Source organism: Uloborus diversus, chromosome 3 (assembly GCF_026930045.1).
Source record: "Uloborus diversus isolate 005 chromosome 3, Udiv.v.3.1, whole genome shotgun sequence".
NCBI classification, from domain to species: Eukaryota; Metazoa; Arthropoda; class Arachnida; order Araneae; family Uloboridae; genus Uloborus; species Uloborus diversus.
Window position 1 is genome coordinate 42072965 of NC_072733.1, and position 144179 is coordinate 42217143.

The 144179-nt window shown below is 32.8% G+C and overlaps 1 protein-coding gene across 1 annotated transcript; it reads right to left on the reverse strand.

The window, feature by feature from the left end:
- Window positions 1-22804: 22804 nt before the first annotated feature.
- Window positions 22805-91090, reverse strand: LOC129219392 (uncharacterized). The gene is made up of 2 exons (XM_054853780.1): window positions 90839-91090; window positions 22805-23737 (listed from the first exon to the last, which is right to left on the reverse strand). Exons 1-2 carry the CDS (start codon window positions 90866-90868, stop codon window positions 22865-22867), a joined length of 903 nt encoding a protein of 300 aa, XP_054709755.1. The 5' UTR covers window positions 90869-91090; the 3' UTR covers window positions 22805-22864.
- Between the last annotated feature and the right edge of the window lie 53089 nt (window positions 91091-144179).

Genomic DNA, 144179 nt, shown 5'->3' on the forward strand with positions numbered 1-144179 from the left:
GTGCTTATAAAATAAGACTTTAAATTTTTGAATTAAAATCTGCACCTAAAATAATCTTCATTGGGTGAGATTTTTTCAATTTTCTTATTAGCTATGATATTTGGTGAAAGTAATAAGTCTTAATCGTATTGGCCTTATTATCATGCCTTTTCTACGCTAGCATATTCTAACGCTTAGCAAACCTAAATTATTACACAATGAAAATTAAAAGTAATTTAAATCTCTTATAAAAAGAATATATTGGCAATTAAGTAAACTGTTTCTAGAAAAATTAGTTACCAGTTTCGTAATTTGATATATATGAGGCAGTGAGAAGCAAAGGGATGTAAGTGGCAAAATTAAAAATTTGCAGATAACCAGTCTCCTCTGTATTAGGGCAAGAGATAACACTAGTAGCCCTGGTAGGTGCTGCTCTACAGCATGATTTACAAAAAAAAAAAAAAAAAATCTATGAAAGCCTACGTAGGAAGTTAATCTTTAAACGCGTTTTACTCAAAACTTGAAAATGTCGACTTACATCCTTTTGCTTCTCACTACCTCATATAATAACGAAACATGTTAAAGTGAAAGTTAATGCTGCTGCGTGATCCCAGTCACGATCTAATTTTTGCTATTCTGTATGGTAAAAAGGGGGGGGGGGGTGTTCTTGTTGGTCTTCATTGCCTTATTATTTGGCACGCCCACCTTAGTTCTCTTCATTTTATCTGTTTTCCTTTTTCTTGTGAAAACTTTATACAATCGTCAGAGGCAACCCGACCTTTTGGGATGGGAGGAGAGTGGTTGAGTTCTCAATTCACAAAATGAAACTCCGAACTTTACCGAATGATATAAATAAAGCATGCACACATACTAAAACATAATTAGAAGATACATTAGCCTGAAAAGCTATATGAACTCCAAATTTGCCAAATAAAGAAACTTTTGGGAGGCCACAATGACCTCCATCAGGGCGCCACTGATCACAGCGGGCCCACCCGCCAAGTTAAGCCTTCGGAGCATTCATACTTGTTATTAGCTCATTTCCATTATTATTATACGGCGAGGATTACGTTATTGAACTCTGCACTGGATGTTGCAAAACAAAGCAGTGACAGGAATGCTATTTATTATGCGTATCCGTCCATTGTCCAAATTATAAGCTGTATTCTTGCTTGAATACAATGTGTTTCATCACAACGTGGGTGAGATAAGCAAATAGGTTTCTTTTCTGATATATACAAGAACTAATTTTGCAGTGAATGTTTTATTACTCATGACTTTATTTCAGCTTCCAAATTTTGTTTAATAGCAAAATGGGATTACATAAATACCACATTCAGCGTCAAAACCTAAAAGAGGGATCGTTTTTTTTTTTCAGTTATTAAGTGAAACGGGAAATAATGTCGGTATTTGGAAGTGAAAACTTCTTGAGGCGCGTTGGGCATTTTTGAGGTGGGGAAAAACCATTCATTTCTTGACACTGTCCCCGACATTTGGAATACAGTTAAGATTTCGAGCCTCGGTAGCGCGTCAGCCTCATGATCCGATTCCTGAGTGAGCAATCTGATGATCGTGAATTAGATCCTCACCGGGGCATTGCATTTCTTCTTCAGATTTAAACATCTTTAAGCTTTTTAGAATTTTTGAAGTGAAACTTTCTTTAGGCGCGTTGGGTGTTATTTGAGATGAGAAAAAAAAAATGTTTCTGATATCGGTGAGATTTTTATGCTTGCCATTTTTACTCTGAAAATGGACAAATAATTGTAATGGTTTGCGTTTTATATTTCACCGGTGTTAAGTCCATAAGCTCAATACAAGATTTTTTTTATGAAAATTTATTGATTTATTCAAAGACGCTTTTGCATTACTTCAAAATGAAATTAGGAAGAGCTTTGATGATGTGCCAATGATTTTGAGTGGGGATTTCAACATCAACTTTGCAGATGGTAAAAATCTACCATTAATTGAATTTTTAAATAGATATAATTTAACGATGTCCACTATGATCGCAATCTTAACACAACGAGATATAAAACTACAATTGATGCAGTCTTTATAAGATATTTAAATAGATTCAAATCAAAATTGCGTATTTCCTATTTTAGTTACCATAAACCTACAGTACCAGCTTTGGAATGTGATGATAATAATAATAATGATCAGGGTGGTAAAAAATCATGATTTTTTTTTTTTGAAAAAAAAAATGGAATTTTTTTTTTATTTAAATCGAATGTTTTTGTTTAAATCGTTTTCTTTTTCTTTTTTTTTTTTTTTTTTTGAAAAAGACTTTAGAAACTTTTGTAATTAATTCATTTATACTTCAAAAGGAATTAAACTTAAAATCGACTATACAAAAATTTAAAAACAATGAAATTTCAAATAACACGTTAGCAAAACGTTTTCATATCATCATGCAAAAACACTAGTTTAATACAGCTGTATATGATTCAAATCAAACTTAAAATAGATTGTATAATTGTACATATAAATGCATAAAAACAAGGCAAACAAATTGGCATTAGCCAAATGTCTTTTCATCCATACACTTAACTTTTTTTTCCGAAAGGAACCCCCCGAATTACCCGACATGCCTCAAAATTCGAATTTTCCAGCATGCTGGTCAAACTCACGGAATGCCGGCTAAAGAGGGGTAATGCACTAAATTGATTATGTGGAAAGTTCAGTATGTGTATTGTTTATTATTTTTATGCTTGGAAAACCGAATAACACAAACTAAGAATTTATTTTCAACTATTTCCTATATTGCATCAATATTTACTTCATAAATCGACTGAAATAAACCATACCAAAATGTATATAATTCATGCTTGGATTGCTGATAAACGTAAAAACTAGACTAGCTGATATTTTGAATTTATAAATTATAAAATATTAATTTTTGAAACTACAATTAATTTTACATGAAAATTAAACACACCGCACACACGCACAAACGCACCAAATTTATTTTGTAGTTTTAAGTTTTCACTTCTAGCGGCAGTCCCATGACATGCCTTTTTTTTTTCAAACAAATAAATTTTTATTTTAATTAACTATGTAACTACCTTCATTATCACCTTTTGCCGTGTAGTTCACAAACTTTCAATCCTGGATAGATCGAAATTAATCGGTTTTTGATCAAAATATCTGGGAATGGCATTTTGGATATCAGATAAATTTTCAAGCTCTTTTTTGTCACATATAGATCGGAATAAAGGGAAATCAGATGGTGCAATATCAGGTATGGTGTGGTTGGTGAAGCAGCCCACCACAGCTCATTAATACTTCAAGTGTTCGCCTTGATCCGTGTGGTCTGGCAGAATCATGTTTCATTGTCCCTGTCAAATTATAATAGTAGAAATATTCTCGAAAATGTGGCTTGTATCCAAGTTGGTTGGTTGGTTTGATTTTTATGGCGCAAGAGCTTTTAAGGGCTATACTGCGCCAAACGATTTTTTGTTATATTTTATTTAGTTTTCATTTAAGAATGAATCAAAAAAGTAAAAGTAAGTATATTTTGAAGTAAAAAGCATAAACCTTCAAGTTCTAGTATTAAAAAAGGAACGCCTAAAAAACATATGTTAAAAAACATATAAGAAAAAATGCTTGTATCCAAGATTCCATTTTCAAATACTTTGTTCCAAAAATCAATTGATTTTTATCTATTCAGGATTGAATATTTGTATACTAGATGGCAAAAGACTGTTGATAACGAGAGTAGTTACCTCGTTGAGAAAAAGTAAAAACTTTTAAAAATTAATTTGTTTGAAAAAAACACATTACTTTCCGGTCCCTCTTACATGTATAGATGCTGAAAGAGAAGAATTATCTATAACAGTTAAGAGTCTTTATCAAAGAGTAATTATCTATGTTCAAAATGAGTCTCATATCAGAATTGGCATTAGCAAATGCAGGGTGAGTCGATTTTAACTTTTTTTTAAAAAATTTAATTGCCTGTGGCATCAAATGTTCGCGTAAAAATGTTTTTGGGAATTAAAATATATTTAGGTCCTCCGCCAGGTCCTTAAAGTTTCGACAAATATGTACAAATTGACATTAAAAAAGGATACATTTTTCATATATAATTTTCTTTATCGTCTGTGGTTGGAAAAGTAGTGTGTTGACATCAAAAGTTCGTGCAAAAGCTATTTTGGTGATTAAATTATATTTAGATTCTCTACCAGGCCTTTGAAGTTTCTTCAAATATGTAAAAATTGACGTTTTCAAAAACGTTTTCATTTCTTATGTGTTATTTTTTAATCGCCTGTAGTGTAAATAGTTAAATAGTAAGAACTTTTCTTTGTGAAAAAAAATATTATATCATATTCTACTTACAACTCCGCCAGGCCTTGGAAATTTGCTTTTTTTCTTTGCTTTTCTGCTTGGTTTTGATTGCAGTTTACAAATGATGCGATTGCGCAGAACATATTTGTTTTTCTTATATTGTGATATAATGAAATCCATCACCCACCCCCGAGCTGACAACACATTCTGAAACTGAAAAATTATTAAAAAAAAAAAAAAATGGTTTTCATCAATGACTTCGAGAATTTTTCCATGCATATTTAAAAGTTTTTACTGGGGGGGGGGGGGGGGGGGATGGAGCTTCCGAAAATTTCACATCGTCTTCAGAAAATTGTACTTGAGCGTACTATCACCACTGGCTATATCATGCAAGGTACCCAACAACAGCAGAGTACTTCGTTTACATATTGGTTCAAAACAGCCATCAAATGAAGTGCACACTAGTCTAAGAATGTCTAATACATTGCAAAAGTGCAATGTTTGGTTTCTCACTAAAACTGAGCTTTCATGCACAGCAGGTGCACATCATTTTTGGGAAGTTGTCCACTGCTCAAAATATCTCAGTGATGAGCTGAAATCGGTAGTTGACCATGTTATACAACGAAAAATTTTTTGTGGTAATCCAAAAAAACCTACTGATTCACTGATTGCCATGATCAACGACACACGATCCTCTATGAAGAAATTAGGCTACATAACAGTCCTGAAGGCGAATTTTTAGTCTTACTATTCAAACTGTTCTCGATTTTGTCATTCCACCAGTCAACTTTCAAGCACACGACTGTACAGAATTGATCAATTGGAAAAATTGTGTCCTTACAAACCCGTCACTGACATATACCTTATGCGAAACTTGAGAAAATGGTTTCAACGGGTGACGTTATTGACAGAGCCCAATTTCCCAACAGGCAGAGTATACTGTTAAAACTACAGGTTGCATTCGGCACCTTTCAGGGGTGAAACGCTTGTTCACCAGCGGCACCCAATACGGAGCCGAAATGGCACCTCTAACTAGGGTGAAAAACAGGTACCTTTTAAAAAAATTGCCAGCCGGGGTGAAAAGAATGAACCTTCGGAGAGAGAAATGGCACCCTTAATGTAGATCCTCTTCCCCCCTCCCCATATTGTGTACGTTTTTGAATACAGTTGTGTATTTTTTTTTTTTTAATAGTTTTGTTTCGATTCATGATATTCTACGTTTTGGACTTTTTCACATTGCATGAATTCAGTACTGGGAATGATTAAAACTTGTTATTACAGCATTTGATCATATTTCAGAGTTTTCAACATAGTTAAGAAGTGCTCATTGCTTTAATTCATCTGATCGTGCTCTAACTCAGTGTTTCTCAACCTGTTTTGACTCACGGGTCGGTAAAAGCAAATGAAAAACATTGCGGACCTGTGAAATTTTTATCCTTTTCTTAAAAATAAATAAAATACATAATAATAATTATAATAACTCTCGGGCCGTTAAAACTTGTGAAAAAATCCTGCGTGAGGTTTTTTTTTTTTTACAAAGTAATATTAAAAATGAATAAAACAATAAATATCTACCCACTTTACTTGGTATCAAAGAGTTGTCACAAATATATTTAAAGTTAACGACGTATAATCATTTCAATATAAATAGTTAAGTTAATGATCATTTGTGAGAAATAACCGCACCGAAAGTAAAGTGTAGAGGTACTTATGAATTATTTACATGAAGAGCCAAAAATATTCTGGGATATTACAGTTACGGAAAACAAAATCGTTTTTCGAACGTTCAAAATTTCAATCAAGAGTAACAATAAAATAAAATGCACATATGAAATTTGGTACAGATATGATATACCCCCCCCCCCCTTTGGCGACATCCGATTTTTTGCACAAAATTGAAATATTTTTCTCGCCAATGAGGCGATATTTTTTTAAGCATGGCATCCCTGCCGAAACTAACCTGTGTTTGGCAACCCGAAGGCAATTTTAGATCTGTTCAAACTTGTTTACGGTTTCACGCAGGAGAGATTCTTGTTTTTTCGTACAATATACCTTACAGGAAAGCTTATTTTGTGTTAGTTTAAATTCAGTAGTTGTCTTTTGATGAATAAATATTAGAAAATGCCAGTTTCTTCAAACTTGAACGTTAATTAAAAGTACACTCAAACTTGGTGTGTATCTGTAAAGTGCTATTGTCATATGTTGTTTTGTTTCAGATTGAGTGTGAGGATTTATACCATAAAAAGGTAAGTTTTTTTTTCTTTTTTGAATTCTAAAAAAAAGAACTCTCACTTCCGAACTTCTTTATTTTTACAAAATCTTGAAGGTTTCTTGTAGTTTTTAACATTATTTTTACTGTATGTAAATTAATTTTACGAAAATGGTACGGTTATTTCTAAAAGTTAATTCTTATCGTTGCCACGAATTATTTAGACATAGTCTATATATGTGCTTTAGTACTGAATTTCTGAAAATAAGTTCACTCTAGCATTTTATAAAAATATGAGGGTGTTATTTTATGTAAATTATAATAGGTATTTTGAAAGCATGTCTGGATAGCAAATTAATGTAGGTATTTTTGTATTGTTTATGTTTGGGATGGATGTTCTCTTGAGACATTTCTACTTTTAATGCATCGAAATTTGAGTAACTAAGCTTTTTTTTTTTCGCTGAAATAGTTATTGATTTTTTGGATGTTTTCTGCTTTAAACATCACAATTTGAATCGCTTTGCTCTTTTTTTAGCAGAGTATGAGAAAAGTTTTTGTTCGATGAAATGCATGTTGGAAAATAGCTTTTATTTCTATTGGTACATATTTCATTGAGGTGAGCTGTTACAGTAATTTGTTAATTTAAGCATTTTAAATACTTTCTAGAAATTTTTCTTTCTGTACCAAAACTTTCTAGTTTCTGGTATTTTTGAAGCGTATTTTTGCGATGTTTTTTGTTGTGGTTTTATGTTGTTTTTATATATATTGTGTTCTGAAGTGCTTTGAGCATGTTTTTTTTTAACTGAATTTTTCCTGTTGGCGCTAAAAAAGCATCGCTAAGAATGGTGTATGACATACGTCGTCATACATCGTTTTCTTGGCGACGCTTTCTTGGCGCCGAAAGGAAAACGTCACCAAGGGTGGGGTATATGACATTAGTTCCTGAAATTTTTCGACAGTTTAAAAACCTAAAGAAATTCCTAACGCTATCGAAATATTAACCGCTAACAGGAAATGATTTAAACACTTGTATGAAAAAAAAAAAAAAAAAAAGCTAGACCGAGAGAGATTTTTTTTTTTGTGCTAGCTGTTTTGTAGTAATCTACGAAGCACAAGAGTCATTTTTATTTTGGTTCTCATTTGTTGATTATTGATAATCTTATTGCGGTTATTATTTTGGTGATTAAATGTTGTTTATCAACTAATCAAGAAAATAATAATAGATATATTTAGTAGCGTTTTGAATGATGGAAATTTCACGACAGTAACGGCAAACTGAAACTAAACAACTAACGGTACTACGATACCGTAACGGACTAACGGTAACTGAAAAACAGTGAACGTTCTTTTAACTATGTTTGAAAGCCCTAAAAGCTACAAAGTGATCAAAAGCTGTACTTACTTGTTATTTAAAAGAATTATCCTAGAAAAGTTGAGATTTAATCCAATAGTGTGTACTTCATTCAATGTGAAAGACACAGAAGGCCACGCCAGATGCAACATATCATTCGTCCGCCATATTGAAGTGGTTGAATGGTGAATGTATGCCGGCAGCGCATGCGCCAGCGAGTCATTTAGCGATTGCTTGCTGTTTTGGCATCCCTGTCTGCGATTGTCGCTGTTTTCGCACCCCTGCTCTATTTCCTGGCCAAGATGGCACCTTTGGACACCCTGCTTTCCCCTATGGGGGAATATATTCACTCGTCTGGAACCCCTAGTTATAACAATGTAGGCAGCTGCCTAGAGCGGTTTTTTTTTTAGGGGCGGCAAATTTTGCTTCATTCAAATTTTTTAAATTATTATTCTTGATGATAATACATCAGTTCTTTTTTTTCCCTCAAAACAGCGAAATAACTGATCCTAACTTGTCAGCGGACTTGAACGTAATTGTCGAAACCACAGAAAATGCGGTGTGACAGACTTCTGGTAATGGGTAATCAGTTTTATTTTTAGCTTGCGGCAGGGTGCAGGGACAGAGTACATCCCCTATGGAAAACATACACTTTGATCTACAGTGGCTCCCAAAAGTGTTCGTACACCTATACGATTTTCAATGAAATACGCCACTATTCATTCGTTAAAGCTAATATTTTGGAATGGGTATTTAATTATAGGATCTATGATATATTTTCAACAAAGCTACATGAAAATTTTTAATAACATAATAAAACTTGATTTTTAAGAAATTTATAATCAAAAAGTGCCAGAAACTTGATCTCACAAAAGTCTTCGTATACTTAGGAAAAATGTCAAAAAATTAGTAAATAATCTAACTTTTTACTAAGTAATTATTAAGTAGAATATCATGCAGTATCAACAACAGCTTTTAAACGTCTAGGAATAGATTTCCTTTTTCTTTCTTTCTTTTTTTGTGCAATTTCTGAGTAAGTGTTCAGTCGCACTTCGAGTCTTACTGTTTCTAGTTCGCTTTTCGTTTCAGTGGTGTATTTCCGTAATCTAGCCACCAGATATCTCCAAGTATGTTCCATTAATTTTAAATCTCGCGATTGAGGAGATATTTCTAAGTCTAAAGACAATTTTTCAAACGCAAACATTTGCTTCTTATCGTTATCTTGATAAAAAACAAAGTTGTTTCCGATTACCAAATTTTGGGCTAATAGTTTAAAATTCTTTTTTAAAATATTTAAATGAACAGCATGATGCATTATTCCTTCAAAAAATTCCAAACTTCCAAGTCCTGATGCTGATATGCACCCTCACACACGAACATCTTCACCATCCTGATTAACTGATCCAACTAAGTTCTTCAGATTAAATTCCTCAATTTTTCTTCTATTTACAATTACACAAAAATTTAACCCAAAATGTTGAGTTTATTTTCATCTATATGTAAGACGTTGTTCCAAAACGTTTTGGCTTATTTGTCATTGATTTTACGACGGAAAGCATAAGCTTTCTGTTTTTCGCACGAACCAGAAGTTTTTGCAGGAAGTGGTCCCATTCAATCCAGCTAATCAGCGAACTTGGCGAACAATTTTAGGTGAAAATTAAGCGTAAAATGTTTCATCCAATTTTGCAGAAACTTTTTCAGCACTCAAATGTGTATTTTCATAATTTTTTTAACTGTAAATCTCCGATCACGCTTTGTTAACTTTGCCAGTTGACCTTTTCTTACCTTGTTTTCGATCAGATTCTTGTCTTTAAAGCATTTAATCAAACACTTCACTGTAGACTGGTATAAGTTAACTAATTTAGAGACATTTCAAACCAATTTACAGCTACTGTGAGGGAAAAAAAAATCAAACTTCGAATCGTGTTTGTTGTTTTTTACGCATACCTGCCATTTAAAAATAATAAGTAGAATATTAGGGAACAAATAAACAAAAATAAATTTTGAAAAAAAAAAAAAAAAAAGAACCGACTTCAAAATTGTTCTAAAAAGTGAAAAATAATTTTAGTCTTTAAACACCATAGATAATGCTTTTAAACATAATTTTTGAAGTTGGCGCAAAAACAAAACGTAAAATCCAGTGTAACCATGCTTCGTTCATATTTTTTTCAGAAAAGCATCCAAAATTACGAACGAAACATTTATATCATTATTCAAATATGTTGTCATCAATGCATAATTTATGTGATAGTGAAGAAACTGGGCCTGGTTAAATTTATAGTTGTAGTTGAGTTATGGCTGTGAATGATTTTATCAATCGTTTTTGCGCCAACTTCAAAAATTATGTTTAAAAGCATTATCGATGGTGTTTAAAGACTAAAATTATTTTTCACCTTTTAGAGTAATTTTGAAGTCGGTTCTTTTTTTTTTTTTTCAAAATTTTTTTATTTCATTCTTTTTAGTGTAAATGTAGGTATTTCAGAAATAGTAAGAAGTTACCATCACGAAACTTCACCTTATTTTTTTCATAAAAATGCTCCATACTAAAAAAAAAAAAAACTATAAACACGAGTTAAACTTTAAGCGATTGGCACTAAAAACTTATCTTTGTTCCTCTTTGGAATTAATGTGCAGTTAATTTAACTATAACCATTTAAGTATTACGTTTTTCCTAACTAATTTACATTTCACAGCATTTAAGTTGCTCATGATGCAATTCTGTATTTTCTTACTTAGCCCCCATCATTTGTTATTGGCATAGATGATAACGAAAAAAATACTACTCTAGTTGAGGCAAACCTAATGGTAGCATTGTGAAGGCTAAGCAGATCCTAATCACTGCATCACCTCGCTTCCAGGTTAGGTTTACCCCCACTATGGTGCAATAGCACTGAAGAAGGGAAGGTTTCGATAACTCACATAGGGTTACTATAAATCAGCAAGGTTACCAAAATAAAATTATTTGCCCCAAAAATGAGACGACAGCGCCAGATTCCCGATTATTATCGAAATATCCCCCTGAAGAAACTTGATGCTTGCTTCAGAGAAGCCTTCATTCAAAATTATCATTACAATTACTATTAATGTTACTGTCGTATGGCACCAAACTTTCATAACAATGGGTTTTAAATTAAATCATTTAATGGGGAAATTGCATGAAATTTATTGTTTTTTGCCCATAACCTTTTTTCTAAAAGACAAATATGGTCAAACAAAGTAATGGGACCTAAGTTGAGCCATCCCCTATCCATTAAAAAAAAAAAATCATCAAAATCGGTTCACTAGGTGAGACGCTGTGAGTGGACAAAAAAAAAAAAAAAAAAAAAAAAAAAAAAAAAACATACATACGGTATGAACTGTTAACCGCATCCTCTTTGAAGTCGGTTAAAAAACTAAAGCCAAATGACTTTACAGTGTCATCATAATGCAAAAATAATTTTAAAAAATGTACGATGACTTTTGTAGCGTATTTTTTTCTCTCTCTCTTCATTTTTTGACAAATTTCAAAATTAAATTCTGGCAATATTTTGAAAAAAACTACTGGGTTTTATTTAGAATGGCATAGGAATGCTGTGGAAAAAAATTGGACTTTATATTCGAATTCAGTTTTGCGTTATTTTGAGTTGACTACAAAATTTCAAGGTGTACTTCCAAGGTACTTTTGGGAGCCACTGTATACCTTCCAAGAATTTCTTTCAACTCAAAGAAGGTTTTTCCGGAGCGCTTCAAGAAGACCTGGTTTCTCTTAAGCGCTTATCACACGATCCAACATGAGACAAGTCCAAGCAACGCTGAAGTTCGAGCTATCCTCTATACCAGCCAACACTGGCAGAGCTCAGACTTGTTTCTAAACCATGACGTCATCGTTACTATTGTGGGTTGCCGTAGAAGTTCGGATCGTCTGCTCTCAAAACAAATACTTGGTTTGCTAAAATAAGTTTTTATCTCTTCATGCGGGCTTTTTTTTACTTGTTTCATCGCCGATAGTTTTAGTAAATAATGTTTGAAAAAAGGACTTTATTTTGATACATTTTTTTTTGTTCCGTATGCTATTTTTTTACTTCCTTCCTTTTTTCAATAAAAATCTTTTTATTGTTCACTTTCAAGTAAAAAAAGGTGCTAAATTTTAACTGCATAAAAATTGTCATTTTTGTCTTCATTTGTTTGGTTATTAATTTTTCCCTATGCAGATTCAAAATAATGCCTTATGAAAAATGGCTTTTATAATTTAGTTCCATGATTTTTTTTCATCTCGTTTGTGCGCAGAAATGCAGAAGAAATTTATTGAATTTAAAATTTTCCTAAAAAAGTGCTATTAATGTAGGTTTAACTAACTAAAGACTAACAGCTGAAGTAAATTAATTTTATATCAATTTTATAATAACAAAAAGGCTTTTTTTCCCACAGAATAAATTTAGAAATCTGCTGCCCCCCTCCCCCCCACACACATAACTTTTGAGTGAATAGTCAGATTTGAACAAACTTTCTGTTTGAAAAATTTCAGCGAGCACACCTCATTTCCAAATTTTACTTTTTGATTTGAAATATATTTTGTTCCATTTTTTAAGCATCAAAGGAATGTAACATTAGCCTCTAAGGGAAAATTTAAGGCAAAGATAAATCCCTAACTTAAAGGTGAATTTGCTTCAAACAAACAGTTGGAAAAAGTTCTTGGTGGTGAACATGTATATAGAAAAGGTATTTGTCAATTTAACTATTTTAAAAGTATTTTTTGAACAACTGAAAATTTTTTAACATTCAGAATGACAGAAAACATTATTTTTTATCACCTAAAAAAAATTAAGGGGGGGGATTTGTGCAGATTTTGAATACATTCTCAATTTTTGGTATCAAGGAATAGATAAAAAAGCTATCACTAAAATTGAAATGCTACATCTCGTAGACCTGAATATTGACCTAAGAGATAAACATGACTGAACCAAAATGAAAGGAATATGAAATGCAAATGGTTTTACTAATGCTGCGGAATTGAAGGGAAATTCCTACCTACCAATTCTGACTCCTGTACCATACAATTAGTCGTAATCCGACTCCCCAGCTGTGGCAGAAATTCATTACTTCCATCTTTTTTTTTTTTTGTTTCGTTTTACTTCATAAGTTAATTTATTATATTTTCCCTATTCAGATTAAAAATGTACATTATGAAAAATTGTTTGAATAATTTAGTTTTATGATTTTCTTTCTCCATGCATGTACAAAGAAATGCTAGAGAAAATTTTAGGGCCTCCAACTCCGACTCCTGCACCCCCAAAATTAGTCGTACTTCCATTCTGCAGCTTCGGCAGAAATTCCTTATTTTCATCCCTTTTGTCTTACTTTATTGAGCACCGGTACTGGCACGGCTTTGTCAGTAGTAGAAAAATAAAAGGTGGTTTGGTTTCCTGTATATTTACAAATAATATGTGATGAATTTCTTGCCAATTTGATGTGTTCATTTGCTCTCAAATGTTACGGTTCCATGTTATGATAAATTGGAAATTTATTTGTCCAGGTTATGATAATTTCCTAGGTAAAATATTCTTAACATTGGAATAGTAAAAGAACAAAATGGAATTTTCGAAAAATTTCTTCGAGGTGCTCACCCCTATGCTACAAACTGCGCCAAATTTCATAAAAATCAGCCGAGCGGTCTAGGCGCTATGCGCGTAACAGACGTACAGAGATCCAGAGACAGACACAGACTTTCATCTTTATTATTAGTAAAAGATTATTTTTTCCCTATTCAGGTCAAAAATTTTACAAAATGAAAAAGTTTAAATTACTAATTCAATGATTTTCTTTCTCCATGCTTGTACACAGAATTTTTTGAAAACATTTTTGGTCCTCTGACTCCTGTATCCCAAAACTAGTTGTACTCCGACACACACCAGTACGTAGTGTTTTCAATTCTAATACTACCCTAATATTAATATCTGTACCTCAGGTCAGAACAACGTAAGTCATATAATTGTAACTTTAGAGGCGAGAGGAAAAACTTTTGTCTGCCGCATGCAAAAGATTGAACATGCGCTCAACACAGACACAAATGCCTACATACACACACACGAACTCCTACACACACAGCACTGCATACACAACACGCACACACATGCATACATACACATATACACGGACCCACATACATGTGCCTACACAAACACACACGCGCATTCATACACACACACGCTCGTGATTGCGAAAAACATAATTTGAATTCAAGATGCCAAAAATTCAAATTAATATAATTTTTTTTTAGAATTGCATTCACATGGCTCAATGCGGAATGAATAGGATTCTACGTACAATATAATAATGAACGAATCGAAAATCACAATTTTTGGACTTACATCAGTCTGGCTCTGAGGTACAGGTATTATGGAAGAGGTATGGAAAGTGTTCACATATGCAGGAAGATGTTATATTCACAAGTAACCCCATCTTATCTACCTTACAGCTGACTTTCAAAAGAAGTTGATTCAATTTAAAAAGTTATGTCATAAATTCACTTGCATGTTCATATAATGGTTTGCAACAGCTAAGTTTAGCTCCATAATTAGTTTAAAATATGTTTTTACAAGGAAAGGACATATTGGTAAAATTATATACAACACCCGCTAAAACAAAGATTATGTCACCAAGAGGTAGGACTGGTACTGTCATATTTTGAGAATTTTAAATATTTTTTGCTTGAGGTTATCTTACTAAAACATGCCATGTACACATGTGACCCATGTTCAAATATGCCCCTTTTTCCCCTACATAGTCATAAAAAATGCAAATTAACATCTAAAATACATCATTAAGAGTTGTGCTAAAAATGTTTATTTTTTAAAAAAGAAATTAATAAACTCATAATTAAAAAATCAACTTTAAGAAATCTTACTGTGTTCAAAAAATTCAGGTAGAGTCTTAAAAAATGCAAATTATTATCTTAACTACTAAAGGCAAAACTTGATGAAGGAAACATGAAAAGTTATTACATCATCCCATTTAATTGAAAATTTTCCATCAAACCCCAATTCATACCGGATAATCCCCACATATATACCGGATAACCCCCATATCAATATCAGATTAACTACTGGATAGCCTGCAAAAATCTGTCAGATATCCCGTACGGTGTGGGCTGGCTGGATCAGATACCGGATTGTTAAAAAAAAATAGCCGGAAACCGAATAGTTCCCAAATAATTGGTGCAACATTGTTAACATATTCGCAAAGTAATGACATGAACAGCAAGTACACCAAATTGAATAACAATGTTTATTTTAAATATAAAAACTATAGCAAATGTTCTAATCATGCTTTACTCAGGTAAAGATCTATTCGTTAAAAAAATAGCATAAACTATAATAAAAGAACAGAATAAAAAAAATACTATGAAATCGTAATAAAAATTGGTAGAGGGAATACATTTCTAGGTTTTTCAAAGTAATGATGCTTGGGTTCAAATCTTCATTTCTTCTTGGTTAAATGCAATGAATTCTCTTCAAATGGGAAAAACTTGGTTTTTTTTTCTTGAATTAAAACATAGCCATCACCAACTGAACTATTACAATTGTAAATGCCTCAGTGACTTGTGGTTTTCTTCAATTACTTTGGCACCGGAACTCAAAGGATGAAAAGATTAACCAGCAAGTTAACCAATATGACAGATAATTTAATTTATTTAACCTGTCAATATCGACAAACCAGCTAGCGTTTAATAGTAAGATTTCACTAAACGGTCTTTCTCATATCCTTCTTCATTCATTTGCACAAATGAATGGCTGAAAGGGATCCTTGTAACTGAGAAGCAAAAATTATGTACAGCTCTCTTACAAAATGATTCAGAAACTCACTTTTAAATCATGATAAAGCAATAACATAGATTAATTTTAATTTTTTTTAACACTAAAAGCAAGACAAAATGATAATTATTTGCAAGCAGGATTAATACTGATTTATTAGCACTGCAAAATGAAAAGTTGTTTTTGAATCTTATGAAATTAAGAATTTCTCACTATTCTAGAACACCTCAAAAACTATTTTACAAAGATTTAATATAAAAATTATGTATCAAGCATCAGCCTACTTTTTATATGATACTGTTTTATGTAAACAGTTTTACATTTCGCACATACACACTATGAGAAATAATACGGCAAATAATCAAATTAAGATTGTTATTTTTTCCAGTAATTTGACAAGGATTCAGTAAAATGTAAACAATCATTTGGCGTCGATATGTACCGGTACTGTCGCCAATGTACCTTTAACCAAAACTACGAATTAATATAAGAATTAGCCAAATTTACAGGCGAAATTTCAGCACGAACAACAATAAAATTAAAGGTATCACAGCATTTAAGATTTTTCTTTCACGCACTATATCAAGCAAATAAATAAACATCGAAAAGGATATCTTTACCGTATGTAAGGAGTATGCATGCTTTCGGTAATCGCTGATTAATCAATTCCTTGAAAATACTCCCTCATTAACCATATCCTATAAATCTTCATGCAGTACAAGGGACTTTTAACATCTCATAGACATTTTTTCTCGCTAATAAAGTCCATTATTTAATAAATTTCTTAGTCTTCTACTTCGGATTCAAGCAGTCAGCCATGTTGGATTTGCCCGTGCACTCAGATGCTTTCCTATTGGTCGAAAGGCCAACTCTACCCAACTTTATTGCTCGGAAGCTATAATCTTGGACTAAACTCGCGTACGGGGGAACAATAGAAATGATGACGTCGATCTTGGCCGAAGCACCTGAGGTATATTGGACTAGTCCGGTATTGGATGGAATAGGGTGAAAAGTTGCATCGTGTGATAAGCGCTTTAAAAAGACTATGTGCAGCACTGGAAGGGCTGAGTGATCGCCGTTATCTCCTTCTGCGTTTAAAAGGAGCATTTTATTCCTCTTATTATATCCTTAGGAGTGTTTATCACGAAACATTACTTGAATGTTTTAAGAATTAGACAGTAATTTGATATTATTACTTCTGCTCAGTAAGTTAGTTAATACCTACTGTCGTGAAGCTCGACATATATTTTACGGATCTCCTCTCTTTCTCCACTATCCTTGATCTCTATGTACGCAACGCTGACCTCCATTGCTCTCGGACAGAAGAAGAAGCACTTCGGTCGAAATGTTTTAAAAATGTGTATGGCAACACAAAGTTGAGCTCGGCTGTGGCGCACGTGGGAAAAAGTCAGTTGAGCCACATCCGTTGCCTGTATCGTCGTGTCTCCTTTTTTCTCTTCAATAATTATCATCACCCGTCTTTTTTTTTTATAAAAATGGAACATCTATAAAATAAGTTCTACATCAGATGACCGGCGGACATGTAAGAATCGCCTGAACGCTCCACTACGGTCCTGAATAGGGATAAAAATGATCCGAGAGTGTGGAATTTTGCATGGACTCTTCAACTGCGCTTCGTGAATGAGAAAGATGTCCTCTAGGAATGGATCGGGCAGGGCTGCCCGCTGCTCACCGGGATCCGAACTGTGCCATACGAACTGAACCATGCCCAAAGTGATGTATATGAAGCGTTCCATTGTGTGATCGTCCATTTTTTTCTGGAGTCCGGATATATGTGGAGTTAATGGAAGGAGATCGCCGGCATCCGCACCAGCCAGTCATGTCCCCAAAGTAACAGTAAATGAATCGTCTTTTTATCTACAATTTGTGTCCTCATTTCTCCAGGTACCCTTTTTTATATCTCCAATCCCAGATGATAAGTCACCATGGATACATTACCTTTTTCTATGCACGTGCACAAACTGGGGAGGATCGTGATACGAATGGGTTATACATACAGATTTCACACAACGCAAAAATCTAAGTGCTTTAACAATTTCATTTAAAATTCTACTCCAACTTCCCCATACCTACTCCGTTTGGAAAACCATTTATTTGTCGAAGGACTCAAAATATTTTTCTAATTTTTAATGTGTATTGTTTATAATACTATAGGTGACGCTTTAAACGCCACAATTTGATTATTTTAATATAGGTATTTGAATATTGAAACAAAAAAGCAAGTAAACCGAATAATTTTGAAATTACGGTGTTTTTTATTGCTCAGTTAATTCTGTTCGGTTACTTTGTTAACGAAAAAAAATAACTAAATTCGGGTTTTGTCAATTTACAGGCCGTTGTCATTGTCTTATGAAAGTTTAAAATCGAATTCAAAATTTCAGACACACAAATACTAAAAGACAGAATATAATTGTAATAAATAGTTTTCGAATGACATTGAACGTTTTGTGCAGATTTAAAGTCCCATAGAGATTCAACATGCTTTACAGATTACCTGAAATGTTTGTGATTGCAAATTTTAATAGCACTCAAAATACTTGCAATATTTAAAAGGAAAAACGTGGGGTGCATGCACTATTCACTACATGGCTATAAGAAGTATAAAGAGTACACACATATTTTTTTTATTTTCACGAAAATAAAGCTATCGGTGGTTTCGCGTTTTGAATATTTTGTGAATTTACTATTAACAGAATCAAAATTTGATTATAATATATGAGGTTTAAATGTTTCGCGAGTCTTAAATTTTCTCTATTACGATTTGCTTGTAAAAAAAAGTGTTTTTCAGTACTTAAATTGACCTTGAATAAATCACGTAAGTGGAGGGGGGCGGCAGATTTCAAATCTGCCTGGGGGCGGCATGAAACTAAATTCGGCCCTGGTTATTGAATGTGAATTTCGGAATTTAGCATGCTATAAACAAGCGGTAGAAACAAGTCAGGTTAGGAACAGAAGCACCTTCCTATATTTGAGGAGCGACAAGTCGTAAAGTCTTTTACGCACAACATTGGCGTCAAGAAAATCAAAGTCAAACTTTGAAAATAAAGCAAAACATAGGGGTGTAAAATTTCTATATTTCAAAAAAAAAAAAAAAAAAACCGAAGGAACCTTGCTAAAATTTCGGTGGTTAGGTGACAAGGGCAGATCCAGAAATTTTTCAAGGGAGGGGCACTAGATTTTTATTACTAACTTTTTACTATGTATATGGATATTTTAAAATATCAATCATACAAGTTTTGAACTTTAACTCCGAAATAGTCCCGAGATAGGGTCCCAAATCCAAACCTCCCTTCTCCCAACACCCAATGAAACTCATGAAATACACCGCCAGCTTTTCCATCTCCGGCTCAGTCTCTTTCCTATGCCGGGCTGATGAGTGCTAATAAGCACGAAGCTGCAGTCCTCGGCTGGAAATGACTGAGCTGGCGATGTATTTCATGTACTTTAGCTTTAGCCCTGGCTGGGCGGTAATTTACTGAATGTACCATACCTTGCCTTCAATCTTCGAGTTGAACTGAACCATTGCTTCGGTCACTCGTCTGGTCGTGCTAATTCTATATTAACTACCAGTTTGTTTGGTACTCTTGGCTTCCTTAAGTGGTTTTTCATCTCCGGCTCAGTCACTTTCCTATGCCGGGCTGATGAGTGCTAATATGCACGAAACTACAGTCCTCGACTGTAAATGACTGCGTTGGCGGTGTATTTCATGTATTTCTGCTTTAATCCTGGTCTCCTGGTTAATGGGCGGTAATTTACTGAACATACCAATGAAACTCGTCTGAATATGCGTGTTTTGAACTTCATATTCGAAAAATTACCGGTGTAGAGCCCCTCAAGGGAGGGGCGATCGCCCCTCCCTTGATTCCGTCCCTGTTGGTTGAGAGCTATGTTGGAATTCGAATACAGTCACTTCTTCGAGGTGAATTCTAAATTAGGTTCCCATTATTTTTTGGGGAAAAAGCGAAGATCAGTTGCAAAACAGTGACGCAGATGGCGCATCGACGGTCCTCTGGTGCTTTAATCTTTTACACTTTAGTTTTAAACTGAAAGAGTTCTGTAGTTCTATATAAAACGAGAAAGTAAAAATGGCTTTATTTTTTAAAAGTGTTTAATAAAAATTTTGTTTTAAAACTTCAAAATAATAAATATTCCAAATTTTCCCGGTTGAGCGGGGGGGGGGGGTGAACATCGTTCGATGCACTTTTTTTTTGACGATCAAAGAATCTTACAAGGCAGCTATTTCACAGCAGGTGGTTAAAAAAAAAGAAATTTTTAAAAAGCAAATAAATATCAATTTTTACGAAGTTGGCGAAACTTCAAGTACCTGGAACAATTCTGTCATAGGCAATTTAAAAAATATGCGTAAGAAATTTTTAAGGATGTCTAATTTTTGCATATTTGACGAAACTTCAAGAACTTGACGGGGGATCTAAATGTATTTCTATTTCAAAACTGGATTTTACACGAACATTTGATGCCAATACACATCTTTCCTCACCACCTACTTCGATTCAAAAGAAAAATTAAAATCGACTCACCCTACTGTTAACACAATGACTACATTGAATTTGAAGCTGAGAGACGAAAAAAATCACATTAAAAGTTTTGAACAAAGGTAGGTTTTTATTGTTTCGATTACAGATATTTACCCCAAATATTTCGGGAAAAAATGTTCCACAAAAAAGTGTATACTACTTTAATCCTTGCAATTAGCGGCATATTGTACTCATAGATTCCCTTCTTAAATGTTTTCTTAGGAAGTTTATGGTGTAACTTTTTAATATTTGCCTGGTGTTCAAAGTTAATTGGGAAAGGATATTGAGAAAATATGATTTTTAGTTAAGACGCCGATAATGTTTAGAGTTGTTTTAATACTGAAGCAAAATTATGTAAGTGTGGTGAGGAAGAAACTGAAAAGCATTTCAAAGAAAATTGAATAAAATCTGGTTAATAGAAGTGTGTGTGTGTTTGTGTTTTTTTTTATTTTAACCAAGCTACGAAATTCATTTTTAATGTTTTATTAGCACAGTAAAGATTTAAGAATAAGTAAAATTTGTGTGTAAATTGTAGGGGAAGTCACAAATTTTGTTGAAAATTCTCTTAAGATTTTTTTTTAAATAGTCAGTTGGAATCGACAAATAAATTCGAAGCTGAATTGAGTTTAATACAGTGCAATCGAATGTAAAAGGAATGACCGTTAAAATATTTTCGTTGCTTTCGTAATGTTCATCTTATGGCGACGAAAGAAGCAAAACGGTTAAAAGTTTGTGTAGTGTCACATCTTGAGAGGGAAGGAGGGGGGGGGGGGGAGAGATAATAGATAAATAATTAAAAGTACTTAGTTACATTACTTTTTCTTTCAAAGCCCAATTTTTTAATTAACATAAAATAAAGAACTATCTAAGGAAGAAAAAAAAATCTGGAAAATGTGCTTTGAAATACCCATGCATGCACAAATACAGCTTGCATAACAGAGATCCATATGTATATATTTTTCTATATACAGTAGACTACAGATGCTTTCTTGGAGAAGTGTCTTTTTAGAAATGTTTTTTACTTTACTGCTTTTTCATTGCAATGTCCGCCATGGATTATGTTTACTATAAGTTAAAATTTACTTTCATCACTGTGTCAAATAAAGAATTTATTTTGTTTTTTTTCTTCCGCGAGTTACTTTGATCGGTTGCCCTTTCTCGTGCTAGTAAGAGTCCTTAAGCGACCGGAAGAAGAAGAAGTACAACTGTACAGTAGGCGTGGCTGAATATTTTTGCGGTTCCCTTTGTCGTTGATCTAAGTACAGGCTTTTTTCAAGAAAAGTATGTAAATGGTTTCTCTATTTTCAACAATATCCATTACTTTACTCTATGTCTGCAGAATGAACCTTACATTCATATTTCTTCGCATATCCGTCGGCATTCAAAATTCAAATTTAGGTTTAATCCTAGTCTTCAGTATATGACGCCATTACAAGTTGTTACCCTTTCAAAATTATAGTTTTCCACTTTCAAAAACTGCCTTTATGGTTCAATTGTTGCCACCATCTACAGAGTCCGGCAATTAACCTCTCGTACTTGGAGAGGGCGCTGTGTGAGCTATCGTAAGGATACGGTGATGGAAATGGTATCAACAGATAGCAGTTATTATATGTATCACTGGCTCGGATCTATACATTTTGGGCCCCCCTCAACAAAATCTGTAGGTCCCCTCCCCAGAGGCCAGCAGTGTATATTTGCAGCGTTTTTAAGTCATAGTGCTAGTTTATTTATTTATTTTCCTTTTTGTAATCAATTTCCGGAGCCGTTGGGCCCTTTAAGGACGTGCCCCCCCCCCTACCGCACTGCGGGGTCTGTGGGTACGAAGATCAGGGCATGATGTGTCATTTGCAGTAGTAGCCGAACAGATCATGCCGATCACGTTGGAAACAATAGCAAAATTCTTGCTGAGTAGTAATCAACGAACCACCATTTCGAATATGCTCCTTCACAACAAATTATGATGCTTACCGTGCAGTGACATTGCTACTACTGTGAATTTCTTATATACTGTTTATCTGTCGATACCACTTGCACCACCGTATCCCCACCCGGATTCTTACAGCGCTATCTCCAAAATACGGGAAGTTAATATGCCGAACTATGTTCTTCGGTTCAAGAATTAAGTGTGTTGGAAATCTCAGGCGGGGGAGAACATTTTTGACTAGTTTAAGTAACCATGAAGTTTATAAAAGTAAATCCATTCACAATTTTAAATTAATCTTACAATTAAAATTATTGAAGCATGATTAAGAATCAATATGCGGTGGAACAAATGCAGAATGTCTGGCAGACTTTTTCACCAGGTTGCAGATCCAAAGATTACGTCATCCAAAACACCCCCGTACAAATCACGAGCGATTACGTTACAACTCACCCTCTGTCATTTCCAGGGAGTGTTCTCCCTGCATTTCCTATTCTTTTCCCATTAATGAGTTGTATTTCTCCTTCTGCCATGTGGTTTACAGCTCTTACTGCTCTCGCTTTTTATCGCTTTCACTAGAGCTTCTAGGCATCAAAATTATTCTAGAAAAATAAATACCCTTACAATAGATTTTCTATAATATAAAATTATTCCACATGTGGTATTCCACATGAAGTATAAAACAAATAAGCACTTTATATAAAATATCTTTGTTTAGATTGATTGATGTAGCACTTTGAAACAAACAAATAAGCATTTTAAAATTGCAGGTCACTATATTTTATAAAAGTATGGACTACTTTCAAGTCTAGTTTCTTTATGCTCATCAGTCAAGAAAGTTTCTTCGGGAGAGGCTATTGTAGGATGAATATTTGTACTGGCATGAAAAAGAGTTGGTCTTCCACCCGAACGTTCAATCTCAAAAACACCTCCATGAAGAATTAGAAACTTGTTCCTTTTGACTTTGTCAGAGTCCAGATCGTCACCTTTGGCAAGAGTTAAGTAATTCTCATTCATTTTTTTCTTCATATCAAATTCAGCAAGATTAACTCTGTCCGATGTGAATTTGAAAATTTTCGGGTAATCCCTAGCTTTGTTCGGAGGTTTGGTTTTAGCAACTTTCGGCTTTTCTCTTGGCTCACTTTGGTTCTGTTTACTGACCTTAGTTCTTGTGCCACTGGATGCTGGTCTTGGGGGTCGCCTTGAAGGTCTTCTACCACCACTAACTGAATCACTAAATGAACTAGCTGTTGAATCTCCAATCGATGGAGGTAGAGGTTTGGCAGGATTTTCCGGAGGCCTGTCCGGAAAAGGATCTCTCACATAGTCTGGAAAATGGAATGGTGGTTGCGGTGTAGTAGTTCTTGATATGCGAAAAATTTCACCGAATTCGGGGAAATATGGTAAGTTTGGAAAGTTGTCGAAAATTGCTCCATAGTCTGATGGAGAGTCAAAAGGGTTTCCAATATCAGATGTAAAAAAGTTTGCAGATTCTTGAGCATCATTGAGAGTCAAATCGAAATCCATTGGCAATCCTTGTGACGAAGGATTTTTAGCACCCCTGATTGATAAATGGCTGGCATTCTTCTTTTCCACTATAGGGTTTAATAACACGGATTCGTGCAAAGGAAGAAATACAGTGATCATCTGTAAGAAGAAAAAAATAACAATGAAAAATCAGTTTTCTCAGCTATAAAACATTTTACATATATTAGTCAGAAACAGTTCATACATATAGATTCATATATTCATGGCACATCACAAATAACCGCTCATTTTGGTTCGCACTGTAAAAAAAATTCGAAACGTTACTCTAAGTTTTGAGTAACCTTTCCGAACACACCGTAAACGACATATATAAGAACTCCTTTCTCTTCCATTCAGAAAAGAAACTGAAATAGACAAAAATTCAATGCAGCGGAAGTTGTGCGTGGTTGTTTTGAGCACAAAAAAAAAAAAAAAAAAAAAAAAAAAAGTCGACGGAGAACAGATTCCAATAGGAAGCGATGCCATATTAAATGGAAATGCTTCCGAGTATGTATTTGAGTATGTGTAATCTTTAGTTTATTTTGTTTGAACAAAAATCGGATTTGATGAGTTGTGAATTCGTGAGAAATTTTCGTGGAAGAAGCGAAGGATCAAGTGCAACTTTTAAACCCGTGTAAACTTCATGACGAAGCAAATTCATACTAAAACTTTCTTCTTCAACCGAACAACAAAGCAGAACAGAATCCGCGCCTAAGAATCGTATAACTTGTCTAATTCACTATTTGCAGATTGAATTTTTGAGCTAGAAGTGTCATTTTTATTGGCATAGTTTAATTCTGTCATAAAGGATGATTCTTTTGGTGTGAAACATCAATGAAAGGTTCTCACAGAACACACACACACACACAGAGAACGGTAAATCTCTTTGCAAGTTTTTCATATGTATAATTTTTGTTTTAATTGAAGATTAAAGTGTGTTTAGTTTTTCTCTTAAAGTTTCTGAGTTGAAAACGTAATAAACCCAAAATATATGTCATTGTATCAATGACATATATTATGTGACAAACAGGCATATGTCAAAACATGTCTGTTTTTATGCCTCAATCCCTGTTTACCATTAGTAGTTTATTAAAATGTATTTAATTGAACATTTATGCATCAAAAATTATGAATTGAATGTTTTAATAGGCAAATGGACAAATTTGATAATTTATCTATAAGGTAGTGTTTTCACTCTCTTCCAAACTGTAATTTAGATTGAGAAAAAAAAAAAAAGCTCGCTTACATTGAAAAAAATAAAAATAAAATATGGCTGCCTAACCAACAATATCATTTTCGGAAAGCTCCTTCCCCCTCCCTTTCCCTTTTTTCCGCCCCAAAGAAAATGAAAAAAAATTACATCTTTCGTGATCAGAAACCTATCGTGTTTCAGTATTTTTTAAATACGATATCTCTAAAAATATTGGAATTAGCCTTAACTTCTCACGCTTTAAATTAAACTTCTGAAAAAATATATTACAACATTTTTATATTATTTAATTAATTAATTTATTTATTTCTGTTTATGAGCCTCAACTTTTACAAAAAGTAAAAGCGCTAGAAGGACTTAATCAAAAAATAATTTTGTATTTTTTACACGATAATTAAAGCAGTTGATTTATTATTATTTTAATTTTTTAACTTTTTGACATTAAATATTATTTATCTCAGCAGAGCTTCTTTAATACAACTTATTTGAGTTTCAGTATACCTGTTTTACCACTTGATTGCATAAATTAAACAAAAACATCGTCCCATAAATCAATTATATATTTTCTATTGCAAGAAACTTTATTTGAAGCTAAGTGAAATTTTAATCCTTCAATGAAACTTAAGATCGATATTTTTTTTTTTGTAAACTCAAATTTCAGCAAATTAATCTTCCAAATTCGAAGAAAAAGACAATCTGATGTTAAATGTTTTTTAAAATATCTCTGTAGACATGGTGGTGCTGATATGAAAGTTTTCTTTCTGTTAATCATGTTGTCATTAGAATTTTATTGCGAATTTTATGAATGCTTATTAAAGCTTAACTGGAAATATTAACTATATGAATTTCAATTGTTTTTCTTTTTCTTTCTTTTTTTTTCAGTATCAACCTTGAAACTGATTTGACGTTTGAGAATCAAAATGCTCACAAGATGTTACATAGAAAGTACAGAAAAAAAAGATTTTAATTGTTATAATACACAACATTATAACAATTAAAATCTTTTATTATTATTATAAATAATTAGTTATTATTATTATTATAAAGAATAATAATAATAAAAACACACACACAAACACAGAAAAACGATTTTGGAACGCTCGAAAATGTATTTGAAAACTAGAAAGGATTCCGTAATACTTGGTAACGATTTTGAAAATTGAATGTATTGCAGTTGCACAATATATTCAGAAACGTTTTTGAAAATTACAGAAGAGAATTCTGAAATTCTCGGAAACATTTCTGGGAATTACAGTAAGATGATTCCTAAATACTCAGAAACGTTTCTGGAAATTACAAAAACAGGATTCCGAAATATTCAGAAACTTTTTAAAAATTTTATGAACCGCAGCTACCCGATATACTCAGAAACGTTTCCGATTTTTTTTACAGTGTAGTCGTATGATTCGACTTTCATCTTACAGCTCTCCACTAGCTCAGCTTTGAGTAACAGATGTAAAAGTTAATGGAAATAAATCGATCCGTTACTTTTTAATTTACTCACATCAATTCTTCAAAAAAAAAAAAAAAAAAAAAAAGCTGTTTTAATTCCAGTTATGGGCGCAAAAAGATTGCATTTCTCTTTACAGGTGCTGGTAAGTGAAATATAAAAAGGTTAATAGGAAAAACTTCTAAGTTTTTCCACTTTAAAGATAGATAGTATTATACGAGTAACAGACCATCGATACCAATCTCTACATACATTGCATGCACGAAATATGTTTTTAAATAAAGCAGGTAACTTTTAGAGGCTCGTCACACACACACACACAAAAAAAAAAAAAAAAAAAAAAAAAAAAAAAAAATTGATATTTTGAATTTAAATTATGTTTTTCGCAATCACAAGTGTGTATATGTAGACATGTGTGTTTGTGTGGGTATGTGTGTGTGTGTATGTTTGTAGGCGTGTGTGTTTGTGTCTGTGTACAGGCATGAGTGTGTGGGTGTGTGTATATGTAGACGTGTGGGTACGTGTATGTGTGTGTGTAGGTGTGTAGTTGTATGTTTGCATGCGTGTGTGTGCAGAATATGAACGCAACCTGGAGACGGCTTTCGCTAGAGGAGCAGCATCGGGAGGGGCCGGTGGTGCTGCAGAGGGAGTCGAGGGAAAAATAAAATCAGCGTAACGCCAAGGACAGTCGAGTGAGAACAATAAGCAATGTGATAGCTATTAAAAAAAAAAAAAAAAATCTGCATTTGCGGAAATATTTTAAGTTTTCCGCCGGAATATTTTCTAGGAGGGGATTTGAGGAATTTGTCAGTAACCCTCCTTGAGCTTTAGGATATGGTCAGTCACAACTGTACTGCTACTACAAAAACATTTTTTTTAACCAACAACAAATTGCGAAATTTTCCTTCTCATGTTTTACATCCCTCCTTTCGTTCTCTTTTTGAATTCATGCAGTACCATGGTACCGCTAGAATCTCTGTGCGAACGCTTGTGAAAACATTATTTCTACTTATTTTCACAACAAATATTGAAATTTGAAGTGTTTGAATGTTCACAAAAAGAGGAAAAACAGGGAGAAAAGAATCCGTGAAAAAATCATTTTATATGAGCAACACCATTTTGTTGCTCTAAGAATTGCTTTAACCGTTTCTTTTTGAAAAAAAAAAAAAAAGAAAAGGACTAATTTCAGTCAAAGATCTCCTCAAATGACTGCAAAATAAGTACACCTGGAAGATTTTTCTCAGTTCATACCAAAAGCATAATATCAAAAATGAAGCAAAAATTAGTATTCCATATGTTACTCTGAGCTGGATTCCCCCCCTAAATATATATATATATATATATATATATATATATATATATATTTTTTTTTTTTTTCTTTGAATCTGTAGCAGTATATAAATTATTTGTGTAAAAGGAAATTTAAAAGGCAAAATAATTGAAGAAATATTTTTTCCCTCAATTTTTTTCTTTCTTTTTTATTGAATTGCAATTTAAATTATTTCTACTTTTCTTTAAGAGGGAAGGAAGTACGATTTTATTGGTTCGGTTATGTTCAAGGTTTTGAAAGAGCAGCATCGTTCGTAGTGCGGAAAGCAATTGTATCTCATATGAAACGAGAAGAAAAGGAATTCTCTTTGTTTATTGAAAACCGCTTTTGGCGTGGCTAACTAAAAAAAAAGTAGCCAGTTAGGCTTGGCCATGGCGAGACGCTTCAAAGAATTATATTAAAAGGCAGGATATGAAAGCTCACAATGCCTGTTTTACCAATTGCTATCTACTTTTAACATGAACTTCAATAATGAACTCCAGTAGCGTAACTTCAAATTTTCTGCCCCCCAGCAAAATCTGATTTTTGACCTCCTCCTAAAAATTGTATTAATCTATACTTTTAGTATAATCGCGAAGTCCATTTAGTCATCGTGAGGTCAAAACATTGGCGAGGGCGGAGGGAGGGGAGGTCGCAAGTTTGGCTGACTCCGATTTTTTTTCAATCTTGTATATATATAGGAAGTAAGGAAGATGGTTTAGTTTCTGGTTTAGAACGGGCTCATTATTTGAATATGAGCACAGAAATCAAGAGGATTCGTCACATACAGGGTCGTCATTTCAAATTTTTCCGGAGGGGGGGGGGGGGGAGGGCAAAGGGCGTATTTTTTTTTTTTTACCGGAAAACAAAAAAACGCCAATTTTTATGTAAAAATCCGGAAGCAGAATTTCTTTCAGTCGTTTGCGACGCAAATTTAAAATCTGAAAGATAAACTGATATTAGTTTAATTGCTAAATATAAACGAGCACCGAGTAATGGTTAAAGATAAGTTGCTAAACTTGAAAAAACAGGCATTTGCCCTGAATGTAATATGCAAAAGCTCTATCAAAAACTGCAGGTAAAGGTAAGAGTAACTCTAGTTTTGTGTTGTATTTTCTTTCTTTTTCAAGACGTGAAATTGCTTGGTAGAGTTTCTTTTGTATCCATATCTTACGATGCTGAATTTTTATTGTAAAGAAGAAAGTAAGATAGATTAAAATTTTTGAGTCGTTTTTTTTTTTCTTTTTCTGATTTTCACTGGAGCGGCGGGGAAGTGAAATACGTATGTAGACTCGATAAAAATAAAACCCACCGGTTGGCGCCTTATAATTATAAGATTCCACACGTCGGTCGGCGAAATGGATTTCAATTCTTTACTGGTCGCGGATCAAAAAGAAAAAGGGAGGGGGGGGGGGATAGTACTCTGGTCTCGGGATGTTTCAGCAGAACAATGATAATAGAACGTTACTGGTTTTTCTGATTACTCTCTGCCCACGTTATAACGTTCTCTAGTTCCAAGAAATCAAATCATTCTAATGGCGTTATTTTATTCTTTATCAAAAAGGAGTGTCGAAGACTTTTCCAGGAATCCGAAAAATAAAAGGAAGTGAAGGGAAATTGTTATTCAGAAACTCATCAAATTTGAATGTAAACACCTGTGCAACTATTGAAGCTGCAGCAAAAATAAAAATACCTCCACGAAAGCTATTTTTTACTTTTTGATTTTGCTTGGAAGTTAATAACTTTTGAGATATAGCGGAAGAACTGAAAAAAAAAAAAAAAAAAAAAAATATATATATAATCTAAAATCTACGTTGATGGGGGGGGGGGGGCAATCACGGTTTAAAAGGAGAGGTGGGGGCGATTGCTACCCCGAAATGAATTGATAAAACCTGCAGTAGAATTTCTTTCAGAATCTGCGACGTAGATTAAAAACCCTAAAAATAGTTTGCAAAATGAACCGACATTTTATCAATTGAGGCAGTGAGAAGCAAAGGGATGCAAGTGGCAAAAGTAGAAGTTACGAGATAACCAGTATAAAGGGTAGGTGAACTTCTTATCTGTCTTGGGGCAAGAGATAGTATTAGTAACTCTAATAGGAGCTGTTATAAAGCATGACTTACGAAAACATTTCAATGAAAGTCTACCTAGGACCTTATCTTGAAACGCGTTTTACTCAAAACTTGAAAATGCCCACATATCCCTTTGCTTCTCACTGCATCAATTGTAAAACCTAATTAAGTCTCGATGTTTGAAAATAAGAAGTTAAAATTACGAGCCACTAGAACATGCTAACAGTGCATTATACTCCAGAAAAAAAAAGGTACAAATCTTCGCTAGATGAAATTTTGGATTATTTTTAATTAAAAAACTTCATTTTTTTTCTTTTGCCCCATCTAAGAAATAGTCTGCAGACTTTCTGAAAAATCGGCGTACGTTACAGCATCACACTGTTTCGGCAAAAGACTAAAAAAATTCTAGCTTTTCGAAGCTAGGGGTTAGAATTGCCCCCCCCCCCCTGATCACGCTAAATGACGGGTCTTCTTACATATGAGGAGGGAAAAAAAGTTAACAGCATGAAATTAATTGTAAATTCAACATTTGCCCAGAAATAGGGTGGTCAGGAGGTTTTCCCTGAAAATTCGAAAATTGTAGTTCTAAAAATGCAATTTTAGACTTTCTTTGGCGATGTGAAGAAGGAAGGTTCAAGAGCACATTGAATTTCGAAACGCAATTTTAGGAGATCTTTGAAGATGATAAAAGGGGAAATGTCACAAAATTTTACTCGTAAAAACGCAATGGAGAATTGCCGCATATTTTAAATATTGTTTCAAATGGACAAATTTTATAGTTTTCGACGTTGCGATTCCAAATATGTCATTCATTTTATTCTAAAAAATATATTTCAAACAACATTTTGCTTTTTAAATGATCAGAAACATGATGCAATCGAAAACGGCCTCCTATTGGTCGTGACGTCATAAGCGCCGATGGAACAGCTGTCGATAGCCGTATTCCAAAGGATTAGATTCTAATGCGCATCATTTTCACTTGCTGTTTTGTTTAGTATTTCTTTTTTGTTTAGAAGTAATTTTAGAATGGCTGTGGAGCAGGGTTTTACCAAAGCCCAGTCCGATAATTTGCCAATCATTTCGGAAGATATGATAGTTGATTTTTTTAAAGAGAATTTGGATTTCTTGTCAGCTGAAATCAAAGGAGTCAAAGCTGAGAAGTAAGTTGAATTTACGAAATTTTCTTTTATAAATGAAACACTTTTGATTGATAGTTAATTCATATTTCATTGTTAACTATACATTTCTGCAAATTCAAAATGATCAATTAAACTTTGAGCTAAAATGCGATTGAAATCAGGAACCGATGTTAATAACCAGCGAGCTTTTTAATGTTATATCTTCTTGATAATTTGCTTTATTTACGTTGGTTTTTCATTTCAAAACTTTTTTTTGTGTGTTAATATTTTCTTTTACAGTGATAAATCTTAACGTTTTGTATAAAAAAAAAAAATATTCTGGGTTTTAAATGAATTTAATAAAAGCTCAGCTTAAAGTTATAAAAATTCCCTGAACATAAGATCAGTTTTTTCAGTTTCAGAATTTCTTTATTATTTATTGTTAAGAGATATTTTCTATCCCCCCCCCATCCTATTAGAGTATGTCAAAAGGCTTTTATTTCACACTTCGAAATGAATCTCTACAGTTCATTAACAAGTTTGATTTAAAAGTAATACACAGTGCTGTAGTAAGTCAAAAATATTTGGGTAAACCTTCTTTGAGGTGTGAGAGCACTCATCAAAAGAAAAGATGGTTAAAACCAATATACATTCCATTTGCATTGTTTTTACCTTTAAAAAAATTAGAAAAAAAATCAACTGAAGGCATTTTTTCTCCCCCCCCCCCAAGCAATCCTTTATTATAGACTATTTTCAAAAAGTAATGCAGAGAAATAGCATAAAGCAAAATTTTTAAAATTAAGTTCTAAGTTATTTGTTTGAAATTTTCAAAGGTGTATAAACAAAGTAAAGCTTGACCATGCAGTGAGTGATGGCGGGTGAACTGGAAGCGCAAACAGACCGCTGAATTTTGTAACAGGTAAAATCAGCAGAAACACAGATGCAGCAAAGTCTTGTTGTTCAAAAAAGACTTGTCTTCAGTTGCCTGCTAGAGGGCGCTCGGAGCGAGTTTCAGGACAGAACTTCATATACGAACTGAGAAGTAGTGTAGTAGCAAGTAGCGCAACTGTGTGTACGCGTCTAGTCTGCTTGTGTATAAATGTAATATTAGAATTTAGAATGTAGCATGTAGTTTTCAATATACATATTTAAAATCATTAAATTTGTTGAGTGAGTTTTTTCACCAGAGATAAGACGTGAATTGCAGCCACTTAGAATGTCTTGACGAAGCAAGCTCTCCCCGGGAAGAAACACGACAGAATGAGGTAGGAGTTTCAATTTTAGTATTGTTTATGACTACTTAATTCTGGAAATAGTAAAATAAATTTTTACATGGCATCCCTGCCGGGATCCGAGAGCTTGCTATATTAATGATATGATATATATGCATTATTAGAATATCATAACTTTAAATTTTGAGACATATGATTATATATGATATGATTGCATTACTGGAATATCATATTTTAAATGTTGAGATGAATGATTATATATGATATATTTTGCATAATAATTTGAATATTGTATTAAAATTGAAATTGATAAGCGGCTGCAATATGACTCAGAACGCGACACCAAAATCAATTGAGAACGCTCAACACATTGAATTACTGAAAAGAAAAAGAACTACATTACGATCTTCAGTTACTAAACTATTAAACAAGATTGAAATAGAAATTAAGAAAACCGAAGTAACGGAAGATAGCGAACTTGATCTTTTCTTAGAACAATTGAATGATAAATTTGAATCGCTTAAATTGGTGGATTCAGATCTAGAACAATTATGGTCTCCTACGGAAGTAGATAAGGAACTAGAATCAACAGAAGAATATCGAGAAAAAATAATAACCTGGAGATTCAAAGCAAAGAAATATATGAATTTAAATAAATCGACTGTTCAGTCTAAACACCTGAATACAGAATTTAACGAGAATTCAACTGCTAGCGTTAACATCCCAAAACCAGATTTAACTGTTTCGCCGACATATGTAAAACTTCCGCGGCTCACTATTGAAACCTTTGACGGTGATATTTGTAAGTGGCCAGAATTTTGGTCAAGGTTTAAAACTGCCGTTCATGAAAATTACAACCTATCGAATGTCGAGAAATTTTCCTATTTAAAGTCATATTTATGTAAAGATGCGGAATTGGCCATTTCTGGTTTATCAATAACGGAAGAAAATTATTCTAAATCTATTTCAATATTGGAATCGCGTTTCGGAAAGAAAGAATTGATTATCGACAGGCACATGGCGAATTTACTTAGTTTAGAAAGTTGTAGAAACTCTAGAAATGTTCTTGCTTTAAGAAGATTGTATGATAAATGTCAAGTTGAAATTAACGCATTAAAAAGTCTAGGAATTGAGCCAGATAGCTACGGAACATTATTATTTCCCATTTTAATTCGAAGTATTCCAGGCGATTTGGCCTTGGACTTTAACAAAAACCATGAGGCCCAAGAGAATAAAATTACCGACCTAATTAATTTTCTAAAGAGAGAAGTGGAATCTCGCGAACGCATGATACTCATAACTCAGCCAAATGAAACCAAAACTTTTCCCGAATCTTCACGGCCATGTGGTAATTCTTTCCCCCCGCGCGGAAATGAAGTCGTAAACAACAGGAGATCTTCGGAGAGTGGGGCAAGAAATAAAGCTCAAATCGAAAGAATAAAAAATCCTACTGCTAGTGAATTATGTGCATACGATAACAACTCAAAATCTAAATTATGCCTTTTTTGCCGGGAAGCATCGCATTCTAGCATTAATTGTGGTTTTGCAAAAAGCTTGCCACTTGAAAAAAGGAAATCAATGCTGATTAAAAAGGGCTCTTGTTTTCGGTGTTTGGGCATCGGGCATTTGAGTGCTTCATGTAAGGCGAAAGTTAAATGTAATATTTGTGGGAAAAGACATCTTGACATTATGTGTTGGGATGAAAATAAACGCTCCGACATTAATGAAGATAAACCAAACAAACGTTCTGAAATAAATGAGAACACAACACTTGCGAATAACGAATGCTCTAGGGAAGTTTATCTTCAAACTTTAGTTGTGTACATTAAAGAAAATAATTTAAAACATTTTTTAAGACTAATTATCGATTTAGGATCCCAAAGGTCTTACATTTCAAAATTTGCTGCAAGAAAAATGAAATTAACTGGATTAGGAGAGGAATACGTGAGTCATGGGTTATTTGGGGGAATTACGCATGCGGAAACGCATCAACGATACTTCATTAATCTGTCAAATATTGAAGAAAACTATAACTTTGAATTAGAAGTTTTAGATCAAAAGAAAATTTGTGCTTCTCTGCCTAAAATGACTGATCCTCATTATTTAAAACGATTGAAGGATATGAATATTCAACTTAGTGATGCAGCGATAAATGAGGATTCCTGCTTGCATGAAAAGAATCCTAACGAAATTAATTTGCTTATTGGTGCTGATTACGCTGGTAAATTGTTAACAGGAAATATAAAACATATTTCAGGAAGCTTGGTTGCGGTAGAAACTCGACTAGGGTGGACTATCATGGGTAAATCTGATATAGAAACCACAGAAACAAATAGTTCAATGTTAGTATTGTCACTACATGTAAACAATGCGAAGATTACAGATCTCTGGAATTTAGACACCTTGGGAATTAAGGATGATTGTACGAAACGTACTCAAATAGAAACCCAAGAACTTGCATTAGAACATTTCAGAAAAACAGTTAGTAGGGACAGTACAGGAAGATACAAGGTTAATTTACCCTGGTTAGATCAACACCCTCCTTTACTTGACAACAAAGAGTTAGCTCGGAAAAGACTCAAGCATACAGTAAGGTCCCTAAAATCGAAGAATCGATTAACAGAGTATCAAGAGGTTTTTTACCAGTGGGAAAAAGAAGGCATCATTGAGGAAGTTGACCAAAAGAAAGCTGGTCCTGTGGGTCTGGGTACACATTATCTGCCTCATAGAGCAGTGTTTAAAGATAATTCCACCACTAAAGTGCGTCCTGTATTCGATGGATCCGCTAAGACAAGAAATTCCGTATCAATAAACGAATGTGTTGAGAAAGGTCCCAACCTTATTGAGCTGATCCCCGCTATTCTAAACCGATTTAGGTGGGGAAAAATCGGAGTTATTTCGGATATCAAGCAGGCTTTTTTACAAATAGCCTTAAATGATTCCGACAGAGACGTTCTACGATTCCTATGGTGGAAGGAAGGAGATCCCCAAAAAGAAGTCACCTATAGGCATTGCCGAGTCGTGTTCGGCATTTCAAGCTCCTCATTTTTACTCTTAGCAGTTTTGAATCATGTTTTAGATCAAGTAGAAGAGCCATTTAAGACTGTTGCAATGAAACTGAAAAATTCATTGTACGTTGATAATTGTGTTGCAAGCGTGGACTCGGTTGCTGAATTGGAACATTTTAGAACAGAAACTCAGAAAATTCTAAAACCAGCTAAATTTGATTTACGTGGATGGAAAAATACTTTTCTACCTGAAATAGAAGAACCGGTCAGTGATAGTTCTATTGCCGACGAAGAAAAGGAAGTACCAGTGTTAGGTTTAGCATGGGATAGAGAAAACGATAACTTATCCTGCCAACTGATCCAAACAGGGAACGAAGATGAACAAATTACAAAGAGGAAAATTCTGTCTGTAGCTCACCAAATATTCGATCCAATAGGATTCACTTGCCCAGTAACATTAATGCCAAAATTGCTCCTTCAAGAATGCTGGAAATTAGGAATCTCTTGGGATTCAAAATTACCAGAAGAAATAATTCAAAAATTTGAAAAATGGAAAAAGGGATTATCCGAACTGAAATATTTGAAAATTCCACGTAGACTATCTCATTTAGATCTAAGTGAATCGAAAATGACTCTCCACACTTTCTGTGACGCGTCAAAATTGGCATATGCTGCGTGTGTATTTTTAAGAGTAGAAAACGATTGTGAAGTCACTTGCCAATTAATTCAAGCTCGATCTAGAGTTACTCCATTGAAAAGGATATCCATTCCAAGGATGGAATTACTAGCATGCAATATTGGAGCTAGATTAGCAAATTCAGTGAAGACAGATTTGAGTTTGGAAGGAATTGAATCATTTTTCTGGAGTGATTCCATGGACGCTCTGTATTGGATTACGAAAGAAGGTCCTTGGATGATTTTTGTATCCAACAGAGTCAGCGAGATTAGAAGACTCTCAAAAACATCTGAATGGAATTTTGTTCCTGGAGCGCAAAATATTGCTGATCTACCCTCAAGAGGATGCTCGGTAAAAAACTTACTGAAGGAACAATGGCACGAAGGACCTGCATGGCTAAGAGACTCGAGAGATAAATGGCCAAATTTCGCCCTTTCACCTGATGAAACTAACATAAGTGCTGAAAAGAAGAAGATTATAGTATCGTCTTTGAATCAGAAGAGTGACGAATTCTATAACAATATCTCTTCCTACAAGAAAATAATTAGAGTTACAGGTTGGATATATCGATTTTATGAAAATTCTAGAGGATTAAGAAAAAAATCGGGAAATTTGTCTAGCGAAGAAATTAAAAGAGCTGAGCTAAAAATCTTGAGAAAAGTTCAACATGATGAATTGAGTGAGAAGACTCATCTTCTGAAACCTTTGGCAACATTTACGGACGATGATGGAATTTTAAGAGTTAAAACGAAGCTTACGATGAGTAAAGAAGATGACAATTTCAAAATTCCAATAGTTCTACCATCCGATCATCATGTTGTGAAGAGTCTTATTTTAGGCAAACATCAAGAGCTTGGACATCCAGGAGTACAATCTTTAATGGTGGCTCTTAGAGAAAATTATTGGATTCTTAAAAGCCGAAGAACTATCAAGAAGATAATCAGAACCTGTGTCGTTTGCCAAAGATTTAGTGTCAAACAACCCGACATTCCAGAAGGTACACTGCCAGAGGATCGAGTACGAGAGGCCTCGGTATTCGAAGTTATTGGGGTGGACGTCGCTGGTCCTTTGATTATCAAAGAAAATAAGAAAGTTTGGATCCTTATTTTTACTTGTGCTGTCTATCGCGCTGTTCATTTGGAACTACTAGCAGCTTTGTCAACAGACAATTTCATTTTAGCTCTGAGAAGATTTATAGCGAGAAGAGGTTGCCCGACCATTATATACTCGGATAATGGCACGAATTTCATCGGCGCGGACAACTCCTTAAAAAAGATCAACATTGAAAAATTGAAAATAGCATTTGCTCCCATAATCTGGAAATTCATTCCTCCAAGCGCGCCCTGGTGGGGTGGGTTCTGGGAGCGCTTGATAGGCATGCTAAAAAGAATCCTAAGAAAAGTCTTAGGTTGCTCTTCTTTGAACTACCAAGAAATGGAGACAGTACTCTGCGACTGCGAAAGTCAATTAAATTCTCGTCCTCTGACTTACATCAGTGACGATCCCGATGATCTGCATCCTTTAACGCCTGAACTGTTCATAAAAGACACTCGCAGTAGTCTCACAGTAGACTTAGACAATCTAAAATCAGACAAAAAGGAATTAAACAAACGACTCATCTATAGGAGAAGATTGATGTCGGATTTGCGCTTCAGATTTCGTAGTGAATACTTAAGTCAGTTGCGGCAGAGGCCATTTATGAAAAAAAAAATCTATCATCCTAAGATAGGTGATATCGTCTTGATATGGGATGAAAACCTAAAAAGAATATGTTGGCCTCTAGGTAGAATCTTGTCAATTTATCTCAGCAAAGATTCTATTGCGAGAACGGCTAAGATAAAAACGAAATCAGGAATACTGATTAGGCCTATTCGGAAGCTATGTCCCTTGGAACTCGATGAAGAAAAACTCCCCATCAACGACGAACCTAAAAGAAATGATACTAAAAGTCAAGAAATTCCTGAGGCTATTCCGGATGCACCTGAGACTCCTGGGCTTCCTCCAGTCACCACGAGATTTGGACGGTTAGTTCGATTGCCGGACAAATACAGACCATGATGTGCTATGTTGAGTTCCGTTTGAGCAAAACCCCGAAACTCAAGTGGGGAGTGTTCAAAAAAGACTTGTCTTCAGTTGCCTGCTAGAGGGCGCTCGGAGCGAGTTTCAGGACAGAACTTCATATACGAACTGAGAAGTAGTGTAGTAGCAAGTAGCGCAACTGTGTGTACGCGTCTAGTCTGCTTGTGTATAAATGTAATATTAGAATTTAGAATGTAGCATGTAGTTTTCAATATACATATTTAAAATCATTAAATTTGTTGAGTGAGTTTTTTCACCAGAGATAAGACGTGAATTGCAGCCACTTAGAATGTCTTGACGAAGCAAGCTCTCCCCGGGAAGAAACACGACAGAATGAGGTAGGAGTTTCAATTTTAGTATTGTTTATGACTACTTAATTCTGGAAATAGTAAAATAAATTTTTACACTTGTGTTCTCGCAGATACTACCTAATTACAAGATGAAGTGGTCTGTTTCTGCTTTGAGTTCATGCGCCATCTCTTTGTAGTCAAGCTTTACCATACTACTTTGTCGTTCATTTTGCTTAATTCAAAAACTTTTCACTCTTAAAATTCATAACTTTGTCAAAATAACTAATAATTTATTATTACATTTTAAACAAGTGCTATCAGTTTGGTAAGGAAAGAATGTTCCACCACATAATGAAGTACCCCACTTAATCGAATGTTATAATCATAAAACCATAATCGACTGTATTTGTTAAAGCAGAACCAACAGTATATAAAATACATATATCTGCAGTAGCACAGCCAGAAAGTACCTACCTTCTTGGATGGGAGTTTTGGTCGTAACTAGCACCCTTATGTGTATATAAGCTACTGTATTAGGATTGGTAGGATATGTAGGGTTTGTCATTTTGCCAAGAAAGTGACAATTACTGATAAAAACCTGGTCTTCGCTGTTAAAAATTAACGAAAAAGATAATAATGTTATTTTATAGTTATGACTGTTGTTTCATAGTTTAAATTAAAGTTAGTGAGTTACCTAAAAAACTATGAACTCTCTGCTTTTGTGTGTTCTGCATACACAACATTCATTTAAAAACCATTTTATTAATGTAGTACAAGCTAAAACTTAGATTACAGTTTCAATGAATCATTGAATAATAGTATAAGTTTATATTAGAGGTATATAAAATCAGTAAAAATAAAGCTAGCTCTTTTTTTATTTTTGTTTGTTTTTTGCACTTCATTGTCTAAATTAATAAACAAGTTAGATTTCCTTCCAATGTATTTTTATCTATTTATTTTTTAAATTTACATTATTCTCTTATGTTTTCAGATCTACTCGAGGTTCTTATGCCGATAACGCTGTCGGATATGTGCAGGTGAGGCATCTCGGGGATGTATGCACAGTTAAAGCCCGAATGACCCCTGAGCATAACGTACGGAAAAAAGCTTATGGTGTCTCTCTTGATTGTGATGAGGCAGAACACAAAATTCTGTTGGTGCAGTGTGATGGATGTGCTGCCCGTCAAGGTGTTTGTAAGCATGCAGTAGCTTTTTTATTCTGGGTGCATAGAAAATGTTCCCAGCCATCAACCACGGAGTCCCAATGTTACTGGAAAAAATCCAATTTGTCTTGTGTTGGGACATCCAACAAATTTATCTATGCACGCCAGATGGGAAAAAAAAAACATACCAGATCTTCCACCAAAGGAGCCAACAGTTGTAGAAGAATTCATGGCACTAATGGATGAAACCGGCGTCACTGATTTACAACTATGTAGCAATTTTTCCACAACTGCTTTGAAAGAAAACTTATCTTTGCACATTTTAAAAATGAATTTTCAAGAAGCAAATGCAGGAGGATCTGCAGATGAATTTTTACTTTTCATTCAGAGTAAAATGACTTCAGCTCTATGTCAAGAAGCTGAAAATGCTTCTAGATATCAGGCCAAAAGTAGTGAGTGGCATGAACTCGGGTACGGAAGAATTACCGCCTCCAAGATCCACGAAGCATCTAGGTGCAAAACCTTCGATGGTAGCCTGGTTGAAGCATTGTTGGGAGCAAAATTTAAACTAAATGCAGCAATAAAAAGGGGAACGCTTCTTGAGAAGGATGTGCTGAATGAATTGAAGAAGCGGCACCGGTCTATTAAACCATCTGGTTTCCTCATGAATGCCGACTATCCCTTTGTAGGTGCTTCTCCTGATGGTGTAACAAAAGACTTTGTAGTGGAAATAAAATGCCCATCCACTGAACAAACTATGGGGACTTACTTTAAAAATGGTTTGCCGACAAACAAATATCATGCACAAATGCAAATACAAATGTTTTTTGCGGGGAAAAAAAAGGGATTGTTTTGTGTTGCGCACCCTGACTTCGAAACTTCAAAGTCAATCACTGAAATTTGGGTTGATTTTGATCAACATTTTTGCGAAAATTTGTTGTTTCAGTCTAGAAATTTTTGGATTTTGGCAATTTTTCCTCGTCTGTAATCAGGGTTCACCAATTTATAAATATATTGATTAATATACTGTCAGCCCTGTTTAATTGGGAAATAGATAAACAAACACACCGATTATATTATTATGGACTTTTTCAAAAAAAAAGTGCAATGAAGTAAAGCAACAAACAATTTAAAAACTTAAGTTACAAGTTAAATTTTTCATATGCACTTGTGATAATTATACTATTTTGTTGTTTACCTTGCTTTTTTCAAAAACTTTTTATCAATAATATTTAGTTACTTCCTTTACATAGCTATTAATTTATTATTCTGTTTTTAAGACAATCGTCAATTTGGAAAGTCACTGAAATTTTCCCCTCCTAATTGAATAACTTTCTTAGAACCATCAATATTCATTCAAGCCAGGCTGACAGTACATTCAATAATTAATTTGAAAATTTAATATCTGATAGTTTCGATTTTTGGAATTATAATGTATTATAATTTATGATTTTATTATATCATTTTATATAATGTAATAATATTTTTGTTCCGTTTTAAAATTTTATATTTATAAAATTATCAACCTGTGTGCTAAAAGTGAAAATGGTCATCAGCAAATTTAGTTATGTAATATTTTATTTTCAAGCAATAGATTATTTCATTTCAAATGATTGTAAATAGCATTATTACATTAATACAACATAAAGTTATATATTTTTTTACAAACAATGTATAGATTAATAATGAGAGAAACATTAATTTTAAGGTTATAATCATATAGGAAAATAAGCAACACTTTATGTTGACTGAAAATATCAAATAAATCAAAATGTTGGATACTTTCGATATTTTGGAAAATATAATACTTTCCAACCTTGCTAGTAAATTAACTTTCAAAAATCCTAACTTTTAATTTCTATATATTTTAATATAGTTTATAGATGAATAACTATTAAATTTGCAGTTAAAAATTCACTGGCATTTTTTCCACAATGTAAAATTATTTATAATGATATGCTATTCATTTGTAGCCAGTAAAAAGAGCTGTAGAAAATATCCCATTTTAATGGATTCACCAATTCTTTTTTAATATGTTATTTAAAAATCATTGAACACATTTTTTTAAGATTTGGTGTTATTAACATAAATTTTACATTTTAATAAAAAAAAAAAACTTCTGTTAAAGCACAAAACTGTTGTTTTATTATGAAAAATAGCACAGTGCATTGTAAAGCTCGACAGAGAGATGGTGGATAACCTTGAAGTGGAAGTATCATTTGCCATACAAAAAAAAGGGGGTGGAGCGGGTTCACCGTTGTCAGTATAGATTAACTTTTACTGTGAATACAATTCTGAGAAAAAAGTTTTTATAAACAGTGCAAAAAGGGAAAAAAATACTGCAGTAAACTCCGGATTATCCATGCAATAGGGTGGCAGAGCAACCGTGGACAATCTGAATAATGGGTAAAAAATAATACTAATAGCTAAAAAATATGAATAATACTCACAGATACATTTAAATTATTGCTACATTGTATTTATTAACATTGAATGTAAAAAATATGTAAAAGACATAAATGAACAATAGCGCAACTATAAGTTTAAAAAACACTATTCGACAATGAAAAAAAAACGAGTCCTGCAGATAATTCGACCGCCGATGATCAGGAGTTTACTGTAATTTACTTTCTGAATTATTAGCTGCCTATTTGTTACCTTTCTGAAATACTAGATGCCTGTTTTTACATTTAGGCATTGCAAGTAGTATATAACATTGAAATTTACCATTAGTTATCATACTAGTTACTATGATGATCATATACAGTATACTCTCGATATCACAAAGTCAAAGGGACGGTAAAAAAAATTCGAGATATAGAGTTTTCAAAAGAAAAAGGTCATAAGCATAGTAAAATATTCTAAAATTTGGTCACAATAGTTAAAAACAAGTGAAAACATGTAATGAAAGATGAAAAAAAGCCTTAATACAATAATTTTTGAAATAAGCCAAAAATAATAGAGAAAAAAAGAACACTTCAGTGAGAGTATACTGTGTCGTAGAAATTAACTTAAAAACACATTATAAAAAGGTTTCAAAATTATCATTCACCATTGGATTGGTGGTGTGGAAGATTTTCAAATACAGCATTAAAAATATATCTAATTGATACATTTACCAGGGAACCTTTTCTAAATAATTCTCTCTTACTTTTCCACACAGGATGTAAAACATTTTACATAAATGGAAAATTAAAAAATATACTTATAAAAATCAAAAATATAAAAAACATATAGGGTGAAAGCAATACGCACAATTTAACTTTTAATTAATTTAGATTGAAGATTGATAAGTCCACACACAACCACAATAACATGATCAAAAATCTGCAAATGATTATGGTCTATGCAGGCATCAGGTGAACACATATGGAAAAATTTTAAACGCCCAATCACTCTCTCTACGTGAATTCGCAGAGCAGCAATTCGCTTTGAGGCCTTTACATCTTCTGCAGACATTGGTACATCTTTCGATACACTAGGGGGTCTTACAAGCCTGCAACTTTTTTGTTGCAGCAAATGTGCAACATTTTTGAAACCCCTATCAGCCATGACATCTAAATTAGGCAGTAAATTCTCCATGTACCCAGAATCTTCAAACACTAAAGCATCTGAAGTACGACCCCCATAGCCTCTAGAAACAAAACTAACTGTTCCATCAGGAGTGCAAGAGATCAAGTACTTAAGAGTATTGGATTTTTTATACTCCGACCACGTTAAACTTTGATATACAGGATTTGATGGCTTATCAATCCTTATTTCGAAACAGTCGATGATGCTTTGGGTTTCTCCATAGCGAGCCCTAAAGGCTATTGGCAAGCACCGTCGGATCACTTCTCTTTCAGGCCATATGATAAAATTTTGCAAGACTGCAGCCAGACAACACACAGTTCTCTTGAAAACCCTGGCAACATTACTGGGCGACATACCAAATAACATGGCCAGATATTCATAGCTATCACCCATTTTAATTTTCTTCAAACAGATGATGATGTGTAATGGTGAGCACTTTGCCTTTTTTGACAAAAATTCAATCAAAAAGATAATTTGCAAAGGGATGCCCAAGCACATAAGCGAGTGCTTGAGCACTGCATCTGTCATGCATCTTCTTATTTGCTGATTGGCTTCAGTGCTATCCATTTCCAGTTCAAAATCACTGTCAGTGTCGTCAACCAAGTCATATTCTGGATCAGCTTCCATCTCGTCGTTCTCACTTGCAGAATCCTCCATCTCGTAGCATGGACTAGATGTATCACAAGCAATGTCCAACGCTGTAGTTGTGGTGATGCATGCAACATCGGCAGTTTCAATTTTTCTAGTGTTCGTGGCTTTGGACCTATACAATGGTTTGATCCTGATGTCTACTTGTACTGCAGCATCACAGTAAGTAGGAGTTGAAAACTCGTTGCTTATATCCAAGTCTTGATGCACAGAAGATGAGTTAGTAGATGAATTTGCATTGTCAGAAATGTGAAGCAGATTCATTACTTCATTTCTTCTTTGCCTTTTTGTGGCTCTCTCAGTAGAAGCTGCAACCTTTCTTTCTTGTTGGCAGTCAAAGATATGGGGTATGACTCCTTTTTTTAAATACAGCCTCCCTCCTTGGAGTTTATGCCTCATATAGTTTTCAGCATCACTCTCGAACTGTAAATAAAAAGAAAATTTGTAAATAATTTATTTTAAGCGGAAATGATTAATTTCTTGTCATAAATACTTTTAAAATATTTCATAAGGGTAAACTCAAAAAACGTTGTCACATTGGCACAAGTTCCGCCGTTAAAATTTTGGGGAGGGGGGATATTTTTAAATATTTACTTTAAAAGTTTTAATTTATGTTTAATAAGTAAAATTGTTTGTTTAGTAAAATTAATTGTTTTATTTTTTGTTTGTTCTCTTTATATTTTGTTTCATTAATTTAGTGTGTGTGTGTTATCCACATAGCACAGAACTTTTCAAATAAAATAACAATAATAATTAAAAATAAATAATTTTTTAAAAAGTAATTAAATAAAAAATATTTTAAAAAATAAATTGGAAAAAAAGAGAGGTAAAAAATAGAAAAGGGAAAGGTGGTTGAAAGAAATTTCTTTGTAGGGGGGGGGGGAATTTGCGCCATTGAACTAATTTAATTGTTTTTGCTTTATAAAGTTTTGTTTATACCTTAAACACTTTAAATATCACTTCTAGCTTCAAAGAGAATAAAAACTAGTGAATAATTGATAATTTTGAAGCGATAATATTTATTTGCTAAAATAAATGCTGTTGAAATGTTTTTAAACAGTAAGCTCAATAACTTTGTCATTAATTTCAAATCCATGTACATTTCCTTTTCATTTTTCTGTAAATTTTATTAATAAAACACAAACTAAATTTATAAAAAGAGTATTGCATAATCAAACAGTAATTTTCTCGTTTAAAAATCCTTACTGTTTGTTTTCTTAATGTAAATGAAAATAAAAAGGAAACATCATCGAAGGCAGTCATGGCAGACGAACGTATGTATTCATTATTTAAATGCATACGTTCTGCGTACTAATTTATTAGTTAAATACGTACGTTCTGCGTCTGTTTAGATATCGGTAGAACATTTTGAAAATAGATAGGAAATAATACTTACATCAAAATGATCTTCACATACATGGCGACAGGATTTTTCTGAGAAAGTTGCATTTTTGTCCTTGTCTCGCTTCATAGCCATGCACCATCTCTTTCTATCGGCTGCATTCCTTGGAACATCTAGAAATGCTTTTTCCGGATTTGAGATCGATGTGTTCGTACACATTGGTACGATACAATACTTGTAACGAACTGTAACTGACATATCAGATGATAAAAGGACATATAAATTAAATAACGATAAACAAGCGAATGCAGCAATGGCGATCGAATGTCGGTTTGTTTACTTTCAAAGGCGCTTATGACGTCACGGCGGCGTTGGTCATGTGACTTCCTGTTTAAGACCGAAACCGGAATTCAGCTTTTTTAATATTAATTTTTTCATAAAATAGGCATCAGAAAAATGTAAAGGTGCGATTTTTCGATATTTCTTAACATTTGAAAGCAAATGAAAGCGTTAAAAAAAAGTGATAATTCTCCATTGTAGTCCACCTTTGATGACGATAGACTGTTAGAGGAAGGTTCGATATTCACTTTAGAATTTTAGAAATCGACGTTCCAGTACGACAAAGTAATCGACGACAAAGTAATTGGAACCGTTTTTCCATGACGTTAGGAGGAAAGGTTCGTGGACCCTTACTCATAAATTTTTCGACATCAAAGTGATTATGAGCAATCACGCGATTATGAGCAAATTTTTAGTTTAGTAAGAGAAGACTTCTGTAATTTTCCGGCAGTCTCTCGATACTAAAGTTTTAAAAACGCAATTTCAGACGACCTTGGATGATATTAACAAAAGAAAAGTTTATAGGCTCTCCCGGAAGTTTTTTTTTTTAAATAAAACTCCTGAAAATGCAATTACAGGCATTTTTTGATGATGTTGAGAAATGGATGGGGTTCAGGACTCTATCGGGAATTTTTCGATATTAAAGTTCCAAAAGCACAATTTTAGACGATGGGGAAGCTGCTGCACCCACGGACAAAATTTACTTTTCAATTTTTGATGGTCTCTGGGAATGGATAATCGATTGGAAAAAATTTCTGGCAGAATCTACAACTTATCATCTAATTTGGCTGTTTTTGTCAGGTGAAAATCGCAAAGCTTTCAACCTCAAAATAGGGGGATGACTTTATTGATCTACATGGCCTTAATTGACACACAAACCAAACATATAGAAAGATGGATATCATGGACCCTTCGCGGCAACCCTTGCCTCTTCTTACGGCACCCCAGGGTGCCGTAGCACCCAGCTTGAGAACCCCTGCTCTAGAGAATTATTCAAATTTATTACATTCCCCATCACGAGTCGGGGATTGTATAAATAAACCGGTAAATGTGATAAGTATTGAATAATTGATCACATTTACCAAAGTTTAGGTGATTGTGTATAATCTCCGGTAATTATATACAATCACCAATTTATCACATTTACCGTAACATATATATGAGGATATTGCTTTTAAGTTTCATACTGAGTTTGATAATGCATTTTAAAATGTATTTAAATTTCATTTTTCAAATAAGTGAAAATAGTTTGTGTCTTTTAATTTAAAAAAAATATGTAATGATAAATTGTTGACCGACCATTCAGTAACAAAAAAATAAAAAAAAAAACTTAAAAACATTAAAAGTAAATAAATAAATACTCAATAATAATAATAAGTAACAATAAATTTGCCATCTGATTGTAGAAAAAAAATAATAATTTATGCATTTTTTAACACTTATAATATGCTACACTAATATTAATATTACGGAGGGATATGGGAACTGTTCACGTGTGCTCCAGATGCTGTGTTCACAAGTATCCCATCATATACTTTAGAACAAACTTGCAAAAAAAAAAAAAGTGATTTCTTTTTTTATAAAAAAAAATTAATGTTGTAAATTTACTTGATTATTCACATAATGGTTTGCAATAATTAAATTTAGCTTTATAGTTAGTTTAAAATAAGTTTTCACAAGAAAAAGACAGTGATAAAACTACATACAGCACCTGCTAAAGCAATGCAGTTGCCTCGGCAGAAACATAAACTGGCTCCTTTTGCTAAGAGCTAGAGCTCGTACTGCCATTGCTAGAGAATTTTTCAAGATTTTTTGCTTGATGTTATCTTAATAAAACACACCGTAAGAGAAAAGCACATTTTTTTTCTGCTGCCAAATCAAAAAGTTAAAGTAATACTCTTTCTCCATAGTACAGCTTCCCACTTAAGGAGTAGAGCCATATTCTTACAGTCTGCGATTGTATAAAAAAAATCAAGCATTTCCGATACTGAAAATTTGAGTACTCCCCTGGGTGCAAGGAAATTCAGCTCAATGTACAGTCGGACCTCCATATATCGAAGTAGCAAATTGCCGGAAAAAAAATCGATATATAGAAATTTCGATACATAGAAACGATCTTATTTTATCCTAAAAATCTTATAAAACATTAAAATTAAAGCTAATTTTCGTGTATGAAACCTAATTTCTAATTGATACGAGCATCGGATTAAATGAAAGTTAATATAATTAAAAAATAACAGAAATTACATTTTTGCGCCTTCATACATCTTCATTCAGCAGCAATTCAACTTGATCCGCAACATTAGAGGATTTTCGTTTTGAGAATGTAATCGAGAGCAAAGTAAATTATTTTGAATTCTGAAATTTTGAATTCAAATTATGTTTTTCGCAATCACGAGTTGCGACAGGACCCTACTCATTGATAACTACCCCACTCGCTTGTTCCTAGAAACAGTTCCTGTCCCTCCTCTTGGGCGGTTACGTGTGTATAGTTGTGTATGTGTAGGCTTGTGTGTGTGCGTAGACCTGTGTGTATGCACGTTGGCGTGTGTAAAGGAGCGTGTGTGTGAGTGTGTATGAGCGAGCTTTCGTGTGTGTAGGACATGGACGCCACCGACCAGGAGAAGCGGCTACCGGGAGGAGTCGCGCCTGGGGCAGAGGACGGTGGGGTTGAAAAAGGAACCAAACATCAAGGACGGTCAAGTAAAAACAATTAGCAATCGTGATTGCTCAAAAATTAATCTACTTAACTTGAATGATTTTTACTGCAGCTAAGACTACTAGGAACGATAATCAACAGACAAAAGGGATGACTTGAAACTGATTTTAAAATGTTACTGGTTACAACTAAGATATTTGAAATAAACTTGAGGGAATTTAAGAATTCTAGAACGAAACAACGACCTATCTACACACCCCTCAACCCCACAGATTCCTTATGAGTTTCGTAACAAATTTTAGTAAACGTAATTTTCTCCCCTAACCTTTATGAGACAAATAATCTAAAGAGGAAAAGAAATCTACGAATGTCTCGAAAAAAAAAATCGATATAAAGAGATTTTTTCGTTATATAGAGACAATTTTTCTATGTAATGAACATAGAAATTTGCTGGAATTTCGATACATAGAAAATTTCGATATGTGGAAGTTCGATATATGGAGGTTCGACTGTATATCGTTTTCTCTCTCTCTCTCTCGTTTTGTCTTCAATTGTCGGAATTGGGACTGATTTTTGCTACGCATGACATGTTCTGAAAAATCTAGGGTTCCTGCACTTATGGTGTTAGAAATTAATCCCTGATTGCACTGCTTGTACTTGGAGTAAGTACGATAGCGAAGCACATGTGGTTAGGAGTATAGAATGGATGTTAGTTTAAATAAGATGTTGTTCAATAATAATTTATGGTCTGACAAACGCAAAAAAAAAAAAAAAAAAAAAAAAAAAAAAAAATACTAAGAGCGTTTTAACATCAATAAAGTTATCGATAGCACTTTTTTTAATACAATGATCGTTTTAACGTTTGGTGAACGCATTTACATATTTACAGCAAGTCAGAAGTTATTATTTAGTTATCCGTACGTATCAAATGTTGAGGGTTTTTTTTTTGATACAGACATGGATTTCATTGAAAGAGCGCACTATAGAAAAGGCAACATATAACCGACCATGTGAAAAAACGGGGTCAAGGAAGTACAATCCGGCTTTAGTTAGCCTCTGTCTCTGTGCCTTATTATTGATGATTATGGCAAAGGTAACTTAGATTTGAAATAGCTTTTTCGTTATTTGAAAAGTCATGGTAGGATCAGAAGGGGTTAGGTTAATGCGTGGCAAGATGACAGTATGAATGGAGTCCATTAATTTAGCCGTGATAGTGTAGTTGTAGAAGTGATTAACAGTTTTCGGGCGCCATTTTAATGTCTACTTAGCGTTCAGGTTTCTAATACACATGACAGTCACGTCTTGCTTTAGGATGAATTTTTGAGGGGTCTTAATGAGTTGGAGGTTGAAATGGAAAGAAACTTATACAAGATCAATTTCATCGTAAATTTTAAACCAAAGGATTAATAAAAAGCAAACGCAAACCTTTTTTGACCAAAAGGAAATCGTTGAAGATGATATTAATATGGAAAAGAATTGTCTGGAAAAGAATTGTCGCTCAAGGAAGTTACTATATATATATAATAATAACTGTTCAGCTATAAATATAATCATGACAAGAAAAAAAAAAAACTACCCACGATACAAAAAAAAAGCACCCACAATTACAAACATTTTTTCAAAACTAACAAGTTAAAGACCGAATTATTGGAGATGAAGGACTTCCAGGCAACTACAGGATATATGTATCACGCATTATATTAACTCTACTATCGGTCTGCGTGAATTCAGAGTGAATATTTGTAACTGCAGGAAATTGTTTTTACTAAAATGAGTTCCAGGCTTAGTGACAATTAAAGAGATGCATTATGTTTCTTGCCATTATTTATTTTTTATAAAGAGATTTGTTTCTTCATTTCATATTTGTTCACAATTAGTAACTAATGCACTTTTTGCACAAAATATTAAAATATGGCAACGAAACATTATGTTTTTGAATGCTTTTTGAGAAATTTTCTAATAGTGGTACAAAACCCGGTTTTCCGGTATCACGTTAAAAACATACCGAATACCGGTATTGCATTTTTGGTCCGGAAATGAAATCCCTAATCCTAATGCTTTAGGATAAACATCCCAAGCAAGTTCGCTAAAAAATTTCGAATGGTCCCCTCCCAAAGTGATCGGTAAGATCCTCCACTACCCGGTTCAAGGGCCCCAGCTTGTTCCCCTTTAGATCCGGCCAGGGCCTGATTAACGCACGGTCCGGCGGGTCCGCGGACCTGGGCACCACAAATTTAGGGGCACTAAAATAGCCTAAATTAACTTAATTCCTTCCTTTTTTTTCTGTTCCAGTGAATGTTCCTTTTCAGCTTTGAAAAGAATCAATATTCGTTTGAGAAGCTGCATTTCTCAGGATAATTTACAGGCGTTTTTCTTATTGACCATTGAAAATACTGTGACATCAAAATTAGATTTCGATGATGTGATCGACACATTTGCCTCTGTTAAAGTCAGAAAGAAGCCTTTTTAAAGCTTGATGTCAGAATTAGTTAGTTTTTTTTTTTTTTTTTGCTATTTTTGCACTTTTAAATTGTTTTTTAATTCATTTTCACCTTAAGGTAAGGCAATTTTAACTATGATTAGTAAGGGGACTATCAAGTGTTTGGTATTCAAATCCCAGGTTTCTGTAGTAATGTATAGGTTTCTAGTGCATTAGGTTTCTAGTATAAAACATCGACTTTGAAATGGTGCTGATTTTCTCATGGGGGGTGGGGGGGGCACCAATTTTTACTCAGGACCTGGGCACCAGTTTGTCTTGATCGGGCCCTGGATCCGGCACTGGATTGCTGACTGGATTGCACTGGATTGCTGGATCCGGCGACGTTGATTTTGCTTTGTATTTGATATTTAATTTTCAAGTAGGGATAAATAAAATGGATAATTCAATAGACAATATGATCAAGAAATTTCATCAACCGTTTTTGTTTATTCTGCCGTATTTCACAGAAAGGTAGCAAAGCATTTCGTCTCCTCGTTCCAGACGTGCCGATTCGCATCGAATGCGTTAACAGTTCGAAAATACTGTCGGGTAATGGGAAAAAGTGACGTTATTTTGAGAAGAAGGTCAAATCGTCAAGAAGAAAAAAAAAAGGATATGTTTAGTGACGGATGACCGCAACCAATATCAAAACTTATATAAGGCGGAACTAAAGAAATCGTTTCTAATGGTATCTTAAGTGAATTTACTATATCAAATGTAATTGCTTATTAAAGAATAACTCCATAAATAGAAATTTCAAACAAGTAGGGAAAAAAAAGGGATTTGGAATTATTTTGTTTGAAAATATCAACTAATTCATACAGAGAATTTTCAAGAGGTTAATTTTAGATGTCCTGCACGTGACGTATGCAAAAAAAAAGCTTACTTGCTTAGTTAAAATATTAAGATCTTTAACAAAATAATGATGAGATTATGGAGTCCGATTGTCCCACACGTGAAGGGGGAATGGGCTTAAAAAGTTCAAAATTTCACTGGTCTGGAGCGTGAACGTTATGAAGCCAAATAAATAAATAAAAATAAAATAAACTTTGCGACCACTTTTCTCTAAACTTATATTATTGACATTAGTTATTCTTACTACAGGGTACAGATTACACCTTTTTTCTTTGAAAAACGGGTTCTTTGTGACATTTAAGATGCTTAACGTCAAACCGTTTCTGACCATAATGACATGATTATTTGGTAATCTGGTGCCCTCAATAACATTTTGCTTACCATATTTCAACAAACCCTTGCAAGCAAACTCTTTGGTGGACAAGGACCAATTAAAAAGGCAGGACAATGTTTCTCTCATAATAATACTTTTTTAAAAATTGAATACATAGTATGGTGACTCTGTGGACTTTCGATCTGTTGTGGTTTAAAATATTTCGTTTATTAAAAATTCGAAGTGCCAGTTTGCGTTATGAACATAATTATTAGAGCTCCTCTTTCAACGCAAACATAAATGAGCTTTCTCAAGGTCAAACATCAAATTACCAGAGAAACATAATAGGGATATTTTTTGCTTTGTTTCAATATTTTTTTTTTATTTACTTTATAAAATTAGAACATAACAGTGCTAATTTCTCTTGCTCTAAGGGACAGAAATAACTTCAGTTTTATTCTGTTCTAGTCCTGCCACCGATTACTGACTTATTTGCTCCACATTTAGCTATTTTCATTCGATACATAATTACATTTGACTGAGAAACTTATGTTTGGAAAGAATTAACCAGTTGAAGATTAAAATATTTTTCTGGTATTGAATTTTTGAAAATAAGGCAACATTTTCAGTTTCATTGGTCTAATGCTTTTGTTAAATGAGAAACTGTATTGATTAACATAAAATCATTGAACGTTGTTTTGAAAAGGACATGTTTAAAGAAATATTGTCCGTGATATGGCGGCAACGTGCGCCTTCGTATTGGAACATAATATATGATTCCCTGTGCTAAAAAAAATAAATTTAAAAAAAAAACACACATTAAAAAAATAATTCAAAAAAAAAAAAAACCCCTTCACGGCGCTACTGTTGTAACATTTAAGTCTTAAGGCTTATTCAAGTGCATGTTAAGAAGTTTTCTCCTGATGGAAACTTAAACACGAGAAATTCTCCATAGAAATTCTCTAAGAAAGCATTTTCTCCACTTTGTAAAATTGAATTCCAGTCTTCATTGGCCCCTGAAAGTTAGAGTGAAATTTCGTAGACTATGTTAGGTTGGATGAATGGAAAATTGCGATTAATTATTCCATATTATTTTATTAGTAACGCATTCCTAATTTTTTTAAAAAGCCTTATTGAATGTGAATGTATTACAAAATAGTAAAAAGCAAGTAGATTTTATATTTTATGCTCACTAAGTTCGAAAAATATAACGTCATATAAGTTTTCAGCAGAAATTTTTATGCGCAGAAAATAATTTTAGCGAAAACTAGAACTTTGCATTTCTGGTATTTTTATCAATTAACAAAAGAGAATTAGGAGAAAACTAAATAATTGTTTGCAATTTTTAGAACCTAACCAATTTTTAATTGAAAACAATTAAAAGCTTAAATTTTAGTAAAGATACAAAGTCTGATATTTCAATTAATAACAATTTTGTAACAATTAAACCTGAAATGAAAACACATTTCTTATGAACATGTAAGCAAATAGAAAGCTGTTAACCTTGTCCTCTTCTTTTTCCTTTCTTTCAAAGCTAAGTGAAATTCATAAAACGCGTTGCTGGCTGTGAGCAACAGCGCATGCGCTTCTAGGATTTTCACAAGTGGAAAGTAGTATGTTAGCTCTGGCAAAAGATAAAAAATGTTATAATTAAATTTCATACTTGAACTTTGAAACTATTTATCATAACAGCAGAAAATATGTTGGCGATCAGAGTGCGAATCATAATGTTATGTTCACAAAAACATAAATCTTGCAGGCGCTGACTTTCTAGTTAGACATGATCTGTCAACTAAAACAAGCGTGGTGTAGTATTTATCTGCTTCACGAAGTTTTAAAAATATATTTTTCTAACATTTCATAAAATAACTGCCATAAAGAATGGGCCGTTGGGACAACATTCCAAAAACTGGGGCACATTTTGAAGACATAATTCTTGCATTGAAAAGAAACAAGTTATAGTTGTGGTGTAGTATTTCTCTGCTTTACGAACTTTTAAGAATACATTAAACTAACATTTCATTAAAAAAAAGTGTAGTAAAGAATGGGCCATTGAGTAAACTTTTCACACTCTGGGAGACATTTTGAAAATATCATTCTTGTATTAAAATGAAACAAGTTATAGTAGTGGTGTAGTATTTATCTGCTTTACGAACTTTTAAGAATATATTGTAACAACGTTTCATAAAAATAAAAATATCCTGAAAAAGGGGCCATTGAGTAAACTTTTCAAATTCTGTGAGACATTTTGAAAATATCATTCTAGGTTTTGACTGCGGAAGTACGTGACATTTTGGTTAATGAAAAAGTTTTAAGTATTATTGTTCAGTAAATCGCTATTTAGTAGCGTAGTTAATTGTTTTGATTGAATAATTAGAAGTATATCATTAGAATTGTATTTGTGTTCGTGAGATTTTGCTTAATTATTTCGTGCTTTTATGTTTTTTTTTTTCGTTAAAGTATTTGTGAAAATATAATAAATAATTCTTGAACTTTTTTGATTCCTTACCAGATTAACTAAAACATAAGAATTTTGAGTGTACTGAACAAATAATGCAAATAATAATAAAACTATGCTGAAATTTTGCTTTCTTTGATCGAAAGTACAGTTATCTTTTCGTCTTTTCACCATAAAAGTTTTGTTTTTCCCATACTTCGCCCACCTTTACTAGAAAAAAAAGTTATTTTATACAATCTCATCTGCAGAAAATTATACATGCTCAGCAATTAAGTTGTTTTTCCGTTTTTAAGTTGTCTGAGTAGATCGTAATCTTTAAGCTGAAATTTAATTTTTTCCTACGTATTTTCAGAACATTTTTAGCAACAGAAAACTGTTCAGAAGAGCTTAATAATTAATAATGATAAATACTTAATGATTAATAATGATTTTAAATGATAATATAATTTCAAAACTTGAGATTTAATGAATGATCTCTCGTAATAGCGATCTTCGATTTTTTGGGCTTAATTTCTTGTGAAGAATTTCAGTCAAGAAGAAATGCCTCATTAAATGAAACCGCAAATGAATCTTATTTTCAAACTGTGAGTACTTATCATGTTTTTATTTGTTCTGTTCAAATACGAATGAGTTTCGAAAGGCCATTTGTAGTTTTCAAACATCACCGTTGTGAATTTCACAAACTTTTTTTTTTTGAGATGAATTTAATTATTATTGCTTGCAGAGAAACCTTGAAAAGAAAGAGCGGCAGTCATTTCGGCGAATCTTTAAAAGGTGATCTACTTAGAAACCGCGGTCGTGGAGTAGACGTGGGAGCAGTAAGATTTGAATTTTCTCGTTTAGCGTATGACGCAGTGGCGCAAGACTTCAATGAGATCAACATTTTTGGTCATGATGAACGACTAGTGCTTCATTTTAACCATTGACCTTGCTGAAAATCACTTTGGTTGATAACGCAATGAATGATAAATGTGATCATCACATTAGATTCAGGCGAAATTACAATTGAAAACCATAGGTTTAAAAACAAGCGTGACCTTTTAACATGTTTGATGCATTTAGTATTACACAACTTGATCTTCTTACACAACAGGTAATCAATATGCAGATTAATTAACCCTCAACGATTATTTTAGATGTCATTTTAGTGTTGCGAATTAAAATCGTTAAAGCTGGTCTAGCCCCTAACTGGGGAAGTGGGGTGTCTTACGCCTCAAAAGAACTTGACTTATGAATTCGAACGTTTTGTAGTGCTTACAAATATGGCTATACATACTTAGATGACTATTCAGTTTTTTTTTCTTCTCAAAACGGGACATTTGCCAATTTTAGCGATACGCACGTTTAAATTTAGAAAAAAAGTGGCTTTTTTAAACAGTTGATGACAAACAAAAGCAAAAAAGAACGCTTAAATTAAAATGTAATTGATGCTTTAATGTGATTTGAATGAAATTTGTTTGAATAAATTTAATGCTAATTTTGTATAGGAATTATTATTTGCAGAATTTCATAAAATTTACTTTTAAAATCAACATTTCTTTAAGAACTGCACTCAGTAAATGTGTTTTTTCGCTGGTCTACAAATTAGTCATAATCGAAAATACCCTTTTTTTCATTGCATTAGGCTCAGACTAATATAAAATATACTAAATAATTATCCATTAATTTGTTTATTGGTATGAAAATGCTTGAACAGCTTTACCTAGTGACTTTTGAAAGAAGCGTTTAGTATTTTGATCTGTCACTCCAGAAAACGGGACATTTCAGTATGTGCGGGGACAAAGGGACTGAATGCCTGAAAACGGGACTGGCTTATTCAAAACGGGACACATGGTGACCTTGTGTACACTACTTGTTTAATACACATCACTTACTGTGCTATAGCTTTACTTATATGCATAAACTAATACCACAAAAATAGCTTCAAATTTTCTTACTTGGAAGCTATAAATTTTGCGGAGTGCACAAGAAATATAATTTTTGGGTTAGATACAGTTCACCTCACAACTTAAGTTACAAAAAATTACCGCTTCAACAGTTAAGGAGTTAAGGGTTAACTTACGAATTTAAAAAAAAAAACCTTTACGATAGAAACAGTTATTTAGAATTACTCAGGGAAAAAAAACATCATAAGTTTCAGTTTCATTGTTTTGTTCATAAGTGGTGTTGAAGTTTTTTTTTTTCTTTTTCCAGCAAGGGACGGGAGGGTTCAATGATTTATCATATTACCAATTTGCTTGAAGTTTCATTCTTTTAGTATTACTTTATAAATTTCAGAAATTGTTTAACACATTATTTTTTTTTTCTAAAATATAGAACTTATATAGAACGACGAATATAGAACTTATTCGTCGTTTCAAAAACCATCTGAATTTGTGTTTAAGTTAGTAAATCCTTTTTGATACATAAGACACAAAGCTTCGAGAAAATATTTATTTTACTTAAGAAAGAAAATTTTGTTAACAGGCTCCATACATTCTTTTTTTTTTCAAATCACGAACCCTTTATGAAATCAGAAAACACAAAAGTCGAGAAAAATTTCTAAATGATAAAATTATTTCATGGAAATATAAGTTGGGACCCGTCAAACATTTTTCAGTGTAACATTTCGCCTGATATGTCTTAGGTTTCTTCTGAACTCTAATGAGTTCAAAGAAATCTGGTTTTAAAGTTTTGGTCTTAACTTGGTCTTAATTTTCACGGGTCGGGGTATAAACAGAGCTCTATAAAACAGAGCACTTTAACACCAAATTTCTTTTTTAAACTCCTTTGTACTTTTATTTTAGTCAGATTAACAGTAGAAAAATATCGTTGACAATTAGGACTCGACCGATGCATCGGCCAGGCCGATGCATCGGCGCCGATGGTTCAACAATTTAGCCATCGGCATCGGCATCGGCGGCCGATGCTAACTTGCAGGAAACATCGGCCCATCGGCCTTAAAAAACATCGGAAAGCCGATGGAATTGGCCGATGTTTTGGAAAAATAAGGACCTTAGTTGTTTTACTTTTTAATACAAAGTAAAGGGAGTTATTGTTTTCATATAAAATTGTTTACTTAAATTTCAGTATGAATTTCTATTTTAGTCACCCCTGAAAGAGTTTTTAATACTGCATTCAGGTACCCAACATGTTAATTATTGCGTTGTTTCTTGAGGCTGGATGTACGTATGTATCTCACATAAGTCATAACTCAAAAATTTTAATTTGTAGAAGGCTAAATTTTCGCATATGGGGTGTGCGTACGTTCCAGTTGTGCACTTCCCTTTTTGTTTTCGATTGGGTGTTCTAAAAAGCCTATTTACTCATTTTTTGTGGCTATTAACTACTTATTTCAATGGAAAACTGATATAGCGTCTCAGACTGACGATCATATGGTGATATATTGCCGAATTTGAGACGATGGAAACAAATATGAGATGGCGAAACCGGTTTTGTTTCATTTTTTTAGATTCCCGTTAATCCGGCGGTAATTTTTAATTTTTCGATATTAGTAACATTAATCACAGTAATGCAGTCTTTTCTGTATTGCTTCGGCGGAGCTACAAGTTTGGGGCCCGTCGAAATACCTTTTTGGGGCCCTATTTCTCTATCACAGAAGTTCTAAAACATTTATCATAAGCATTTTTGTAACTTCTACGGTGCCCCTATGGTTATGAGCCTCTCGCGCAATTATTATTTGCTAAATTTTAAATCCGCCACTGCACGTCAAAACAAACTCGGGTGCAAGTTTTAAAAGGGTTTTTCTGCTCAATGTTTATGATTGTTTTGAACTCCATTTTTTACGACTATTTTATGTATTTCCGAGAACACTTGCGTGCCCCTCCTCCCACTCCCTCAATTCCTGAAATTAAACTCTAGTTGTACTTCTTAGTTGTTTAAAACTAACACCATTCCTGAAATTAGAGATTTTTTTTCTCAAGCTTTATCTATTGTTAAGGAAGAATTTAGAGCATTAATGTAAGAAATTGATTAAAGACGTTTTGAATGGTGACATAATTCGGAAATCAAAGGGACTTTTGAATTTTTTCTTCGGAAGTGCTGAAGTAGATTCAGAAACTCTTCCGAGGCGTTGGTGGTAGCGGTTCTGTACTAAAAAAATGATCTTTCAAATCCCTGACAATCTTATCAATTTATTTCTGTTAGATATTTTTGAGCAATCGCGATTGCTTATTGTTCTCATTTGACTGTCCTTGACGTTACGCTGATTTTATTTCCCCCTCCCCCGCTTCCCTCCCGCCCATCGTCCTCCGCAGGCGCGGCTCCTCCGGTCCTGAGCAATGTCCCCCGAAATCCGCTTCTCCTGGTCGGTGGCGTCCATGTCCTACACATGCTCATACACACACACGCCTATGTCCATACACAAGTCTATGCACACACAAGCTTACGCATGCACAAGCACCCACACACACAGAGACATACACACCTACGTGTGTGCACAGATCTACGCACACACACACAACTATACACACGTAAACGCCCAGGAGAAGGGCAGGTTTGGGGGGTAAGGAGCAGTTTCTAGAAACAATAACTCCAATGAGTAGGGTCCTGTCGCAACTCGTGATTGCGAAAAACATAATTTGAATTAAAAATATTAGAACTCAAATTATTTTTTTTTAAACTTTTTTTTTGCCATCGGCCAACGGCATCGGCCATCGGCCATCGGCAATCGACCATTTGGAAGAAAACTATCGGCCATCGGCCATCGGCCATCTTTGAACAATCGGCCAACAATCGGCATCGGCCCATCGGCCAAAAAATGCCATCGGTCGAGCCCTATTGACAATGCACAAATTTGCAATTGATTGCATGTACATGTTTCGGGGTTTCAAGGAACCCCTTTCTCAATGCATAAAAAAGTGTATGCCAAGTCATCTAACGAATCTCACTTTTGAAACATCGAAACACGTGCTTGCCATCAGTTGCCAATTTGTGTCTCGTGAACGTTGTTTTTCTACTGTTGCTTTGTTGCACGCGAGTATTTATTTCTTTATTATTAGCCAGAATGATCTTGAGTGGGCCATGGCCCTTAAGAGCAAAAAATATTTTTTTACTGACACAGGTCATGAAAGCCTCAGTTCTCATGTTTTCTGATAAGGAAAAAAAAAAAAAATAGAAAGCTCTGCATGATATGTATAACCTTCTAAACAAAACTGACGCTGAACCAACGACTCTCCATCGTTGGACTGCTGTAGATTTTGCGTAGTCGTAGATTGTGCGTAAAGAAAAAAACATACATTAAAATAATAAAACATAATTTTTTTAAAAAATATTACATTATGAAGTCATTCAATTTTTTAAAAAAATATCACAAGTACAGCCATAAAAATTCGCCTGACAAGTTCATTACATACTTAATGCAGGGCAGCGAAGTTGGAGACGGAATCGGACTGAATTTGGAGTAAAGGAGTCGGAATCGGGAGTCAAAGGTTTTGAAGTTTCAAGAGTTGGAGTCGCAGTCGGTCATTTTCCCTCAGAGTCCGCAACTCTGCCAGCGTTGAGGAGACAGAATCGTAGTCGAAGTCGGGCTGATTTTGGGGTAAAGGAGTCTGATTCGGAGTCGAAGGCTCTAAAAACTCTATAGTTGGTCATTTTTCTTCCGACTCTGCAGCCCTGCTTGAAAGTACTAATGGCACAATACTCTCAAATCCCGAAACTTATACTTTAAGTTTTGACCAGAGGTTTCTTGTAACCCCGTAAAAAGTGTACGCAATATTTATTTGCAATTTATTTCAAGTGTCAGTTGCCAGAAGTGGGAATCATTTTAATCTAGTCAGCCATTTTGTTTCAGATGAGTGCTCATTTGTCCTTATGATGTTTTATTTTTCTGTACGAAACTTTTGAAATGGCAAAACTTTAATGAAATTACTTATGTAAGTAGGAATTAATCTAAGCACTTAAATAGCGGATTAGAAAAAAAAAAACTTTTTTTTTTTAAATAGATTCTCATTTCTGAAGGTATAGGTAAGTCAAGAACATTACATGAATACTTTCCGGATTGGAACATATTTTGAAACTTTCCTCCGTTTGCAAATTGCTTTTTATTTCACTTTGATTGACTATTGATCGAAAGAAAGAGAAGACCTTTCTGATTGAATAGTAGGTCTATTATGAGTTTATAATAGCCTGTTCGACAATGACCTATTTTTCATCGCTGTGATTTACGACACACAAAATATTGCAGCTTTTCCAAAACAGCTTGATAAATGTTTATAGAGAAATCTTTTAATGGAAAAAAAAAAAAAAAAAAAGAACTACTGCCATTTTGTATCACGGAAAAACGGACATTTTGTCCGCAAGTGACAGCTCATCTCTTTCATTAATAATAATAATTGAGAATTGTAATGAACAAAATTCTTTTGCTTCACAATCACAAACGTATGTGTGATTCACTAAGCAAAAATTTTTGTTCTTCACCTTTTAAAATTATTACTTTTAATGAAATAAATGAGCTGCCACGTGTAGAAAAAAATAGCCTCTTTTCCGTGGAATAGCCCGCTTACCCAGAAACAATACTCGTTTTACTTTATGGCTATTATCAACAATCATGCAACTTGAGATACATAAACTAACCTCAGCGGCGCAACAGCCCCTGGGGGCTAAGACCTACTACGCCCATCTCAGTTTATAAGACCGAGCACTCTGGGGTGCAAGGCAGATGTTCCGGTCAGGTGATCAGTCGAACGCGGAACCCCCAGGTTTTAGTTCCCAAGCTCGCTTGATACTCATTTTATTGGTCCACTGAAGGAATGAAAGGCTGAATCCACCATGCTCAATCTGCGATTAGAATCTGGAAACGCGAAGCGCTACCACTGAGTCACTGGGCTTCATACACACACACACACACACACACACATATATATATATATATATATATATATATATATATATATATATATATATATATATATATATATATATATATATATATATATATATGTATATATATATATATAAAATCATAAAACAAGTGAAGAATAATGGAAAGACCAAACCAAAAGCCCATAGATGCGAACTACAGCGAGCGAAAGACACAAAAGCAGCAATTATTGGAAAAAAGCTGAAAGGTTGAATTCAGAGCTCATCAGCCGTGGAGGATTCGAGAAATATGGTCAAAGGACCAAAAAATTTAAACTAAAAACTAAAAAGACAGTGTTTAAGCTCCAGTATATGCATTACAGAAAAGCATACTTCTGTTTCTGGTAATATGTTTCGTGTGTAGTTTTATTTTTTTCAAAACATTAAATTTTTCCTGCATAATTTCACCAAAAATGAAAATTTGTCACCTACAGCGACCAGTTGATTAATCTAAATGTTCGTCAACACCTTCATTTTTTTGTGAAAAATGCTAAAGAAAGCAGGAACTCGGATGCATGTACTCATGTACGTGCGTTACAAATTATACAAATTCATATCATATTTTTTCATGAATCTCTAATTTGAATGAGAGTAAAATTTTAATACGCAAAGGAAACTATGCAAGCAATGCCCGACGTCAAAGGTCAGTGATAAGGTAAAATGAAATATTTAGAGAAATATGACCAGCTGCAACAGTATACACAATAGTGCATGATAAAGTAGAATTGGTAGGAATAAGCCAAAACAAGTGCATGTAATGCAATTACTATTTTTTAAAATTGTTTGTAATAATATACACTTATTTAAAATACAAAAGTAAAGAAAACCAAAACGTTATTGCTTATAGAATCCAACAACAATATTGAAAAAGTTTTGAAATCTAAATAACTTTTATCCTAGCTTGTGAAAGAAGGTATTAAAAACAATATTTATTACCAAATGAGTAAACCTATATTCGATTAACAAAAATACGATTTTTGCTGATTTTTCAATATTTTTTGGGGTGCAAGAAATTGTATCTCAAAAATTATCATTGGTAAGAAATTAAAACTGATCCACAAACATAGACTTAGACAATGTCTTGAGTTTCAATAAGCGTACTTTAAGATTTTATTTTTATTCATTTAGTGATTTATTTAAAATTCTGCATAAAAATGTGACCAAGAAAATAATCTTGTTCGGGTTATATTCCATAAAGTGCATGTAATATAGTATGATACATGAATGCGAAACAATGATTGAAAAAAAAAAAAAAAAAAAAAAAAAAAAAACAAATTACGGATGAATTCGAAATTCAACGTTACGATTGCTGATTCTCATGATACACAAATGGAAGACGTTGCGCAATTTACATACGTGTGAAGGTTGAAGGAAGCTTGTTTACACCAAAAGGACATTTGTAGGAACAAATGGCAAAAGCGATGATCCTTTGTAACACCAAGGAGCAAAATGGATTATCATTTGTTTTCGAGATAGCCTTGAATATTCTTACTTCTGGACTCTTGAGATTAGTATGCTGCTTTTCATAAAATACGTTGCGCTTGAAAAACTGGTCATGTGAACTAAAAGCAGTTTTACCGGAGATGAGAAAAACTTCCTTTATGCAGAATTTTTCATATGAATATGTGTGCGGTGGCAGTTATAATCTTGAAACATAAAATAGGTCCTGTTATTTGTATTGTCATGGAAATGGCAGTGTCTACAGAAATGAGTTTTCGGGATATTTGAAGAAACACGTTTTAGATTCAATTACTAACAATAATAGGGAAATGTTGGAATTAGATGTTTTTCTTCGCTCTTTTTTTCGGCGGAAACCAAATAAGCAAGCTTGTTCAGAAAAGCTAGCGTACAATAGATGACAAAAATGAAAAGAAAAAAAGAAGAATTTGCAGTTACTGCCTATGTTTTCAAACAGGAATAGTTTTATGATGCAGCTCAGTAAATCTTCTCCACTATTGCGCCACGTTAAATTTCATTTAGAACTTTTGTCATGAAACTTGAAAACAGTTTAAATCAATGAATGACGCCAAACAAATAGATGGCGTCAAACAAAATGAACAGCTGACGCCAAAATGCCTAATAGTTCAGATTAGCTTGTGCTTTTAATAACTTTATTATTTATCACCTTATTTATTAAATTAACATTAAAAATAGTTACCAAGAGTCGCTACAAACTAATATTTTTGTATCGCATTACTCATTACACTATTTTTTTTTTTTTTTAAGTAACTAGCGACACTACGAACTACAAACAAATGTAGCTAAATCTACTACAGTAGCTTTACTACTTGTAACGCGCTATTCCAACCATTGCATTATGTTTAATGGTTTAACTAAAGACTTACATTACAAAGAAAAAAAGTTGCTACCATATATACATAAGTATACGGGAATAAAATATAAGAAATTGTGGTTGAAATCTTTTGGTACAGGCCGGCAGGGAACGTAGGGGTTAGACGTTGGCCTCTTTCACCCAATATCACGAGTTTAAACCCGGTTTTAGTTTGTGTATTTTCAAGATGCAGAGAATAGTTAGTGTTGATGTCGTGTGACTATGCGGCATGTTAAACATCCCCAGAGTATCGATTTGGCTTGAATACTTTTCACTAAATTAAATTATTAGTGCAATTCCGTATCGGGAGAGCCCTAGTGCCTCCGTCTGTTGGGAGACTGGGTGGCACAATTCTCAAACAACTTAGAGCTTAACTATTCTTTATTATGGTGAAACAATATTGGCTAAAGGCATTTTCTTCAATAACAATTGCTTATTCATGTAATTGCAGGATGACTCCAATTTAGAAATTTCTGTCATCTTGCAATATAACATATTGCCAACATCATTTATTTTTCTTTTCTGACAGCCTTACCTTATAACTTACTTCTGCTCGTGAAGGCAGAAAGTTTCCTTTTTAAATGTACTTCAAGTGTAGTTTTGTAATGAAAGAGAAGATTACGCATTTTTATTTTAAAGCCGGCTTCTTGGTCATGAGCTTTACATTTCAGTCTTCACAATCTCAAAAGAATTCGTTTCAGTTCGCTTAAGCTAAGTAAATTATATTTTAATTATGAATCAAGCACTTATATAGTACACAAAAATGGTGCACTGTAATTAACATTCACAAGCAAACGTTTTTGTCAATACAATAGAAATTCTAGCTTACATAAAGAATTTAAATAAGACAGCAATTTGAATAACGCGAGCAGGTTGACGTGATTAACCTCGCAAATAAACCGGCCGCTGGTTGTGCTTTTTGGTATAGTCAAGAACTAAAAACGAGATCAAAATACAATGGGGTCAAATGGCTAATTTCAGTGGCTAACTGACGTAACTAGTCATAAACATGCCTCGACGATTCTAAAATAGCAGCAACGAACGCTATTAGGTGGTGAGAAATGAAAATAAAATGACTATTAATGTTACTTGTTGACACGTGAAAATTACCAATAAATAATTTAGATTTTACATTTCGGTAAAGTTTATTCATTAACTTTACCGAACGGTTACATTTCGGTTATACTCGTTACATATGGGTCATTCTCCAGAATATGTAACTTTTGAACGAAAATATTTTTCAATTTCAAAACCTTTCGTTTTCCTTTTTTTTTATTCTTACATGAAAGTGTTGCCTACTAGAAGTAACCATAAACAATGGTCCAGCTTAATTCCAACTATTTTATTCATAAACGAAATAATAATAAAAAAACCTTGTTCACGGAAATTAAAATAAAAAAGAAAAAAAAAACACTTTTAGTGTTTGAAAATAGATACCAATTTAATATTAAAGAATTAATTTTGTTAGTTGTGCAAACAATGAGCTACTTTAATGATTAGTGTGAATTCAATATTAAGCTTTCTTAATTAAAATACTGTTTAAATTTTAGTTATACTTTTAATTGTATGATATTTTTATAAATTATAATCAAGTACTCATATGTACCTCTATAAAGCGAAACATGTAAACTTGCAAGACAACATAACACAAATAACACTTTATTATGTTATCCTATCATATATTACTTTTAAGTTTCATATAGAGTATGACAAAGTATTTTTAAATGATTTTTAACTTCAGTTTTCAAATAGGTTAAAATATTTTGCGTCCTTTTATTTCCTGTAACAGTTCTATAACATCAATTTGTTGACCAACTTTTTAGAATTAAAAAAATAAAATTAAATAAAAAACAATAGAAATAAATAAATGAATATTTAATAATAATAATAATAAAAATAAATTTACTAACTGATTGTAGAAAAATAAATAAATATTTACATATATTTTAAAGCTTTTAATATCCTACACGAACCTTTCTTAAATTGTGTTCCGCGGAACCCCAGGGTTCCATGGAGATCACTCAAGGTTTCCACCTAACATATTATTATTATTATTATTATTATTATTCAAAACGTTCAAATTATTCACTTACAAAAATAAGGTTTAGTGAAGTGTTTAATGAGTATTTTCCAAATGAAGTGCTTAGAAAATATCAATAGTAGATTAAAAAGACATTTATTGTTAATGTATATCTTTTATAATTATGTTATATCCCTTGATCCTTCCTTACACCATATATTTAAAATGGTGCCATTCAGTGAAATTATGGTGCAATTTAAAAGGTAAATGTTCTCAATTATCTCGAAACTCTTTGTTGACACTTTTGCTATTTGCAGCTAAATTTATGTTCTTAACTTATCTTTCAACAGAAAATAAATATCACTACAGACTTAGTCCTGAACCAGATATGAGAATTCAACTTTCCTCCATAAAGCCTGACATTAAAGGTGCATCTGCCATAGTAAAAATAGTCCCCACTCATATCACTAAAATGGAAATTTTAAAATTTTGTTTGAAACGATGTCTAGAGAAATTTGTGTTCATTTTGAAATTACTTTTTTTGAGTCGAAAAATATTTATTGAAACAAAGAAAGCGCTTTTATTGTAAATCAACCATTTCTAGAATACTGCATGCAAACTAGGGTAGACTGACCAGTGAATGAACACTTAAGTGCATTTTCATTTTCAAAAAATCATATCATTTAAAATTGTAGTATCTGCCACATGACAGTAAAAATACATTGGATGATACATGTAGTTATTTTTTAAAAAAATGTGAGAATTTTTGAGGTTCTGCATCTAGGCTTTTTGGGGGGTTGAAATGAAAAAAAAAAGTGTTCCAATCCAGTGAATGAACACCCCAACCAGTGGACAAACACACAATTTTCTAGTCGTTTTCTTTCTGGAAATGGATAGAAAGGAGAGACTACTGCCGAGCCATCTAAGAAAAATGCTTTAAAACCTTTTTCACAAAAAATTCGAGGTTCTCATTCACTGGGTGGTGTTTATTCACTGGTCAGTCTACCCTATACTATTGGGAAAAAAAAAAAACAGGGTTTACATAAAGAAAAGACGACATTCAAAAGTGTTCCACTTATTAAGCATATTAAGAAACTCTTTCCTTACGAAAAGGGTATGGGAATCGTTCAAATGTGCCCTTGATGTTGTGCTCACAAGTGCCGCATGATCTACCTTAGAACTAACTCACAAAAATAATGAATTCTTAAATTAATTGAAAAAAATCAAAACATTGTCACAAATTTACTTGAATGTTCGTTTATGGTTTGCAATAAAGAAGTTTAGCTTATCAGTTAGTTTAAAATATGTTTTCACCTGAAGAGAAGAAAGAGATAAAATTATACAAAATACTTACAAAAACAAAGAAGTTGTCAGCACAAAGACATAAAACGGCTTATTGCTCTAAAAGTTTGGCAATGAGGTAGGGCTGCCACTGCCATTACTTGAAATTTTTTCATGATTTTTTTCTTAGTAAGCCATACCATGTTCACATGTGACCCGTGTTTACACGTGCTTCCCTTTCCCTTCTACATACTTCACTTGTAGAACTGTATTTACACAAATAATAATAATAATAATAGAATAGTCAATGCAAATTCATTCTCAAACTTAAATTATACAAATCCAATGGCGTGCACAAGAAATAAAATGTTGAAGTTACAATCCCCACCTCATCATTTACGTTACAAAAAATCATCTCACCAGTTGAGGGTTAATTTAGTTTGTTTCATTAATTGTAACGCTTCGTAAATTCAACACGTATTACACCTCGTATTATTTAATATCGTTCAAAGGATATAGAAAATATACGACTAACTTCAGTACAATAGAAACGTACATTCAGTAACCATTATCTTCATGGCAAGTAGTTAAGTTACGCATTATCGATAAGAGAAAAATATAGTTAATTGCATTTTGTTGCTGCATTTTAATGCAACTTATTCGATACATTTTGCGCAGAAAACATCAATTTTATCTAAATTGGATTGTTTGTCGTTTTAATTCAGAAATGGTTTTAAATTAAGCTTAAAATATGTCTCTTAGTGTTTATTGTAGTATTAAAATAAAGTAACGAAGTAACTTAAGTAAAGCGTTGGTATTTGTGATTCCAAATTCATCTTAATGCTATTTTTGAAAATATTTCTTTCATCATTTAGTAACGATTTTCATGAAACTGTCTAAGCCCAATAAATTGTCAGCAAGTGAAGTAATTGCAGATATGTAAACGAACTTAATCACATATATTAGTCATTTGTTTCTTATCTTTAAAACTTATTTATCAATGTAAACTATTTCTGGCAAATACAAAATTTCATGAAAAATGAATGAAGAATTTTTTGTATTATAATATGAATGTAATCAATAATCAACGTATATACAAGTAAAAAGCCACTAATCATATAAAAAAAATACTACAAGGAGCTATTCCATGGATTCAACTGATACCTTTCATCACTGTAAAAGCGCTCAACACAACTGCTAAGTTGTGAGGGAAAGTTTGTAATACTTTGTTCATTATTTGGGTTTTATACAGGTGTCCCTCGTATAACACGGTTTTTTCGTACCGCGCAGTATCGAAACCGTGTTGTAAGAGACCTTTTTATGAATAATTTTTTTACTTATTTTTTAAACTAATTAACCATGTACATAACAAAAACCTGGTCAGTATATATATCGTGTTGTATCGAAACTTGTTTCGTGTTATGTGGAAACCGTGTTGCAGGAGACTTTGAAATAATGAAAATCAAGCAATGCGTACCGGTTCATTAAAACAAAAACGAAAACTGGGAACCAAAATATACAACAGCCCCACTAATCCAAAATAAGATTTAGTATAAACGACACAACTTAATTATTTTACATACCTCAAATCAAAGCTATTATACGCACATAAATACTTTCTTTACTAAGAACGAAACGCATATTATCAGAAAGAAAATCGAGCTTTTCTGCAGTAATAAAGTTCGTCTGAGCAACAACATCAAAACAAAATATTAAATAAAATGAATAGAATTATTAAATTTATTTCATTTCATATTTTGCTTCGGCTAGCTCATAGACAAAAATATTGGGAGAAATTATGCAAGCACATTTAACCCAGAAGGTGGCACGGCTGTTCTATCAAGCAAAAAAAAAAAAAAAATCCGTTTTGATTATTGGTCCAACTTTCCTTCTGTATCCTGCATTCAAAGACCATCTTCATTATTAATGCGGGTGATTCAGACAGTTATTTTTCATTTGTAGATAAAACGCTTTTTTTGACGAATATTAGTCACGCTCTCGCTGGTTAAAACATATTTCTTTTCAAACCCATATGTATAAACTATTTCATAATTTTTTTAAATAAATAGTTTTCTGCTTTCAAAAATAAAAGCAAGACTAAAATAGCTGAAATCCCAGAAAAATATACGCAACTTATTCATTACTACTTAAATCTGCTATGACGAAGTTTCATGCATTTTACTGTATAAAGGAAAATAGACATTTATTCCTTTATGAAATCGAATATTTATTCAAAAAACTGAATATTTATACATATTTCTTCTTGTGATACATTTCCTGTCCGTTCTTAAAAGCTTGAAACGCCAATAAAATTTAAGCATCACATGAAAATGACAAATTGAAAGTCATCTCATTCTCATTTATTCCTCGATGGAAATCATTAATCAAGCATGAAAAGACCCAACTAATTTTCTAAATATCCTTGAAGTAGTTTCCAGTTTCTGAAAAAAGAAAAAAATAAGGCAAAAATATCTTTTTTCTGTTTCTTTTCTTTTTCTTACAATTCTGCCTTTATATGATTTAATTACGAAAAAAAAAAAGAAAGTAAGAAAGAAAGAAAAAGAAATCAGCGATGTACTTAACTTGACAGTTTCTGGGCCGAAACCACAAATGGCAAATCATTGTCAAGTTGATGAAACGTGTCTAATATTTATCTCTAAAGAAGTTTGAGTGTTCTTCCTTGATGAGTCGGTAGCAGCAAATCAACAAACGCTTAAATGGTTTGAAATAACAAAGGAGAATAAGGAATAAAACTTTGTGTAAGCGAGTAACTTCCATTAATATTTTGTGCTTCTTTAGAAATCTTTTAGTAGAGCTGTATTGCTGAATAATTCCAGGAGTTCCTCGTAAAAAGTCATTAGCGTTTTCCCATCTCATAAGATTTTATAGCTATTTATCTCTTTGTACAGAAATTTGGCAAGAACTCATTTGGAGTATACTGCCGTGTGCAGGTAAATGGCAGTATCTGCAGAAACGAAATTTATAGATATTTAAAGAAACGCGTTTTGGATTCAATACTAACAATAAGGAAATGTTGAAATTAGGCGTCTTTTTCCGAGTCTTTTTTCAGCGGAGACCAATTAAGCGAGCTTGTACAATAAATATAACGTACAATAGATGACAAAAATGCGGCAAAATGAAAAATGAAAACTTTGCAGTTACTGTCCCTTACCTGCACACGCCAATATACGATTCAGTTTTGGTCTTTTTTATCTTAAAAAATATATTAACTTGTTGGAAAAAGTTCAAAGGAGAGCTACTTCGTTAGTAAATGGGCTTTGAGATTTATATCATAATTTCAGGTTTAGAATACTTATTATGTGTAGTTTTAAGCAAAGGGAAGTAAGAGGGGATATGATCTAATTAGTATAATTCCGATTTAACAATTGTCAAAGGACTGGAAAAAGTTATCGTTAAACCAAGGACATTGTTAAATTGAGGGTCAAATCTGGACCAGTGAAATTTTGTCATTAAATTGAGAAAATCGTTGAATAGGGAATCGTTAAATCAAAATTATACCCATTTAAGTTTGTTAAAATGGAAGATGTTCATGGGCAAAATTTCTGCACAAATGGAAAAACCAGGGAATACTGTTTTATAATTTTTAATCTCAAGCTATTCTGGAAGTCAGGAAAAAAATATATATCACTTTAGAAGGGTTCTAGGTATTTGAAATTACTGAAAGCAGCTGTTACTTGCAGTGGAGTGAATAGTTTTATGAGAGCTTTCGATCTTTATTGGGGATTGATAAATAGACAAGGACCAGTCTAAGGCCCCTATAGAGGTCCTAGGGGTTCTAGACCAGTCTAACTGAGTTCAGAGCCTGTTGTTGATCGTCACTTTGTGTTTGTATCTTTCTGAGTGCTTATCAAGGGTAGTATAGAATGTTTTCTATCAGTTATTGTAAATGTTTTACGTTATTGAAAAAGTACAACCCAACCATTCTTTTAAACTGAAAGTGAACAGAAAATATATTTGTGCTTACTTCCAAGACGATTATTTTCTTATTATTTCATTCTTTTACTTGCTAATTTATTTTTCTTCGTATATTAATTGATTTATTCATTTAATTATTCGTTTATTGTTTCCTTACCTTTTCATTTATTCATTTAACTTTTTATTTACTTATTCCTTTGATCAAAAATATGTTTTATAATCGAATATAACATATTTCATTAGAAAAAATATTTCATTTTTCACTTTGCCCCATGAAGAAAAAAGTGAAAAATTTCCACTTTGTTTTGAGGACTCAAATTTACTGCCAAAAATAAAAAAAATACTGTCTCAACGTAAGTTTTATTATAAAATAGAATTTTCTTTCCTTATATACTGCAATTTTCAAAAAAAAAAAAAAAAAAAAAAATCCGATTTGTTCATTTTGAAAAAACTCAGTCATCTTAACCAATCCACTTTGCAGCACATTCCCCTAATTCCTCTACATGTGATTTTTTCTTAAAGGAGGATTTTCTTTTGTTCTGTAATTCATTTGAAGCAAATGAATTCAGTGCATCAACTCATTTTATGGTAAGCATATTTTTGAACCGCATTTTAACTTAATAATGGCAGTTAAAATAAAAGTATAGTTAAAATAGTGCAATAAGTTAAATTATACTGATAGATTTGATTTAAACATTTCAGTAAGTTAAAGTAAAAACACTCGTCAATTAAATTACTTAAATAAAATTTTATGCTGCAGTAAAAAACGTAATAATCATTTATTTGTTGCATAAAAAGTTGAATACACTAATGATTCTGTGCTTATAATATTTGGTTATTTAAGATCATATTGGAGTCAAATTTTATAAGAACTTTTCTATAAATTTTTTTTTCATTACAATTTAACTTGTACTTTTAATAAAACACTTGTTTGCATATTTTTGTATTCATTAGTTTGCTATTTTGTGAAATGCTTATAAAATGCTACTTGTTTTTAATAATTGCATGTTTCTTATTTAGCGGTCAAAGAAGTCTTACTGCAGATGAGGAGGTTTTGGAACTGAATCTCGGCTTGGATTATGGATGTACTTTCTCTCCCTCTTGTCCTTGTCTTTTCTTTGCGTGAAAGTGTTGTTGTGCTGTGCATAGGCGGATCGCATGGAGGGGGGAGGGGAGGGGGCAATCGCCCCCTCAATTTCAAAAGTATAGGGCCTTGCCCCTCACTTTTCAGATTTAAAAATTACTGATCAATTGAAAAATGAATTTTATAGGGTGGATATATTTATTTTACGAAAGTAAAAACTAAAAATTCCCCAAACCAATGGATTTTTCTCATCTTATTTCATAAACATGGAACTTTGAATTGGAAGGGGAAAGTCTACGGTGGCCATCCGTTCCGATTTTTTGAGACAATATTCCACCTTTTTTGGAGGTCATAGAATCAGTAATGTTAAAAAACTTGAATATAGCCCAATTTTATATTTAAAAAAAGAAAAGAAAAGAAAAGAAAAAACAGCTAAAGGGCCACGCCCCCTTACTCCACATTTTTATTTTAACCTCCCACTTTTTTTAGTTCACCAGACGCCTATGGTGCTTCGGTTTAATATTTAAATCGAAAGAAAATCATGTGCATTTTCTGCGTTAACGTCTTGTTTTGATGGTTATTTTCTTTAAAAAAAAGGTAACACTAATCAACAATTTTTTTTTTTTTTTTGCCACTTGGTAAACAACACCTGATCTTTGAAAAATGACGCACTGAATTCAAATTTGTAAGCAGTTTTTTTCCATCCCCCATACATTTTTTGTGACATTCATTTTAAGCTTGGAAAAATGTATATATTCATATGAACTTTTACTGTTTATTACATCATAAAAAATATTTGTCTAAGAAATCACCCATAAGTGTGATTTCATTGGCAAAAAAATAGTTTATTACTCGTTTTGAAATGAAAAATAGAGCAGTCACGTGCAGGATAAAATGTCTGCTTTTGTAGAATGGACCTTATATATTTTAATTTATCATCGGGATTTCAGACTTAAAGGCGTTGTTTTTGCACTTTTCTTTATAATACTTTTTCTCAATGACTTAATTTTAGTTAGTCAGTATGTGTAGCAATATAAAATGCGATTATTCAACACATTAACTGAGTTTCAGTGTTAATGGGTTTCTTTTTCACTCTATGACATTGTGAACCAGTTTCTGTCTCTGATGTCAAAACACAAACCCTATTTCCTGAATTCAACTTGACACACTCGTTAGAACACCGCTGCTGATCAGGTTAGTAAAACAAATTCAACATTGAGAAAATTATAGAAATTATTTCCGCTGCGAAATAAATAGGACAAATACCATCGACATTTGGCACTTTCATTGCTAAAACTGTTTTCAACAGTGTGATCAATAACTATCATGTTCTAATTAGAGTTACAATAAGAAGATCAATCACGAATATCCCCCCCCCCCACACACTCGATTTTTTTTTCTCTTATAATGAGCACACATGAAAATTCAGGAGAAAACGAGTTTGTTTCAAAATACGTGTCAATTCAGAAAATGGATTATCAAAAAGGGAAATTGTTACAATTTATTCCTAAGTATAGTTTAAAGGTAGCGTATTTCAAAGACGATAGGGCTATCTATAAAAATTACTTTTTGGTTTCTGCAACCAGAAAACAAAATTTTGTTGACTTTATCTTCGAATCGAGCATAGTTTGACACGTGATTTTAACAGGTTGTACAACATATACGCAAACAAAGTTACTTTTTTCTACCCTACTTGAACAAACATATCCCACCTCTTAGGGAAAAAACCTACTTTTCTTCGTCTTAAGTTATGGAAAAGAAAGTTAATATCAAAGCATTAAAGATTGCACAATAAAGAGTGCAAATTTATTGTAATTTATTCGTAAGTATAGCTTGAAGAAGGTGTATTTCAAAGACGATATGCATATATCTTTACAAATTATTTATTGATTTCTGCAGCCAGGGACCAATTTTCAATGATTTTACTTTCTAATAAAGCATAGCTTGACACGTAATTTTAACAATACTTTGGCATAAACGTATCCTGCCTCTTAGAAAAAACGCACTCTTCTTCGCCTTATGTTATGGAAAAGAAAGTTAGAATCAAGCATTAAAGATTGCGCAATAATATCATGAAAGCATTGAATCAGTACAATTGTCCATTAGGAGGAATCCATTAAGCCGATTTAACAAATAATGGAGACTACAACAAAGCTTAAATCTGATGAGATTAGCTATTCATTCATTATGCTTTTTTTTTTTTTTTTCAAATTAATGAATGGGAGTCGATCTTACTTGGTTGGATTTATTAACTTATCACCTTTATCAAAGTTAGAGAGCGAGCCTCATGACATCATACTAAACAATGGGCACTGATTGGGTGGGATTCACATTGTCAGCCGCCCTAGATTTGCAGAGATGTCTGGCAAATCCCTTTGCAGAGGTTTCCCCCAAGTGAGAACTTATTTCTTTTTTCGCACGCATTATCCGCCAGGCGGTTTTAATTGAAGCATAAATCTTTAAAGGTGATAGACAAGTGAGAGTTCCGCTTATTCAAATTTCCTATGGAGCACAGTGAAGTGTTCTGCAGAGATTTTTCTGAGATTATCGCATAATGCCAGCGACTTTAAAACTGCATCAAATAAGAAGCATTGGAGTGAATAGTAGTTGATTGTAATTTATGGAGCTCATCAAATGGGAAATAGTTTGACTGAAGTGCGAAAAATTTCTTCATACCAAGGATGAGCAAGATGATTATCATAAAGTTTCGCAAAAGGTTCTCAGATTTTTCCGGAAATATTTCTTCTTGTATTTGAAAGTGATAGATTTTTATTACCACTGTTGAACTTTTATTTGAAAGATCAGCAGAGTAAATTGAGGGAAAACTTAAAACTAGAAGCAGATAAGCTAAAAATTTTCAAAAAAAGAAATACAAACCCTTTTATTTTCCTGTTTTATGAGTTAAAAAGTGAAATAAATAGAAACTTTCCGCTGTAAGCTAGCGTGCAATTAAATTGTGTGTGGGTGTAAGGTCAATCTTCAAAGTATGGCCTCGAGCAATACCGTTAACGAGTTTCAGTGTAATTATATGTATACTTTATGTAAGGTCTGTAATAGAGCACCAATTTTAAGTTTCCCATTCTATATTTCTGAAAATGAGAAAATTAAGACACGAAATAAAAAATGTACTAAGCTTTTTTTTTATTACCAAGCATGTTTTTAGAAAATACAAATGTCTATAAGCCTTAAAATTATACCCCATAGGTTGATAACTAACTTCGTAAGAGTTGAAAATTTTCAAGGCTAAACGCAAAAATATTTATTATGAATAGGGGGAGTCGGAGTTCGTTGGAATAAGGGCACGTTGGTCTGTACTGGAAGATTTTACTCTTAATATTTTTACGTTTTGAGGGTTTCAGGTACACATTTTTGATGAAATTAACAACATTTTAAAACTTTAAACTTGCTGAAACAAAATATATGAACAATACTTAATAAAAAACTTCAGAAAACAGATGGCAAACAAATCATTTTGAGCAGAATTTACAAAATATTTTCAACATAATCTCTTTTTCAGCCTTTGACTTTCTAACTTTTTAAAACCGTCCTACTCAAAATCGGCACCTATTCGGCCACGACCTTCGGATGAAGTGGGTTGGGTGCAATTGAAGTCATTTTATTATTTTATTAAGTTCGGAAAGAAAAAATGGCCACCCCAAATGTGATGAAGAAGTTGGATGTTGCAATACTTCAAACTTTACATTTCTCTAATCATATCAAGGATACATTACATTATTTCATTTATTTATTTAGTTTCTTTTTCAAGGAAATAACCAAAGCGCCATTTAAACCCACGACCTTTTTTATGTTTTAAGCGTATATATTATTCAGGTACAATTGAATACTTATATGATTCATATTTATTCTTTAGATGTAGCGCAAAGTTTACCTGCATGCACCGATTTAATATTTTAGTTTATCTTCTTTTCTTTGAAGCCATGAAGTAATGTGTTTAGTAGAATCAGTCATAGTGTTAACAATGTCACAGAATTATCATCGCAATTTCATTCCTGATTAGAAAATATCGCGTAAAAACTCAAGGAAACGTGAACAGTTTTAATATCTGAGTGACACAGAAACAAAATGCTCCATCAAAGAATATAATTATGATTTAAAAATTAAGAAACTGAAACAATCTGCAATAGAGCTATTTACATATTTTAAAATGCGTGCATAATTTTCACTTAATAACATTCAGTTGGACTTTTTATCTTCTTTTAAGCAGGCGTAAACATGACTAATACCACAATGAATAAGTAAAACGGTTCAATGTGTATAAGCAAAGAATTAGTAACTAGTGCTTTTACTTTCTTTCAAGAACATGTCTTTAAATGGCTGATTAAAATGGCGCTGCCCTCAAAAGAGTGTTAAGTTTCTTAAGCCTTCCGTAAATGCTGCAGACTTAACTCAATTAATGATCCGTAACAAGGTAAACAAAGGTGGAGTATTTTAACCTTTCAAGCCGAAGAAATGAACTGTTATCTAAAGGATTTATACTTTTTAAGTTATTTTTCTCAGAGCTTTGAAAAGAGTAACTGAGATGTGGAAGTAGTTTTCAATCAATTTTGGAGTATTCAAGATAACTAGTAAAATGAAGAAACTATTTATAGTTATAGTTAGAATATGCAAGGCTTATAGTGTTAATAATTAAAACATGGCAAAAACATTAATAAGATTTAAAGATTGTTGACTGTCAGTAACTCTTTGTTTTGAAATTTTCAAAAAACAGTTTCAATGAAATACATCCCCTTAATATCCAAGGTAGTATTAGTTTTAATTCGTGACATAACATGGAATCTCAACTTAAATTTGAGCTAAGTGAACTTTATTATGTGTGCCAAAATATTCAATTAAAAACGCATGCAATTGAATTGATATGTTGGCTGATTCCGGTTGTGCTATAGTGGCCGCCGTTTATGTGAATCACGTTTGTTCCAAACAGTTTTGATTCCATAAAGCGCCTAATTTAATAAAGCTGAATTTTGTTCTGTTTTTGGTAATTTGATTCACCAAATTGGCAGATTCCATTAACCACTGATTCACTTAACCGGTGTCCACTGTATAATACAAAATTTTTACATGATCAGTACATGATCTGCTTTCGAGATGTTCTTGTGCTTATTTATTTGTGTCAGCAAATTATTAACCACAAATGCATAAAAATTATTTCGTCAACAAAAATTTGCCAAGAAAGTTACATGTTTAGTGAAAAATACTGTAACATATTATCAATGCGACGTTCTATGTTTTGGTTACAGCACCGACACGCACTTTTCATACTATGCACGTAAGATTACTTTTTAGATAAAAAATAAACTCTAGAGAAATACATAATCTTCGGTTCATTGCTGCGATCGGAGTTTCTGCTTAAGTTGCTACACGGTTCGAGTCGAGGACTGCGGACTGCTGTGATAGAGCACTAGATAGTTATGTTACTCATCGTCAACATTAAAGGCACATCTCACAAAAAAAGACATTCACGCACATAGTTATCGTTCAGAAATCTAAATTTAAAGTTATTTCCGGCCAAAAGACTGGTGCAGAGAGTTTACATACTAGTTTGTGGCGGCATATAAACGAGATAACCAACAGTGGCACATCTTTAATATTTCTCCGTTTGACAGAAAAATCTGCCAACGATAATTTAACACTATTTGTTTAGATTGCAAAAACCAACTAGTTACCATAATGTTTTTGAGTATATCAGAGTAGTTTGACTATACACGGGTTGAAAAAGCCATGATTTTCTCCAATGCAGTTTTTCGAGATGTTAATTTGTGTAGGAGCTCACGGGAGCTCTGCTTCAGCACTTCTTTCGAATGTTATATTATTTTTCCCATTTTGAACATAATTCAGACTATTTAAGCATTAAAATAAATCCCAAGGACTATAGAACTCCTGCACGTTTTTTTCGCTAGAAACGAAGCACTGGATATAACTTACTATTTTTCGAAATTGGGGGGGATGATAACGCATGATAGGCCATTTTAGACTAATGCCATTTGCTCTGCTAAAACAAATAAATGCTTGATTCTTCGAAAAAAAAATAAAAATTACTCCTTGAATAAAAATTGATAAAATGGAAATTAGAGTATGGAAAATAAAATGAAAGAACATCTATCCTGAAAGCAAGGACATCTCATAGAACTTAACGTCAAAAATATCAAATTGTAAAACTTTTTTCACGTCATAAAATGTCATTTTTCAAAATATTTATTTTATACAATTTTATGAAAGTATTACTAAGCACAACAAGATTCAAATGACTGGGGCAAAAAATTAAATCATGCTATCGTAAGTGCAATTTTTTTTTTTTTTTTTTTGATTAAAGCTTGATATGTTGAAATATTTCAAACACTTTAAAATAAATACTACGTTGAATGGTTACAAAATAGAAATTCTTTAAAAACTATTAAGGTTATAAATCGTCAAAGCGTCATATTTTTGAAACTGTTTTCGTTTCATTCCGCTTAAACTGACCTCTCAAACGAATGTGGCTACTTAGAAATGGTACAAAAGTTCCGCAATGGTGGTCAAGGGTTAACAAGATTTGGAAACTTAATTCGAGCTTCAAGAAAATTTTCTTTTAAATATAACTAGTATCTCAATTCTTTTTCTTTTCAGTCACGTAAATTTGAATACGTTTTGACAAAGGAAACAGTTGGTGGCCTACATTTCATTGTCCTTCATCAAGTCTTAATTTAATCCTCTTCAAAAGCTTCAAAGATCGTGATAACGTTCTTTCAACGGCATGCGAGTAAGACTAACAATATTGTATAAAATACCGGACGAACACACAAAAGAACAGCAATTAATGTTCCTGACCTTTACATTCATTCAACCATAAACTGATTGTTAAGAAAACAGACGTTTGGCTTATCACACATGTAAAAACAAAGAGATAAGAGTGGATCAACAAGTGGTTTATTATAATTCCATTTAAGGATATTATCGTTAATGCGAAAAGTTTTATTAAAGAAAAAAAAAAAAAAAAAAAAAAACTCGGACTGTCGCAGCTTGGTATTTCAAACTTTGTAATTCCTTGGTATTGTCTGCATTCTGTGTCTCGAACTATCAGATGAAGCATTAGTTAAAGAATCAAACAGAATTATTTATCAGATTATATTGTGTCCACGTAAAAGATGTAACTGTAGTTGCCATTGACCAGTAGATACAATTTTATTAGTAGGTACTTTTTTGAAATAATGGCCTTTTTTTACTCAAAGTGCTGATAGATACTTTTTTCTTACATACCTTCACTTTTTTAAAACTTGTTAAAATTACTAATCCTAAATAAAATAATATAAGTAAAACATTTTTAATAACTGAGGGAGTCAGAAGCAAAAGGCAAAATTAAAAATTTGGAGATAACCAGTACAAATTGTAGGGGAACCTCTCCTCGGTCTTGGGACAAGACATTGTACTATTAGCCCTGGTAGGTGCTGCTTTACAGTATGATTTAGAAAAGAATCAATGAAAGCCTGCCTAGGCCGTTATTTTTTATCACGTTTTACTAAAAATTTGAAAATATCCACTTTTATCCCTTTGCTTCTAACTGTTTCAAATGCGTTAATAAAGTTAGCATCTTGATTTTGGAAGTAAAGTTTTTGCAAATTACATATTGCCATTGCCGTTTCAACACTGCAAGGTCATTAATTTATTTTTTAAGGCGGCAATCGGTTGGAGATTGAGAAGTGACTTTATGATCGTCTTTTTTTTTTCATTTAATTTCCGCGTGGTCGATGGCGGCCATCGTCAGTTTTGTACTTAACACCTGCACACAATGTAAAAAATTGATAAATTTTCATAGAATTATGTTGACAATGCTGCCAAGGAATGCCTATTGATGTCTGAGTAAACAATTTCCCTGGCAAGAAATGTTCCTGCTTTGACAATAAGAGAGGAAAATAATTTTAAAATCATGTATCGTCGCCTCATAGCAACAGTAAGACATCTAATCCCAGGAATATCACTAAGATATCCTACTGTTGCTCTGAGGTGACGATGTAGTGTTGCCATAATGTTAGGGAAACCAACCTTTTTTCCATGCAGTTCCCCGTCATTCCATTTACTCATTTTAGTGGGAAAAAATAGTGCAATTTATCATTTTACACAGGGAAATGAAACTTAGCATTTTCCACAGAGAAATTCAATTTGGCATTTTACACAAATAAATGCAAGTTGGTCTTTGTTGTATTGTTTGAGAAAACCATTGCTGAAGTATGTAATCAGAAGCAATAATAATAATAAAAAAAACCTACATTTTAAAACCGTAAATAAAATGCGTGAGCGATAAAAAAAAATAATAATAGAAAATCTTGAACGCTTGCATGATTGGATTACTGATCCATGGCTAATACTTTTGCAGTCAACATGTTCTAAATAGCATTTAGCTACAAGATGAAATATACTGCTTGGCGTTGAATATCTCATCTAAAAAAAAATTATCTGTTAAAAACACTTTATTTAATTTACACAACTTATAAAAATTTATTAAATGAGAAAAAATTATTGTTATCCATGAAATGTTCATTAAAAAGACTTACGCAAATAAAATCTAATAAAATAATCGACTTGATTATTTGTTCAGGAAAATGATGTGCAAACTGCATATAGTTCGAATATACGAGTAAAACTAAGGCTCGTAAGTTAAAATTTCTGTAATTTAATAAAAGCATGCTTGCATTCAAATTAAACTTTATGAGCTTGAAATCGTGAGAAATTTGAATTTTATTGTGATTTTTTGAACACGGGATAATTTTCAGTCACTATTCAGTAGGGCCAAGAAGAAGTACCATAGTCAGGTTACATACATAAAAAATATTAAAAAAATACATTATAGTTGCTTCGTTACTGAAATATTTAAGAGTTTCATTTACACAATTCGTTTTAACTAATTGAATTATTGACTTTGTTTTGCTTATGAAAAGATTGTGCAAACTGAATATAGTTCAAATGTAAGAGTAAAAAACATCATCTGAAAAATGATATTTGCACAGTTTAATAAAAAACGCCCGCATTTAACTTCATCTTCCAAAGCATGAAATCGTGAGAAACTTGAATTTTCTCTTGCGATTCCTTGAAAACGGGATGATTCTCAGTAGCAGTTCACAGGGTCGGCAAGAAGTTCCACAGTCAGGTTAAGTAATTCGAAAGGAAAGAGGCAAACAGCTCACATGGTGGTGCCTACAGCGCTTTTCTCGTTTCCTGTAACCTACATCAACCTCAATTCCCTGGTGAAAGTTAACAAGGAATTCATTTTACTTTCAAGACATTTTGATTCCTCTAAAAAGGCTGTAAATAACACTACGGCAGTTTCGATTGGTTATAAAAACATCACTGGTGAGCTGCTTGCAATTTAGTTTAAAGGTGAAGGTAATTACAGTGATCCGGTCCATCGTTTCACTTTTGTAGGAATGAAACATTGTATCGCAATATTTTTAACATTAAGACCAGGGCTTAATTTGCACTGGAACTAAAAGTTTCTGCACATATTTATCAACCCGTAAAAGAAATAGTCGCCCATATAGCAGTCAATTGAATTAACGAAGTTTGAGATCGCTAGTCACGGCAAAAAGTAATCCAAGCGTCTGATTTTCACAGATCTAGACTTATTTCATATTAAATACGGTCAAATAGTAGAAACTCTGAAAATATCTAGGTCCTTAGCCACCTTTATTTGTGTGAAAGAACTTCTTTTCGGTGGCCACGTTGACACCGACAACGTCGCTAGCATCGATTCAACGTGACTTACCTCCTTCAAAGCATCCGGTGGTATCAAGGGAAACCATTAGGAGACGACTGGCCAAAGTTGGCTTAAGGAGCCGACGTCAATTAAGATGCTTGTCACTGATCCCACATCACAGGCAGTGTCGACTGGATTTTTGCCGACCTCGGGCAGCTTGGAGTGTGACAGACTGGAAGCGTGTGATCTTCAGCGATGAATCTCGATTCAATCTCAGTGCTAATGATCACCGTACACGTGTGTGGAGCCGCACCGGCCAACGCTCTGATCCGGCATTTGTTGTCGAGCGTTATACAGCCATTTCACAAGGTGTGACAGTGTAAGGAGCGATTTCTTGGGACACACGATCACCTCTAGTTAATCTCCAAGGCACTTTGACAGCTCGCAGATACGTGGACAGCATTTTAACGCCGAATGTTCTGCATATGCTATCAAGTCGCCGAGGTGCTATTTATCAGCAGGACAATGCTCGTCCACATACTGCGCGGCTCTCTCAACATTGTCTTCAGGGATATGACGTACTTCCATGGCCTGCCAGGTCATCAGACCTTTCGCCAATAGAGCATGTCTGCGACGTGCTGGGAAGGCAACTGCAGCCATCCCGGGATACTGGGGAATTAACGACGCAGTTGCAAAGATTATGGCATGATTTTCCGCAGGGGGTCATAAGTGACCTAATTGATTCGATGCCACGTCGCATTTCGGCTTGTATAGCTGCCAGAGGTGGCTTTACTTCTTACTGATTTGTAACCTTTTGCATACTGTAACTGCTTCATAAAATTATCTTTTATTCTGAATTTTTAATCAGCTTCTTATCTCCTTATACACTACATGCCTGCCAAGTTTCATGAGTGTAGCTCAATTTCTTGTGGGTGCATACATTTTTTTGCGACAGAGTGTATAAAAAAGTTTTTCATTCGTATAAATAATAAGGAAATAACTATGTAACACTAGAACCGCGGGACTTTCGTTATACTTAGAACAGCAGGGCGGGTCATTTTGAACCCAGATTGTTAACAAATAAAATAGTATCTATTAGCGCTTTATTTAAATAACTGAAAATTTTAAGCAAATAATAATAAATTTTTCTCAGCTTTTACATTAAATAATTTGAATAAAATGAAAAACCCAGCGTAATTTTTCGTTTTAGCCCCAATCGTATTCAAAACTTTTACATCCTTGAGTATAGTAACATGTCTCTAACAATATATGACATAAATGTCTTAATTTCAATTGAAAAACATAATATATCATTCAATATGTTTATATATATTTTGAAAAAAAAAAAAAAGGTAAAAATGTTATGGGTTAGTTACTAGTATTCAAAATATATAATTCAATTTACTGTACTTAATCTTCGTGATACTAAGTTTTACACATTTTCACAAAAGAGTGCTCTATATTTTGAACAGATATCTATACTTTTCTTTTCTCATTTCGAACTGTGATATCGGGACTCGTTTACGTTCAATTTGTGATCGTCCGTCGTTTTCATTTGCTGCGTCATACACTCACAGGCAGATAAGATAAATTACAATCATACATGAATATCTTTATACAGAAAAATAAAATAGAAATAACAACGTCAAAAAGCACACATTGCAGATTACTGCAGACAAGTGTTTCGGCGTTACAAGAAACGCCTTTTTCAATGCAAAATAACTGAGCTTATGGATGAAAAGACATCCGACAAAAGCTTTTGGCTTTTGTTACCTATTAAGAATTTTTAAAACAAAATGTTTTGTGCCTTTGTTGAGTTGAATAACAAATTACCCTATCCACCATTTACATTTTTTCTGCATTAAAAAAGGATTTTTTTGAAGCCCGAAACACGTGACTGTAATTAGTTAAAAATTTGTGCATGTATTACATTATTTTTCATATGGTTATGGAGACATTGAGTGGATGAGTTATAACCCTCAAAGCTTAAATAGTTTTATCTTGAACACTTTCCCTGTGAAACCATTACAAGTCCGAAGTATGCAATTATTTGCCGTAGCTCCTCTAAGTTTCGCAACAAAAGTACGGTTATTGAAATTATTGCATCATATGCATTATTGTAATGAACAAAGCATTCTTGGATATTTATCGTAAAAGGTCATTATTTGTCAGATCATGCGGGGAAAAACACTTCAGCGTTATTTATTGAGGCGAACTAAAATCTTTGGGAGAAACTTCTTCATGGACAATAATTTGCAAACAAAGGAATAGATGTCTTGAATTGTATAGGTCCCGCTTTATAGGTTTAGAACGTTGTTTCAGAAAGAGCTTCTTGATTTTAACAATGAAATTGAATTGAAAACAAATAATTGAACTTACAAAGAGGGGTAACTCAGTAAGCGATTGGCGGAGAATTGTTTTACACACCGCAATTTAAGTTTAATCAACATGTTTTAATGATTCTTAACATATTTTCGTTCGTTTTAGGTATTGCGCGTTGCAATCATACATGAAAAACTTTAGCAATGAGCCGAATGAAATTTGTGTACTGTCCCTAAATGGCAAGTTGTAATCTCTACAGCGTCCAGTAAGATGAATTCTGGGTTTAGGTACGAAAAAATGCAAAAGGTGCTTGCACCAATGCATAATTGATATTTTTGTGATAAATCAAAATGTATAAAATTAGTAAATAATGATATCAAGTTATGTAAACTCGTATTTCGTAATTTCTATAAAAATGCGTATTTTAGTAATTTCTATTCTGGTAATTATTTTTAAACATATACACAATATTTTGGTAAGATATATTGTTACTATACAGGTTTACTTTACAGATTACAAAGATTCTTTAAAATTTCTATATATTTATTGCTTATTTTTTTTATCTTGTAAATAAATGAGAAGATAATATTGAGAACAATTCATTTTCACTCACTTTTACTCTCTCTCTCTTTTTTTTATATTTTATTATGTTCAAAATCTCTCCAAACTGGATAACACTCAGTACAAATTAATTCAAACTGGATAATTTCTATTAACTTGCTAATATTAATAAAAGAATACTAAGCTATAATAATAAATAGCTTTTTTCCAGTGACATATATTGGTAGTTTAATAGTCCAATAAACCTGTTGAAAGGCGAGTAATATTAACTAATGCCGAAAATAAAAGTTGTTATGAAAATAAGTAGAGAGTTGTTTGTAAGAATAATTAAAACAAATAATCGTTTTGAATAGGAACATATATATAGCTATTTTTTGTACCCATGAAAGGTATTTTGACAGTACAAAAAGATGCAAAATATTTACATGAATTGTATTTTTTTTCTTCTTTAAAGTAAACCAAAAGTTTATATAAAGTCTTACTTAAAAACCATCGTTTTTTCCCTAGACAGAAAAAAAAATCAGCAAAAATTTAACAAAATTTTACGATTTTTTTTTCTGTTTAGAAATGAAACCAATGCAAAAAATACATTGTTTCGATAGTTCGGGATTGAATCCAAAAAACTAGAAACGGGGAAGAGTGGACAGAAGAATGGGGTGTACAATATACTTTTGTTAAGATAAATCGTTCACGGTCCAAATTCAAGATTAGATGGGTTTTTTTTATAAGTATATATATAGGGGAATGTGGGGCTAAGTGAAATAGTGAAATAATTGCTCCGTTTTTAATGCTACCTATCTGGGAATATTTCAACTGTACATTAACATCTATAGTCTATTCCATTCAGGAAAAAGTTATCTATGAAGATAAAAGCATATCATAATGAAAGCAATTTTTAAAAACTAATACTCATATTGTAACATTTTTTGTAAATTAAAAAAAAATTGTTTTTCAAAATGAAAAATTTCTTGCTATTGAAATTTTAATTATTGATTTGATTGAGACCTCATAATATTCTGTGTAATATTTATTTATTTAATCTAAGCTTATTTTTATTTTAAATGCTTTGTACAATTAGTCAAGTGTACGCAGGGCAAAGTGAATGGGTAAAAGTGAAATAGTTCGTTTCGTTTACTTATTCAATCATTTGTTACTTTTTTTTTCATTCATTTGTAATATTTCATTTAATAATTCACTTATTTATTCGATCATTCCCTTATTTTCTTGTTCATTAATTATTTTTGTAATTCATTCATTTTTCTCATATATTTACTCATTTATTTTTTATTCATTTATTGTTTCATTATCTATTCATTTAATCATTCATTCTTTTATTTCCTCACTCATTTGATCAGAAATATTTTTAACCATCAAATAGAAAATATCACTAGAGAACAATTTGATACTCCATGAAAAAAATTAAAATTTTCTACGTTTTTTAATGGTAAAAATGTACTGCGAAAAATAAAAAATAACGCTTCAATGCAAGTTTTATTGTAACATACTTGTTCTATCTTTACATACTGTAATTTTCATAACAAATTTCCAGTTTGTTCAATTTGAAAAAGTATATTATCTTAAACTATTTTTCCTCGTCTTGCATTCCTTTACATTCAAGATCAATATACATATTATGCGTCACTTCTGTTATGTATCTCTTAGATGCACATCAATTTTCAGAAGTTGAAACAAAAATTTTAAAATTAATGTAATTAAAATTTCATTTATGCGTCAGTAATTCAGATCTATCTTTCAATTAAGTGACTGTAAAAATCTCATTACACCCTTTTCTCTTCCCTTGCTTTTTCCAAAAATATATTTATCAAAAAAAAGGGGAAAATAGTAGTAATAAGGGCAAAAAATTACGCTCTAAAGATGATAGGATAAAAGCCAACAAACCATTAATTGAACATTTTAAAATACCAAACACAGCAATGAGAGGAATTTTTTTAAAAAAAAGCTAGTTAGAAAGTTAAAAATTTTCTGCATCTCTTCCGCCATTTATTTCACTTTGAAGTTGATTAATGAAAAATAAAATGCGTCTTTCTCCCTTATCCCCCTTTTTTGGTCGGTTCCTTGTGCTAATGCATAACTTGTCAGTGCCGGAAAGCAAATGAGAAATAATTGAATATTTAGCCATGAATAATTTTATGTGGAAAGGGATTTGATTTTTTTTCCAGAAAAGCAGTACTAGAACGGCGTTCCGGTGCTTTCCGGCACAGGCCTATCATTAAGGGAGACAAAGGGGTCAATTAATCCCCTCTCTCTTTGAAAAATTAATGTTTTTACTGTAGGGGAAACTGCTGTACCCACGGACAAAATTTACTTTTCAAATTTTGCTGGTCTCTGGGAATGGATAATCGATCAGAAAAAAATTTCTGGCAGAATCTACAACTTATCACCTAATTTGGCAATTTTTTCAGGTGAAAATCTCAAAGCTTTCAACATCAAAAAAATTTCTTAAAAACCATCTTTTTTGTCCGTGGGTATAACAACCCGTTCACCCCGCGGACAGGTGCCTTTGTACCCATGGACATATAAAAAAATAATATATAAATAGGTCTAAGAGACTCAATAGTATTCAATACATTTTCATAAGCCATTTTATATTGAAATACTTCAAACATCCATTGAAAATAACATTAAATAAAATCTCCAACAGACTTTGAAACTTTGAAAACTAATCGAAGGTTTTTTCCTTTTTTTTAATTTTCCTTAATCTTTAACATCAGTGAACTCTTAAAAAAAATTATTGGTCTTAAGAGAGTTAGTGATGGTATTACAAATTTATATGTTTTTAAACAAAAAAAAAAAAAATAACTAGATTCATGATAGTACGGCTCTCTATGCATCTACATAACTTCAATTTATATGCAAATTGAAACTTTTAACCAAAATTAACTCACCACAAAAAACTCAGTTTAGATTAAACAAGCAAAAATCTAGAAAAGTTGACTTCAAATGAAAACAGGTGGGATTGACGGCCTGTAGATCCTACAACAGGTGGGAGTTACTTCAACACTATAACTTCAAGCCCTACTTCAAATTCATCATCATTGTTGAAAGCAAATTTCGGACGTTGATGACAAGGCACTATTTTGAGGTACTTCACATTGTAAGAAGACTCGTGTATGACCCAAGGAGAGTAAAAATTGCTGTCCGTGACGACAAATGGTTGTGGTGTCCTTGGGTACAAAGGTATGCCATTTTGGTTTTGCAAGGCAGTCACATCGACAGGACCACAGTTTTTACAACATTAAAAATCAGAAACAAAACCTTCAAAACATAGGGAATCCTGATACCTACAATAAAAATGAATAATACAATCCACGACGGACGAAAAAAAAAGAAACTGCTTATGTTGTTTTTTTTTTTAATTTAGACCCTACTAAAACCAAAAAAAAATGTGATAGAATCTTAAACGTTCGTTTGATGGCGTTGAAACTTCCTGGGGTACTGGAGAGGGCTGTGACACACACGTTGAACCCCAATTATTATCTCTCTCGACGATACCCGGAATTTCTCGACCAACGTCCGTAGGTACAACCGTCCGTGGATACAGCATCTTCCCTTAAGTGGGCGTTGTTTTTAATGTTTTCCAATAAAATTTTGTTTGGTTTGATTAGGTTTTTGGCGTAAGAGCCTTAGTAGGCTATACTACGCTCAATAAAATTCACACCCTTTTCCCCCTCCCTCTGGAAGAACCCAAAGTGGCGGGCCTAATCCGGCACCAATTCACCTCTGCTACACACATATACAAACAAACATACACATACGCACGTACATATAGCAATTTTTTGTAATTAATACTTAGATAATTAATTTGCTTGATCATGTACAAGTACGGAGTTAAGGTATGTAAAAGCAGAATAAATTATTTTATGAATAAAATTGATGAATTCCGATAAACAATGATTAAAAAAAACACATATCTGAGACTAAAAGTCATCGTTCTTCAATGGTGGATAGGAAGTCTAAAAAATATATTTCAGTTCAAAAGTTTGATTAATTATTATTATTATTATTATTATTATTATTATTATTATTATTATTATTATTATTATTTTGTATTCAAACGCAGTGAGACTCATTAAGTAAAAGAAAGAAAAAAGTTTTTTTTTTTCATTCATTTTCATTTTTCTATTTTTTTCAGTTGATCCTAAACAAAAATAAATAAAGAAGAAGAAGGAGGAGGAATATTTACGCTGGGGCGCTCTAGAAAAGAAGACATAAACAAGAGAAAATAATGAAACGGAAACAAAATTTGAGCTTTTAAATAACTACAGATTCAATATTGAGACATAAGCACACAAAAAACCTTTGTTTTCAGTTTTAAGAGAGATAAAAGTGGCTGTCAGGAGACCACAGAAACTTTAATTCTGAATTTAAATATGTAGGGGAAAAGGGAGCACATATGAACATGATATGTTTTACTAAGAATACTTCAAGCAAAAAATATTGAAAATTTTTCAAGTAATGACAGAACCAAAACCTCTTGGCCAGTCTTTTAGAGCAATGAGCCAGTTTATGTTTCTGTTGTGACAACGTATTTGATTTAGCAGGTGTTGTAAATAATTTTATCACTCTTCTTCACACGAAAACAAATTTTAAACTAACTAATAGGCTTAACTTAATTATTGCGAACCATTATATGAACATTCAGGTACATTTATGACAATGTTTCAATTTTTTATTTAAATTTAGAATTATTTTTGAAAGTTAGTTTAAGGAAGATGATGGGGCACTTGTGAACGCAACATCAAAGAGCCAACAGTTTCTTTATCCCATCCGTAATATTAAATATTAGTGTAGGATATTATATGCGATTAACAATGTGTAAATATTTAGAATCATTATTTTTCTATTATCAGCTTGTAAATTTATTGTTAGCTATAATGATGATTATTATTATTAAATATTGGTTAATTTACTCTTATTGTTGTTATTTATTTATTTTGTTACTAAATAGTTGGTCAACAACTTAGTGTTATGCAATACTTACAGGTACAGGAAATAAAAAGACACAAAATATTTTCAATTAATTAAAAACTAAAGGCTAAAATAATTTAAAAATACATTATCCTGCTATGTGTGAAGCTACAAAGCAATGTGCAATAAGAATAAACTTTTCATAATGAAATATTTTTTTGTACTATGTAGTCTTACAAGTTTTTTTCATGTTTATCCAGTGATCAGAATAGGATATGAGACTTTAAAATTTGACAGTAAGCGCAGTTATATGTTGGGGGAAAATTTTTTCATAATGACACAATTACTGTACAATTTAAACTGACACAGTTTACGTTACAAAATCTTCAAAGTAATTGTTAGATACTCATTATAAAGAGCTTTTCTTTGAAATATGATGCGTGTCCAGCATTTATTAATCCTGTTTGCAGGGCGTTTCAGTTAAACGTTTTAGAACTCCTAAGAGGGGTAGGGTGCATCCTGACGACTCAAAATCATACAGCAATCTGAGGTCGGAACTGATTTCCTAAAGCGGTGATGTACACATAAGCACCGTAAAGAAAAAGAGAACGTAAGTGAAAAATCTTTTTAATAATACACGTAAAAAAGCAAAAAGTACATTTGTCCGAGTAAGTGCTCAATTTTTTTTCAACCGGCTACAATGCACACCTCGAAACTCCAAACAGTCAGGAATACTCCCGGCGTATCTCAAATTTCTCGGGTCGGGAAAGCAATTACGACCCCACATTTTTATATGATTTCGAGTCCTCAGGGTGCACCCTATCCCCTCTTAGGAGTTCTGAAACGTTTAACTGAAATACCCTGTATGTATGCCCACACGTTTTCACAAGATCCCTTCTATAGGGGCACAGGTAAACAATTTACGATATTATTTAAAAAATATCATAAATTAAAGAAATATTTAAAATAAATCTAAAACCGAAAAAAATTTCAAGGCACAAAGAAATATCTCTTCAATCATGGGGACATTTTCGAGCTTAGAAATTGATAATATTTTTCGAAAAAGAAAAAATAGTTCCTATGTGCCCCTTTTTCGATTCACTTTTCTAAAGTAAATACTAAAAAAGATGCGATGTTTTTAATTCCGTTTAAATATTACTACAAACAAATGTGTTCGTTCAATAAAAATCACAAAGTCAGAAGATGGTATATAAATTCCTTAAGACATAATATAGTAAACTTCTACTTTTATTGTGTCATAAACAATTCTGTACCTCAGAGCCAGACTGACGTAAGTTCAAAAATTGTGATTTGCCGTTTGTTAGTTCATTGTACGTAGAAGCCTATTTCGCATCGAACCACGTGAACGTAGTTCTTAAAAAAAAATATTTTAATTTTTTTTTTACCAGGGTTAAAAGAGCGCACGTCCCATCCTTTGCACGCACCAAAAAAGTTTTTCATATTTCCTGTAAAATTGCCATTATGGGACTTACGTCCTTCTGGCTCTGAGGTACAAAATTCAGTTAACTTTATGTTTTGTTTCTTAATTTTAGACATGAATACATTGTTAAACATAATTAGTAAGCAAAACAAAACATTCAGGTTCGATCAACTTTCGAATTTCATAACATTTTAAAAAACAGCGACACTGAATAACAATTTGTTTATAGTGCTCCAAAAATTTACTGTTGGGCTCAGGTTGAAAAGAGGGGAGAGGGGGGGGGGGAATGACAGAAATGCATGGGTGCCTACAATAGAAAGGGCTGTATCTGGTGATCATGAAATTACGTTGTTTGCTTACCAATAAAAAAAAAGTGAATAAAATTAAAGGAAACCGGCGCCGGTTAAACGAGGTTTCGGATGAAATAATTTCGGATAGTAGAAGTTTTACTGTTTTGAAATAATTGTGAACTTTCGATATGATTCATTAATGTACTTACCAAATAAATGATATTCCTTATGAAAAACATTTTCGTGTATCACTTTTCAATTCACAGTTAACAAGTTACATTTCCATTTATTCATCTTTGCGAAACTTCAGTGTAGCATTAATATCAATCAACAAGACCGAATCCTTTTTTCCGAGCATATTAATTTCAAATATGATCATCAAAACAGAAAAGAGTTCGTTTTCGCGGCCACGCGCGGTGTAGGAACGAAACACGCTGTGAATTGTCAAAGCTCACATGGCTTTCTACTCAGCTTTCTCTATTACAAATTGGGTATTTCAAACCGCGCTAAGTTGAGCGCGTATCTGGTTTTTCAAGGTGGTTGCCAGAAAGCGCGTTTTCTCGAGTTAAATAAAGAGTTAAAAAGTCGCCAAGTGGTTTGAAGTAATTTCTGTTTCAGCAGAAAATAAAAAGGGTTCAATTGCTTTTTAAAACTTTTTTTGATGTTTGGTGCGTCAGAAAAAAAAAATAAAAGGAAAGAAAGATTTCGAGCTGTTTAAATATTTTAACGTCAGATAATATGAAAGAGAGTGGGGGAAAAAACAATTAAACTAAAAAATATTTTATAGCACCCCAAAATTGGGCAGAGAGTCTATTTTCTCTCCCAAGAAACAGAGAAAATGTTTTTTTTTTTTAAATATCAAAATGCATTTCACAGCAGATTTAATATTATGGGGTGCTCACCTAGTCTGGGGGTAGCGGAGGGGGGTCATGGCGCAGACTGCGGCATTGAAAATTTTAGGGGGCTCGGTGCTTTGAGGGGTATTTTTTCTTCTCGGGGAGTCGCTCTTGCTTTTTTTGGGAGGGAGGAAGAGGTCATCGCGATATTTAAGGGGGATGCGCCTTTGCTCTTGGGGGGGGGCACCCCTGTAATATTAACGAAAATTACAGATTATTGAATAAAAGTGAAATGAATTCAGAGCACTTTCATGCAATACTGCAAAAGATTTTATTACTGATGTAGATTATTATTGAGGTAAATTTTTAAAATTTTAATTCGGAATTTTTGATGTTATTCTTTTGTTTGACAACGAAAACATCGACATAAATTTCTCCTTTGACTTAACCTTATCGAAGTTGAGAGAAATTGTTTGAGCGGTTTTAATTCAGTAAATTTAATGCGTTTTATTTTTCCCTAAAAAATTAATAGTAATAAATATATAAATAAGTTTTTAAAAAATCAACCCGTATTTTGTATTTAAATGATTGCAGTACCGTGAATATTTTATTTTAATTCTTAACTTTTAATATTAATATTTTTTTTTATTTTTTGCTCTGCGGATAATGATTAACGAATGAAACAATTAGTTTCTTTTATGGAGTCAAACTAAAAAAAGTAGATATTAAAAAGTTCATAACACCAGTAAGAAAAACAAAAAAAACTTTAGTTAGCTCTAGAGGGGGAGAGGAGCGAGGCCATTGCGTCATTGTAATTTTTAGGAAGGAGGGTGGAAAGAGAACATGACGCCATTGTAACTTTTAGAACGGAGGGCGGGGGAAGGAAATGTCGTCATCATAATTTTCAGGGAGCGGTAATTTTAGAAGGGTTTGATCTGGTTTTGGGGTCCTCGTTTTTTTGTGGGGGAAGGGAGAGGGCTCCATAGCATTTGAGCGGTGTGCCATTGCCCTGGGGGCACTTTTGATCTACGTCACCTTTCAGTAGCTCATAACTTGTAGCACTTGCGTTTTAGCATTATTTATAAACTTCTTTCTACATTTCAGTTACAAACATTACTTTCAAGCTTGTTTAATAGACTTTTTAAAAGCATAAATTTCAGATGAAGTTGAAAGTGTTTGCACTAAAATCGAAACCGAATCAAAAGCGCGATAAGCAGCCAAATCTGAGCTCATTTCCATCCACAAATAAGCATAAGTTCGGCATTCGGCCCGCCAAAATCTTTTCTTGTTTCGTTTCTTGAAAGGTGTTGGGAGACATTTCGCCAGTAGAAACGGCGATCGGATGTAGGACACATTCAAACAAGCCCTGAGAATTTCTGGGTCAAGTCACTAAAAGTCTCCACTGTTCTATTCCACAAATTGAAACTGAAAAATAAGTCAACTGTGCAGCCTACCGCGGTTCGTTTGTCTCCGTCCGATGGCCGTAGCTTCAATCAATTGCATAAAAAAGACATAAATCTCGAGGGATTTGGAAGCTGCGAGACATGAAGGTCGCACGAGATTAAATTCGGCTTCCAAACACGAAACTAGCCAGATTAATTTAATTTTTCTTTGAATAGATTTTTAGTGTCACAAACGCAGCAAATTTGCGATACCATTCTTTTCTATTGCCGGTGTATGGTACATAATGATTTTGTTTTGTTTTTTTGACATGGTAACAATTGGTGGTGCGTTTACAAAGGAAACGGAATAAACCGGCTTGAAACCGTTAGTTGTGACTTACGGTAACACCTATTTACATAGTAGCTTACAGCTAACTGGCGTTTCTCCTGGAGAAAGTTGAAGTAAAATTCCATCTTCAGTGTTCCCCTTTTCCCGTTAAGCATATTGGTTTTTCTTATCGAGGCAGAAGAACACTTCCATTGAGCCGACTCTTTGGTAAACGGACTTAATTGTAGAGTATTGTTTCTACTTTGTGCCCAAGCTTTGCTGCTTCTAATTAAAACTCAGTGAATATCCTCACTTTCTGAAAAGTAAGTAGTTCATGTCTTGGCTATTTATTCCAGAAATAAGTATCAGTAGCGTACTTACGCTATCTGATGCTCCTGGCAAACTTAAGGGGTCCAACTGCTCCCTCACAAATCCGTAGAAAATCAGTCAAATCAATGAAATTAGCGAATTATCGTCAAAAATGTATTCCAAATAAAACGCGACCATTAAAAAATAAGCAATTCAGGGTGCCAACGGAAAAGTTAAAGGAAAAACTGTTTTATAACACAAAATTAGTAGTTTACGGCATGCACATGCTTCCAAGTTTCAATGAGCCCCCTTTTCAATGCAAAATAGTGAGCTTTTCAAAGTAAAGGTATCAGGTAAAAGCAACAAGAATGAACAGCAAACAGATTAAATAGTAAAAATAGCAAATTAACAAAACAAACAAGACAAAATGGAACGCTGAGCCGAAATTTATTGCATGGCTCCCTTTGAGAAATAATAGTTAAGCAATATATTTCTCCAAACTTCCCGATATAATAAATTTTGCTGTTAAAATGAGACCACTTATTAATAAATTAGCAATAAATTTCATGCTGGAAGAAATTTGTAGATAAACAATTGTTTCATTCAGGGAAAGGCAAAATAAGCATAATACAGGGAAAACCTAAAACATATTGGGTAAACAACAAAACGAAACTGCAAAATATGTACGAAATAAAATAGGAAATGGAAACGTAAAGAGAGATAAAAATAATTAAGAAAGACAGAACAATAACACGTACATCACCAAAACCGTAGGAATTCAAAGAGAAGGAAAAAAAAAAAGAAACAAATTTTAAGAATGGAAACCAATCTTCAGAAAAATACGGAATTGTTATAATATCATTAAATAGATCAGAAAGATTCGTCAAAATGTGGAAAGACTCCCAAAAATCAAGATTTGATGAGTTTGGGCATTTCTGAGTTATTTCATAAGAGTTGAAATCAAAGGAGTAATTTGATTCCCATTTCAATGTCCATTATCTGTAAAACGAGAAAGTTGCGAAATCTAGACCCCTACCATCGGTTTTACTGCCCTCTCTATATATGGCAAATGTTATTCAACGTTTTCCCTGGAAAAAACAAGTTAATATAGCCCCCTTGTAAGACCATAGATAAAAATCTGCTCCACAACATGGTTTTTTTTTTTTTTTTTTCTAGATTCTTTACAGCTTTCATTAAATAGTAGCATTTTCAGTTCAATATTTTATCTAAATAACTACTGAAATATGTATGTGGATGAATCTGAAAAATCCTAACAATATCACGTCCAAGAAGGACAACACAAGAATTTTTTTACCTAGATAGTTTCTTCTTTTCTGAATTATTAGAAATATTTTTTCCGATGTTATTATATTCATATTGAAACAATAACTCATTTATTTTTTCTATGAAACTTTTTGAATGCCCAGAAAGACACTGACCTGGCGTCCTAATCTGTTTCTTGAATGTACTTAAAATATTTAATAATGTTATATCAACATTCCACAAATTAATGTATTCTTAAAGATATTAAATAATATTTTTTTAATTTACTTAACTGTCATATAATTAAGGTACCTCATTTTAAAGTTTCTCCCAAGATTTCATGTTCCTCTCCTAGCCTAGCAATTAGTTCAATAATTATAGATCAAAAGAAGTAATTTTAATCTGTTGAACTGTTTGTTCTCACCATTTTGTTAGATTTAAATTAAAACAAAATTGTAATCATTTCTGTAGTGTGAAGTTAAATTAAGAGGTTAGAATAGAAAACTAACATTCTTTACCTTATATATAGTTCTGGGTCTAAGTAACAGACCTTGTGTGTGGAAAATATCACTCCTATCGGAAAAAAAATGTCACTGTCCTAGAGCAAAATACGTCACTCTCCTGGCGCAAAAAAAAAAAAAAAAAAATCTCACTCTCCTGGCCTTAATTTTACAGCATCATACATCCAGTAGAATCGGAGGATTTATTTCCTATACATTACTTAGAAAGTTAAATTATATGATAAAAAGTAAGATAAATTTGGTAGATGATAAATAAAAAGTGTAGCAATAGAATAATTCTATTTATTCTACTTATTTATTTGTTGTTGTTCAGACGGATCTTACAAAAAGAGATCCACGGTTATACAATTTTTAACTTAAATAATTTCTCGCGTAGGTAAGTGAAGATACTTTAAATTTCTGACGCAGAAAAAGTAGCGAATAACTTCCTGTAATTAAGCAATTACTTTTATAAATTAGGGAGTTAGAACAAACAAACAATAAAACTTAATTTCAAAATTGTTATTATTTTTTTATTCAAAATTTTTCTATAGGAATTGCAAAAAAAAATTAATTTGAATTCTGAAGTTTTGAATTCAAATTATGTTTTTCGCAATCACGACAGTGCCCTACTCATTGGAGTTATTCTTTCTAGAAACGGCTCCTGTCCCCCCAAGCCTGCCTCTCCTCCTGGGCGGTTACGTGTGCATAGTTGTGTGTGTGTGTAGGCTTGTGTGTGTGAGTAGACCTGTGTGTATGCACGTAGGCGTGTGCGTAGTGTATGTGTGTGTAGTCGTGTGTTTGTGTGTGAGCGTGCGTGTGTGTAGGACATGGACGCCTCCGACCAGGTGAAGTGGATAGCTCAGGACCGGGGGACAGCCGCGCCTGGAGGACGGTGGGCGGTGGTGCTGCAGAGGCCCCTGGTCCAAGCTGAAAAAGGAACCACAACATCAAGGACGGTCAAGTGAGAACAATAAGCAATCGTGATTTCTCAAAAAAATCTTTAGTTAAAATGAGTGTCCGTTAATCGGAGTGTAAGCTATTCTGAGTAAAAAATATGTAACAGCCCATATAAATGGATCGGTGCTTGAAGAAATGCCCGTTATTTGCAGGGCTGTGGAGTCGGAATCGGACTGGTTTTTGAGTATAGGAGTTGGAGTATGAGTCGTTGGAAAAATGCCGACTCCAGGCTTCTCTTTCTCTCTAAATTTTCACTGACTATCCTTACATTTTTAAAAGAAACGGACTACAAATTGGTTCACAATTCGTTTCACTTTCTGTAATAGCTACCTCCGCCGAACCGATAGTTTACTTGTTTTTATTACAACTCTTTTTAACTATTAACAACTGTCAGCAATTGTTTTGATCCCTAATATTTTGCAAGTAGAAGCAGTTTTTGAATCGGAAGTGTAATCACTTTCATGTAATAATAATATATATATTTTTTAAATTTGACCTCAGTTATAAAATAGTAAAAGAAATGAATCCATGGGAGAAGCATATTCCCAAGTCTTGGCCCGTAGCCTGGTAGAAAGTTCTGAAGGGCGGCAAATTCAAATGAGTTTTGGCGCGAAAGCGCTAATCCAAAAGATCCAATAAAATGTAGCACATGTTTTTTAAATCTAAAGACTATTCTATTAACATGTTTTTTTTTTTTAAATCTAAAGACTATTCTATAAACATTCTTTTTTTTTTAAATCTAAAGACTATTCTATGTTTTTCATATGAAATAAAATTAGTACATGATTTCTTGATTACAATGCTCAAAACAAGTTAGTTTTAAAATATTTATATTAAGGTTAATTCTAAACCGACCAATAAACTTTAAGTTCAAAATTGAGAAAAAAAGAAATATAGATGAAGTTATTCATACAAAGCTGTATACCATCGCATTTTGTGTAAAATTAGCTCCAGACTCATATGCAACCCATTCTCTACCAGCAACATAGTACCCCCATTTTCATTGAAATTTTTTAGAGGAAATGTAATCTAAGATTTATTGGGGCAATGTTTCAGAATTAAAGTATTTAAATTTTTTATGAAATCTTAAATTAACTTGGGGTGTCATCCCCCCTCCCCCAGATGGGTGTCACCTGGGGACTTTGCAAGAAAGCATCTATCTCTAAAGTTACTGCTTCGAAAAATTGAATTCACACGATTTGATCAACATTAATATATTAAACATTAAAAAGGAGTGCAAATTAATACTTCTTATTATTTTTTTTAATGAGGCTTTTAAGAAATCTCATTTTAAAATCACAACCATTGGAAAATTTGATTTTCAAATTGAATTTCTAACGTTGTATGCATCTATTGTTTGCAATAAACACGACGGGAAAATTTCATAAAAAATAATTAATACTTCAACCAGTTTAGGATTTAGTCCCTAACAGATTTTTTTCTCATAAGGAGGAACAGACTGAAAAAGATAAAAAAAGAAAACCGGAGTCGGACGTTTCGAAATCCAGGAGTCGGAGTCGGCCATTTTCCCTCCGACTCCGCTGCCGTATCTGTTTGGGAGTGTCCAAAGACAGGTTCTGCATGGATTTTATTGTATTAAGCAACAAACATAATTTTTGATTTTGACTATAGCTTGACCACGAAAAGAAGGCGGATGACCTCAAATCAAAAACATCATTTGTATCGTTTGTGATAGGTCTTTTGGTAGTATTTTTGAATAGATAGGATTAGCGATACCATACCTCTTACTATTCGGTACTTTCTGGTCTGGCAGAGTCTGCCTATTACGAATAACACAAATGATGTTTCGCTTCAAGGTCATCCGCCATCTATCCGTGGTCAAGCTTTACCATTATTTCTTTATTACTGTCGTTACATTTTTCATAACCCTAGATCACCAGTTCACAACCTTTTTCCTTTTGCAAAATCTTTTGAAAATCCAAAAAAGCTGGCGAACTCCTTATGCAATAAGTAATAAGGAAGAAGTCAAAACGCGCGAGCGCACACAGACGCGCAATAAAATTTGTGCGTGTGTGTGTGATTTTCTTAAAGCTGGATATTACTCAATAGTTCACTACAGGAACGAAAACAAAATTCAAAAAATAGGAGTATAAACATTGCTACTAACTGAAATGAAAGATGTAAAATAAATGCATATCAAATAAAAAATAAAAAAACTGATTATTTTTTGCTGAACTTCAGTCAATTTCTAAAAAACTCTTAAAATGGGATTAATGGGACCAAAAAGCTCAAACTTTTGCTCAAATATCTGACAGTTTCAGTCTTACATTTATGTGTATTACACAAAATCAGAAGTCAAATAAGGAATGATCTTTAATAATACCTTCCAAAAAACTTTCTCAGGTTAACTAAATGATCTTTTTTCTTCTAGAAAATTAAAAAGATATTTATGCCTTCTTTGCAAACACTACGAGTCTAGCTGTTTGAGAAGGATATGCTGGTTACATTAATCGTTTGAGGGTTGAAGAATTTTCTTGTCCTTGTAATAATTGTACGGAATGAAATGCGTGTATAGAAAAATAATATAAACACCTATAATTAACTGTGATTATTACTCAAAAGGTAATTTTTACCAACAAGAATATTTTTCAGATCGCTTAATACAAGAGAAGTACAAATTTCATGAACTGATTTTTTTACAGACATCGCAAATTAAGTTGTATGGTAAAATTCCGTTGATTTTTTTTTTTACTGCGAACCTCACACTGCTGTTAGCTTCACACAGGAAAGTTTTCTAAAAAAAAAATATTTTTTCATACTTCCTGTGGTATTTTTGGGGTGCTATCCAATTTTTCTCTGTTTCAACAATGAAACTCGAAGTAAATTGTAGCCTATGCAGTGTGAAAATTGTATCAATGAACGGCAGCACGATCGCATTTCTACGCGTTTTCGGCACATTATAAGAAAAGCGCAATTGCTCTTCATTGCACTCAAATGATAAAGAAACTTAACATCGAATATTCACCAAAGATATTTCAGACTCTCGTTTCCATCATGTTTAATCGAACTTTCCATCAAAAGTTTTTGAGAAAACCCAGGCCTTCCTTCTGCATACATTGTATTTCAAATTGGAACGCTTTCGCCGTGGTTTCTATTTTCTATTATTCTCAATGAATATGGAAAAACCCGCGCTATGTAATGACACGCTTAATTCTTTAAAGGTAAAATTTGTTAAAATTCTCATGTAGGAATATCAAACGCGCGACCGATAAATGAATAAATGATGAAAAAAATAACCGCTTGAACTTGAGACTTCATCTCAAACTAGTTTGTTACAATTCCGCCATTACAATTTTGTTTTCGCGAACCCCCTTTATACCTCTCGCGAAACCCCTGAGGTTCGCGAACCACCGGTTGAGAACCGATAACCTAGATGAATCTCATTTTGGTAAACGACAGTTTAAATAATCGTGAACCGATAAGGAAAAAAAAAAAAAAACGAAAAAAATGAACGAAAATACTTCGGAAAATGAGCAAAACACAAAATTTTGAAAGAAGAAAGAGATAGTAAATAGAAAATGTAAATAAGCATCTAAATAAGCCTGGGGTTCATATGAACATGATTAAGAATGCAGGACAATCATTATATTTCAACGAAAAACTGTTTAATATACAGGGTGTTCCGTTTTAACCTGCAAAACGTTTATTTTCGCAAACGTTAGTCCTAGATGCATACTCCGAATTGCAAAAATGTTCAAAATCAGATACAGAGTTAAGATATTGAAAGTTTGAAGTAAAAATAAAAATCAGTCAAAAAATACAAAATTTAACTTTTTATACGGCTCCAGGTCTTAGAGCAGGAATTAAAATGCAGGGAGCAAGTCCAACCATTGGCTTAGCAAAAGATGACTCAAGCACCACAAGTCATGTGACTCAACATCGACGAATGGTTAGCACGTTTTGCGTGAAACAAGTGAAAGAAACCTGATTTCTTCCAATGTTTTGCTTTAAAATCTATCACGTGACTTGGGGTCTGGGCTTCAGGAATGAAAGTCTTCACTCCCTCCATTTCATCTTTTCTCAATGCTCCAGGTTCCCTAACTTATATTTAAAGAAATACTCTCCACTGAAAACTATTACTGACACAAAAAACTTGACGTTTGTGCGACCAAAGGTCAAAGGAGATATTCCAGTTCAAAGTTTTAAGGGACCATACAGAAGATGAGATTGGAACTTATTGCCCTTTCAGAAGAATGACAGGTTGTCGAAGTAAGAAAAATAAGGTATTTATATTTTTCATTGCTATTCAAAAACGAATGCAAACGTTATGCCGCGATACGCAAAAAACGCTACAAAACCTCGAACAACTTGAAAATCCACACTCTATGCACACATAATTTTAAACACTTGTTAGCCGCTATATTTTCCCACAAAAGGTGTTATTAACGGCGAGTGAAAAGTGGTGTAAGTCACAAAACACTGCATGTCATATCTCGGTGAATATGGGTCGTACTTGTTTCAAACTTTTTGTGTTGGAATTAGTTTTCAATGGAGATAATTTACTTAAATATAAGTTAGGGGACTTGGGGCCCGTATAAAAATTTAAATTTTGTATTTTTTGACTGATTTTTACTTTTACTTCAAGCTTTCAATATCTTAACTCTGCATATCATTTTTAACATTTTTGCAATTGGAAGTATACATCTAGGACTAACGGTTGCGAAAATAAAGGTCTTGCAGGTTAAAACGGAACACCCTGTATACGCATAACAAATTACAATGATGGATTTGTAACCTATATTGTGTCAGTTTAAAGTGTGCAGAAACTGTTATTAACAAAACATTTGTTCCCAAATATATAGCTGTAAAATTTTAAAGTTTCGTAGCATGTTCTGATCATTGGATGGACAAGAAAATAATTTTAAGACTAAGGTAAACCTTGAAGTGACCAGTACTGAATTACTGGCCACTAGGTGTGTTTACCTTGTATAGTTCATAGAACATCTTATTATCTAACACTTATTCTTTTTATATAGATTGCTTTAAAGCTTCACATGCAGAGTATGATAACGCATATTAAATTTATTTTAAACTTTAGTTTCTTATTAAATGAAAATATTTTGTTCCTGTGAGTATTATACAACACTAAATTGTTGAGCAACTATTTAGTAACAGAAAATTTAAAAACATAAAAATGAAGAAACAAATATTTAATAGTAATAATAATTAGCAAAAAAATTTACAAACTAATAGTAGAAACATAATAATAATAAATAATAATACTTTTTATTAATGCTCTACACTAATATTAATATTACGGAGAGGATATGGAAACTGTTGACATGTGCCCCTGGATGTTTTGTTTACAAGTGCCCCATCCTAAGAACTAACTTAAACAATTAAGAATTCTTAATTTATTAAAAAAATAAAACATTGTCATACATTTACATGAATATTCATACAGTTGTTTGCACTAATTAAGTTTAGCTTTTTAGATAGTTTCAGATATATTTTCACGTGAAGAAGATAGTGATAAATTATTTACAAAACCTACTAAAACAAAGAAGTTGTCATCACAGAAATATAAACTGACACAATGCTCTAAAAGTTTGCCAAGAGGTAGGACTAAAACTGCCATTACTTCAGAAATGCTCAAGATTTTTTTTTTCAAAGTTATCTTAATAAAACATACCATGCTCACATGTGCGTTCTTTTTCTAATATTACTGGATTTTAGCGGATTTTTAGATTAAATAATTTTTTGCAATAATAAGTTGAGAAAAATATGAAATATATATATATATATATATATATATATATATATATATATATATATATATATATATATATATATATATATATATATATATATATATATATATATATATATATATATATATATATATATATATATATATATATATATATATATATATATATATATATATATATATATATATATATATATACTAACTGTACCCGACGCACGTTGCTACGCCAACAAAAAAATACATCATTATACTGATTTTCATGACAATCGGTTGAACGGGGCAGAAGTTGCTACTCTGCAGTGCCACCTGGTGGCGAGTGGCTTCAATGAGCATATTATGCACCTTCTCCGTAGAAAAATACATACATATATAGCAATTTTCATAATAATCGGTCCAGGTATCAAGTGAAGCCGTGGCTATACTCAAATTTTGTACTCACGCAGTTTGCAAGATCAATCAATCGCTAAAAATATCAAATAGAAAAAGTTTTAAATCCCCCCGTTGCATGAAAAGCCATAAAACAATAAAGAAAGAATTTATTTGTTCAAACTCGAGAAAAATGGCAACAGCTAACTTCTTATCAATGAGATCTTTCACGCGAATTAATTTCTGCAGCCGATAATTTTATTCGTATTTATCCAATGGATTGTGACTTAAATTGGAATAAAAAAGGAACTGTCGATCGGATTTTTTTCGAACTGGTCTATAAACATTCCCAGTACCAAAAATAACAAACAGTGAAAGTTTCAGCCAAATCTGCCGGGTAGTTTTTGAGTTCATGGATGACATACAAACATTCATTTATATATATATATATATATATATATATATATATATATATATATATATATATATATATATATATATATATATATATATATATATATATATATATATATATATTAACTAAATTCTTCTTTAAACGCATAAATCCATCAACGCAATGATTTTTCGATCCTATGACAACAACGCCGACATAACCTTTTGCCAGAGCCCTGAGAGTGAGAAACGAAGAAGATAAAGCAAAAAAGATCTTTTTATCATGCAGCCCAGTTTTTTTTTTAAATACAAGTATTGTAATAAATTACTTTTAAATAAAAAAACCGCCTTCAAAAAATACCAAGGAACTAAAAAGCAAAAAATAACTGATTGCACTTACATTCTATTTCCTACCCAAACATAGAAATGAAATTTATTTTACAATTCCAGTACAAAAATCAACTAAACTAAACACCGAATTATGAAATAAATACTGATTTAAATTACTATACGATGAATTATTTTAAATACCTAACTAATTATATACGATCTCTTAATTTTTAATAACCTTTTGAAGTCGAAGCCTTTTATAAACAACTACATAACGTACCAACGTAACTGACAACCCACCGAATCCTGAATTAAACACTAATTGAACTATACGCGAAATTAGTCTTTAAAACTAAACCTACTCAGTTACGTTAGGTAGTAGTTTATAGGAGGCCCCGACTTCAAAAAGTTATTAAAAATTAAGAGATCGTATATAATTAGTTAGGTATTTAAACTAATTCATCGTATAGTAATTTAAATCAGTATTTATTTCATAATTCGGTGTTTAGTTGATTTTTGTACTGGAATTGTAAAATAAATTTCATTTCTATGTTTGGGTAGGAAATAGAATGTAAGTGTAATCAGTTATTTTTTGCTTTTTAGTTCCTGGGTATTTTTTGAAGGCGGTTGTTTTTATTTAAAAGTAATTAACCCACTTCAAAAAGGAGGCGGTTATCAGTTCATACCGTATGTATGTTTTTTTTTTTTTTTTTTGTTTGTCCACTCATAGCGTCTCACCTAGTGAACCGATTTTGATGATTCTTTTTTTAATGGATAGGGGATGGCTCAACTTAGGTCCCATTACTTTGTTTGACCATATTTGTTCTTTAGAAAAACAGTTATGGGCAAAAAACAGTAATTTTTATGAAATTTCCCTACTAAATAATATTGTAGCGAAGTTCGCACTTTTCATCCGCGGATAACGGTGGCTCAGTGGTAGAATTATCGCCTCCCACACGAGCGACCCGGGTTCAAATCCCGACTAGGACAAAGTGAATTTTACTAAAATTTCGTTTCTACTGTTTCCCGTATTTTCTCGAATGTTCTATTAATTTCTGTATCTTTCGAAGTCTGGAAAGTTCCAGCACTTTCTCAAGTTGTATATAAGGAGATGTAACGTTCATTCGTGGTTCTGAATAAAGATCTCGAGTTGAGACTAACGAGTATTCGCTTCATTTGGCTTTCACATTGTCTTCGCTATCTTCATCTACGCGACAATATGAAACTCATTGTTATAAAAGTTTGGTGCCATATAACAGTAACACTAATAGTAATTGTAATGATAATTTTGAATAAAGGCTTTTCTAAAGCTATACAGTGATATAGAGTCGAACTTCTTACTAGATAACTTCTTACTTTTACTGAAATATCTACATTTACACTAAAAAGAATGAAATAAAAAATTTTGAAAAAAAAAATAGAACCGACTTCAAAATTGCTCTAAAAAGTGAAAAATAATTTTATTCTTTAAACACTATCGATCATACTTTTAAACATAATTTTTGAAGTTGGCGCAAAAACAAAAAGTAAAATCCATTGTAACCATGCTTCGTTCATATTTTTATCAAAAAATCATCCAAAGTTAGGAACGAAACATTTACATCGTTACTCAAATATGCTGTCATCAATGCGTAATGCATGTGGTAGTGAAGAAACTGGACCTGGTTAAATTTATACTTGTAGTTGAGTTATGGCTGTGAATGATTTTATCGATCGTTTTTGCACCAACTTCAAAAATTATGTTTAAAAGTATTATCTATGGTGTTTAAAGAATAAAATTATTTTTCACTTTTTAGAGCAATTTTGAAGTCGGTTCTATTTTTTTTTTTTTTTTTTTTTTTCAAAATTTTTTTTTTTATTTTTTGCTTTTAAGTGGGGTAAATAACACGGCGAGCGTCTCGGAGACTTCCGACGACTGTGAAGGCGTTTTCAAATGCGTATAACTATGTACAAAAAAAAATTGTCCTCATCATTTGTTCAACTTTATCAAAGTTTGCTTTCCGAAAGCAAATGCACGAGTCACTAAAAAAAAAAAAACGAAATCGCTTTAAGTTTAAATTTGTAAAATTATAAATTTTAGAATTGTAATATTGTAAATTGTAATTTATGTTTCGCAATTAGTGTCATGTAACTCGAGATAGGAGTCGCATGTTTCTTCACATGGCCCCACTATAGATGAAGATTAAAAATACCACTAGAATGAATTTTATGTTTGCTTCAGAGAATCCTTAATTCAAAATTTTCATTATCATTACTCTTAATAATATATATTTTTAGTACTTTCTTTAACTATAGGTAAAGAAAGTATAAACCTTTGTTTTACGGCCTTTGTTTATCAATGGGTTTTATATTTAATCGTTTGTGAGGGAAATTGCATGAAATTTATTGTTTTACCCTTAACTTTTCCCTAAAGAACAAATAGGGTAAATCAAAGATTTGGAACCTAAGTTAGACCACCCCTAAACAGAACCACCACTAAACAAAAAAAAAAAGCATAAAAACCGGTTCACTAAGTGAGACGATATACAAAGTCAATAAAGTACAAATCCATTTAAATATGAGTATGATATTTGAAGAGTTCCTTCAATTTCATCAAACCTGAACTTGATTAACATTAGACCGCCGAGGAACTATGCTGTTTCAAACAAAAAAAGACTTTTCCTTATCGGTACAGGCAGGGGCGTGCACAGAAACTTTGGAGCCCATCACAAATGACTTTTCCGGGCCCCTCTCCATATTGTTAACCCCTATATTTCACCGTTAGTTACAAAAATATTAGGCCCCCTCCAGGCTCGGGCCCGGGCCAACAGGTGTCCCTCCCCCCCCCCTGTGCACGCCCCTGGGTACAGGTGTCTTCGAGTATTTATGGAACATTGTACAAAGGAAAAACAAATCCGACTAGTTCAGTACCTCCCCCTTTTTTTGAAGCCTGCTAATTAATATAACCCTAATTTCAAATTGAACTGGCGGCATCGTGAAATAGTAAATCCAGAATATTGGTCAAACTTCAGAAATCATACACAGTTATAATGTATATTATTAAAGAATATAAATTAAATCGTGGGGGAGGGTGTTCTGTATTCAATTCCCCCGCAATCGAACACTAAATAAAGAACTTTATATTTTAGTGCCTAAATAAAGTTATTTATTATTAAATAAAATATTAAGGTAATTGATTCAGCTATTAAAGTAGAAAAATATATTTAATTTACTGCTTTGCTACGCAATAATAAATACATTAGTAACACCTATAATAAAAAATTACCATGCGGCGCACAGTGGAGTATTTGACTGAAAATCCTGGCCAAAAGTCCAAAATTAAATATTTACCCGATTTTTATGAAAATTTATTCTATGATAGTTGACTAACTGGTGCATCGATCGGCACCTGTTTTGGAAACTTGAGTCACGTACAATTGCTCATAGCCTCGGTAAAAGATGAGATTTCTATAAGAATTTTCGTTTTTTTGTTACGTTTGAGCTTAAATATTACATTTCAAGGTAGATTTTTTTTGTGGCTTTATAAATGAATAGAATTAAACCAAATCAATTTTACGGGATAAAGATATGTCAGGGCTTTGTGCTAATTATAAATCAAAGTAAATATTTTTATTTTCTTTTTGTAAAAAAAATAAAGAAACCTTGGTACGGGAGATTTTTAAAGGCTTTTCGCCTTAATTTATAACTAGAGAAAGCTTTTTAAATGGGTGTCGGGCTTGGTCGGGCTGTTTTGAAAGTTGCATCGTAAGTCTCTAGTGCTAATTTCAGCAAAAAAATCTTCCGCCCACAACTGCCCTTTTTTTAAATGATTTTTTTAAAAAAAAGTGCATAATCCGATTGTTTTGAGACAAATCATGATTTTAACTGAATTTTTCCTACGAAGTATTTAATTAATTTACAAAAAGTTATCATAAGTACTACTGAATGAAAAGATCAACATATTTAAGCGCACAAACAACGATAAAATTTCAGACACGAGTTTCAGGGTTACGAGAAACAGCTTCGTCAATGTATAAAAATGTAAGTTATGGAATGAGAATCTTCCAATTAATTTCGAAACGCTTACTTTTATGCATCGCTAAAGGAATTCATCGCACCCCTAAAACATGTGTTTGCGTTCAATTATGTTAATTTTCTCATGTACGTTAATGAGTTAATAAATTAAATTATTTTGTGATCTCGCTAAGAAAATTTGCTCTTCCTTAAAATTGAGATAGATTTTAGATAAAATAAATAAATATTTATATTTTTTCAGATCATTTTTGCAAATAATGTGCCGGGGGAGGTAGAGTCTTTTCCCCCTTATACGTAGAATAAGGGGGGAAAGACACCCCCCCCCTAATCGCTAGCGTTAGGAGACAATTGTAATTGTCTCCTAACGCTAGCGAGCTATCCCCATTTACGACATTTTACCTACTCATTGTGAAATTGAAGATATATTAAATTTTAGTTCCAAGTTTTTGTTCGTGCAATTTTTAGCGGGACACATAACTAAGGATCGAAAAAGGTACGGGTATATGTACAATATAATTCATTCGAAAACAAAGAGCTTTTGAATATCTATTTTCGAGTGTTTTTACAGTTATAACTTCCTAGTTCATTTATTTATTTTTTTACAATAGAAAAAAGTTTCTTCGTAACCCCAAAACCCTTGTCTTCTATTCTTTTTGTGCATGATTAACTCAGGGTTTTATTGATTAAAACCAAACGAAAAGAATTTTTTTTTTTGGTTTCAAATTAGCGTTTTGTACAGAATACTAGGATTTTTTAATCACTTTTTTTTCTCGAACAGTGCACTTAATTACATATCTTCGAAGGAAAAGAGATGGGGAAAATAGCCATTCGCATCAAACATATGTTTACTTTTCACGTGTCTAAGCATTATTGGCAAGGAGCCAACTGCTGCATCGCTTTCGGATCGCTTGAAAATTATTGAAAATTTTCATTTCAACTCATTGAAAAAAAATTCATTATGAATCAGCGAAACAACATAACTTCACCGTTTTCGCTGTAAATGAAGGTAAGGTGTTTCTATTATTTCCTTAAAAAGTTTCAGAGCCATAACATTATTAGAGTATCGGATGCAGGAATTTTAGTTTACATTGATTGAATAATTGAAAAAAGTCGAAAAAGTGACCTCACTTTGTAAATTCCTAGAAAATCAGTTAATTACGATAGAACTTCAAACAAACCACATTCTTGAAGAAAATTATTTTTCCTATCTAGTGATGCATTGGGTTTTTTTTTCTACGTTTACTAGGATCGTTTTTACGGTCGTAAACATGCAAAAGTGTAAACCGTGGATAAAATGTTAAATATTTCATTTTCTTATTCAAATTTTAAAAATCGAGTTTCAAATTGTAACATCAGACCTTTCAGATAACTTGTATATCAAGTTTCGTGTCTATAAGTGGGATAGCTTCGCCGTACAGCGCACAAACGCACACAAGGCTGTCGCCTACAGAAGAGTGAAATTTTCAAACTAGTTTTGGCCAGGATTTTCAGTCAAATACTCCACTGTGCGGCGCAGCTTTGAGAAAATTAATCATGCATGTGCCGCGAGAATTAAATATCGTTCAAGAGAAAGCCAAAAGCTTAGCTGTGAAAATACACCGATCACAGCAACACCACGTGATCGTGACGTATGAAATTTAAAGTTTCTTGGATTTCTCCGAGACCCCTTATCAGATCCAGACCAAATTACAATGGGACCATCTCGGAAGTATACCCTTCCAAACAAAAAAATATTTTTTCAAATCGGTTCAGTACTGTTGGAATAATTCGAAAACACACATAAAAAACCGCAATACGAAATCATAACCTCCTTGATTGAAGTCGGTTAAAAAATAGTCATTACACTTCGATACCAATTCGATTTTAAAAGCAGTTCGTTCGTCTCCAGTTTTTATTGCATTTCTTACCTGAAAGCGTTGACCCAGGCAAAGATTTCAAGGACATAAGAGCTTTATGCAGTTTTAGGGATATAGAACTGCCTCCCCCATACCCTCTCCACACACATTTACACTTAAGAGAGTTCTACGTCTTATATTCCCAGACATTCCAACTGAAGGGGCGGAAAGACACTGACATTGATTGATGACTTTCATTAAGTCAGCCATGGTTTTGCCCAAAAAGAAACAAAAATAGTTCCCTTGCGGATATCGCGTTAGGCTAGTTGTACATAATACTTTTGTTCGTTACCCTCTAATTTTTAACGTTAGTGAAACATCCCTACACGCCAAGGTAAACCAAAATGTGTTTTTCAATAGCTTGCATTGTTTCTCCGAAAAAAATTGCTAATAATCACTTTTGAATATATTGCAGGAAATTGGTTGGAGTGAGAAAGGAATTTGTTCTTGTTTTCTTCGAGTGCAAAACGAGAATGGTACTTTCCCCCCCCCCCCCTTCGCTTGCAATATGAGAGTTTTCAAGCCGTTTGTGGAGGAATAGAATTATTTGCTTTTTAATTTTATTTGAGAGTTATATTTTATCCCATATAGGGCCATTCCACAGGAAACAATCATTTTGTCCCGCACGTAACGCCCCATATATTTCATTAAAATAATACTTCAAAATATTAATGAACAAATTTTTCCCGCTTAACAAATTAAATTTTTGTGTGATTTCTTAAGCAAAAAAATTCGCCGTTACCCTTTAAAATTATTACGTTTTAATAAAATATATGAACTGTCACGTGCGGGACAAACGGTTGACTTTTTCGTGGAATGACCCTGTAGTGCTTGACTAAACGGAAGTTAGTTTGATAGTTAACTAATCGGAATAATATGGTGCAAAATGTAAAGTCACATACTTATTTTTTTTTTTTTTTCTATTTTAAATTCGGTTTTTGCGCGCTTCAGGAGGTGTTAGTTGCTGGTAGCTGATTTCATGCTCAGAGCTTTTATTATAAAGTTTTCTCTTTGTTATTTTAAAGAAAACACTTTTGTTTCAAATTTAGTAATTTTTTGTTAATCATTACTTGTATTTACTGGTAACTGTTTCATGGGTCATTCCATACAGATTCAACGGAGGAGTGCGCTCGAGCATTTTTAATTTTTCTGAAACTCATATCCCAAAAAGATGCATATGAATGATGTTTAAAACCACTTTTATTTTTTCCCTAATCTTAACCCTTGATTTTTTAGAGGTCATCAAAAGTGATTTTCGCAGTCAAAAATGGGACTTTTAGACCTTTGCATTTTGGCCAAAATCTATTTGAATTACATTTATAGCAGTTAATTTTACGCTTTGATGTTAAAGTGTATAAGATGATAGTCTTACATGCTGAGTTACGTGGCTGTAACTTAATAATTAAAATAATGGCAACAGGTTAAAGTTCAAGGTCAACTGCAAAATTTTTACTCATTTCAAAGGGGGATAACTCGCGTAGGGAACGGAAACACAAAATGAAATACGGCAAAAACGAATTACTGGAACCATGCTAATAAGAATATGTAACTGTTGCTGTGTGTTTGCTTACCCTTTATTGGTTACAGCCCCTCAAAGATCAGAAAAATGTCAAAAAATGACATTTTTAGACCCTTGTAAACCAAAAGGGGGTGGAATTAAAAATAAAATTTCGTAGCCAATTGAATATTCTATTCAAGTACTATACATGTTATATATATTGTTTTGTGTACTTGGTTTGTAAAAAAAAAAAAAAAAAACAGGTCTTTGAAATTGAGCAATTTTGCTAGTTAATTTACGCACTAAAACAAATAAAAAGTGTGAAAACTTCATTGCACTTTCTTAAATGGCCTATATAATGTATTATACTGAAAAACTTACTGGTCAACTTACAAGGGTGGTCAACTTCACAGGTTTTACTGTATTGGGAATTTTATTTGCAGAGTCAAACATTTCTTGTAGCATTTTTTCAGCTAGTTTAATATACGGAATGCTCGCAAGGATACATGCAATGTTTAGTAGCAAAAATGCAAAAGGTATACATTTCTGTAGGAATTAAAATGTGACTTCTAGTAGTTCTTTGCAAGCTAGTCTTAGTAGTATCAATTCTTTTTACGGTTCTTCTGATTCTGCTACAATGTCCATTATCGTGTAATATCGCATAGAAATGCCATTCAGCTCTCAAGTTGACATCCGTTTCGTGATTATATAAATTAAGAAAGTTCTTTCTATTTTTGTTGTGTATTTGAGTAAAGTATTTCAGTACGCCACATGCTGTGTCACCACCAGAACTATAGTACTACTGTGTGAGTTCATTTTCTTAAAACTACACTGAAGCAAGAAATGAAAAACGCACCTTTTTTTTTTCCTTTCAACTATGTAGATAATGCTTTTGCACGTGTTTAGACAAGTTACATAAGTTAATGTACCTCGCCTCGCGTTCCCTCCCTCGCGCATACCTTGCCTCGCGTTCAATCTTCGAGTTGAACCGAACCATTGCTTCGGTCACTCGTCTGGTCCGCTAATTCTATATTAGCTACCAGTTTGTTTCGCACTCTTGGCTTCCTTAAGAGGTTTTCCATCTCCAGCTCAGTCACTTTCCTTTGCCGGGCTGATGAGTGCTAATAAGCACGAAACTGCAGTCCTCGGCTGGAAATGACTGAGCTGGCGGTGTTTTTCACGTATTTCTGCTTTAGCCCTGGCTAATGGGCGTTAATTTACTGAATATAATCATTTATGTCCAAATATTTCTAAGTTATCAAATTAAAATAATTATTTTTATACTTTAAATATCTTTTTCCAGTATAATATATTACATAGAGCACACTATACGTAGTTTAAAAAAGTGCAATGAAGTTTTCACACTTTTTATTTCTGTTTTAGTGCTTGAATTAACTAGCAAAATTGCTCAATTTCAAAGACCTGTATCTTTTTTTAAAACCAAATACACAAAACAATATACATATAATATGTATAGTACTTGAATGGAATATTCAATTGGCCGAGAAATTTTATTTTTAATTCCTGCCCCTTTTGGTTTACAAGGGTCTAAAAATGTCATTTTTCTCAATTTTCTGATCTTTGAGGGGCTGTAATTTATAAAGGGTAAACAAACACTCAATTACAGCTATATTTTCTCATTAGTGTGACTCCAGTGATTAGTTTTTGCCATATTTCACTTTGTGTTTTTTATCCCCTAAGCGAGTTTTGACCCTTTGAAATGAGTAAAAATTTTACATTTGACCATGAACTTTGGCCTGCTGCCATTATTTTAATTATTAAGTTACAGCTACATAATTCAGTGTGTGAGACTATTATCTAATGTACTTTAACATCAAAATGTAAAATGTTCTTCCATGATTGTTATTCAATTAGATTTGGGCCAAAATGCAAAGGTATAAAAGTCCCATTTTTGACTACGAAAATGACTTTTGACGACCCCTAAAAAATCAAGGGTTAAGGTTAGAGAAAAAATAAAAGTGGTTTTAAACATCATTCATATGCATCTTTTTGGGATATGAGTTTCAAAAAAATTAAAAATGGTCGAGCGCACTCATCCGTTGAATCTCTATGGAATGACCCTCATGTGAAATTCTTTATTTAATTCCAGTTTTCATTGATACTTTTATAAGGGTACTTATCATAATTAACTTAATATATAATTACTTACATATTTCCATGCTTCAATCTCGCAGGAGTTACGCAAACAGAGATAAAACAAACCTCTGTGCTGACTGGCCATTTGAAAAACTAAAGCCTTAAATTTACACACAACAGGCCTTTTTCCCTTTACAACTCTCGTAATGGATAATATGTATATTTTTGTCTCTTAGAATGTATACGTATTGTGTCTGTTATAAATGAATTTAAAAATACTGCTCTCTAAATAGTAGTTAAAATACCACCCATAAACGTATTACATGGGACAAAACGTCCTCCTCTACCCCTCATAGCTGCGCCACTTCTAAGTAACAGCCTTAAAAGGTAACGGGAAATCTTCGCTTTTTTCTCCCCCCCCCCCCCCCCTTTGAAATTAGGGCTTGTTCCTTTCTCCCGTCTAGTTTTAGTTGGTACTTCTCAATATTTTTCTCGAAACACAATGGATAAATAATTTTATTTAATTTATTATTATTTTTTTTAAACCGTGGCGTCCCTCTTACCCCGTGGCGGCCCCTTTCCTCACGCTAGGACACCACTGATAAGTACTATTACCAGTATCAGGATGTAATGATTTCAGCTTTTCCGACAGACCACCATTGCTCTGTCTGACTAAATATGTTTTCGTGCCATCTTATAAATTTGTGAACGTGCCCGCTATATTATTACAGATCAACTAAGAAGCTAGTATCTTGCATATATTACAAATAGATAGGTTTCTTTTAAATTTTTATTTTTAATTTACTTTTTTTTTAATTTTTATAAAAGCCATGTATGTATCCTACTTTTCAAACAGTGGTCGTTAACAGCCTACACCGTAGTCGATAAATTAAGAAAATGAAAATGGCGAGAATGTTCAGATCAGCAGGTCTTTTCATCGATTTATCCATTCTGTTTGATCTCAAATGAAGGCAAGCTTTCCTTTTTAGTTTTTTTGAAGTCACAGGAAGCTGCTTTCAAATTTTAATCGTTTTTCAATTATGTACACAGTTATGAATTATGCTATACAATATTTGTTCCATAGCTTAAAGGATTGTTGGCTATTAATTTAAAACGCAAGACATTTTACTCTTATGCTATCATTTTAAAGCGAAAAATAATTACATTTGGATTGTGCAATTAGTGATGATTGTCCGTATAACCACCAAAGGAGGTTGGCAATGCTCCAATGACTAAGAACTGCTAAATTTACACTTGAAGGAAAATAAATATCTCGAATCCACACTTCAAAAAATAATGTCACATAAAAAAGCTAACTTTAAGTGGTTTTCCTAAATAAAAAGTCCAATTTGAACACTTCGGTGATTTAATACCGATTTCTTTAATCTCCAAAACTTAATGGCTGAAAGATAATTATAAAGAAATAGTGTCTTCTTATTTCACTTCATAAAGACTTACCTTGAACTCTTTTTCAGACCTGATTTTTTTTTTTTTTGTTTTTTGTTTTGTTTAAAAAATACTTTGCTGTCATCCATTTCTTGAAAGAGATGGTGCAACAATTTTATCCTTCTCGTAGACACAGCAGTTGTCTAATTTAATTAATGCAGATTCTATGGAGCCAACGAAAATTGGTTTTTCTCTCCATTGAGGAACAAAAATATACATTTTCGACAAAACTATAATGCTTAGCATCATTTGGAAAACTTTTTTATGCATGCAGATCATATGATAGGAAGTATTTTACATCGTTTTTTTTTTCTATTTGATGAGGGCAAAATCAACACAAAAACTAAAATATTATTAGCAAAGTATTTTATGTTGTGGGAGAACATGTCTCAGATATGTAGCAGAAGTATGATAAGGTTTGTCATTTTGAAGGTCAGGAGGAGACAATTGACCCCCCTGACTTTGATAATTCAGTGTATTTGCTGTATGTAAGCGTGGTTTTGATGCTTTTCGAAATACAACGGAAGCGCGATTTTACGTTTTCTGTCGAAACAGTGATAAAAACCATTCCAAACGGGAAAACGTAAAATCGGGGCCGTGTTAAAAATCTAAGCATATATTTTTAAAAATTGACTCTTATCTAATGAATAAGTAGGAAAATGGTGTAATATATTTACTTGTTTTTGTTTTTGGGTGCAACTTCATTATTTATAGCTCGATATACACTACACATTTTTGTAAATTTGTTTCTTATTTGGCATTTGCAAATAAAAATAGTTTTAGAGTTTCTAAACTTAGTAATCGATTGATCAGCTGTGAGGGACACTCTAGATAATTTCTTCTTCGTCTTCATCATCATCATCACCGCAAGCGGATAGTAAATCTGATATTGGAGAAATTCGTGATGTGATGGGACGATACACGCGTCACCAACTTCTGTAAATTTTTCAAGAAGCGTACCAACAGATCTAGTCCTCAATTGCATGAAGGAAGATTGGACGATCACAGGAAATCTCTCTCACTGACAAAGGACAAATAGACAGAACAAAAAGATTGCTAGAGCGGCTTTAAACAGCTATAAAACAAATTTATCTTAAAAAAATAGAAACCTTAAAAAAAAGTTTGCCTTAATCTTCAAAGCTTTTGAGATAGCATGTTTTAAAAATTTGGTGGAAAAAACTAATGATTTTTAATGCACGCAAATTTTTTTAAAGTGGGACTATGAAAGAATCAGCAGTCACAGTAAATAATGTAGGACACATTTTTGCAATTTTTGTTAAAACGGTTTAGTAACTGATGATTCCTTCATGGTCGCGAGAAGAAAATCATTGGATGAATTTATTACAGTGGATTAAATACCATGTATATTGTTTTTCAAAATTTTCAAAATAATCGAATCTCAAAACTATTTTAAACTTTAAAAATTAAAATTTTGAGGAAAACCAATTAGTTTTGAAATACATTCAGTTAAATTTCAAATAAAAGTGCATACAATTCTCTTTAAATCAGCTTTTATACAGCTCTGTAGTTGCCATAGAACTTCGACTATAAAGCACTAGCAGCAAGAAAAGCGTTTTAACGAATTTCAAAAATTAATCTCTCATGAGTTATGAATAATAGATTTTAAATTTAAGATACCATGGTTTCATGCAAATCTGAGATAGTAGAGTTGAGATTTTTTTTTTCATATTTAAATTCAACCAATATAAAAATTTAAAGTCTCGTATTTATATACCATTTTCATGTCGCTCTGGCACTCAAACGTTGACTCCCATTGAAAATAATTTTGTTTTAATTGTCCTCATCAAATTCGTCTCCGGGAGTCATGAACTTCATTTAATGTAAACAACTGATCAACTGCTTTTTGAATGATTGCTTTCGAGAAAAGAAGAGTTGAAACCACATTTTAATGACACGCATGGTTGGTTCTGAAGAAAAGTCATCCACCGAGCAAGGTTCTTTAGATAAACAAAAAGACCGATAACTTCTTCTCTCAGGAAATTAAAAAAAAATAAATTTCAATTTAAAAATGGCCGAAAAATGAATTGTGTTTAAAAGAGAGGTTATTTCACTTTGGGTTAAGAAAACGACTGAGCGTGAAATTCATGATTCGAGATTCATGAGATAGAAGAAAAGAAACTCATGTAGTCCTATACTGATATATATATAATTCTAGTTTGTTTACTCTTTATATACAGTAGAGTCTCGAAAATCCGAGGTAATTGGTGCTCGCCCCCTCCTCGGATTACTGAAAACTCGGATTATCGGAACAATTCTTTGGACTACATAAGGACATGCGCTGTTTACTTCCTTACGCTATCGAAAGGAAATATTGTCTCATCTAAAAATTAATCACTGAAATATCAACATAAATTCGTTTTAATTAACCCTAAACGAGTTTTGATTAGTTTTTTTCTTGATGTCTGCACATACTTGTGTGTGAACTTTCGGGCAATCAAAAAGTGCCCTTTGATCGTCCTCGAATAAGTTTTGATGTGTTTTTTCGTGACATTTGCTGCTATGTGTGAGCGTACGTAGGGTAAGGTGGGGCATTTGTGACTGAAAAATCCATTGTTGATCTTTGATTATTTTTAACTGGAAAACTATTTACAGCAAAGTATTAAAATAAAAACTGTCAGGTGATGTACTTTATATTTATGTACATAATATGCTATTTGTGGATGCACGTTTGAATTATGGTTAAAAATGTGTTACTTTTTAAAAAGGATCTAAAAAGTCACATTTGCCCCGGGACTGGGACATTAATAACTTTTTGAGGGGCATTTGTGATGACTGCCAATTATAGGTACTTGTTTTAGTGCATTATCATACAGGGTAATTGTGATGAAAAATTTACATTCTGAACTGCAAGTAGCTACATTCTTAGTTTTAATATGACAATAGGTTCTTGAGAAATTAAATTTTATTATGACCCACAAATTAGAACATTTTTCAAAATTAAAAATGATACATGAAAAAAGATGTTTTAACCTACAATTTATATCGGAAACAGTGCAAAAATGTCATTTTTGAATTTGTTATGTTTTTTGTACATTAAAGAAATCATAGCATATGTTTTTGAGTCCAATGTGAATGGTCCAATTCCTATAATATTTAGTGGACCAGCAAATATAAATGGCTTATTAATTTCTGAGATATCATCTCTTCTTGGCCATTGGAAAGTTTGGTTTTCAGACTTCCAGTTTTATTCTCTGTCAAAACTCTCCCAATATAATAACACTTTTCAAAATATACAGCATAATATTTCTCTAACTCGACATGATACTGAACTTTATTCAATTGTTGTTTGAGTCCAGCTAAAGTCCATTCTTTTAAATCACCTAGTAAATTTAGTTGAGTTCCATGAATTTTGCCATCATCTTTATCAACAGAACTATTTTCATTTTGACTCTTTATCTCAGAGTAAGTTTTAAGTTTCCCTATTTCTTCATATTCTTCTAGTTCATCAATAATAAAGTCACTCACAGATATATCACCATCACTGTCCTTGTTCAACTCTCTGTTAAGTTCTTCTTCCAAATCTCCGTCTACTTCGTCACTATCAGAATCTACTTGATACACTTTAAGCTTTTTTTTCTGTTTACATAGATTTAGAGCTTTAAATTCACGTTCTTCCTTTTTAATTTGTCTTACTCTCTCTTTTCTTTTGCAATCTTTCATCTTCTTTCGCTTTATTTTCTCTAGCCTCTCCGATTCTTTTGCTTTCTTTTTCTCCAGTTTTTCTTTCTGTAATGCTTTCTTTTTTTTCTCTTTCGCTATTCGTTGTTCTAAATAAGATTTACTTGTTAATGTTGTTGACAAATCTATTCGAAGACGTTTAGTAGCTGTTAATAAAGGCTGTTGGGTAACAGTTTGAAGTATCTTCAAATGTAATGTAAGTAATCTTCAAATGAGCATCTTGTTTCACTTTGGCCAAGTCTTATGAATGTAATAAATAAAAGATAATACTTTATAATAACAGCAATACATTTGAAACTTACAAACCAAAGATTTAATTGATGTTTAAAAACATGCTTCAAATCAACACCAACTGGTAGCCATATTGGAATCTTTTGCCCCACACTTGTCATCACTATTGCCCCCGTCCCATTTTTAAAGGGGCATAAGTGATTTCACTTAAAATAGCTGTCATAAGTGTTATAAAATTTTTAATTATTATAAATTTATAATGTAAAACTTCATTTAAAATAGCGCAGTACAAGAATTATATTCTTAGAACAAAAATTAAAAATTTAGTGAAAACCTTTGTAGATTATCAACAAACCTGAAATCCATGCTCAAAAGTAATGTAATAGGAAAACTCCATCCATTAAAACGTTTAATGAAAATGCATCTCAAATACTTTTGAGTGTTATATAAGACATTTTAAGGTATAAGACTGAGGTAATTTCATACAGAAAATAATAATATCAAAAGGAGTAATAAACTCTGGTCACATTTGCCCCAAATCACAATTGCCCCATCTTACCATATGTACTTCACATAATACAAAAACGTTAGTCATAGAAGGATAAAATTTCATATATACGCTTCGTACAGCGTCAAGTTTTGCACTTTCCTTTTAAATTGCAATCGGATATTTGAAAAGAGCTGTTTGTTCTTCCTTTGGGGACAAACAGTGTTTTAATTTCAAGTCATTTTTTGTATCAAACTACTTCCCACTTTCTCCAAAGCATTTCTTAATCCATCTCTAACAGTCAAAGAATATTTCACGTCACTTGGCAAATGTTATTGACATGAACCTTTCAATTTCTTTTTTTAACCTTTCGAATATTGTTAGGGAAGTTCTACATAGCAAAAAACTTAAATTTTCAGATCAAAACATTTTCTGTTTATAAAATGTATACTTTAAAAATATCAACAAAGCACCTCGAATTAAGCGGAACCTCGTTCTTTTGAGACTCGGATTTTCGAGACTCTACTGTAATTTTGCTTGACACATTTCCTGTATTACACCCTATGAAACATATTCTTAAACGTTTCTGAAGAAAAATGATTAGCTAATGTGCCAAATTTCTGCCAGTAACAGATCTGAAAAAAATTTAAAACAATGAAAGTTTCCCTTTTAAAGTCATAAACCCTCTTGAAATGAACCTGGAATCTTTTTGAAGAACTCAGAAACTTCTCAATAAAAGCCTGTCAAATTTCTGGAGCAAACCAGGAATCTGCAGAGAATTGATTTGTTTATACTAATAGATTTTAACCTTCTTAATTTACCAGGAAATCTAAGTAAATACGACCGAAACTATGTCAGAATTGCAAGCAAATACCTAACAGCTTAGTTAGCTCTAATGCTTCAATACCCAGAAACTGCATTTCGCGCTTGTTTGGGACCTATCTGGAAGGTCCGTAGTTAAGTTAAAAGTGAAACACCTAGTAGAGAAGTTGAATAAATAGCTAAAACTTGTAGCATTCAGGAACCAATTACGCAAATATCCTTTTTTACTCTCACAGAAACCTGCAGAAACGTGTAAAATGCCGGAACATTGCCCGGAAATCATTATTTGTGACGCTTCAAAATTTTCTTAAATGCTCAAATCAGCAATTTTTCAGAATGGCTCGAACACATCTTACCAATTCTAATGTGGGAATGTATATACAGGAAGAGCCATTTTTGGTCAACCCCCTGCCCAAGAAGGCGAGATCTGGTTGCGCTAGTGCACTCTACATAATAATCCAATGTTATTTCCCATAGAGTGATACTTTATGTTCAAAGATATATCTCTCCTAAACAATTCTTCAAAATATTTCTCATGAACTTTCACCTCTTAGTTCATATTTGTCAAGGTGTTTCTAGGCGTAACAACTTCATTCCCTTCTCGGAAAGGTGTTTCGTATCTTCGGAAGCTATTATTTGGGATGAAAAAAAGCCATCATCTTTGTTCTAAACGATCCTAATATTCTGCCTAAAAATGCTCCTATTCGGGTCAAATAGTGGGAAGAGCAAGACTTTTCACTTTCTTCTCCAACCTCGTAATAATATTGACCTAAATGCACCAACTGAGATGCTGCAAGATGGGTTTGTTTCTAGATGGAATGCAGTTATGGGAAAAGGCGAACCGTTCTTCATTTTAGATGAAATACACCTGCTCTTTTACCCTTTCACTTAGGTAATTCATCACTAAGTTCAACAGAAGGGGAAGGAAGGAGGGAGAGTTTTTCAGCTTTAAACTCATTTAATGATTCTCTATTCTTTTCACGATCTCCATCTCGTAATTTCACTTGTGTTATTTTAATATTAGTGTCAGCAGCGTGGTACAGGTTTCTTGAATATTTCAGCATCACAAAAAAAAACGTCAATTATTAAAGATTAAATCGAAGTAAAAAAAAAATTATATTAAAGTTTATTATAACAAAATATCTAGGTTAGGGATGTAAAATTTACGAAAATTTTGAAGTGGTGGAAAAAAACCCGTTTTTTTACCAGTTTTTTTTTCTGGAAAAATTGGAAAAAAAATGGAAAAATTACCTTTTTTATGAATAAAAATAGGATTTCTTAATACTTCTGTGTTTCTGGGAACATATAAAGAGTTAAGCATTAAAAAATATATGCAATCCTAACATCTTTTTCTGCTTGACAGAAGTACACATAAAAGTAGGTTTAATTTGAAGGAAAAAAAAACCTTTTGATTTATAACTGAAAGCTTTCTTGGTCAAACACTAGAAATAAGTCGTGTCGTCGTTCAACAAATAATATTTGGTAAGGTGTGTCCAATCATAACGATTAAATTTTCTTTTTTAGATTGCCTTTGAAACTTGAAATAAAAATTGTAATTTTTGACTTTTTCAAACATGATTGATATTGCTTGAAAGAAAAATAAGTATGATTTCCCTTCCTCACAATGTTACTTTACTGTCTGAAAATAAAAGCTATTGAGTTTTGATTTTTTCCGACCCAGTCTAAATCCAAATCAAAACTAAATTGGTTTTTCTTTTTCTTTCCAACAGAAACCCCAAACCAAAACTGAGTAATGGTTTCTAAAGTTGAACTAAAACTTAAATTGGAGTTTCAGTTTATTCATACGGCTGTGCTAAGCACAATAGTAAAAGTAGTCATACCTGCACTTTTGAACGAAACTGAGTTATTATAACCAAGTTTTTCTCTATTTCGTATTTTACTTAATAAATAAAATATTTTAGGGTCATTTGATCAAGTACTATTTTGCTAAAAAATTTTGAAAAAAAAAAAGACATTTGAATCACAAATGTATGGAAAAACCAAACTTCAAAACACAATATCTCAGCTTGAGTTCAACTGCAGATTCCACTTTCGTGCTTAACACGGCAGTATACGGGGTGCGGCAAAAAAAAAAAAAAAAAAAAACCCTCGGACGAAGATTGCATCATCAAATGAAAGTGAAGTGATTTCATTTCATGAGTGCCTTATTTAGTTTTGTCTCTCACTTTATTAGACAATACGAGGGCAAATCAAAAACCTTTGCGCCTATTTCTTTATTCACCGAAAACATGTACATACAGGTATTTAAAAATATACGTAGCGTACTACGTACCTTACATTATTTCTCCGCATAGTCACCATACCGGTTAAATTTGTCCTATCGCAGCATTAAGCTAGAGATTCCCCTGTCGTAGAATTCTTCCGGCTGCCTGGGGAATCACCGTCGGACCGCGTTCTTGGCTTCTGCGCTGCCAGAAACTTCTTTAGTGGATCGAAATCGTAAAGATCACTAAGGGGAAGGTCTGGACTGCAGGTGCATTTCCCTGTGAATTGCTGTGAGATTTTGTCCCTTGCTCTATACAAAACGAATAACACTTGCTGCTCATAAGCTGAGGACGTCTAAAGAAAAACCGCGATCTTAAATGACTGATAGCAGCTCCGCTAATCGGAGCAAAAGGCAGATACGGCTGATACGGTTCAAGGAACGGTCACTCCTGGGAATGTATATGTTCAATTTGTATACATTCCCAGGATTTCCCCATATATTCACAGCCGTATTTTGGCCAAAAAAAATAGGCGCAAAGATTTTTGATTTGCCCTTGTAATTTACAATACATCTCCTAGTTTATATATATATATTTTCGTTTTTCTTACAATGTTAAGCAAAAGACCTGCTATTTTAAAGTTGTTTAACCACGTAAAAAAACAGTTCGTTTGCTTGTTGTGCCTCAGCAAACAGTATTTGATGCGGTATGCTGCTTCAAATAGCTTGGAAATGATAGCCGATGTCCGGAAATTCTACAAAAACGAACAGTTAACAATTCAGTTAATCGCCAGGTCATCCAAAAGTGAGCAGCTTTTACTGATTTACCGTTCAACTAGCTCTCATACTTACAGCTCTTACTTTGATTCTTTAATAATATTTAAAATTCAGCGTAATAAGTTTATTCGACGAATTTAAAGTTTTGTTGTGGAGAAATTCTTGAGAAATTTTGCTTGATTAATAGAAATTTAAGCGGCCTACACGGTCGCCCCTTACCTTGGCCGCCCATGTGAATTGCACGCGCTTCACACCTACTAGTATCGGCTAAAGTGATAAAAAATACTTTTTTTTTTTTTTTTTTTGTGGATGAGGGCTTTAAAATGAATCAAAAAGTGTACCAGGAGGCCATTTTAGAAGCTGTTGTACTTCTGTGGACCTAAGAGCGTTTCAGTACAGCAATATAGACTGACATTTCAATTTGACTCCACACCAGTTCGTACAGCGAAAAAGACGAGAGTGGTGCAAGGCGCATCGTTTTTGACATATTATTGTCTTTAGAGTGGTCGCTCCACTCACTAGACCTCAATCCCATTTATTACACTGCGTGGCCTGTTTTAGAGTCAAAGGTCTACCACAAACTACACATAAGTTTGGATTCTCTAAACCAATTGCTTAAGGGAATAGGATTGATTAAAGGACTTGCGGCACTTGAATGAAAATTTCAGTAAGCAGTTGCACCCTCTGTATTACTTCAAAAGGCGGGCAGTTAGAGACCAATTAATTTATTGATTGCTAAAGGTCTTCTCATATTATTATTTTTGTGTTTTGTTAATTTATTTATTTTTAATACAGTTACAAGGAAAATTGCTTGCCCCCCTTTTTTTTGCCGCATCCTGTGCATCTGGTTCGCTCAGTCAGCAGAAACATAATTCTGTGATTAAAGTTGTGAAGTTTTATGAAGAAGGAAAATAAATTCTTCACTAAGGAAATTGTTTTTTTCCCCTTTTGCAAAAAGTATTAAATGCTTTTTGATCTATATGCAAATTATATTATCATACAAAAACTTGCATTATCAAAGTTAGACAGTATTTTAACATACAAGGAGGGGGAGGGATTGCATCAGAATTTAAGTATGAGAAATTTCTTATCACTTTTTGCTGAAAATTTCAATTAGAACTTCCTGAAAAGTTAAAAAAAATAATTTTTCAATTTCTTCAGCGTGGAAATAAACTCTTTCGGAAAAAATGTTTTTTTTTTTTCGTTTTTTTTTCGACCCTTTTCATATTTAATCTAGGTACAAATCGCACCACGGCAAAAAAAAGTGACACAACTCAAGATTTTGGAAAAACGTACTAACTATTGATTTAAAATCTAAATTTAAAGCTCTTTCTTGCCGTAAAACTCGCAAAGTTAGCGTACATAACTCGTATGTGGTGGCGTTAAAACGATATAAACAATAATAATGCATCATTTGTTAAAGTCAAACAAAAAAAGGTCTTGAGAACGTAGGGGGGATGATTAATTAATACTTTTAATGCTTTGACTAAATTCAAATGGAGTTTGATTTCAGATAAATGTCAGCTGAGATACAGTCAATAGGCAAATCAGCTTTCTCCAAAGGTGCTTTGAGAAAAGCTCTGTCTGTGGATATTTTTTGATCAAAAATTTATAGATTATTCTTAAAACCATACGTAATAGTGCACAAGAAGTTTTAATAAAGTTAATCAAACTATTTGCTAAAATAAAAAAAAATCGTAAAAAAAGTTATTATTTTTGACGCTAAAAATCATATCCTTCCCTTTTAATTTGTCACTTAACGTACTGTAATTTGTTAATCCACAAATTCAATATATATATATATATATATATATATATGCTTTTTTCAAACAAGTTTTTTATAACCATGATTTTGGATTTGGTAATTTTATCTGTTCAGCTAGTTAGAAGATATTAAACAATGCATCGACTGCATCAGAAAGTTATAGTTAACGCATAGCGGTTGTACTTAGAAGAAATGAGACCATAGGAACACAGTTATGACCGTTTCCAAAACATGATTTTTCTTTCAGATCTGCAGCGGTTCCCAACCAGGGGGAAATCCCCCATAAATTAGTAAAATTAGATTTTCCAGGGTAAAGATGAGTACAAAAATTGGATCATTGCTCAGTCACAAAACAGCATTGCGTGTAACAAATCTAAATAAATACAATTCGGAAAATGTCATTGCTAGGAAAGAAAACCGTTCGTGCATTGAAAAAAATTTAAGTCGTAAACCTGAAGCAATACTCACGATGTGATCTGACTGAAATTCTATATGAAACACATTGTTTGAACTTGTTGACATTTTTAATCAATCGTGTTATTGAGTACTTATTGAGTTAATTACAAATTACTGGAAAAATAAGTTTCTCTTTATCTGAAAGAGTAAAATTTTTTTTTTTAATTTAAATTTTATTTTTTTATTTTTATTTTTTATTTTTTGTTATTTAAGGAAAATAATGCATTACTTAACTTGTTTTTTTTAGACTGAACATTTCATTGACAAATAGCTAATATAACCAGCTTTATGGGCAATAGCCTTAAAAAGGTTGCGAACCGTTATTTTAATGTATAGTACAACACATCAGTATCATTATCTCTACATGTTGAACTAACAATGAATTTATTCAGGAACGAAATGCACGAATAATGATTTATTTGCGAAACTTTTTTCAGATACAGTAATTCTTTACATACTTCATTTCCGATTCATTAATTGAATTTCCTTATTAAACCAACAAACAAAGCAACGGAAACATTGCGTCAAGTGTCACAAGGATATGTAGGGTGAATTTGATAATTTGCGAAGACGAACCAACAAGTTAAGGTGTTCTCCACCTTCTTTTAGGTCACAGAGTGGGTTGAGTTTAACAGGTTTCAACCAGAAGGTTTTTTTTTTCTGTTTAGTTTCTCCTGCGTGGTAAACAAAAGACCGATCGTTCTAGTAGACCGAGTGAGTCTTTTTTTCAATTCTACCAAGTTCTTTGACTTCAGACCTATTTTTGCCAATAGTCGATATGTTGATAAAAGAGGAAGTTCGACATGATGATATGTTTCACACTTCACATCTCGGGTCTGATAAAAAAGACTGAAATTAGTCCTTGATCATTTGATTTCAGCTAAAAAAGCAAAGCTCCTTCAGAAAGTTTATAAATAGACTAAAAATTAAAGTGTTGCTCTTTTGTCTACTGTTTTTCTAAAAACCTTGATGAGTTCGTTGCTTCTAAGCAGTTAGCCTTGCTCCTTTCATTGTTCGTAACGCAGATGAATTAAACAAAAAGTAAATTAGTAGTAAAAAGTTATTTCCATCTAATTGTGATAAAAAAGCTGCTTTCCAGTTGCATTCTAATGAAACGATGATTTTTTTTTTTTTTTTTGCAATTGGCTAGTTTTTGGCTTGCTGTACAAGTTAAAGTTTCAATTTTTTTCAAAGGTAGAATATTTTTGAAAAGAATGTTTTCAACCGATTATAAAACAGTATCTTGCATTGAACAAAATTATAAATCATTTTTAGTACACGTAGTAATTTAAGGCCAATTTTAGGTTTGAAAACTTGCTCAAACAATAGATTCTTGAATCGAAACCTTTGTGCTTAAAAAGTAAAAGAAAAGAAAATTGCGTAAAAGGCCCAAATTTTGCTGGAAAACTGTATGCACGTGTTACGGGACTTCAAGGAGCCCCCTTTTTAATACAAAAAGGGAACATTTGGATGTTACATCAGATAAAAATGATCAGATGTGTGTGTTTATATCACAGTGCCGGATCTGGTAGCAAATTTCTTGCTCTGAGCAGTAGTTTTGGGAAGGAGGCAAATTCTCCCTATTCCAGTGGTTTTTTTTTTTTTTTCGTTGGTACTTAGGTTAACGTATAAAACCTGAAGGAAAATGGGTAAGGGTGCTAGTTTGAAGTTCTTTCCTCGGCTCAGAATAATCGAAGAGATCCGGCCGTTGAAAAGGAAAAAAAGGCGGCGAGAGTGAAGCTATCAATTCTTGAAGCAAGGATCCCAAGTCACGTGGTATATTTGAAAGTAAACTGACTGTAATGTTATTTGAATAAATCAGGTTTTTTACATTTCTTTCATGTAAACATTTCTCCCATTCGTCGAAGTTGACCCATGAGGCTGAAGATCTTTGGCTCAACATTTTTTAAGCCAATGATTATGACTTGCTCCAGTTACTAATTCCTGCTCTAAGGATCCGGCACTGTGATACGCACACAATACAGATACTTGAAACAAAATGATACGCATCCACTTTACGTATATATATATTAGATACACCATAAAGCGTTTAAAAACATCAAAACATATATTTAAAGCACTTTTTTTTTAAATCAGGAATATGCTTAATTTGAAGCTTTTCCTTTGTTCGAGACTTTTGTTTGAAGACTAAAATTTTTTCTTTTGGCTTGACTAAAAAAAAAAAACAAAAGATACTTTTGTGCTGATTCTAAATTCTGTCACGTATCAAAGAATCATCTGAAGCGAAAATTTTAAACTTTTTTTTTTTTAATATTGGAAACAGATATCAAATCATGCTTAAGAAATCTGAAGTATTTACATTTATGTGAGAAAAATAGTCAAAAATCTTTATTCTAAAATATGAATACATGTAAAAACAGCATAAATAAAGCAGAAACTACCAGAAGACTACAGTAAATAGCTTATTAAGACTTCAATAAATCTCTTCATCAGTAAAAACACTCAACACATACCAGCAAAGTCGTGAGTGCAAGAGAAATTCCTTTTTTTTTTTACATTAACCCCCTTGGTTGATAGCCTGGTTATTATTTTTTTCAATGTCACATATGCTTCTATTTACGATGGGTTTGTAGTTTGGCTTTGATATGAAAAGGTACTCTTTTACTCACTCATTTATTTTTCTTCGTATATGTATATTAATTTAATTATTCTTTTATTGTTCCATTTTTTCATTTATTCACTCAAAATTTTATTTAGATTAGTTTGATCAAAACTTCTTTTTATAATAAAAACAAATCGTTAGAAAAATATTTTATTTTTTGCTTTGCTTCATGGAAAAAAAAGTGAAAAATTTTCCACTTTTTTTTTGAAGGCATAAAATTATTGCCAAAATTAAAAAGTAATGTTTCAATGAAAGTTTTGTTAGCAAAAATACACTGTTCTTTCTTTTTCTACTGTAATTTTCAAAACGAATTTCCAATTTTTTCTTTTTGAAAAAGCTCAGTCATTTTAGCTATTTCACTTCGCCCCACATTCCCCTACTTTTATATGCATACCCGTTTTTAATCATCCGCCAAATTTTGGAGTCCGCCTTCCCAAAAATTTAAGTTCAGGACGCCCCTGCACGCGGCTTACAAAATGGGAGAGTGTTTAGAGTAAATACTTTAGAAAATGCTTACATTAAAACGATGAAATAGCGGAATAAGATTTTGAAATTGCGTCATGCCCGTAAAGTCAAGGGATGAACACATTTTGTCGCTTCTACGTTGCCCGTGGACATCGCAGCATACGCAGCGAGAATGCATAATGTAAATCAACACTGGACTTCAATTAACAGTATAAGATACGTACGTTTGAATGCGAAATTTCTTTTTAATATTAATGCAATCAATTGATTACGTTATTTCAATAAAAATGTCTTCTTACTAAACCAACTTTTAGTAGTTCTTCATCAGAAATACTTGATTAATTTGTAATAAAACATATTTTTATTAATGTCATAAAAATTAGTTATCCGAATGCATAAAAAAAGCATAGAAGAGTTCAATAAAGGGGCTGCGAAAAAATTGCTCGTTTGTGACAATTTTGTATATGTATTTTGTAAATAGTTTGCTTTATTATTTTTTTCGCAAAAATGATGAGCCATAACCACCAGAAAGTCAAGAGGTTGATCTTAAAGGCTAAGATTTTATCTTGTTTCTAGAAACGTATTTCGACAGTAATTTTCATTCGAACTAAATACGAACCACCAATAGGTATAACTTTATTCACACACTTTAAAGCTACAGGTAGGAATAGTTCAGATGCTATGAAAAGACAGAGATTTAGTATGACAAGTTTTAAAGTTTTCGAGGCAAATCTTCTCATGCAAGTTAGATAAGAGTGGGAAAATGTGTAATTACACTGAAAGGAATGGAAGACGATTTGAATATTAATAAGATTTCCGATACGAAAGTGAACCGTAAGATAGTAATAATAACACGAAGATGTGCACTCTTTCTTGTCTGTTCAATTATGGCGGCATTTTTGCCACGGAAGAACTGATTTTATTATATGCGGAAACTGCAAATACAATATTCCCACGTATCTTTTCCCTTAAGTTAATAAACGAGGTAAGCACAAATGATAGTCCTGATTTCAAAAAACCATATTTTCGAAACTGTTGCATATTTTACAATAAGTAATAAATGAATGTAAAGAATACCGTTTTTTTTTTCTTATTTCAGTTACAATTATTCGATGTGTGAGCCTTTTAGTACACGACAAACGTCTTATCTCTGTTTGTTCCACGCCATGTGATTTCTTCTTATGGGGTTACGTCAAAGACAGTTTTTCAAATCCCGATGCTAAAAACACTACAAAAACTTCAAGAACACATTTGTGCTGCATCACGGCCCGATCAAGCCAAAGTGACGCCCAGGTCCTGGTTAAAACTTGATGCCTCATTTGCCAGAAAATTTGTAAGTTTTTAAAATAGTAGTTTCAAAGGAGGGGAAGAATACGAGCTGATGTGTGCATCACATGACTTCCTTTTACTCCAATTTAATGTCATTTCCTCATTACTGGCAATTTTAATGTGATTCAATAGTTTACTCTCTTATCACCAACAGTGACCAAATTGAATCAGATTTTTAAAAAAAAAATCGCCAAATTTGCCGCCAAGTTGGCAACAAAACTTGGCGACCAAAAGACTGGCGATATATCGCCAAGTGTCCGTCAAATTATAACACCACTTGAGTTTACATCGCAAGTAACAATGATTTCCCCCCAAAAAGAGGCAAAAGACCCCTTTAGAACCCCCAAAATGCAACCAAAAGGGGAGGTGCACAACTAGACCCCACTAGGAGTCTACGTACCAAATTTCAACTTTCTAGGACTTACCGTTCTTGAGTTATGCGACATACATACGCCCATACGCAGATACGCACATCCGCAGCATACAGACGTCACGAGAAAATTCGTTGTAATTAACTCGGAAATAGTTATTATGGATATTTCGCGTGTCTGTACGTTCTTAGGCACTTACTTATCCACGTGTGATCGAGTGAAAAAAAAACTCAACATTCATTCGGGAGTGAGTAAAATGGAAATTAATGTCGAGTTTTGAGTGAAAATTTTTTCGCGAATACAATACTTCCTTTTTTGTAAAAAGAAATTGATGCTATTTTGGTGCCCCTAAAATTATGGTGCTCAGGTTCACGGACCCGCTGGACTGTGCGTTTATTAGAAATTGAGCAGCATTACGAACTATCGGCAGTGCGATACTTCAAAATATATGAAACGAACTGGATTTATGATTAGACATTGTCGTGGTAACAAAAGGCCCCGGTATTAAGCATTTGTAGTCAACATTTTAACAACGCTCACACATTTCACAATCGTGTTATTGAACTTTATTGGAAAATAAACACAACTTTGTGTGTATAATCCTCTTTAAACTCATCTATCACTTATTGCAATAGGTAGTGTAGATTCAAAAATATGATTTTTTGAAATCGAATCCCTCATTTGTGCTCACTCTGTGTAAGTTTTTGAATACTTGCCGTTCTTATTGAACATGTCTTCCGATTGAAAGAATGTTGAAACTAGAGGTGGGCAATGTCGTTCTTTTTAATGATCCATTCATCAAAGGATCGTTCATTCTTTTGATCCGTTCATTTAACTCGTTCACTTGAACGACTTCGTTCATTTAAAAAAAGTTGCAGGTTGCAGGTCATCTCTCCGCACGACATACACTGTTAAAACTACAGGATGCATTCGGCACCTTTCAGGGGAGAAACGCTTGTTCATCAGTGGCACCCAATACGGAGCCGAAATCGCACCCCTAAATAGGGTGAAAAACAGGCACCTTTTAAAAAATAGACAGCTGGAGTGAAAAAAAAGGATTCTTCGGAGAGAGAAATGGCACCCTTACTATAGATCTCCTCCCCCCTCCCCCGTATTGTGTGCGTTTTTTAATACAGTTGTGTATTTTTTTTTTTCTTTTTTTAAGTTTTGTTTTGATTTATGATATTCCACGTTTTGGACATTTTTCACATTGAACTCGATACTGGAAATGATTAAAACATGTAATTACAGCATTTGATCATATTTCAGAGTTTTCAACATAGTTAAGAAGTGCTCATTGCTCTAACTCAATGTCTCTCAACCTCTTTTGACCCACGGGCGCGGTAAAAGCAAATGAAAAACTTTGCGGACCAGTGAAATCTTTATCGTTTTCTTAAAAATTCATAAAATAAATAATATTAATAATAACTCTGGGGCCGTTAAAAACATGTGAAAAATTCAGAGTTCTGATGAGTTTTCTTTTTTTACAAAAAGTAATGTTAAGAATTAATAAAACAATAAATATCTACCCCTTTACTTGGTATCAAAGATCTGTCACAAATCGTTATGATTTAAAGACGAGTAATTATTTAAATAATGTGAGAAATTATACATTTACTAAAACATGACGCATTCCGAAAATGAAGCATAACTGTACTTATGGATTATTTACATGAAGAGCCAAAAAATATTAAGGGATATTACAGTTACGGGAAAACAAAATCGTTCCATAAACGTTAATCTACCCCTTTACTTGGTATCAAAGATCTGTCACAAATCGTTATAATTTAAAGACGAGTAATTATTTAAATAATGTGAGAAATTATACATTTACTAAAACATGACGCATTCCGAAAATGAAGCATAGCTGTACTTATGGATTATTTACATGAAGAGTCAAAAATATTCAGGGATATTACAGTTACGGGAAAACAAAATCGTTCCATAAACGTTAATCAAGAGTAACAAAATAAAATGCACATAAAGTTTTTCGACAGTTAAAAAACCAAAAGAAATTTCTAACACTATCGAGACATTAACCGCTAACAGGAAATGATTGACTGAGAGAGATTTTTTTTATCGCTAGCTTTCTGTTATAATCTACGAAGCACAAGAACCATTTTAATTAAGATTCTCACTTGTTGATTATTGATAATCTTATAGCAGGTTTTTTTTGGTAATTAATAGAAGCTGCTTATCAAATACTCAAGAAAATAATGACAGATAGTTTTAGTAGCGTTTTGAATGATGGAAATTTCACGATAGTAACGGTAAACTGAAATTAAAAGACAGTAACGGTAACTGAAAAGCAATAAATGCTCTTTTAAACACTTAACTATGTTTGAAAGCCCTAAAAGCTATAAAGTGATCAAAAGCTGTACTTACTTGTAATTTCGGATAATTAATCCTAGAAAAGTTGTGTCTTAATCCAATAGTGTACTTCATTCAATGTGAAAGACACACAAACGCAATCATCATTTGTCCGCCATATTGAGGTGGTTGAATGTATGTCTAAGGCAAAAGCGCATGCGCAATGAGTCTTTTTGCGATTGCATGCTGTTTCGGAACCTCTGCTCTATTTTCTGGCTTGCATTGCACCTTCAGGCACTATGGTTTCACCTTAGAGGGAATATTTTCACTCGTCTGGAAAACCCTGGTTATAACAGTGTACTCACGTACATTCAAAATGTTTTATTAGATTAGTAATATTCTCTCAAGTAAAAATAACTAAAGTCATCTAAATGTAAGAAAATGTGCCTATGAAAAATGATTTTTAAAAACTTAATTCAGGTTTAGGTGTACAAAGCAATTATAGCAGTTGCCGGATGGTAAGATATATTTTGCAATCCAAAAATCACATTCTATTTCAGCATGTCACAAAATCAAGGTATTTAATTTTACTGTATAAAAAATTAATAAACTGCAAAATGAAATTTGAACTTACGTGAAATAGTGCACTAATTTTAAATTAAAATATCATATCGCCATCGCCAAGTGTAGTATGGTCGCGGGTAAAAATAAAACAAAATATAATTTTGAACGCATATATTGGGGTTACATTTTTAAAAATGAAAATCACGATATAAATAAAAGAGAGAACTACCAAAAAAAAGGGAAACAGGGTATAATACATCTGACACGAGGATAAAGAAATGTTTATTAAAAGTATGTACGTTAAATATACATACACTTAACAAAAATATTCTAATCATAAAACGTCCGCTTTTTAAATAAAAACCGGCGTAAATTGTCGAAACTGACCTTTTTTGACCACAAAACAAACATCTGTCAACCATGTCATCTACCCAAACAAAAAAGAGGTGCGTTCCTACAAATATTTTTTATAGCTATAGCAGTGTATACATACGTAAAATATTACCAATAGAACGAAAAAAGTAACAACATATATATTGGTAGCTCAGCCGGATGCTGGATAATTTAATTTAAAAAAAAATATCCATCTAAATATTTGGGGGGAGTTTCAAAATTATTCTACAGTACCAATGAGAACTGGGGGAAAAAAACGCAACACTTTTTTAAATGGGGAAAATTAGACAGTAATAATCCTTATTAAAAATTTCTGGATATTGAATGTTAAATAAGCGACTTGGAAGTCGCCGAGTAAAAATAAAGCCAAATCAATATACAGTCGACTCCCGCTACAACGCGATCCGACTTACGCGAAATGGCTATAACGCGATTTTTTCATCAGTAAAGAATTTTAGATCTAACGGAAATTTCTCACCCGCAACACGAAAACTTTCGGAAGGGAATTGCGGTGTGTTAGTATCGGCTTTGTTATTGGCAACTAAAGAATTGCTTTCGTGATTGGACTTTCACTTTAGCATCACTGAGAGCAGAAGTTTCCACATCGTGCTAGTCTGAACATTGCTTATACAAATACTCCTCATTTTCTATTTATTTTTTTCATTCTAAATGTGAATGTCAATGAAATATAATGACACCTAAGAGCACTGTTTCATTTTTAGTTTGTGAAGATGAAGGGAAAAGAGAAAGTTTCTGACAATTAAAGAAAAGCTAAAGGTTATGTTCATGAACAACTATAAAATGCGTTGAAGGTAGCACGACAATTAGGTATGAGTGAATCTTCTATATGTGCAATTAAAAGCCAAGAAAAAGAAAATCCGTAAAAGTTCACAGAGTAGTATCTAAGTAAAATGCAAAAATTATGAAAATGGAAGCTGCTCTTTTACTGTTAATGTAAGAAACCGGGAAGAGGGGTGTTACCATAGATGGAAACGTTATAAAAAAACTAGTAAAGCAACTGTATTGTTTATTTAAAAATATATAAGAATAACGGTTGACCACGCAGCATAAATCATCATCATCTTCACTTTTTTTAAGTTACAAATATCATTACTGGATCTACTATATATTACAAACTATAGTGCATTTGTTTTTCTTGCTAAATACTGTACGTACCGTACTGGTTTATTTTATATCTTTCTTTCCCATTGATCATTGATTTTGTGCATCGTAGCAGTATTTTGTGTTGAATAAAACGTTTTTTTTTTTTTTTTTAACAATACAAATAAAAATTCAGTTTTTTATGTAAGAAACAGTAATGAATAGTTGAGAAATGATATTTAACAGCTTTAGGTAGTGTTTAAAATAATTGGGAACATTTATAAAAGTTTTTACACATACCCTTCGCCACAACGCGAAATTTCGACTTACGCGAGGGATCTTGGAACGCATCCGTCGCGTAAGTCAGGATTCGACTGTAGACGGTAGTACTTGATAGTGGGGATGTTATAGAAGACAAAATGATTACCAGAAAAGTGAAATGCAACCGTTGGAAAAAAATGATGAGAATGAATGTACGAGATGGAGCAGAAAGTAAAAATGTTCGAAATGAATATATTACACTGCACTGAGGAAAATAAAATTTGAGATTGATTGAGAGTTAAAAATTTAAAGATGAGTGTAATTCAAAAAAAAAAAAAAGCGATTTCATCACAAGTGAATCCATACAATGTTCCAAACTGCTCACCGTTCAAAAGAACGGTCGTTCATTTTTTATATGAACGAATGGATCCGTTCATTTTAAGGATTCGTTCTTTTTGACTCGTTCGTTCATGAACGACACATCTATAGTTGAAACAATCGCAAATCCTGTGGGTAAAATAAACAAGCACAATGGGTGGTGATATGGAAGTACAAAATATTAATTAAGTGCAAAAATTTTTGTTAATCCTTACATGGTGAGATGGGGTGCCTCAGAAATAATGTTTTGTAAGTTTTACAAATATGGTTTTTAATGCGTATGTCATTTACAGAACTGTTTAAATTGTATTTCGTTGCCTCAGAGCAACAGTAGGATATTTAAACCTAGAAACAACAGTAAGATATCCTACTGCTGTTCTAAGGCGACGATTTGTATAAATAAGTAATTCTAAAAACACTGGAAATTTTCCTACTTTAACTGGCTAAATTTTGTGAAGAGCATAAAAAACATAATGATAGGGGTGATATACTACACTCTATCCAGAGTTTAATTTCTGACAAAAGAGTTTCGAGAGATCTGAAAAAAAAAGAGGTTAAAAATACTATTTCTAACATTTCCCTTTTGTTTGTATTGAATCCAAAACGCGTTTCGCCAAATGTATCGAAAACTCATTTCTGCTGATACTGCTGTTTGCTTGTCCACGGTAGTATATAGTCTTGAGAACGTTTTTTGTGTGCTTAAAACGTCTAAATTCCCGTCTAATATGCAAAAATTCACATAAAACTGAAAAAGACGTGCAGGAGCTCAGCACTCGTGAGCTTCTATGAAAATTTTACAGAAAATCACGGCACCAGTGGTTGATTAAACCAGAAAGTGCGATCAATGAAATTGCGAATTCAAGCAAATGCGAATTTGAAAGTAATTTCCGAATTTAAGAAGAATCACTTTCTAAAGTAAAACGGATTGAACTTTAAATAAGGTCAAGTTTCCGCTAGCTTCCTTGTTATACCGATTTCCTCTTCATTTTGATACCCAGCTCACGTTTCCAAAACTATTTTTTTTCTTATCACTTGATATAATTCCTGTTCTCATAAGCAACTATCAAACCACAATAGGGTCACAAATATTCGCCTTGAAACGAATTTTAAGTTTCGCAAAAGAAATTCTAGCTGATAGCTAACGGAGGAGTTTGTGACATAATGCGCGTAACGGGGTAAATTATAATATAAAATGCTAGGAACGTCGGATATGTGTAGCAACGGTGGCTAGACCTGCAGACGCGGGCATCGTGATCCAGTGGGCGTAGGTTCGAGTCAGCCATGAGGCAAATCTCGAGGGTACTTTTCGGAGAAAATCCTAAACGTTGCTAAAAATGATTTGTAAAAAAAACAACATATATATACGTATCACTGTCATATATTTCTTATAAATTAACCAATAATCCTTAGTTATTATTTCTGAAGCCTTTTTTTTTTTTTTTTTTTTTTGTTCCTACGCGAAATCTTCCTTATTTCGTGATCAATTTCTTTGATTTACCATTCATTTTAAAGCTTATCGTGCAAGATAATGACGAAAAATAGACCCATGTTCTAAAAATTGTTTTTTGTCAAAAAAAAAAAAAAAAACCTGTTTTAAAGCACCGGACTGAGGTTTTCAGTTAAATTTTATAAGTTTAACATGCGCTGTGCCTGACAGAGTTGAATGGCTCGATTGGCAGAGGGTTCAACTAGTAACCTGAAGAATGAGTGTTCGGGCCCAGCCCGGACTATCTGTATCGAAAAACCAGACTAATTACGCATTACATGAACACTTAAAGTACAATAAATAACGCAAGTCAGGCAATAAAATAAATGAGATTGGTATGCTCCTTGCTGTTACGAAAACTTGATGCAACCTGTAGCTAAATTGTTTCTTAATTGTAAGGATTGAAGATTCTCTTCTGTTTTTGAAACTTAGGGCTTCGATCAGAAAACTAAAGCATAATCAAGGACGTAGCCAAGGGGGGGGGTCCATGGGGTCCGGACCCCCCCCCTTCCCGAAAGACCACTGTCTGCTTTTTCTCGGTTGTTGCACCTCACGACAACAAAAATTTTCCAAAGAGAGAAATTTTATGAAACCCGGTATTTTCCCCTTAAATATTTCCATTTATCGACAATTTTCCCGCGTCCGAGTCAATTCAGAACACAAGAACCTCGTGAAATAACTGCGGGTTCCCAGTTGCCGCCGGTCTCTTCCTGTGTCGCGAAGAATCCGTCCGAAAACGACGAATTTCCAATTCAACCCAACTGGGTTGTAACCTTGAAATTCGACTCCTCTCCCTCAGCCCACCAAATTGCCATCGGCAAAGTAACTGAAAACATTCCCCAGTCTCATTGGGGTGATTTTCTTTCTTTCTTCTTTTCGTTTTGACTCTTTTCCCGTTTGGACTTGATTTCCTAGACACATGGTGCACGAAGGACAGCCAGAGTGAGGTGCATCCCTAGTGAATTAGTAATTGAAATTCCTATTATTTTCTGTTTTAACACACAGTTTTTTTCTACCACGCGCTTATAGGAAACATATCTTGAACAAAATTGTAATCAGAAGAAAATTAAGTGTACATAAACTAGGTAAGTTGTAGTGTTTCCTTTTAAAGTTTTCTTAACAATACGAGCAATTTATGTGTTAATGTTTTCCCATTTAAAAACGAAGTTCCGACAGCAACGGAAAAAAAATTCTACACATTTCGTGTGATTGAGGATGAGAAAAAATAAATATTAATTATTAATTTATTTTTGAACTTTATATTTTTGGTATGATTTATTTCAGATTCATTTTATATTTTGATTAATAATCTTATTTAAACTTTTAGTTTATTTTTAACAATAATAGATTGCTTATCTCCCCGGAAGCTTACAACTTTTAAACTGTAATCCTGAAAAGTTCGGTTTTTTTTTTTGAACATAAGTGAATAAATAAATTTGAAGTTGATGCAACGAAATTACTTTTCGCTGTATCAAAATTTTATGAAGCGAAGAATGAAATTGAAAATTACTTGAATATTTTACTGTAATTAGTTTATGAAATTGCAAGTTCGGCCATATTAACACATGTAATTTAAAAGTAATTATTAGAAATTCGTATTTTTAAATCTTACTGAAATGTGAGTCTATGGTCCTAAGAGAAGAGCAGCTAGTCATTTTTAACTGAAGAAAAAAATCTTTCTTCGATGTTGTTCCGTTTTTCAAGAAAAGCATATTTGTATTTGTTTCATTGGAATAAATTTTCTGATTAGTATTTACCGCCTTTTTACTGAGGAATTATTTAATAAGCGTCTATGCATCCATCATTAGTAAATTGCGAAGGTAGCATTAAACGTAACAAAAAACGGACATGTGCATTTAACTATAAAATTACTAGGTGAAAGTTTCTGCTATTTACTGCGCATATAATTAAAAAAAGGTCAATGCGAGGTACATTTTCTTGTGTTTTTCACGTCTATAATAGATTTTTTTTTAACTCTTAATTTCTTCAAGTTAAAATTATTTGCTATTTCTTGCAATAGAATATCTTTTACTAACATCACATGAAAGAAAAAAAGAAGTCAATACCTACGTTATAAAATATGATATGCTTTCGAGAATACATGATTACAAAATCGCTCCTAGAATGGAAGTTATACCAATTTGAAAATGAAAGAATCAGAAGTGTTATTATTGTTAGATGAATTTTGGAAGGTAGATTTAAATCATTACTGGATTTTTAACAACAATCATTCTAAGATTTTTTTACAAAAGATTGTCTTTAGGCTTTTGAACATCAGATGACTGTTGAGCAAAAAATTTATAAACTGAGGCTATAAGAAACCTATAAGTTTTGATTTCAAAAATTGGCTAGCTTTATGCATATTACATATTGTTAGAAATGTATCTAATTTAATGCTACTGTATTATCGCAATCGCAAACGGGACGAAGATTACCTTAATGATCAAAATTTGACGTTTGACTCCAAATCATGAAATTTTCGAGTCGAACACTTGCTTACTGCTAATAAAGACAGTAAAGTAACCAGGTTATAATCAAATATTGACACGATAATTCGTAATAGAGTATATTGCCATTTTCCCTGTAGTTGTTTACAATTATATTTTTAATTTGAAAAAGACTGATTTGTACAGAAGTTTTTTTTGTATTGGCAGAATAAACTGAACTCGTGTTTGGTGATGAGATAGGTGGGTGCGATGCCTCCTCTTGATCTTTTAAATGAAACATCAAATTGAAAACATCAGAGGAAAATCGCCAATAATGTTTAAATCATTCATGACCTTATAAAAAACATTTATAAAAAGCAATCATTTGCATTTTTTCCAAAATGTTGTTAAAATAAAAATACATAGATGCTTAATTTCATTCACCATACATTCCATTACTCGACAGGTAAAAGATCTCTCAGGTATTCGTTTGGCTTGACAAAATTAAACCCCTAGTGCAGTTTCGCACCGAAGAGAGCTCAAGTGTCTCCATCTGGTGGAAACTCGGCATCGAAATTTCCTGTGCAGTCACATCCGCACTTTAATAGTAGCATTTGAAAGACTAGATGCCATATCGGTGGTTCGCACTAGGTCCGAAAAGGCTAAAGCCTCTAACGAAGCCCCATTAGAAAGAAAAAAAAATACCATAACGGATCCTAAGATAGCTTATTTTACCAATTCGTTTTGCAAAAAAATAATAATAACGATTTAAGAAAAACGGCAATACGCATTTTTTTTTTTTTTTTTTAATGATTGCAACAAAGGAAGTCTCTATCCATCAAAGAGTTAATAGTTTGTTCAAGTTTTTAAATGATGGTTAGAAATGATAATTAGAAAACGGATAAATTTGGAAACTTCATTCAATTTCGTATAATCAAAAGAATGTTATAAAGTAGATAAATAAAGAACTAGTTCAAGCTTTTTAAATGAAACCTTGCTAATATTTTCGTCGAGAGGGTGGTTGAATTTTGTCAGAAATCTTGTTCAAATCGGACAGGGTGGCGGAATTACGTTATATTGCATTCATAGTTATACATTCGACTCGATAGATATAGATTTCTTTATTTTTTTCAAATAAAATGACTTGTACATATTTTGTTGAAATATATTACAAAGCTTTAATATTTTATTAAACTATTACCTGCGTTTTCCAAGTAATCCATAGAACAGTTTTCGTTTTCTGATTTTCTTTTATTGTGAACTTTTTATTAATAGGAATTATATCACTCATTCTCAAAGCATCAGAACAGAGGAAGCTTATGTGATGGAATTTTTCTATCCATGTATGAAAACTTAGTATGGGAAAACTTTTAGTTTAATGTTAATTTTATAAACTGACAATAATTTTTTTGCCACTTAATGTAAAATTTTTGTTAAATAATTTTTTAATAAATGCTCTATCAATTTCAATTATTTGATTAATTTTAGTTAACTATCATATTTTAATAATTAGTTTTAATTGGATTTATTTTTTAACGTAAATATGAGCTACTAATTTTGCTTTAGCATGCCTCCTCTTTTGAAGTTCGTGAAACCTTGGACCCCCCCTTAACAAAGTTCTAGCTACGTGCCTGGCATAATATAAGCGAAAATATAAGTATCAGGTTTAGGATTTCAGACTACAATAGAATAATTTTTGCTCAGGAAAAAAAATCTTATACTGTGAAAAGATTCTTTTGATGAGTTTTTGACCCTTTGTACAAATAAAATAATTACTACCTCAAATTGTAATTACGCTTTTCATTTAGTTAACCTATGAATATTTATTAGAATACGAAGCAAAACATTAAAATTACAAACAACTCGATGGGTAAAGTAGTATTTTTTTTTCTCTTTCGAAAAAAACAAATAGCCAGTCACATTTTTACTACATTCGAAAAGCTACGCTTAAAAAACGAACTTAGTTCAACTGATTTTGTAATTAACCGTGCGGTTAAATGATAAACATATGCTGTCATCTAAGCCATAACAGTTTAAGCATCCTGCGATAACAAATTGTATTTTCAAAAATAAAAACACTTCAAAAATAAAATCACTTCTCTTCAATATCTTATCTTAGATATTATTTCTGTGGATTATTTTTCTGTCGGTATGCGAGATCATTCTTCTTTCTTGAATAAATTCCCCGTCATATTATTGCTTACCGGGCCGGCTAATGACGAAAAATAGACCAACGGTCTAAAAATCAATTTTTCGGAAAAGCCCCGTGCTGCTGCAAAACCTTAATCATTGTTTGTTTTTTCTTTTTTTTTTAACGTTTTGAGTTCGTTCAGATAACTAAGCATAATCTATCTATACTAATAATATCAAGCAGTAGAGTTTGTTTGAACGCACTAATCTCGGGAACTACTGGTTCGCATTGAAATATTCTTTTTCTGTTGAATAGTCCATTCATTGAGGTAGGCTATAGTCTGTATAAGATCACGCTATGACTAATAGGAGTGGAGCAGCAATAAAAAAATGTTATAAAAACGGAAAAATTTACATTATAATATAAAATGTTTGGAACGCAGAATATGAGTAGCCATGGTGGCTTGACCTGAAAGTGTGAGCTTTGCGATCCAGTATATGTAGGTTCGAGTCAGTCATGAGGCAAATCTCGAAATTACTTTCAGAGAAAATCCTAAACGATGTTAAAAATGTTTCGTAAAAAAAAAAAAAAAATATTATATACGTATCATTGTCTTATTTTTCTTAATGAGATTAACTAATAATATAAAGCTTAAGAGTTTGTTTGAACGCGCTAATCTCAGGAACAACTGGTTCGAATTGAAAAATACTTTTTGTGTTTAATAGTCCATTTATTGAGGAAGGCTGCAGACTATTTTTTGAGTGATAACTTTTTATGGGAGGGTAAACCGATTTGTGACATAACGCGCGTAATGGCGCAACTCTCGTCTGGCATTCCTTTCGTTCCCGCATACGACAGAAGCGCGCATGGTCTCGGAAATTTTGTTTCTTTACTCCTTGGGTCAGCTTTAAGCGTTAAGTGATAGTAGAAAAGTAATGAAACTAACAGAAGATGGATGATCGTCTCAACATAACGCAATCTCCTATCGAAAGGTGAGTTTAATAATACAATATAATACCAATAACATTGTAAACAATATATATTCAAAACAGCATTTAATCTTTAAATTTATTTTCAAAACAAAAACATTTTTCGATTAGTTATACTAAAAATATCTCGCTTCATTTAGGGGTTTGAACTGTGATAAGGTGTACATATTTTAAACGAACTTCATTCCCGCAGACTCCGCAACGCAACTTCTGCCGAGCGTCCCGTGGTGCATTTTTTTTTTTTTTTGCTTTTTTTTATACATAAAAGACTTCTTTGACTTAAGTTTTGATACAGCCGAAACACTTACGAAATACTATTTGTTCTCATTCATCAAGAAATTGACTCATTAAGAGGAGAGTTTTGGGACTTGACACAAATTTGTCTCAGATTTGATTAGTTTTCATTGTTTACTACCTTACTGACACACAAAACGAGCTCAATCTAATGTGTTTGAGGTTTAAACCACATTGGAGTACTAGTTGAAAAACTTAATAAAAAGTTGAATAAAAAGTTGTATGGATTGTTCGAAGTTTATTTGTTTTTGGTGTCAAACGTTATGCATCCACTATCAGGGTTGCCAGATTTAGGAACAGTAAATACGGGACAGACTTTGAGGAGGGAAAGGGGGGAGGATATTTTTGAGATTGAGGGCAATTACTGGTTATGTATTTTTAAGGGGTGATTTACTACCATGTTTTAATAGCTTTCGGAAGATTTCTCTCAGTATGTTTATGGGTAAGCGCAATTTTGGAGAAGCTCTAACTTAAAAAAATGAAGCAAGCAATAGAACAAAGTTCAGTACACAGATCAACGTTGATAGGAACAGGTGCTAATTAGTTTTTTACTTGCGTTCGCTAAAAGAGAAACGGCGCAATCGAAAAAGATTTTGTTAAATCTGAAATAGTAACGCAAGGAATCGTGGAGCAAAACTTGTTTTTAATGCCACACCAGCCAATCGAGAAATCTGAATATAATTTTAACATACCATTTGCCACTTATCGCCTACATTAATATCTTTTTGTGCAACTAAGCCATTAAGAACTTCCTTCATTGATGAAAACCCATCGTATTGATCATCCACTGATATTTTATTTTCAATATATAACTGTTCTATAATAAGTGACTAGCCAGAAAACTGTACTAACTGTACTTAACTGGTCTTAAAACAAAAAGGGGATTTTTATCAGTGAAGACAAACCACTTTTCTCATGCAACTCACAGCTGTTTCAAAAAATTTCTGGTATCCCTCAGTCAGACATAGTACTTTTCTACCGTACCGTCTATAGATGTTTTAAGGTTTTAGCGACGAACAATACATAAAACTTATCTTCAAATTTGCTCTCTAGCTGTTTTACCGAATTAGTCATAATATAAAGCTCAGCTGCAGATGTAGATTCATTTTGAAGTATTTTACTGGCCACTTCAAAAACGGAGGACACATTCCTAAGAAAATGGAAAACTAATGCAACCTTATTGGTTTCAGCTGTACTTTTTTCACTTAAAAGCAATAATTTTCTGAGAAGTTTGGGGATGTATTCTTCCTCGCTTATAAAATAATTCATGAGAGCTGGCCAAGATTTAATGAGTTGATCTACTGCAGAAGCTAAACTTAGCCATCGCTGTCGGGATATGCTTTAGGCTTTAGTAGCTCTTTAAACTTTAGGTTAGCAAATTCAAAAAACTCCTTCAGCTCATTCCGTTTAACTGCAGATCTAGAAAAATGTGAATAAATTTTTAAAACAATAGTTTCGACATCAATTTCTAAAGCATCAACAGCATGGCGAAATGCAGTGTTAACTATGTGAGTTAAACACCCTGACTTAGTAAATTTTTGTTTTGCTCTTTAAGTAGGGTATATGCTGATCGTTTTGTTTCAAAATCAGCTTTGGTATATTGTCGGTTCAAAATGCTGAAACTGGCTGTAAGTCCAAGTCTGATTCAATTAATGAGTTAGTCAAGCAGTTCACTATAGAGTCAGTAATCTAGGAACTTTTTGCTATTTCATTTACTTATTGCTCTTTATTTCACTTTTTGTTTTACTTTATTTTTTCCCCTTAAAAGAATGTCTTGTTTTGTAAAATATTGTTATCAGCAAAAATACGGGACTTTACCCGTCCCGTATAAATTGTCCCGCGTCCTCCGGGACGCGGGACAATTTTTTAAATACAGGACTGTCCCTTGAAATCCGGGACGTCTGGCAACCCTGTCCACAATCCCAATAAGCTTGGATGTTTTGATTATAGAAATATTTTCTTGAGTTAACATACATTTTGTCTGCAATATGTCTAAACTGTGGGTGGGTTTTTAACTGAAATAGTGCGCAATGATTGTTGCACTGCTGATGCTCTTACAGCAGCGAATTCTGAAGTTATTGTTAGGGAGCTACTCATGGAGTTTTTGAAATCGTGCTTCCTACATTGTAATAGTCCGGGCAATATCATCAAGAATGATAGAAATTTTGTGATGCTGTGAAATAAAATCAGAGAGTGTTTAAACATTTAGAAATTTCATTTTTCTGGTTCAAAATTGCCCTACTTTTATTTAAACAATTTATTTTTCATCACATTTTAGGCATGACTCGGAGTTATTCTAAACGCAGAATAGATTTGATACAAGCAATTAATTCATTTTAAAGGGACTTCATAACTATTTTTTTCTTTTTAATCTTGAATTACTGTACAATACTGTTCGCCCGAAAATTCGTGAAACAGAATGTTTACGCCTATATATATATTTATATCAATGACTGAATCTTCGAAACTAAAAAAAATCAAAGAGGTGTAAACAAAAATTTTGAGCCATGAAATTGCTCCTTTCTATACGTTTACGGAAAATTTCAAGTTATGCATTTTTTTTAAATCTAAGCCGATTGTTGAACAGGTGTCGCTTAATAAAACTTTTAATTTCAAGGTA

Excerpts from the sequence above, each read along its gene's own strand:
- LOC129219392 (XM_054853780.1), bottom strand. The coding sequence starts at position 90,868 with ATGTTTTTCATAAGGAATATCATTTATTTG. Across the intron at positions 23,738-90,838 it reads TAAGGAATATCATTTATTTG|ATGATCACTGTATTTCTTCC; the intron begins GTAAGTACATTA and ends TTCTTCTTACAG.